Genomic DNA, 125,756 nt, shown 5'->3' on the forward strand with positions numbered 1-125,756 from the left:
CTTAAGCAAATTAAGAGATTGTGTATGGATTAAAAGGTAGTACTCTAGGAGTGAGAGGATTACACGTGTCAAAGAGTATGCATAGGAGGGGATGAGACATTTGACTTTAATATTCAATATTCAAAAGTGTTTATGTCACACATACATTCTTGCTAATTGTTATAGACTGATTTGTCTAGTGCTTGCCTCTGTGCATTATTATTCTCTCGCTCTCTCTCTCTCTCTCTCTGATCCAGAAGGAACTGTGTCCATTTGGAGCCGATGTAAATAGTGGACGTAAACAAGCTGGTGGTAGCAGCAGCAGTTCTAAAAGCTGGTCTCAGCACAAGGCAACAGTCACTCAGAAGTGGTGATATGGAATGCCACTGACAGCGAGGCTGGTAGGAACTGGACCCGGGGCACCGTTGTGTTGTCCATGAAGGAAGCAGACCGTCGTCTCTCGCAGCTAGACTGAAGAGCAGCCTCTCCGTACCTCCTCCGTTCACAGGATGCTGCTCTCTTGATCGGAGTTCCAGCATCGAAGGTAAGAGCAGTAGTTTGTGTGAATGAGACCAGGTTCTGGATGAATGGCTTCTGACTGTCCATCCATCTATAAATATAGACGTATTGTATGTGAATAATTAACCACTTGGTGTCCCTATTTTTGATATTTCATTATAGGCAAAGAGTAAAATATATATATATAGCACCTTTAAGTTCACAATGTTGTGAATTTGACACACTGTGAGCTTGTAGATCAGCTATTTCTGATATGTTTGAAAATAGGGCTTTAAGTGTTTTAACTTTTCTGTACAGAAACTGCCTTTGAACATTCATCATTGGCTGCTTATACATTCTATTTTCCTGCACTCTCATCATTAACTCTTTAAAACCTGAGGCCGATTAAAAAATATCTTCAAAATCGGTTTTCTGAAAAAACATATGTTGTGCTCAAACTTTTTCATGTCAAGTATCCCCAAATTATATGTATTTGGTCACGGACCCCCATCTCACAACATTTTCTTCCAGGGATCTATTTGTGCGGGATTACTAGGGATATAATGTGTGATGTTGATAATGCTACAAAGATGGAAAGTAGTAGTACTGCTTTGGAGCCACTGCCACACTCATCCGCAATGACCGCTCATGCTTCTTGCAATCAGCACCGCAATCGACTGAGGACACAGGTACTTTTATTTTGAAAATGCACCTTTTTACTCATTAACCCTAACATTAAACCTATTTTTTGTTACACTAAACACGGGTAGGCCTATATGTAAAATATTCCGTACAAATATTTCTCATCAAAATATATTGAAGTACAGCAATACATGGCAACTTGAGCTACTCTTCTTTAATATTTCATCATGACTTTTCACAAAAAAAATAAAAATAGATCATGGGGGTCCCTATCATAGGGGGGCAAAATCGGTGAAAAACGTGTATATTATTTTTTAAATATTCCTAAAAAGAGAATTCTCTTGTACTGCCATTTGTCCAGCACCTGGGCTAGAGTGGATGTGCATTAGTCTATTACCTTTGTTAACTTCTCCTTTGGTCCACCCATTCCTAAGACATGTGAGAATGGTCCAGTGGGGGAAAAAAAGTTCATTGAGGGGATTTTGGGATTTTTCTCTATCACACATCACTAAACACAGGTGAAATTCACCCGAATATCTGCCTGTAGAAAAAAACATAATCGTCTGGGTGAAAATCACCAGTGTTTAGTGTTCTAGGGTTAAGAGTAAGACCTGAGGCCAATTCTACAAATGCCTTCTGGTGAGAGCAGGAGTGGACCTGGTGAGACATAGGAGGGGCCCGGACAGGAGTCAACCCACAGAGTGTATAGTCCTTCCACATGCCAGACCTTCCAGTCCCGGCAGAGTAGTTCGGGAGCGGCGGACTGTGCGGTCCATGGTCTTTCCCTAATCATGGGATTGATCATGGGTAGCTACTGGGACGTAAGTCGGGACTTGATCACCCGGCTGGGTCACCTGAGGGGTATGATGTTGTGAGACCCGAAACCCAGATGACCTTGGGATACAACACTGAGGATACGTCCCAGGTGCATCCATGCAATGTTTTTTTGTTCTCAAACCTTTTGTGTGCCAAGGACCCCTAAAATTATATTTATTTGGCCACAGACGTCCATCTGATAATGTTTTCTGCCAGGGACCTCCAGAAGAGGAGATTTCCAGGGACTGAAATAGTGCAAGTGGCAATGACTAAATGGGGAAAACAGCAAAACCCCAATAAAATCAGTCCAGAAAGTGTCCTCAGCAGGAGTTCTGCCATTATTTCTGTGCCAAGAACCGTCTCTGGTGTCAGTGCTGCAGCACTCTGTGCCTGATGTATCCCAGTCCTCTCTTCCTCATTACTGTCCCCATCAGCGCTATGTAAAGAAGGAATGGACATAAACGTTTCTTGATGGGAGGCAAACTGGAGCTAGACTTTTGATGGAATGCATCAAAGTCAATGAGAGCCCAGTGGACACAATGGTTGTTGTGACCTTTCAAAAGAATCAGTTCAGGTCAGTTCAAGAAGAAAGAGCTCAGAGTGAGACTGTCAATTCATTCTTATGATGACAGGTCAGAAACATATTCTGTGCTGTTTAGATCAATAAAATAATATAAACAATATAACATTGAAAAACACAGGATCAGAAAACAACGTGTGATATGTGTTCTTTTTCTTTCATGAACCGGTTTTCAAAATAACCGGTTCATGAACCGGTTACTTTACTTTGTTACTTTTGTTTAGATGGGACCCACATATTAATTTAACACAATGCACAGGGGTTATAGTGCTTAAAACGTAACCTGACGTTTCCTGGCTTGGATTGGGTACATTGGATTGAACAGTACATATCAACGTAAATACACCGGATATAGAGTGTACATCAGCAAGACACTTAAACCCTAACTGCTCCCAATGAGCATGTTGGTGCCTTGTTTCAATTGTGGTCCATTGTACTCAACTAGAGCGGTGCCCGTTGGGCACTGGCCTACTTGGAACGATGCAAGTTGGAAATGCATGCCCCACCCAGCTAATATGTATGTGTCCCTTCTATGCCCAAATATGGAGTTATGGCATGGCAGATGTCAGAACATCATTGTGATGTCAGAACAGGCCAGCTCCATATATGGAGATGTCCAGAGCCTGGGCAGTGTGGGCACGTGCCCTGTACAGAGCTCGGGCTTTTGTGCTGGTTCTGGACAACCGGCGATCCGACAGACTTGACACCGGGCACTGCACTCCCTGTGGTGGTGTGGAACGCGTGTGTGGGAGTTATGTGGATTACAGACGTACATACACACGTACACATGCGTGGTGTATTTAGGATTAATCATCACGACAGACAATACATTTAATTACCTTTTCAGCTACAACACTAAAAGTGTTTGAAAGTGGATTTAAAATGTTAATTTTTTTAATTGAATTATTTATTTGCTTCCTCCCCAGCCTGACCTACTCAACTTTAAGAAAGCATGGATGATGCTAAAGGATACAGAAGGACAGGTGAACATGGCTGTGACTCTGTGTACAGCTAGAGGAATTCATATCATGAATGTCTGTTACGTCAGATTATGTTCTCACCTCTGACTATGCTCTCTATGCTGTAGTGGCAGAAACACTGGTTTGTCCTGACTGACCAAAGCCTGAGATTCTACAGAGATTCAGGTGCTGAGGAGGTGTGTGATACACTTTACCTAATTTTGTCATAATGTTGCTTTGCTTTTACTTTGATACTGTAAATATATATATTTTGAATACAGGCCTTTACTTAGACAATTGTTCCTATAATATCATGTACGCTGGTAGTAAAATAAATCGGTGTACTTCTTCTAACACTGGATATTTACCGCTTTGTGTTTCAGGCAGGGGACGTAGGCGGTGAGATAAACGTGTCCACGTGTTATGACATCACAGACTACCCAACTGAGAAGAACTATGGTTTTCAAATTCATGTGAGTTCAATCACGATTATTATGAAGTTAAATTTTCTCAATTCAGTTCAGCAATTATAACATTGTAACAATAGTTTGTCATCATAGCTTAGTTTCTATTTCGTTTTCGTCAATGAAAAAAGGTAGTCGACTAACAACTTTCGTCATGGTTTTAGTCGACGAAATGAACACTGCAGCTATAGCCAGAACCCCATTCAGTCCATCCAGCAGCGCTTATCTCAATAATGGCCATGTTGCTAAACCGACCAGTGTGACGATCACGTAATTGCAACATTCCCAACGTTTGATTCTGTCTGGAGAACTGTGTTGAATGTCCCTCCTGTCGACCCTCAGTCCTAAATCTCATTACAAAGAAATCACACTATCTAAAAAAAGATTAAGCCTCACTGTGTGCTATTTATTTTTCACAGACTAAAGAGGGAGTGTACACCCTCTGTGCGATGACCGCTGGGATCAGACATAGCTGGGTTCAGGCAGTACTGAAGAATGTGAGGCCAACTCTTACCACTGATGTCACCAGGTACAGGAGTTTTTCATTTTCAAAACTGAAAAACATTATGAAATATGAATAGCTTTTGTACAGTCCATGGAAATGCCATAGTAGAACATGTAACTTTCCCAGGATTTGAACACATGCAGGCCTCCTGGATTTGAACACATGCAGGTCTCCTGCGTGTTTTCCACTGAACCAATAGAGCCTGACTGCTTGCACAGGGCATACATTTACTCAGGTTAAAATTTGTGTCAAATCCAAAAGGTTGTGCCAAACCAGACACAGGAAGAGACCGAATAGGACCACCCCAATTGTATAAGTTGTTATATACATTAGGACAGTGGATCTATGACGTCCCTAGCAGATCAACAGAGTGCATCTCATATCATATTGCACATCCAGTCAGTCCCTCCGATACAGTAGTGGACAATCATCATGTCATGGTTATCAATATGCTTATGCAGATACATGTTTTGTCACTGAGTCAGGCAGCTGAGGCCGCATATTTCATAACATATAACATAATATAATATAAAATATCTAATTTGACAACCTCTTACTGAGAAAAAGATGCAGACAGAAAGGACTGGATGCACATTGCACTTGTGATTTTGGATTGAATGCAGTCAATACTTGAGGCCTCGAATTACACACAATCCAGGCAGGGTGAATGCCATTATACCAGATTCCTCACATCTCTTCTATCTTGCTTTCTTCACAGCTCCCTTCCAGAACTAAGGACACTTTTGAAGCCCCAACGCTCAGATTCCCAGCAGGTTGGAAAAAGCAACACAGAGGGGTGGTACAAAACGTTGGACTGGACAGACGCCACGCAGAAGAAGCAGGAGCCAGGGAGAGAGCGGAGCAGCTCTGAGATGTCACCAGATTCCTTGTCTCCTGTGGCCTCGCTAGGGTCTTCTCTACCGTCCTCGTCGTCCTCGCAGTCCCTCGGGGACCTGCTGAATCAGGAGGAGGAGGAGGGGCCAAACAGTGGGAGGAGCCTCTCACAACAGCGCCCCCTTGTTATTGGACCTCCTCAAACAGGTATGTAGTTTACCCCAAAAAATTACTAATTATCTATCAATTACACACCCCATGTAGCCTTGTATTCATTTTGTTGTTTTATTTTTTTTACCCATCCCTATACCAATAATTTGATTTCCGGCTGCGCTTCTGGTAGGAGACACAACGAACATGACTCGATTGAATGTTTTTTTAAGTGATTTCTATTCCTTGGTTCCAGCAGGTGTGACTGATGCATCACTGGGTCTTGCGAGGTCCCAGTGTGAAGAAGTAATTGAGGCTGACAGCCCCACATGCACACTGCAGGCTGAGACAGAGCACAAGGAAGCAAGCCAAGAGCACACTGGCAAAGAGGTGAGGTTGTGTACACGTGATGTGTATGCACTTACATGAATGAATATGGGTGCACTGAAAACCGAGGCAAAAAAGTGATCAACAAACTATACCATAAAAACTGGTCAAACTAAACATTGTACCTTTTGAGTTAATAAAACATCATTGTTGTCCTTCAGAATGGCCTTGTTTCAACCTCCAACGCAACAGCTCAAGCCATGGCATTGAAGCGACTGCAGAAGATTAACCACGACCTGCGCTTTGAGCTGGAGGCTCAGAGGAGGATCCAGGAGGAAGCCAAAGACGCTGAATTACGGCGGAGGGTGGACCTCCTAGCTCAGCAGGCACGGTTACTGGTCACAGGAGATGCCACAGCACTCGTACAAGCCCACCTAGAACAAGACCGGCGATGCTTCCAGGAGCAGCGAGAGGAGTGGCAGCGCTCCATGGCCTCACTTCACTCCCAGCTGCACCTCAGCGAAGAACAGAGAAGGGACACCGAGAGCTGCTTGTTACAGCAGCAACAGGCAGCTCAGGCCCACCAAACTCTCCAGAAGGAGGCCGATGGCCTGCGCAAATGTCTACAGGAGGTGTCCACTCAGCTCCACGCGAATGAGGAGGCACAGGCCGAAAAAGAGGATCGCTTGCAGCAGCACCTGGTCCTTCTCCAAGAAAGCCAGGAGCGAGAACGGAGGAGCATGGCAGCTAGCCTGGCTCAGGCTGAGCGCCATGCACAGGACATGCAGGACAGGCTGGAAATGGCGGAGCAACAGGTGGAAAGCCTAAATAAGGACCAGTCGTGGGCCAGGAAAGTCGATGAGGCTCAACAACAGCTTCAGGAGGAGCTCGCTTGCACAGTGTCTTCTGTGCAGAGGCTACAAGACGACAGAGAGCAGATCAACAGTCGCTGTCAGGAGCTCCAGAACCAGTTGGCCGAGGCGGACGAGGAGATGAGCCAGCTGCAGAACCGCCTTAAAACAGAGGAGACAGACTACTACAACTTGGAGCATTCATATGAGAGAGTGTGTGAGGAACTTCAGCTGGCTTTGGGACAACTACAAAGCAGCCAGACTGGTGCACAGGACATACGGGAGGGCTACGAGAGGCTCTTTGACATGAAGGAGCAAGAGCTTAGTGAAGTTCTGGTGAAGATGGAAATATTAGGGAATAGTCTTGAAGAGACAGAACAGAAACTGAGTGATGTGTTGAAAGTATGCACCTGTGCCTCTTCTCAGCCAGAGAGGTTGTCTTCTTCTGAGCCTGTTCAGCATGACAAGGGACAGCACTCATACCAGCACATCATGAGCGCAAGAGAGGACCCGGAGAAGTTCCTGTCTGTGATTCAAGTCCTTGAGACCAAACTGAATGTAACAGAGGAGAAGCTACGAGATGTCACACAGAATCTGGAGGAACACCAGAGTCACGTTGGCTGCCAAGACCCTCACCTCTGCTCCCAGCTCACTCAGAGCCGAGCAACCGCCCAGCACCTCAGCCTTCTGCTTCACAACCAGGCTAAACAGAGCAAACGCCATGCCCAGGAGACAGAGTATCGCTTCAAAGTATTGCTTGACAGAATTCAGTATGCGCTGGAAAGTGTTGAAAACTGCAGGGAAAGGCTTCAACCACTGCTTAATAACCCTGGACAAAGCGGAATACACACAGATATGGCTGTTGAGTTTGATAAACAGTTAGCCTCTGCTGCTGCGTGCCTCCGACAAGGAGAGAAAGATGCAGAACACCAGCAACTGGAATGCCAGAACACTTGCACTACGATGAATGATAAATTGCCCGAAACCGAAACTGAGGTAGAAATTGATGCATCAGAGGATGTAATGGGTATTAGCAGAACATTATTGAGAGAAGCAGGACTAGTGGAGAAAATGGTGTCTGTCCTCCAGAGTCCATGTGGAATAGGACATCTACAGTTAGTGTCAAGAGAAGCTGAGGGGGATTTGCCACAACAGTACAAAAGCATAATCTCCCAAAGAATAGCTTTGGAAATAAAGAAACGCATCCGACAGGGCGAAACAGATGGTGACAGTGGCGAATCTGTGGAGAATACGATCGGCAGAGTCTGTGCGGAAGCAGAGCTAATCTATGCTGCTTTGACTTTACAGCGGCTACATGAGTGCACGTCTCAGGGTGACCTTCCAGTAAAGGACCAGGTGATGACACATTTCTGGCCAGGCCCTTTGAAAGGTGGTGATCTATTTTATGTACCTAGGGCTCTAGTGTGCATTAGACCCCCAGAACTGGCCCTGTGTGAGGGGCAAGTGCAGCGAGATGGCAGATTGGAGCAGGATGGGAAGCAGGTTGACGAGGGCCAGTCTGTTAACCAGGGGGAGGCAGTGAGAGACCATGACTGGTTGAATAGACTTGTATCCAAGCTGCAAAGAAGGGCCAAAGTGTTACATCGACTCCACCAGGACATGTCTGATTGCGGTGGACCAGACACAAAGAATAGTGAGGACTATAGCTGGGAATCTGCAATAAACCTGAAGTGGGTGGAGGACCAGGCCAAGCTGATCTATATGTCAGATAGGCTATACCTGGAGTTTGAGCAGGAGTTGCATCAAATGAAGACGATGTGTGAACGACTGAAGGATTTATGCCAAAACAATAATATTGTACGTACTGATGAGCAGCAGGCCTTTAGTAAAACCATATCACAACTCCAGCAAGACAACAATATTCTCAGAGAACAGCTAGGCTGTGCAGAACAGAACCTAATGGCTGCTGCGACGGGGAACCAACGACTGCTAGAAGACATGCAGAAAATTGAAGACCGCCGTGAACAAAGAATGCAGACGCTGGAGATGGAGTTCCAAGAGAAGATAGGGGAACTGCAGCAGATCCACGAAGATGAGATGAAACACTTGCACAGCTACTACGCCAAGTCTGCCGGCAATTACAGAGATACACAGAACATAACAGGCTTGGAAGCGGCTCCTCCCATGGAAAATAGCACTTCCCCATCAGACCCGACTCTAAATTCAGCCTTGGCACCAGATGAACTAAAAATGGTGGGACGGGACAACCAGGCCAAACTTTCATCCACAGAGACAAACGAAGAACAAATTAACAGGTTGGATGTGACAGTCAAATCAACAAAAGAAGAGCCAGGGTACAGAACCATGGAAAGAGATCCAGTTGCCATGAGAGAGACTTACCAGAGAGACTTTGAAAAGTTGAAGGTAACACAGATAACCTTTCCCTGACAAAGCCACATGCAGTTGAATAATACAGTTGTATAGTACTTCTAGATCATTTTATCCTTTTAAAAATAGTATCAATTTGTAACTAAAATATTCAAGTGCAACTACAATACTCAAGTGCCACAAGTATCACAGGCACACATGCTAGTGGCACACAACACATCAAACTGTACATGTTGTAATCTTGTAGATCTGCTAAAAAAAGAAATCGGTGTGGCAACCGCGCACAACTAAGTATTTTGTTGTGCATGATCACTAGAAATGTGAATGTTCCTTCACACTTGAATGTGCAGGCATCCTGTGAACAAGGCTTCAGTGCTATGGAAGAATTGCATAGGAAGCTGGTCTGTGACCTAAAACAGCAGCATCAGAGAGAGGTTGCCGCACTTTTGCAGGAGAAAGACCACCTGTTGAAGGAGGAGACTGCCGCCACCGTGACAGGTAGGTACTGGCTCTCAAACATAACTGGGTGTGAACAAACATAACCAAATGGATCAGGGTCCATTAGGTGCCTAACTCAATAATTTGGCCCTCATGTAACCCTGAAGGACCCCTCTGGGTCTACTAGAAGTAGAGAGAGTAGAAGTAAAAGTACAGAACATTTGAAATACTCCACTAAAGTAAGCACAGTACTTTGAGTAAATGTATTTACTATTTAGTTATTTTCCACCACTGCCTGAAAGTAGCCTACATGTCAATGAGGTGTTTTGTTTACAGCGATCGTGGCGATGAGAAAGGCTCATAAAGAGGAGCTGGACAGAAGAAGCTGCTGGCCTCAACATGTTGTGGAGGGTGCTGCTGACGTATCACAGCTCCACACTGAATACCAGTAAGGCACTAACATGTTGTGGAGGGTGCTGCTGACGTATCACAGCTCCACACTGAATACCAGTAAGGCACTAACATGTTGTGGAGGGTGCTGCTGACGTATCACAGCTCCACACTGAATACCAGTAAGGCACTAACATGTTGTGGAGGGTGCTGCTGACGTATCACAGCTCCACACTGAATACCAGTAAGGCACTAACATGTTGTGGAGGGTGCTGCTGACGTATCACAGCTCCACACTGAATACCAGTAAGGCACTAACATGTTGTGGAGGGTGCTGCTGACGTATCACAGCTCCACACTGAATACCAGTAAGGCACTAACATGTTGTGGAGGGTGCTGCTGACGTATCACAGCTCCACACTGAATACCAGTAAGGCACTAACATGTTGTGGAGGGTGCTGCTGACGTATCACAGCTCCACACTGAATACCAGTAAGGCACTAACATGTTGTGGAGGGTGCTGCTGACGTATCACAGCTCCACACTGAATACCAGTAAGGCACTAACATGTTGTGGAGGGTGCTGCTGACGTATCACAGCTCCACACTGAATACCAGTAAGGCACTAACATGTTGTGGAGGGTGCTGCTGACGTATCACAGCTCCACACTGAATACCAGTAAGGCACAGCTGTTTCACAAACAGTTGTTCGGGACCCATTTGTGGGTCACGGACCAATTGTTGTCGTGAGTAAATATCCCTTTTTTGTGACTTAAAATGTATGTAAATATATGTATGTTTCGAAATATTAATAATAATAAAACAAAACTCAACTTTTCACCAATTAAATGAATTCCAACATAGTTTTTCATGAATAAAATAAAATGTAATACAATCAATGAATGAATAAAAAAGGTTTAAGAAGTAGCTCATAATGTGGCACGAAGCGACCCGTTGCACGAAGCGACCCGTTGCGTTCTGAAGATCTGCTATTTTGACTCGTTTGGGTCCCAGACAAACTCATTTCTCTTTTGGGTCACAGGCTAAAACGTTGTAATGTACACCACTTTTTTTCTGTCTACACAAAATCTCTTTGCCAAAACATAGCTGATCTACAAGCGCACAATTGCACAACTCTGACATTGTACAAATGGAAAATCAATTTGCACACTGCCAGAGTTGCAAACCTGTAAGTGTCCATTTGGTTCTGGGGGACCCCCTGGAACCCCCTCAGGGACCACTGGGGGTCCCCGGACTCCACTTTGAGAAGCTCTATCTTGGATGTTACTGCAGGAAGGAGATCCAGCTGTTGCGAAAGGAGCTTGAGACGCTGTCTCTGCAGCACACTCAGAAATGCCTGGACAACGCTCACATGAGTCAGCAGCTGGAAGCAGAGAGGCAGGCCTTCGCACAGTGTCAACAGGACAACCAGTGGATGAAAGAAAAACAGGTACTTTACTTACTAATAGAATACTGTATACTGGATACTGGAAAAAAAGGTTAAAAGGTCAAAACTCTATATTCTGATAGTAATCATTGCAATAAAGTGTTTGTTCAGAAGTACTCTCCAGCTCTTAAATAAGCAGAAAATACATTTTGAATTGGGTTGCCGATTTCAGGCAATCAGGAGAAAGTACAGGGTGTTCCAGTTGCAATGATGTCTGCTCACTTCTTTGTGTCATCACTTCCCATTTCACTTGTCCTTTATGAGCTCTTTCTCCTGGTTGGATAAATTTGATATCCTGTCTTGAAAAAGCATTTTTCTTTTTTTTTTACTAGAGAGACAGGCACACATTTTCAAGAAAATAGTAGATCTACAAGCTTGTATATCTGCTATTTTTGAATAGCCACAGTATGAAATGCCAGTAATGGTTAAAGTGGTTCATCTAAAATGACACAGATGTTTAATGGGTTAATATACAATGAACTTACTGTATCTATTTTTATCTATTTTTTCACCACCCCTTCCTGTCCAAAAAGCTGCAGAAATATATTAATTTAATATTCAATAATTTACCCTATGGCTCACCAGGGGATCTTGTGGCTGCTTTATTCACGTTTACCCCTGTCCTGCCCCAAGGAAATGACCGACAGAGTGGTCCAGGAGATATCCCAGCTGCGCTGCTCTCCGAATGGGAAACAGTCTGAGGCAACAACTCAAGCAAAGCTCTATGAGATGGAGGTTAGTGTCTTTTTAATGTTTTTTATACCTATCATATCCCACAGGGGAACTTCGGTTTTTCAGATTCACAGCTATCCTAATACATCTTTCAACACATCTGTCAAATTTGGCGCTTGTATAAAAAAATGAACGATAGATTTGCTATGCTGCCCCAGGCCCACTATTAGCCCTACGACAAATACATACAGTAGAGATCACGTTGAAAATTGTGACAATGGCCCGCCGCCCTTTACATATTAAAGCTTTGAAATGTGTTCATTATTAAAAAATGTAGACTCAACTGTTCAAAGTTATAGCAGTATGTATGATGTTTTTTCTTCTTTAAAAAATAATCTTTAGTAAAAAGATTAGCTAAACTAATCTTTAGTTTAGCTTTTCACATTGAATTTCACCAAAAAAGAGAGAAAAATAAACATTACATTTGTTTACACTTCACAGGTAATTCTGAGGCTTAAAGATGCAGAACTGCAGTGCCTCAAACAGGAGGCCCTCTCACCGAGGGAGAACTTAAAAACAGCTCTCATGGTAAGATATGGATAGTGGAAACAGTGTTTTCCGTAAATTAACGCCCTACTTGATCACACTACAGTGTCACACAAAAGTAGCAGATCCACAAGCTCGAACCGAGGCATTGAGCAACGTGTTTTGAGCTTGTGGATCTGCTACTTTTTCTACTTTTGACCTAAAAATGACAGTTTTGGACATATGAGGTTTCCACAGCAATGATATAAATGGCACACTCTTTGAGTGTGGCCCTCAGTGCATTCATTGCAATAAAATATTTGTGTACTACTACCAACATTATTGTTAAACGCATAAAAGGGGAAAAAAGCAGGTGGCTTCCATACTACCCTTGGATAAGGCAGTGGGCGCTCAGCTATAAATACAACAGCTTTCTTCAGAGCAGATTAAAAATAAGTGACTTCTTTTTAATCTGCTCTGAAGGAGGCTGTTCCCGAAACGCATGCATGATCTCAATAAAATATGAGAAATTGCATCTGAGCCAGTCTTGCATTTTGGAGTGCCACTTTTTCCATTATTGTTAAACATTTGAATGTGGCTGATATTTTCCACAGGACAAGAGCTATGCTATGGAAGCGCTATATGCCAACAGCTACGACACAGCCCAACATGACAGCAGTAACGACAGGCTGGAGGCGCTATATGCCAACAGCTACGACACAGCCCAACATGACGGCAGTAATGTCAGTGAAGATTTGAAGTATGCAACCTGCTCTCTTCACAACAGGGACGACAACACTGCTCAACAAGTTAGTCTATTTATTTTATTATTATAATAATGGCAATCCTCTGAACAATTTGGGAGTTTTTAACTTTTTGAGAACTACTGCTCTAAACTACTGTACAGTAGTACGGACAAAAAATACTACTACAATTATTTCATGTTTTTTTTCTTCCCAATCTGCTGCTGTTTTCTAGAGGATGACATGGCAACAACCAGACATGACATGGCAACAACCAAGAAAATTCCTTTCACCCATAGAAGGTAAAGCATGCTAAAAGTAGAGTATGTTTTAAAGCACTGTATTCTGATAGTAATCCTTGCTATTGTCTAGTGTTTGTTCAGTAACAGTCCCTGTTTCTCCAGCTCTGTCTCTTCCAAATTCACTCATTTACCCTGTATCATGCATATGAGTTCTCTCTCCTGATTGGATAAAATTGCTATCCCGATCTGAAAACGTGGTTTGTGTGTCCTGTCCAAAGAGAGACATGGAGACTCTTGTTACTGACCCTGTATAGTGTATAGCAACGACTCCAGTACTCAGAATATAGATATTTAACAATTATTTTAACAAAACAATATCACTCACCCTACCTTTAAATAATTTCACTGATTGAAATGTAATTTCATTCCAAGGCCTTGACTATGTTATATGTGTTGATCTAGAGATAAATTAAATTAAATTAATAAGTAACATAAGTAACAGGTGAGAAAATGAAAACTACATAATCAGGATTAGGCAATTTTGTAATTGTAATATATGTTAACATTTTTCATTATAATTATGTGAAAAGTTGATTAGTCTTTCACTATAACTAACAGTGATTGTTTGTCATTTGCTTCCTTTGTGTCTTCCAGAGCTTGACGGAGGGCCAATCTATCCAAAAAAGAGTGACGTTTGAGTTTTTCTGTTTCATCAGCTAATTCAGATGGTGGAGTGTTCTGGATGGGTAAAACGATCAAGCTAATAGACCTGTATGGCCAGGCCAGTTGCTCTTTCCAGATGCTGTGTTTTATCCAAAATGCAGACATTTGCATTTTAGCATATTTTTATTGTATGTTTATCGATAGTAAACATATGAACCAGATTGTGTGTTTGGTAGACCAAATTACAGATATCTGCAGCTATACAGATGTTACACAGGAAGGGGTGTCACTCCATGCCTTTGATTACGCTTTGGCTACTTTGCAGAGGGTGTGTGTGTGTGTGTGTGTGTGTGTGTGTGTGTGTGTGTGTGTGTGTGTGTGTGTGTGTGTGTGTGTGTGTGTGTGTGTGTGTGTGTGACACGTGTGCGTGCGTGTGTGTGTGTGTGTGTGTGTGTGTGTGTGTGTGTGTGTGTGTGCGTGTGTGTGTGTGTGTGTGTGCGTGCATGCGTGCGTGTGTGCGTTCATCGTCATAATCATTCAACTTCCAAGAAGGGCCACTAGAGGGAGCGACAAGCTGCTATATTTTTACTCAAACTCAATGTCAATGTAAACAAAGAGTTCATTAAACTGACAAATGAACTGTAATTCTGTAAAAGGTGTATTTGATTATGTAGCTCTTGACGTGGTCATTGTGTCTCTGTGTGAATTTAGTCTGCTTGTGGAATATCTGATACCTAGTTCTCAAAATGGGGTCCAGCTAAAGTAGTTAAGTACAGCGTCACAATTATTGTAACGGTTTATCCATTTGTTGGCTATTATAAAATAGCAGATATAAGCTTGCAATGCGTCATTCTGTGCCTCACTGCAAGCTTATAATGTGTGGAAAATGTTTACATATAGGCTAAATCTTCTCTTCTCGGGGTCCCCGACTCCCTGGCACAACACCTTTTTCTGGATGAATATGGTCTCAATTTACGGATTTAAAATTAAACTGTGAAACACTGGAGCTCTAAGTTGACCTCCCATTTTACTTTAACATTTAGGCTATACATAGCCTAAGTATATGGAATCTCCTACGCAGACAATAATTATGGAAGTTTTAAGATGTTTGGAAACGAGAGATTCTGCCTATCTGTATCTACATTCTACAGTAATACAATTTTATATTATTTCAAATCTGCACTGAACTTGGCACACATCCTGTTCGGGGGTTTATGGCAATTGACCTAACTTTTTAATTGCAATCGTACTGTATATGGGCCACTGCAGCCACTCTACAGCAGTGTTACAGTGCTGAGCAGCAGTGTGTGTTAACATTTCATTTTCAAATGGCCATAACTCTGTGACCATTGCTCTGATCAGCACAGTATAGTAGGCTATAGACTGGATATGAAGGCCGTGCAGCAGCCTGAAAAAATAATTTAAAATGTCTTGTCATGTCAACACAACAACGACCAAGCACATATCGGTATACCACCTGACATTTTCTATCTTCTGGACACATACATTTTCATTCAGGTTTTTTCACAATTTTACAAAGCACTATAAAACTGAAATGTAATGGGAATGTTTTTTTCTTTTTTTTTTTTTTTTTTTTTTACATGTCAACAGTATTGTATGATCCCTGACTGTTAGCACGGTTTCTCAGCTGCTACAAACAGTCAATAGTAGCCAAAAAGCTGCCTTGTTGGAACAGGTTGAAATGTCACGAGTTGTCATCATGGTATGATAATGATGATGGGCATTTTCCATGTTGTTGACGTGCTACCGGTATTATCTAATTTCATCCTTTCATCATTGCTCATGTTACATAAGTACAGATGATGTACAGTATTAGAATGATGTGTCATCATCTCCTGTTATCGTAGTGATTCATGCACAAGAACACAACATTAGGCACAGCCAGATGGCACTTCAGCATGTACTGTACAAGTTTACAGCAGTAAGCATGTTCATTATCCCTCCTAATATAACCAAATTAACTGTTCACTGTGTACTCAGTGAACTCTTAATTGATCCATTTGCAGTGGTGGAAATAGTTCTCTCATGTTTTACTTATGTAAAAGTATCACCAATGCAATGAATAAAACCCTATGTTTACAAGTAAAAGTGCGGAATTCAAAATGCAGTTGAGTAAAAGTACAAAAGTTGGTACCAAAAGTAGAAATGACTCAATGACACTAAAATGCATGAAAGTCTTTTGAAAATAGTTGATCAACAAGCTCACATTGTGTAACACTGCGAAAAATCTACAAAGTAATAGTAACTACAGTCACAATATTTGCCTCTGAGATGTAGTGGAGTCAGTAAAAGTGCAGAAAATTGGAAATACTCCAGTAAAGTAAAATAAATACCGTATATATCAAATTTGTTCTTAAGTACAGTACTTGAGTAAATGTATTTAGTTACTTTACATCACTGTCCATTTGTAACTCTGAGAGTGCATAAATGTAACTAAGCCAAAATCCGAGTCCATTATTTACATTATTTGTATATAAAACACAGAGTTAAATAACACCGAGAATTTTATCTTTGGTATTACACATAAAAACAAAACCAGGGTCACCTCCGTCTGCATGACTGACCTCACATTTCTCAAAATAGCTAGGGCACATGTACCTCCAGGGACATGCAGCATTGTGCTGGGATATTTGAAACATAAAATGTGGTAACACTTTCTATAAAGCCCACATCTATGATTGATAGATACAGTAGACAGACAGACAGACAGACAGACAGACAGACAGACAGACAGACAGACAGACAGACAGACAGACAGACAGACAGACGTATTGTACCCTGTGTGAGCACATTCAAGACAAATACAGATAACGATAAAGGTATCTTTGTAGCGCATTATACTACTATTTTACTTAATCTTCTTTGTGCTGAATAGCAATGAATGCCAATGCTGTCTGTCTACTACTCTACTGTCCAGTGCAGCACTTGGCCCCAGGTCCATCTTTTTGATGGTTTCAAGCACAAACTCAATACAAAGACTGTTAACTGTGAGTGGACGACCCAATTAAGCATTACACTTGTTTACAACAGGGTCCACCTTGTTCAATTCATCAAAACATTTAGAGACATACAAATAGAACCTTGCGTCACCAGGCTTTCCATCTCGGAGGAAATGACATGGCCTGCGCTCCTGTAAAGGTCTTCATTTGAGACTGTCATGGGCCAGAATATCCTTAGTATTCGTCTAAGGCATCTTGTCTGAAACACGTCTAGGCCATGTGACACATGGCCTGTGTCACTTTCCATGACTCTGCCCCATACAGGAGAACCCCAAGGACGTTGCCTTGAAAATCCTCAACTTTGTTATTGTGCTGATCTTTGATGATCTCCAATATGGCAACGGCTTTGCCTTAGAGAACCTGCTCTGAACATCTGCCCCTGAATCTCCGTCTACAGGTAGGTGAATTCCTGAACCTCCACATTATGGTATTTAATGACGAGGGGTTTAGTTGGGCAGATTTGGGGTTTAACTTTATCAGTTTAGTCTTGTCTATGTTGATGTTGAGACCGACCTGTTTGCCAAACGTTACTAAGTCATCTGTTTTACATTGAATGTCCTGGTGGCGATAGGCTAAGAAGGCAATGTTGTCCGCATAATCAATATCCTCAAGAGTTTCTGTGAGTGTCCATGTTATTCCTCTTTTTTTTGCATTATGTATACTACTATGGTATATGCATCATTTATTATAGGAGTTTATAATATTGTCTAATATAATATCTACAAAATGTCTTCATAATGTCGATGATGTCCTGTATCAACAGGCATTGTGCTGTAACTTTGATTACAACAATACTTAGAGTTCATCCTAAGGTGCACTCATCCTTTGGCTCACCTTCCTATGCATAACATAGCACCTCATTAAAACGTGACACCCATCCCCTCTTCCTTCCTGGTGCCTTGTGACTCCCCATGGCCCAGGTTGAGCGTGATAAACCCTCGCCATGTCGGCTCGCACTTTTACAGAGCAATTAAGAACGATGATTCATAGTGCGTATCCATCATAGATATGTACCGGCGAACTCTTCTTTCTTGCTGGGATGGTAAAAACAACATGCTCCCTAATATATAAAACTGCCACTTCACCCTTTGTTATTTTAGCAAACGTGTTTGCTTAGCATACATGACATGACAGTGATGACACTGACCATGATACTGACATGATACTTTACTGACCTGCCTACCTAATACTATAGACAAATACACGGAGGGCTGAGGTGTACCATTAAGCACAGCTACTTTGTAGATTTGGATTATTATTACAAAACACACTAACCACTTCAGCCCTATATATATTTCGGCCATTTGAAAATAGCAGATCTACAAGCTCACAATGTGTCGTGATGCGACGCATTGTGAGCATAGAGATTGTGAGCTTGTAGAACGGCTATTTTCAAAAGATTTTTTTAATACATTTTAAACTTGTGAAATGGGACATTCTGCACAATGAGTACTTTTACTATCTTACGGAAGGTAAGTCATTTCTGATGCTGATACTTTTGTACTTTTGCTCAAGTACATTTTTAATACTTCTACTTGTAACTTTTTAATTAAGTAAAACATGTGATTAGGTTTTTTCCCATCACAGACGATTGGACCTATAGCATCGGTCCAAAAGCCTTTTGGCCAGCCTGTTTGTGTTACCTGGTAATTATTCTATGAATCCTGTTCCTTTACTCAGCCTCTTGAATGTCTAGTAACCTTGTTTTTCCCCACAAATCTTGCCTGCTCATTCCTGTGCTTGAGTCCAGCGTCTGACTCTGAATTCTGACACATTTGCCTGATTCTCTGCCATCTTTTGGCTCTTTGGTGACCACGGAGAGGAGCGGGGACCTCACAAAAAGGGGGTCAATCTTTTGCGCCCGTTTTTATATACGACAATCTTAAACAGATCTCTGGCATAATTGTGAAATGGATTAACATTTCTATAGTTTGTTACATTCATAGCAAGAGAGGCCAAATTAGGTAGACTTTATTAATATAATGTAAAAAAATCATGATGTGGAGGATACTGTATCTGACAGTGTGCACACTGCATAGGTGTGCACTGTGTGGAACAATAATATGTGCATATAAATAATGTCCCCAGTGCCACAGCCTCATGCAATGAGGTATCATCAGACCTCAATTCACTCATTATTTGAGGTTTTTCTTTTAAACTTCCTATCCACGTGTCACATCAATGAAAAGAAAATATGGCACTGAGCAGCAACGCCTGAATAAATAAATAAACACATACTCAGTGAAGTGTACACACACACACACACACACACACACACACACACACACACACACACACACACACACACACACACACACACACACACACACACACACACACACACACACACACACACACACACACACACACACACACACCTGCGGGGCTGGGTCTGGGTCTAGTCTCTGTTGTGTTGGCAAAACTAATACAGCCATTCCTCAAGACTGATTAGTGCCTGAACACCAGCGTGCACAGGTGCACCTGCTCACACTGCTAAAATAAGTGGCCCATTTAGCCATGCAAAGATCAATTACGGCTGTCTGTAAGCAGCACAGATGGCGCTCCAATCAGCCACTGTAGTATTGCCTTGCCTGGCTTCCTGCCCTAATGTTATATGTCTTACATATTCCTTCCTCCCTTCCCTCTCTGTCTCTCTCTATTCTACTATTCCACTCCATTCTTCCAATTTACCTTGGCATAGGCTATATTGATTCTTATTCATGGTGGGTGATAACTTTATGACGGTATAAGATTATTATTTTTTAAATAGCATATCTACAAGCACACAAATAAATATTGTACCAATGAAAAGTATTAACAAGAGCTTGTGACTATATATAATAACTACATTGGATCCAAAACATGGTTATTTGTTCCCATTTCCTGAAAAGCAACAACAGCGAACGATATGCAAGCACGCACGTACTCAAACACACTGCTTTGTTGAGGGCTAAAGCCGGTGTGTTGAGGTTCACAGGTTCTGGCCCACTTTGTCCTGCTGCATCAGTGGCTTTAAATAACTCACAGGATCTCCCTATTGGCTAGGCTCTAGGTTCACTTATTCTTTACAGCAGTGGTTCTCAAAGTTGGGCCATGCAGGGGTCCTTCATGGGGGCTGCAGTGGGTCCTAAACAAAATATAGCCGAATGTTGTCAAAATTATTAATAATAATTATTATTATTATTAGTATCCATAACCTACTTAAAGGCCTGACATCACATATGCATACACAGCACGGTATGGCGCACACGCAAGTGCGCACGCACGCACGCACGTGCACACACACACACACACACACACACACACACACACACACACACACACACACACACACACACACACACACGTATACACTTCACACATTACACGCATGCACATTACTATGTAGGTGTATACAGAGTTATGCAAGACCCATGCGTCATACGCTGACATGGCAATCAGCTGACCAATTGGGTGGGTTGTTTAAGCTCACCTAAATCTGCGTATGTGTCCCTGGTTTGTTATGTGGCTGTTTTCTCCCACCGCCACCCCAGCACCACCAGTGGGCTCTGCTATTAGTTATGTTCCCCATGGGGGGTTGTTATCGTATACCTATCTCCCTGCTCTTAATGGTTAATGATGGTTGTCTGATTGTGCTGAGCAGGGAGAAAAAAATGTAGCAGAGCCTGAACGCCAAGATGAAATATTATATCCACACTTGTATTCTACACCCCCAACAAACAGTCGCACGCATATATACGCAGTCAGTCACACACATTTATAGTGTGACGGAAGGGAGATTTTCCGAATGGTCTGAGTTTTGCACAATCACAATCAATTACACACCTGCTGGCAACACAGGTGTGTTCAGCACATGAAGCAGTAACCTGTCTCTTTTCTTAGGCTTTGCTGTTTTTTTGCAAACTCACCACCGACAACAAACTCTGCTCTTAGCCCACTTGTTTCATATTTTGTTAGTTTCACAGGAGGACAGATAAGAGAGCAGATCAGCAGTTCCAATAATGGACTGACCCAGATTCACTAGAGGTCACCACTATGCGAGGATGCTGCAGACGTATGCTGTGTGTAGTACGATGATAAATGAGGGAAAACGAAGCCGTGGAAGCCCTAGGAACGTACAGATGGCTGAAGAATTTAAGGAAAATGTATACCTGAATAACACAGCGTGGAGGAAACATAACCAATGCACCTACTTCCATACAGGTGGACCACATGATACAATTAACCACTTAAGCATCTAAATGATTGCTGTCGGGCAGAAACCTCAATTACCTTTGGTGTTTTTTCATGAAATGAATTCCCTATTTGATCATACTACAGCGTCACATAAAAGCATCATAAGTAGCAGATCCACAAGCACGAAACGGAGTGTGAAGCGTCATGTTTTGAGCTTGTACATCTGCTACTTTTACTATACTTTTGAATTTGAAACTTGAAAAGTAGGAACGCAAAAAATTGACAAAATTAAATGGAATCTTGGATCTAATCCACAAATAGCCGATCTAAGCTTACAATGTGTTGCTTGCGACACATTGTGAGCTTATAGATCTGATATTTTTGGCGAATGTCAAAATAACCAACCTACAAGCTCACAAGAAGTCACTATTTTGAAGGATTTGGACAAACATTTTACAATAAACTAGATAAAGTGCCCATCGGCACAGGTCTCCACCAGGGCAGCTCAGGTTGTGGCCTCCTGGTGGCGCTATAATAGGCCAATGTGAAAAGGGTGCCATTTCTTCTTGCCTTGGATGGCAATTGGATGATTTGAGGCTTTTTGTTCAAAACGGGGCAATCCTGCAAAGCCAATGTTAGCCAATTAGGATGGAAAATGATATATCGGACAGATCCGTCTTGATCACATGACTACAGAGATCATGTGGACCGATTTGCGTGAGATTTGGATGAAATCTGTGCGACTAACATAAGCAATGTGTTTTACAGAAATCGGCCTCATGGTGGCGCTATAACCGGCAGATGTGGAGGGATGCAGGGACAATGTTTTTCCATGGCCTCTAGGGAGTGTGCATACATAAGTTGTATACAGATCGATGCAGTTATAGCTAAAACCAGGAATTGGCCTGTTATAGTGCTGTTATAGCTGGTAACGGACGGACGGAAGGACGGACGGAAGGACACACGGACGGAGTGCAAAACATACTCTCCCCCCATGCCTTCGGCCTGGTGGAGACAATGACATGCTCAAAATTGCAGGTGGCAGGTTGAACTGGCACAATAAAATGAATCTTTTTTTTTTTCTTTTTTTACTTTTTCCATTCCTTTGGAATTGCCCCCCACCCCCACCGCTGCCCCCCCTCTGGGGGTCACGGTCCCCACTTTGAAAACCTGTGTACTAAAGACAACATGTAGGATGCATTCTGCTACTCAGACCTTTTCTATTCCATCAACCGGCTGCTCCAGATAGATGACGTAATCCTATCTCAGGTAAGAGAGTATCTTTCCTGGTGAGTCATGACCATAAAACCTTTGAAATGACACAAACACACCAAGCTGAGCACGTGTGTGTGTGTGTGTGTGTGTGTGTGTGTGTGTGTGTGTGTGTGTGTGTGTGTGTGTGTGTGTGCGCGTGTGTGTGTGGGAAAACATGTACATACAGTATGATACTCTTTTTACTCTTTGTTTGGTCTTTTTTGCACTCTTTATTCTATCCATTTTTGCTGTTTTGTTTGATGTATGCTGCTGCATTGTCTGAAGGAAGCCAAACTAAAATAAGTTTGACTCTTATGTACCTGTACACAAGATGTAACAATAAAGTACAACCTTGAACCATCACATCATACAGTATGTGTGTCAACAGCCTAATATGCCTATCAAATACCTTATGGTTTTAATAGTATCCATTTTATCCTGGATTATTATATAGGGGACTGTTAATGCGGGCATCATCTGTTCTCTCAGATGGTGGTACAAGAAATACAATAATCTCCCCATTAGTTGCTGCCCAATGCCCATCCATGCATCATATTGACAGAGTAGGACAGTCCAATTGAGTCAAACTCACTGAAATCCCTTTGCTCAATAATATGACAGTTGCATGTTTAGATGACATTAATATGTCAATGATGTGTCCTGTTCTCTACTGTACGTATCACTATGGTTCATATCACCCCAGGACTGCACCGTTGATTGCTTTAACCCTGAGCATCAGGTTGCCTCCCTGTGCTAGTGCAACACTCAAGGGGGATATGACGATCTCATAGTCTCCAAATGCCAAGTAGCTACAGTGACAAATTGAAAGGGAGGGGGGAAAAGCATGAGAGTGCGCTGTAGAGGAGAGGAGAGCAGAATGCAACAGCTCATGGATGTGGGACAGAGAGGAATCTGCTGCAGAACCAGATCAGATAGCAGAGAGATACTAAAAAAGTGTGAGGCATAAGGAGAAGAGAGAGGAGAGGCGAACGCGAGACTGACGAATGGCCAAGACTCTAAAATAAGCTCTGTGGAATTTAATTTTCAATCGGAGTGGACCCCACAGAGCAAGAGAGATTCTCATAAAATATTGACCTTGAGTAGAAATATCTGCCGTTGCAGAATCAAGTAGTTGTGCCTTCATAGGGGCTGAGATTTCGTTTTGGCAACATGGGAGTATGGGACACAGGTCGAGTTGAAAACTGACCTGAGAGGACCTCAAGGTTCTGCCCTCTTCTTCAGGTAGGGTGAAGTGGATGCACTGAAACAAACAGCAGAACTAGAAGAACATAGACAGACATGAAGGACTTGTGTGGAACAATACCTTTCTACCTGATGTGGACAGAGTGGTTCTACTCATAGGCTACCTGAACAGGAGACATTAGAGGAATATGCTAAGGAAGGACCAAGGAAACCCTGAAGCTCTGGAGTTGGGGGTAATTTGGAAAACAACATTTTACTGATGTCCACAGGAGGGGAATAGCACTAGGTATGTACTGTAAGCTTGTGGTTGTTCTGTAACTGTAAATTCTAATCTAGGCTATAGCTGTTCCTCAGTTAACAACCTGTAGATATCTGTTCCTTTATGTTCGACTTTGATATTGGTTTGTGTCAGAAATAGTTGAGCTTTTGGTGGAATGGCAGCTGGAAATAAAGTGTTTCCATGATCACGATTAGGTATGTGAATTAAATTGATGAGGTTTTATTGATACCAAGGCAATTCCATATTCTGCTTATTGGTCTGATTCTTTAATGATTCCCTTACTGATTCCTGATCGATATTCACTGTGGAAATACAGTACACCTATACTGCTGTGTTTACCAACTGTTTTATTATCTCTGAGCTGGAACCCAGTGTGGAAATGGTTCCTTTTCAACAGTGTAGACAGTATAGACACATGCCGTCTTTATTTTGCAATGAGCAATTGTCAGAAAAACATGTTGGCATTGATGGAATTTATAAGTTCAAATATAATGTATATTGTATCAGAGTTAAATATTTAAATTATTATACAGAAGATCTAAATTACTATAGGCCTAACTATTCCGGTTCTTGAAACCCATTCCTAATTAAAACATTCTGCCACAGAGTGTGGAAAAGGAGTCCCACAGAATGTTATGATAGATTCTATTCTTCTTCTTATTGTCTCTGCTTATTTGTCTCCAAGCCGGAGACTATGTTTTCACCCCACTCCATCCATCCATGTATGTGTGTGCGCTCACTGCGCATGTCTTTCCTGCTGTCTGTGTACAGCTAATCTCTGGCATATTTTCATATTACTCCTACAGATTTTGTACAAGCATCACACCAATCGGTACACATTATTTCTATAGTCATGTGATCAATACGGATCTGTCAAATCTTTCATATTCCTGATTAACTATGATTGGCTTCCAAAGTTTGTGGGGGTGGCTCAGTAATGTGTGCCCGGTTGCTGGGAGACTTTGCATGCACATTCCCATTAAGCCGAGGACGAACACCCATCCCATTTTTTTTCTCCCCATGCTGGCGCTACAACAGCCCATTTCACGTTTTGGCCTATAACTTATATTTAGACAGTAGAGATAAGAAACCTCAGAGACATGTAAGATATGATACGATGGGGTCCTTGTAAATAGGATAATATGGTCAGTGCACCCACCGTCGGAGCCACCAAGCACCCCAGAATGTTAAGATATTAATATCCCTCATACACTCCATGTCCTGCTTCCTAGCAACCAGAGCATTTAGAGCTGCTGAGTAAAAAAAAAGAGAAAGGGGAAAAAAATTACAATGTAAAAAAAACGAAACCTCAAATTTGGTGTATAACAACTAAATAAATGATGGATTGGTTGGACCTATACGGAATTCACCTGAACGTGACATGTTTGACCTGTCACACAGATTGTCTAGACTCTAGATTGTGCCTGACATTCATGGTGTCCGAGCTCCTGGCTAACATTTGGAATGGCATTATTTACATGGTGGCAGAGGATCATCATGTTAATTTCTCATGTTGTTGTTGTTGTTGTTTTTATACGTTATAAGTTACCACGTTAAAATGTGATACGTGTCACGTTACGTACCCGATGGTACATGTGCCCCTACACTAGTGGTTCTCTGACTCCCCAAAAGAATCATATTTTAACTGGGGACCTCCCACCCTGACAAGCAAGTAATGTAGGAGTTGAGACATTCCATTTTCGGTTCCCACGGATAGATATTCTGAAAATAGCCGCTCTACAAGCTCACAACGCCTTGGGGCAGCGGTGGCCGAACGGTTTGCGGAGCGGTCTTGATATCGGAAGGTCGCTAGTTCGTATCCCCGGACCGGCACGTTAAAATTACCACCGCTGAAGTTCCCTTGAGCAAGGCATTGAACCCCTACCATGAAATGTTCTATTAGCAGGGCCTGGCTGTAAACAAGTTCTTGAGCTTAGTCCAGTTACCCTGGGTAAATATAGTAACTTTGCTTTGCTTTGCTTTTACCAAGTGAGGCTTTGTGAGCTTTTAGATGTAGTCTTGTAGTCTTTTTTGCCTCTTTCTTATATTATCAGGTCGGTCCCAACTCCCGACCCACAGGTTGAGAACCACTGCCCTACACTAGCTCACCTCATGTACTACCATGTTGACTTAAAATGATGTACTGTATGTCATTTACAAAGACTGATTTTGTTTACTTGTAAAGATTTTAATACAGCTAGAGTGTAAAGGTATTTTATTTACTGCTACTAAAAAAGCAGACAACCAAACACCCTGGATTTTACTGTGATTATGACACTGTGTTTGACAGTCTCGATCACAGCTTTTACTGAAGGATAAGGAAGTCGATTTGAGAGCTGTCTGGATAAGGAGCACTTTTTGCTGTTCAGTAAAGTGGGGTGACTGATTGCTCAGCCAGTTAGTGCACTGACAATATTGCCTGAAACCTAGTACTGTATCTCCATATTTCATCTTTGAAGTAGTGAAAATTGCAGATCTACAAGCTTGTAAAGCTTCTATTTTTATTTTTTGTAATCATGCCTTGAAAGGTTTTTACCTATATAATTACTTGCCAAGAATAGGGATGCCAAGTTGAAAATGGTGACGTGGGTCTCATACAATTTTAACCAATGAAAATGATTAACATTGTGGCTAAATATGGTTGATATGGCGTTGCCAGCATGGAAAATACCGATTTTGCACATAGGCCTCTTACTAGTTTCTGCCCAACACTGACGATATGCTCCTTGTGAGTCGCGAGGAGGACCCTAGTTCAAATCGAACTCCAGTCACATCTTGCATGTCCACTTTCTCTCCAGTCGCTCTACAATCTCCTAGCCTTGAGTCTATATGGATGTCAAAGACATTGTGGAAAATATGTACAGTACAGAAATGTTGCTTATAAAGCCATTGAAAATGTACTTTGAGCAGAACTGCACTAGTACTGTCATGGTTTATGCATATGTACCTGAATCCCTGCCTGCCGCTATAAGCATAGTGCTAAACTTTGACCTTGGACCTTCAATGAAGTGCCAAGAAAACGATTTTCCATTGACATAAAAAAAGCACCAAGCTTTTAACACATTCCACAATATAGATCAGTGGTCCTTGAGGGGGTTCCAGGTGGTCCCCCCAGTTAAATGATGGAGAGTTGGAAACCAAATGGACCCTTATAGATCTTTAACTCATGAGAGCGTAAAATGAAACCAAATTAACCCTTATGGCTCCACTTGGTTTCATTGTATGCTTTCAAGAGTTAGATTATTATTAAACATCTGCATTAGGTAATTTACATGAAGTCTACACAATTAGAGAATGTAGAAGAATTGCTATTTTGATCGTTTTCCTGCCTGTTCTCTCCTATGTTACCACATCAATACAGCATAGAATTGTCTTAACCAACATTCACAAAATATTATACGTTTTTGGGTCTGGGAGGCTAAATGCTGAATAATAATGGACCTTGATATGAAAAAGGTCGAAAACCACTGATATAGATAACGTCAGAATGAACCACCATGATCATGGTGAAATACGTACAGTAGCTCTCATTTATATGAAAGGGCTTCTCAAAATGTAGCAGCTAATCTTAGAACTGAATTACTAATACATCTCACTGCCAGATTTAGAATGAGCTGACAGTATCTGATGGATTCCTTAACGTCCAAAATGTTCCTTCATATCATAATGCTTAAATGTTTTATTATAGCGGTTTTAAATGGCCTGTTGTTGACATGCTGTACAAATGAGCTGGCATTGCCTTGCAACACAAAACAGAATCCAATCTTTCTGGGTTTAAACATTCCCTCAGTAAGATACATTTCAAGGTCAGAGTTGATGACACAGTAATCTCTAGCAAAGAAGAGGTTACCTATTTCGGCTATATTCTTGACAACCTGACAGGTGAAAGAAAGTATGGCAACAAAGGTGAAAAAAAGTAAATCAAGATGTTTGGGCAGAATTTCCTCCTTTGTCAACAAAAGCGCTCTCAGGACTATTGCTGGAGCCCTCTCATCCACTTTGACTATGCTTGCACCTCCTGGTTCTCCAACATCTCAATGTCGCAAAAAATAACTATATGTTTCAAACCTCCAAAAATGAACAAATTCGACTATTTCTCTGCATGGCCGGGGCACATTATTTCCAACACATTTTGCCGGCCTAGGATGGGGCTCACAGAAGACAGAGTTAACCAATTAAACATGGAATTGGCTTTCAAAATAGTCAATGCCACTTTTCCCTCAATGCCTAAATAACTGAGCGACACCCACAGCCACAATACTAGAGGGAGTGTCAGCAATGACCTGGCAGCACCCACTTATAGAACAAACATTTTGTGAATTTTCCTTCTACAGCACTGCCTGCCAAATGTGGAATGCCCTGATCCCATTCCTTAAAAATGTGGTTCACTGGCTTACTTTAAACCAGGCCTAAAACTGCAGACCAAAGGGGGAGGTGAATTATCACTTCTGAGGTGATCACACCTGCCCCCCCCCCCCCCCTCTTTTGTTCTACTCTGTACATAGTGTTTTATATTTGTGATATTGAATTTTGGTGTTATTTTTATATTTTGTTGATGAATTGAATACATAGGACCTCAATAGAAACAAGGACTTTGTTGTGCAAATCCTTTTAGTGTATGACTGACTGTACTATACTGATTGTTTGCATTTCTGATTTTCTGTCTAATAAAGTATTCTAATAAAAGATATTCTGTTCTTCTAATTATTAATATGGAGGGTATGAGCATACAAAATGAGTGTCAAAATGAGTTTATCGTCGTTTAATGCAATCAGATAGGACTTTTCTCTTTGAATGTTTGGGCTGTCAAGGCCAGAAAGTAGTTTTTTGACACTCAGATAACTTATGTATGATGATAATGTCACACACATAACCTCGATTATGCATTGTACTAATATTTCTCTTTCTTCTTTTCCACACAGGGAACTGCAGGTGTGCCTGTCACAACTCTACCAGATTATAAATTTGTTTTTGGAAGGAACTGGTTATTTCCTGTGAAGCCGGTCCTAACTTCATGAGACAGAGACTCACTTGGCTGTGCCTGACTGAGGCATGAGTGTGGGAAAGGTCAGTCGGTACAGCGTTGTGTGTGGTGAGGAACAAGGCCTACGACTTAGTACCATGCCTGCTGTGGGCAACAGCTTTGGCAATGGCAAGATTCAAACGCGACGAAGATGCCATAGCCGGTTCGTCAATAAAACAGGACAATGCAACATCCACTTCACAAACATGGATGAAAAGCCGCTACGGTACATATCTGACATCTTCACAACCTGCGTGGACATCCGCTGGAGGTTTATGTTGCTGTTGTTCAGCCTGGCGTTTGTGGTGTCCTGGCTCGCATTTGGCCTGGCATTCTACGTCATAGGCCTCATACACGGCGACATGGTCAAACGTGCAGAGGATGACAGCTTCATGCCTTGTGTGCTGCAAGTGAACACCTTTACGGCAGCTTTCCTGTTCTCCATTGAAACACAGACGACCATTGGGTATGGCGCCCGCTGCGTGACGGAGGAATGTCCTGCTGCGGTCTTCATGTTGGTGTTTCAGTCCATCGCGGGGTGCATTATCGACGCTTTCATGATCGGAGCTATTTTGACTAAGATGGCACGTCCAAAGAAGCGTGCGGAGACTCTGCTGTTCAGCAGTCACGCAGTTATTGCCATGCGGGACGGAAAGCTGTGTTTCATGTTCAGGGTTGGTAATCTAAGGAAGAGCCACCTTGTGGAAGCTCATGTCCGGGCCCAGATGGTTAAGCCCCGCATCACAGAAGAAGGCGAGTACATCCCCTTCGACCAGATCGACATGAACGTAGGCTATGACAATGGTTTCGACCGACTCTTCCTTGTCACCCCCGTAATCATCGTACATGAGATTGACGAGGAAAGCCCACTATTTGGCATCAGCAAGCAGGACTTGGAGTTGTCTGACTTTGAGATCGTCATCATATTGGAAGGTATGGTGGAAGCCACGGCCATGACGATGCAAGCGCGCAGTTCCTACTTGTCCTCAGAGATCCAGTGGGGTCACCGCTTTGAGCCAGTTGTCTTTGAGGAGAAGCGGCATTACGTGGTGGATTACACATACTTCGACAAGACTTATGAAGTACCATCCACGCCGCGGTGCAGCGCCAAGGACATGGAAGAGAGAAAGTTCCCAACATCCAGCGCAAACTCATTCTGCTACGAGAACGAGCTTGCCATCAACAGCAGGGACGAGGAAGAGGAGGAAGAGGAAGGAACTGCAGCAGCAGCAGCACCAAAGGAGGAAGACAGGAAATTCTTGCCAGAGTTAACGAGTGAGTTGGTCACTTCCAGACAAGATCAAAAGCCCCACGGTGAAGAATCAGACATATGATCTGACCTTTGGGTGTTGCTTTTCTTAGGTCTGTTGACTGTTGTTTGCTGACGCTGTGAAGTGCAGCTGTCATGTGAAGACGTACAGTTTACAGTGGAAAATGAGTGCCATTCTACAGCCATGAGGACACTGCTGGGACAGGCGCTCCGCTTTGCCAGGCAACGAGGAGAGACTGGCAGAAACGAGGAGACTGGCAGAAATGTTCATTTGGAATGGTTTTGTCTTGCATAAGGTGGTTAACAAGCTTTGTTAAATGCAGGAAAAACTACTATATTTCAACTATACATTTTCAAACGGCATGAAAATAGCATAGCATTGAATCAACATTTTGAAGTTTTGAATGATTTTGACAGAATTCTGGATAAGTCTTATTCACAAATGCAATGCAATATGGAAAGTAGAAAAGCAATGGGTTCTTACACCAGGACAATAAATGTCCTAGATGAATAGATGACTACGATCTTAATTTTACAATATTGCCACTCACATATGCACAAACAATGGCAATATACAGTACAGGTGGCAATGGTCTGGCTCATCTCACTATATACTGATTGCTGACACAGAATGCACTTAAGAAAGGGAATAAGGGATACATGTGAAATTATATTATACATTATTTTACAAAGTAGAAAATACTCTGAGTGTTGCTTTCTGTGCAATTTAGAAAAGTGAAAGAAAAATGTACATAGATGAGCCAGCTGCTGCACATGAACACATTTAAAGTATGAAGTATACGTAGATAGATCAATAAAGAATACTGTGGGTAACTTCACTGTAGAAGAACTAACACGAAGAAAGCACTCTTTTACTGTAGATGATTTAACAATAACCATATACCGGTAATTAACAAACCAGATGAACATATCAACGCAATGGAGCCTTCATCAGAGTCCAAACAATTGTGGCATGGACACAGACTTTAACTTTAACTGAGCTTCACCTGAGTTCCTTATCGGTGGCGATCAGTTGGAAGTGGATGAACAAAGATACTGACTACAACACTTTAACTAATTTTCAGGTTCAAATTATGTGCAGTGAGTGACTTGACATTTGGCAGACTCCCAGAGGAAACAGAAGCGTTTTACTAATCCAATCCCAAAATTAAGTCCAGTCACAAGCTAGACTGTTGAATGACAGAATGAACATTAAAACTGTGATGCAGCTGTGCTCTGTCTGAGATCAAAGCACCACTCTAAATCATACTCCAAATGTTAGAAAGAGGGAGGCTCCACCAGCACACAATAAGAAATAAATGATCAAATAAAGAAAAGCACCAGTAGCATGACTACTGTAGAGAAATTGTGGATGAATCTCGCAAGTGCAACTATAGAATCTACATGTAGTCAAACCTACTACTGTATACAGTATGTAAGCACTAAGCACTGCAGCAGCAGAACGAAATTGCACTTTGATTACAAGAATAAAGTTGGAGGTCCCCAGCCAAATGTATGATAGTCAGGACTCAGGAGCCAAATTGACCTACAGTATAACTCCAGTCTGTACATAAATGTATATTTGTACACTCTGTTAGATTAACAAACATTTAAATTTTACAATGTTGTTTGGAGTTGCAGAGATAAAAATTAGGGTTCATGGCCTAATGCATGCCAAAATGGGTGTCCTTGATTAAAATGGTTGAGTTACTGCTGTGTAGCTGTAAAACATCTTCTCTTACGCTGTTGTCTTTTCAAATGGGGGTCCACAGCCAAATATATATCAATTTGGGGGTCCTTGGCATGAGAAGGTTTGAGAACCACTCTTCTATTCAAAGTGAAATCAACAGTAATGGCCTTACTGTCTGTCTGGCCTGGATGATAACAAGTAAGCATCGCACAGAGGCATCATGGGAGGTTCAAATGCAATGATCTCTAGTAGGGACGGGTAGCAGGGCTTAGACCGTAGAGTCTTATTCGTATTAATTTAGTCTAGTTTATTGCTGTTTAATCCCATTGCCTTTAATTTATCAGTGTTGTATTACAATTAATGTATTGTTATGAAGAGTTAGATTTAAATAATAAAGTATATTAGTGGTACTACTATTGCGAACTGTGCAGAAGCATGCTACAAACACTTAATATGGGACTTAATATGAGACATACCCTACTATTGTTTAGTCTGTACTTGGAGATTTTTTATTAGAGAAGAAATTCCATACAAGAAATTTGTGACAATACACACACAATGGAAATGACAAATAGAAGCATTTGCTCAATCATTATTGTAATCATCTTCAACAAGAAAGTGAATTGTTTTCATGTGAGTTATCTGCATATACACTATGTGGCTAAAAAGCTAAGTATAAATGATTGTATGTTCTATACTTTGGGTAGTAGTAAACAGGATTCTCAAGATTCATAAATATTCCAGAGTGATGGAACAGTTTTTTCCTCTTGCACTTATATTTCATTTGTACAATGATCTCTACTTATATTGTGTTGTTCCAGCCTGTGCACTATTGGGTAGATTCATCAAGTATCAAGTATTATTGGACACTTAAATTACTTACTATGTACAATACATATTCTACCAACACTTTGATAATGTGAGCATACTGCTGCAGTAATTCTACCCTGAAATACATCTGTGATGGGATACAGTATATCTCTGCTGTCGGGAGGAAACCTCTTAACTCCAAAATCGCCACTTTACCCGCATACAGCTCAAGTGGAGTTAGGTGGTTTTCTCTGTCAAGATAGTTCTTATCAATGACAGAAAAAACCTCCAACCTTAACTCCACTGACAATGGATTTTTAAGTTTGATTATCACACATGCACGCGCACACACACAAAAAAATGTTATGAGGTTTCCTCCCGATAGCAACGATATACAGTACTGTATACACATACATTTGCAAATGTTGAAACAATATCTTTGCTTTAGATTTTTCCAAAAATAGTAGCCTTTAATATTTAAGGTCAGGAACTGTACCACTGTCTCAAAATGACTTATTTTCTACCAGATTAATGTGTTTTTTAAAATGTTAAATATGCTTTGGATATAAACAGACTGTGGTTGCAATGCCAATATGCACAACCAGCCTCCGCTTCCAGTATTACAGGCTATCTTTGTACAACAAAATGTATTCTTAATTTTCCCTTATCTCACCTTTGATAAAGGTACTATATCAAGTCACGTGTGCAAATCAAGTTAATGAGATACAGTAACCCTCTTTTCCCGAGTGACTGAAATGGCATCAGGCATGATGATGATTTGACTTCTAAGAACTGTCTTCCATTGATGCCAGTTGGAGAACCCATGACCAGGTATGGCCAGTTGTAACCAGTTATAACAAAGTATAATCAGGTATGACAACGTGCAACTTATTTTCTCCTCACAGTCTATAGTTTCTTTTATGTGAAAGTCTAACTAAACTGATATTTAAATATCAAGTAAATAATCGAAATAAAACATGCAATACTGACCAATTGTTGTCTTTTTGTCTTGGTAAAGCAAGAAAACAATACAAAATACAAACAAAACAAATTTGCTGAATAATTAAGAAATAATACACAAGAGCCCATGGTAGATCGTATATCAGCTACACCTACAGGTGCTGTAAATGCCCATAGCCCTCACATGTAGCGGCTTTTATAACACAGTTACTAACAATAGACCTTTTTCATAGCAGTCATAGCTAAACACAGGTGCTACTAATTAAGCTCCTGTTCCATTCGGGTCAAACAGAGTCATGGTACTGCTACTGTGCATGGTGGCTCACTGGAAAAACTCTGCTACACAAGGGAATAGAACCTTAATTAAAATCATGTTAACACCTGTGTTTACACTACAATTCCATGTGAATATGGCTGCCATGAAAAAGAGCTATATATAGCATAATAGCAACCAAATCCGCACACAAATCTGACCAAACATGTTGCTAACCTGAACATCTGCATAGTAGTGAGTTATCGTATCGTGATTATTCAACCGAGATATTCAATGCATACAATTTGCAATAATCAACTGCTGAATAAAATGCTTGTTGTGCGAGTGCCCCAAAGAGCTTGGCCAAAGAGATATTTCAGCCTCCTCGAATTGATAAACAGAACAGACTGGATAGTACTGGTAGTTTAAGGCTGTGGGATTCTGTGAGATGGTGTCTGGTTGAGGTTTCTTCTTTCACTCTTCTTTCAGTCTCATGCAATGTATCAGCAATGTGGATTATTGCCAAGTCATTTCTATGTACATAAATTACTTGGCTGTCTCTCCCTGATTCCACTCTCCCGTGACCTTGAATATTATTATTAGTATCATTAGTAGTAGTAGTAGTAGCAGCAGCAGTAGTACAGTAATAGTAGTAGTAGTAGTAGTAGTAGTAGTAGTAGTAGTAGTAGTAGAAGACTAGTAGTAGTAGTAGTAGTAGTAGTAGTAGTAGACTAGTAGTAGTAGTAGCAGCAGCAGTAGTACAGTAATAGTAGTAGTAGTAGTAGTAGTAGACTAGTAGTAGTAGTAGTAGTAGTAGACTAGTAGTAGTAGTAGTAGTAGACTAGTAGTAGTAGTAGTAGTAGTAGACTAGTAGTAGTAGTAGTAGTAGTAGTAGTAGTAGTAGTAGTAGACTAGTAGTAGTAGTAGTAGTAGTAGTAGTAGTAGTAGACTAGTAGTAGTAGTAGTAGTAGTAGTAGTAGACTACTAGTAGTAGTAGTAGTAGTAGTAGTAGTAGACTAGTAGTAGTAGTAGCAGCAGCAGTAGTACAGTAATAGTAGTAGTAGTAGTAGTAGTAGACTAGTAGTAGTAGTAGTAGTAGTAGTAGACTAGTAGTAGTAGTAGTAGTAGACTAGTAGTAGTAGTAGTAGTAGTAGTAGACTAGTAGTAGTAGTAGTAGTAGGCCTATATCTTTCTAGTACAACTATCAGCATATTGTGGTGTATATGCATGGCCCAATTCCTATCATTGGTAGCCAAAGAGAGTTCTTGGCTTTGAAATGCTACACCGCTGTGAACAGATTCAGATTCAACTAGTTTCAGTGTTTTGAATCAATCTACTACGTAACTAAACTATTAGTTTCTATATATCTTTGTTTTAAAGCTTTTATGATTCACTTGTTATGAACTGCCTTTTGCTTAAAGGTTTACTCACTTCATATGTTTAAGTAGTTCTAGTTATTATGGAGCCGGAAACACCCCCAGCTGAGCACTTCACTCATCATGTAGTTGTGAGAGTTGCTCCTAGCCTCCTACCTCAAGCCTGGCCGACACACATATTTAGTTTATTACGAGAGACACTGACACAAACAAACATGTGACAACTGGAGAACTTCCTGCTGGTTTACAAAGAGGCAATTTACTACTGGTTCCTTCCAACAGTAGTGCACACATCTCAGTCCAGTAAATCCAATGACAGCTACTGGTTAGTATTATTAAACTGACAACTGAAAAGCCTGGAGGGAGAGGCCTTTGTCCTTTAACCCCTTATGAGCCAGAACACAGCCCAAGGGCCTACCGAGGATATTAAGGACTTTTAAAAAGCTGCAGGCTGTACAGTTACTGATTTCGCTAGCCATAGGCAGGGGTTAGTTAGTATTGCTTTCAGAATATTAAAATATTAATAATGCAATTTAAGAAATGTATTGTTTGAGATGTGCAGGAATCTGCCAGGGTGATTATTTTATCAAAGAATATACAGCACCTTTCATTATTATACAAAGATCCTGTCGCTGAAAGATAGTATAGCAATGGCATAACAAACAGACATTCTTTATTGAGGGGCGCTAGCACCTCCTATGTCCAGCTTTGAGTGTTTGTGTAAACACAAACATTGTCTTAACACAAACATTGAATGCCATTGACAATGAATGGCCGGTGTTGAGTGTTTGTGTAAACACAAACATTGAAGACAAAAGTGAGGACGCAAATTGTGATTGGCCAGAATGAGATGTATTGTATGATAAGAGTGCCCCTCACTTCACACGGGTGTGATTTTTATATCACAGTGTGACATTTTGGCTTTTAAAAATAAATAGACATTCTGACCAAAATTAAAATCAGGCAGTAAGAAGATTAGTAAGGATATTTACGAGTAAGGAGACTGATACACTGATATAGCGTAAAAACATGGGACATTTGAATTAATTCTGTTAGTAAGAGACTATTAGCAGGTCCAGTTTATGGGCATGGATGGCATGGATATACCTCCTTGATAGGCACCTCTCTATCACCCTCATGTGGGGTGTTAGTGTATGAACTGGTGTAAAGTGTGGTAATCACTCAGCTCAGCACATTCAACCACTTAGTCACTCAGTGGATTTTCTTCTGCAGAATAGTGGTCAGAATCATGACTGTATATTGACATGAGACAGCCAACCAACTACCAACTCTGTCCCAGGCTGCCATTATGGATATAGTCTCCCATATAGAGTCACATGTCATATAGAGGATAGAGCATTTGTTCAGATCAGTGCCAACAATGATCAGCTAGCTCCCTCTAAACTAGGGGGCTTTCAACAGATTTTGATCCAGGCACCACCATCCTGACTAAGAGCAACCTCTGGACCACCACTATTGTGTTGGGTGGGTCTATCATAGACTAGCTCTGGTCCATAGCTCTAAGGCATTAGAGCTATGGACCAGAGCTAATCATAGACCTACCTGACACAAGTGTCAAGTAGGTAGTGGTGGGGTTCATGCACCATTCCGTGGGATTGATTAAGATTAGGTTGTTGTTGTTTTTTCTTCCTTGTTACTCACTACTCATTCATGAGCTGGAAAAAAAACTTTTTCAAAAGGGACACTTTATATTGGATACAGCAGCCACATTTGAATGCATCAACTATTTTTCAGAAAGAAAGAAAGGCCTACATACAGGAAGGCCTACATGTAGAGACATTCTTTGTCACCATGCCAGTCATGAACCAATTAAATACAGCCACCCTGTCACAATAAGTCACAACGAACTCAGCAACCACAACACAAGACAACACAAACATAACCTGTTTATCAGTCTTCAATTGAACATTTGGAATTGTTGGCTGAACGTCATAGCCCATAACCTCTAGCTCGAAGAAAAAGGAAATAGCTACCGGTAATTCACTCATAGGATTATTGAAGTGATCAAGAACCACATACACATACTGTTGTCTGTTACAACTCACATACCTTCAACGGCAGAGAACACAACATACAAATTGTAGATTCCAATTCAATTCTAGAGCCACAAACAGTTACTGAACATGTTTCATTGCCACCCAGTCATTAGGTCCCAAAATGACAATGGAGGTTTTGCAACTCTAGATTCATCCCATTATAAATGAAGAGTTGCAAATTGAGGACTAATAGTACACCTGCTTGAATCACACTAGTATACACACAGCATACAACACAAGCAGCAAAGAAGCAAAAAACAAAGTCCCTACCTTGAGCCGTGCATTCTGGTGTAGTGCAGTGGTCAGGGATTTAGGGCAGGCTCTAGGGTCCAGCATTCACAGCATGTCACAGGAGAATGATTGAGAAAGAAGCTGTGCTTGGGGGTATGGGGTCATCACCCTTGCTCGTGTACCTGTGGAGCATGTTGAGAGAGACACCATAAGCTTTGAATAATTTCCATGGTACACACACACACAAAGCTGGGAATAGGAGGGGCTAGCGCCCCACAAAAATAAATAAAGCGATCTGACCAAAAGCCACATACAGTGTCACAACTCACTAGCAACAACAGACAAACATACACAGCCAGCCAGCCTGTATACATACTGTATACTGCATCCTTCCGGTTTCAACATATTATACAGCCTAGTAGTATAATAAATACAACACAGCCTACTATACATACAGTAGGTGTACATTAGCTCTGGTCCATAGTGTTAGGAGGAAGCTAGGAGACATCCTCCTAACACTATGGACCATAGCTGGGTGTGCATATACGTAATGTTAATTTTATATCGGATAAATAATACATTTTAGGAAGGAATAAGCTGCGGGGATTTTGGAGTTTGGATGAGAGTTTCTAGATGTGCAATTCAGGTTGTGACACGTTAGTTACTTTCAATTAAATCATCATTTGTAAACAGTTAAGAATGAAGTTTCATACAAGCTTTGGTGTTGTACCTGTGACACCCCAAACAAACCTTTGTCTGTATATTTATTCTACCAGTAAGACACCCTGAGGGTGAGAAGCGACCTCGCCCGTGCACGCATCCACCTGGGTGACGGCAGACTGCTGGGCGAGAGCTGGCGCTTTGGCATGGGGGGTCAGATCAACATATGGATTGGAATTAGGGATGCACCGAAAGGGAAATTCTTGGCCGAAACCGAATACCGAATATAGGAAACAGTTGGCCGAAAACCGAATATCTGAATATGATTAATATTCTTACAATATATAATATATCTTATTTCCTACCATTGCTGTCATGGTCATACCTTAAAGCTACCTGATTTATGGCTAAATAAATGGTTATGGCAAAACTTAACCATTTTGAATGCACGGTTTGATGAGGTCAGATCAACATATGGAATGTCAGAACAGGTCAGCTCCAATGGAGATCTAGGCTGACAGTGGGGGCAGTGTCTTGAGTAATAGCCGAAATTTGCAACACTAGATTTGTTTTATAATGAGATGAAACTAGAGTTGCAATACCCTCTATTGACATCCCATTGATCCAAATTGCATTTCAGATCTGCTTGTATGAAACGACGTTATAAACTCACCAACGTTGCAGCTGTAGGGAAACCTTGAATTATCCTATTTCAAACTGCAAAGCGTTTGTTTCATAAAGCCGTTCTTATCTCCTGAGGGGCGTGTCACGGTACTTTTAACATACAGTACAAACGTATGTATGTTCATAATCATTTATCCCACACACACAAACAGCAAACTCACCTGCAGAATAAAAACAAATCGACCAAGCAGTTTGTTTAATTTACGATGAATTAACTTCTTTCAAACGGTCACACACTTGTTTCTGAGCTGTTATATAATTGTTTATTTCACTCGTTTTACTGCTAAAAGGAGCTCGCGAGGCGTCTGTCCGTTTGCAACTGGTGTGGAGGGGGAGGGGCGTGGCTATGGGAGAATTTTAAAGAGCGCGCTTGCTTGAAGGTACCACGCAGCAAAAGCTAAAAATGTAATTGTTAAATTATATAATAATTAATAAAAGATCAACCAATCCTTACCATTCATTTGACATGACAAAACATGCATGTCCAAAATAAGCCATTTCTTTGCAAAAGCTTATGAAATAGAAAATGTGCAATTAATTTCAGTTTCTGGTCACAGTATTATCTATTTCAGAATGGCGATCTGCTGCCCCCTGCTGTTGAAAGTATGCTGTTTAAGTATGAGATTAGGACAGTGGATGTTTTCCATGTTGTGCACTTGATGTTTTTGCTCACATGGCTAAGGGTTAGGATTAGAAGGGTACCTTCTAGTTATTTTTTATGACTGTTGGTGGTCTGGTGGAAGACAAAGCTGCTGAAGGTAGCAATACACTGAATATAGTTTTTTCTGTTTTGCTGAATACCAATTAGCCCATCATTTAGTACCTATATATTAATTTATTGATTAGTGGTGGAATCAAAGGAGCCCCAACCTGCCAAGTAGGCTACCTTCAAAGGAATAACATTTTTGGTTTGTATTGCAATAATATATTTTCCGCATTTATATAATTGGAGTTATTATATGAATCTGCTAGGGATTTATTTACCTTAATTATTGTCTTTTATCCATTTCACGATTGTTTGCTAAAACATTGATCACGGGGTAAAATAAATCAACAAAATAACTATTTAAACCTTAGTGGTTAACCATACAATTTTTATTATGGCAGAATCAAAATGAGGAGCCTCTTTGTGATATTGTGGCAATAACAGAGGTGGAGAATCAAGCGAAGGTGCCAATCATTTCATCATCATACTTCCTCTCTTTGTTTTCACCGATAGAGGTTTGTTTTTGTCCTTCTTACAGACAATCGATTCCCTCAGTAAATCTATGGCTATGCAAGTAGTTGAGAGGATCCACAATCAAGGTCAGTGATCCTAAGTCAGACAGAAGTTGAGGGAAAACACAAATGCAATGTTCTATGAGAAGTAGTTGTAGGTTTGACAGAAGCAAAATTCAAAGAAAAAAACTCAACAATGATGCATCATGTACTCCTAGCTGAGCTGCACCACCTGGCCCATCATGTAGCAAACCACCACATGGAGGCAACACTTTGAAGCCCTGCGTCGCGAGGTCTCCTCTGAGCTCGGCTACCAGTACCTACGTACTGCCATGTCTCATTCCAACCAAGGACAAGGAGTCTCCTGCCACCTCCCCAGCCCACAGGCTCAGCTCCAGGACGAAATGAATGAGGGCTCATTTGAATCTCTTTCTTAATATAGTAAAACAATTATGTACAAAATTTTAAACTGACGATGCTAGGCCCCCTCTGGCACCGTGGTGCCGGGCCGGCCAGCCCACCCCACCGAACATTCCCTCACCTTGGCCCTCTAAACGCCCCCAAAAAAGTCTGTGCCTAAATTGTCCTCCGCCGTCGGGGTCAGGATGTCCGTGACCAGGCCGGTGCCAATGGTCTTGCCGCCGTCGCGCAGGGTGAACCGTTGGCCCTTCTCGAGAACCATTGGCTGGCGGAGCGTCAGATTCAACGATGTGTCCTCCCCAGGCATCACCATCTCCTGTAGAGAAAAAGAAATGGGGGGTGGAGTTATGGTCACCGTCCATTTAACAATCATTCAAATACAGACAGAACAGCCTTCAAAAAAAAACATGGTGCTAGCGATACTAGATTGCCAATCGGATATATTTGGCGTAAAATCAACAATGGATACAAACAGTACATAAGTACAGACTACTTTCTTTTATATTTTTGGGGTTTTCTGCCGTTAGGATGGTACAGTTGAAGTGTGACAAGGAGTGGCTTGCAGTGTAGGGCTCGGAAATCAAAGATGGCCATAGGCCATTGGCAGTCGGCACCCAAATACTATTTCTGAAGAGCCTAATCTCTTCATTTCACATCAAGGCCTGCAGAATAAATTATTTTTTTCCCTAAATGTTTATCCCACGATTTAGTAACATTTAATCCTGGGCTCTACACTCCCTCTGCCAACCTGGAGAGAGCAACGGACTGACCACATGCTTCCTTCAATGCATGAGGAGTCCAAGGCCGCTTCTTTTCACCAGACAGGGGGGAGTTTCCACGGTTGCGCATGGAAGGAACACATTATTTCAATAATTTTGCCAACTCCGACTCGGGTTTAATTAAATTAATAAAATTCCTTTTTTTAACAGCACCAAATTAATATTCACGAAAATCAAATTTAGCCATGAGAGACTGTGTCCTACTTGATTGATCATTGATTAACAGTAACACACACAAACCTTATTAGCTGGCAGGGTGACTCTAACCGACATGTCCCAAGTTAGAGAGAACATAACGGGAATAAAGTTGCTGACAAATGGCTTATGTCTGCCTCCTTCTTCCTTACTCAGAATATACACCTGCCAAAGAGAGAGAACATCACAGAGGTAAACAATGTGAAAAGGGTAACATTTCTTCTTATGCCTTGGATGGCAATTGGATGATTTGAGGCATTTTGGAACAAAAATTGTTGTTAAATTGTGTTTAAAATCCACATGTTGGTGGCGCTATAACAATGTGCAAAGGGTGGGATATATTCCTCAGCCTAGTGGAAGATTTCACGTAAATTGCATGATCCGTAAATTGCACGCCAAATTCGCCAATGTTAGCCAATTAGGATAGAATCTGAAATATCGGACAGATCCGTCTTGAACACATGAGTATAGAGATAGTGTGTAATGATTTGCGGGATTGGGGCAGAGGTTCATGTTGGCATCCAGGGGGTGTGTGTGCAAAATCTGGCATCGACCGAGTTAACGGTGCCGGAGATTGGTAACAGACGTACGGACACACGCACACACACACAGACATATTATCTCCCCATGCCTTCGGCCTGGTGGAAACAATTAATAATAATAATAACCCAGCTGAGTGCTGGCTATAGAGGCGCACAGGGGGGTAGCAGTTCGTTATAAGTAAATAAACCGTATGTATATGATGTGGCTTCAGACCTGTGCCTGGACCTTCTGGTGTGGCTTGATGGAGCCCGGTTTGCTCATCACCATGCCTCTCCTTAGGTCCTCTCGTTTCAGACCTCGGACCAGAGCGCCCAAGTTGTCTCCTGCCTCTGCCCGATCCAGTAACTTGTGGAACATCTCAACACCTGATCCAGACAGGAGGAATGAAATACAATTCAGGCATTTTGCAGCATTTTGCAGAGGCAACAGTGTACTGTTTAAGTTTAAACTACTGCTTCGTTGCATTTGCTTTGTTGGATTTCACACTGAAAAATGACAAAATCACCAATCTTTAAGATTATAACTGTGTGCCACTGAATTTTTAATGTGTGCACTTGCAGGCAAGTACACTCATACATACACATACAAGTATTATCAGTCATTCAATCAATCTGATGCAAATAAAATGCAATCTGATGCAAATAGAAAGAAAAGCAACATCATGTCTATATTTGTTGCATTATAAAATCAGTCTATCTAAATGAAACGGATGGTTTTTCAGTTCTTCCCTTTCACTCACCTGTGACCACAGACTTGAAGGAACGATTATGCCCCACAAACTCACAATCATCTCCCTTCTTAATAACACCCCTCACCAAAGTTCCAGAAACAACGGTCCCCCTGCCTGTAAAGGACAATTTACAGTATTAGCACACAAACAATACATTTGTAACGTGTGGAATCCACACATGTGAGGCTCTGTTAATGCACTCCATGTATGGATTTATGTCTCGCCGGGATGAGTCCCGGTCCCGGAATAGTATTATTTAGGATATAGTCAATCCTGAGAAGAGCCATCACCGGTACTCGTCCAGGCTGTGCGAAGTCAAACACTGGCGCCAGCCTCTATTTATGATTTTGGTTTTCTTTAATTATTTGTAATGTCTATGATGTACTCCATGTATAACCATGTCTCTCCTCTCCTTAATCCTTATGCTTTCTTTCTATGCTGTAAAGAAAAAGGAGTCTGTGTTGCAGAACTGGTGATTTAATAAACAAAAAATAATTCAAAAGAACAAACAAAATAATATCTCTCTTCCTCTGAATAGCGTGACCGCTTCCCTCTACACCAGAACCGAAAGTAAACACAATATATCCCATAATACTCCTCGTCAGAGCGCTCAGCCCTAGTTAAAGGAACACTCCCCCTGTATATTCCTTAGGGTTACAAATGATCCCCGTGTGACTGGAATAAAGTTTGAATTGAAACCATCTCTCTTTTCTTTTCTTTGTTATTTTAACTCTTGAGAGTCTGAAAATTTTGAAATAGCGTTTTTGCCGAGAACAAGCTTTATTCAAAAGCCAATAATCTGTCTTTTGCGACAATCATCGTGTAGCCAAATATTCTGTGGCTCTTGAAAGGTTAGTAAAAACTATCAAAATGGCTAGCAAGGGCTGATTTATGTATTTACTCCGGCTAGAACAAGCTAGAACTATAACTATTATTTGGTTGGTTGTACTCCCCTATAACTTATAACTAAAATGTCCGACAGGAAAAGATTATCATGATAAGATCTTGAAATTTGAATATTTCTGCCATATCGCCCACCCCTACGATAAAGTATAAAATTGGTCTTTAAGGACAACTGGAAGTTGCATGTAAACTGTCCTATAAAATCTCACTGCAGAAATGGCATTTGGGTTAGTCTTGCCATACCTGGGATTGAGTAGACCCCTTCAATGGGCAGCAGGAAAGGCTTTTCCAGCTCTCTGGAGGGGAGGGGAACATAGTTATCCACGATCTCCAGCAGTTTCAGTATGGCATTGGCTCCAATGTCAGGCTGTCTGTTCTGAAATGGAACACAAAGCACTGTTCAGAAGACCTCATCTTCAGCATTTCACACTCGCAGGGCTCTAGCCCTCCTCCTAAGTAACAGGGATCTTACGTAGGACACGCAATGTGTCTCTGCCAGCCTGTTTGCCAGCCTTTAAATAGGATAAATCAAATTCCGCAAAACAATGACAATTTGCAGCATTAGTGTCTAAGTAAAATACTTTTTGGGAGTTTCGTCTTGATCCAAGAATTGTTTTGATTGTACAACCTATAGTTCAAGAGATATAAGCCAGAACATATTGCGACCTGGTACTAACGCCACCATGTAGTCAAGAATTGAAGAATTTTAAGGTCTACTGGGAGTGTGCATGCAAAGCAAGACACTGATTGGTCCAGTGGTTTACAAACTTAGCTATGCACACCATGAGACATACAGACAAGACACAGGCAAAAACATTATTTCAAAATGGTGTTAGTGTTGTATTACAGTAGTGCGGCCTGGTGGAAATAAGAATTCAACACAAAACTATTCAGCTCACCTCCAGGGCGCAGAGGGCGGAGCCGATGACGACCGGCGTGTTCTCGCCATCGTAGCCGAACTCTGTGAGCAGCTCACGGATCTCCAGCTCCACCAGTTCCAGCATCTCCTTGTCGTCCACGGCATCGGCCTTGTTGATGAACACCACCACGTGCTCCACGCCGATCTGCCGCGCCAGCAGCAGGTGCTCGCGGGTCTGCGGCATCTGGCCGTCGGTGGCAGCCACCACCAGGATGCAGCCGTCCATCTGCGCCGTGCCTGTGATCATGTTCTGTTGGGGGAGGGATGTATGTACATAACATCATGTCTTTTTGTTCCAGAATGTTGTTCATCATAGAGAAATATGAGCACTATTTGATGGAGCTCCCTTTGGTTTTATTGACACGTTTATTCTCCCCTTGTACCGTTTCTATTGTTGCATCGGAAGCAGTTTCACCCGTATTTCATGCACGCATGTAATGGTGCTATACACTTGGGGCTAGGCGCATGCCACATATAGGCTCTGGCCTGACAGTGCGTCACGTGTTCGAGTCCCGTTCATGATGACCTTTACAGCATGTCTCTCCCCGTCTTTCTCCCTCTTTCCCGTCTATCTTCACTTCACTAAAGGACAACTTTAGTTTTTTTCAACCAAGGTTCATGTTTTAGGTTGTTATTAGAGAAAGTAAAAGGTGAGTGTAATTTCTTTTCATTTGCTGCTTTCTTTCGTTTTAGGGATTTTAGCTGTTTTTTACAGGGGGGCGTAGACATTCGAGCATGGGGCTAAATATGCATTTCTTTACAAAATTCTATAGCGATTTCTTTTTTTGTTCTTTACTATAGTCCTACTAGACCCCAAGAAATTACATCTTGCCACAAAAGAACACGGGATATACTGAATGTGTCAAACTGACATATTGAGCCTATGACACACAGTGTGGCTTCCCCCCTATAGGCTACCTTCACATTCAGTAGATATTTTGTGGCCAGATGTAATTTCTTGGGGTCTAGTAGGACTATAGTAAAGAATAAAAAAATGTATCACTATAACATTTTGTAAAGAAATACATATTTAGCCCCATGCTCGAATGCCCCTGCCCCCCTGTAAAAAACAGCTAAAATCCCTAAAACGAAAGCAAATTAAAACAAATTAACACTCATCTTTTACTTTCTCTAATAACAAACCTAAAACATAAACCTTGGTTGAAGAAAAATAAAGTTGTCCTTTAAGCTACAAAGTTATTTTATTTATTATTTATTTTAAGTAAGCTTCCACGTAAAAATCAAAGTAAACGGAGCATAATCCCACCGTATAATCCCACTGCAGCCACCACACAGCATAGACCGATTTAACCGAGACAGACAGTGGCTTTACTGCAATAACAGAAAGACAGCAACAAGAAGAGCAAACGTGAATGGACAAGATATTTGCCATAACCTAATATATAATATGCAGGTCTTTGAAGTTTAAGGTTGTATGATTAAATCTGTAGACACACTTTTAGTAAAACTGTCAATTAGCTAAGATAAAGTGAATAGGGGAGTGTATAGACATATGAAACCATGGGCAGAGAGAAGGGAGAGACGCAAGACATGACAGACATCGGAATCAAAATCGGGTCCATCTGACTGACAAAGAGCACAACCCAACACTAGATACGCGGATGAATATGGATAGATTAAATAAAATGTATGGGAATGTAGGGTACCTTTATATAGTCGGCATGTCCAGGACAGTCTGTGTGCGAGTAGTGCCTGTTTGCTGTGGAATACTCCACATGCGAGGCATTGATGGTTATTCCCCTGGCCTTCTCCTCAGGGGCGTTGTCAATCTCCTCATATTTCTTAAAGCTTGCTCCACCAGCCTCTGCCAGCACTGAGGCCAAGGGATAGGTTTTATATTAGTTAGATCAGTCACTCACTTCTATACACACAGATGCATGTGCAAAAAATAACACACACACACACACACACACAGGGGCCAGTTTCGAATTGCAGCCGTCCCTTTGAGAGTGGTTTTGATTGAGTAAAGGGATTTGCATGTCTTAATGACTGTAGGTAGGGCGTTCCACATTTTGGTGGCATAGGAGCGAAAATAATTCAGTCCCTTGTTTGTGCCGAATCTGGGTTGCACATGATTTGTTGCACTTCCTCTGGTGTTGTGGGTGTGGACTTCATTAACATTAAGGAAGTATTTAGACAGGTACATGGGTATCTTGGTGGTGTATCGAATCTTGTGGACCAGACCCATTGCAAGATGCTGTACTCTGTCGTCGACCCTAAGCCATTCCAGCCTGTCAAAGTGGGCAGGGGTGAGGTGGGTTCGGGGGGTGAGGCCAAGTAGTAGCCTGACCAGTTTGTTTTGGGAAGACTGGAGCCTTGAAGACATCACATTAAAGTTACATTGCACATATAAAGGTTTATGCTCTACCTTTGGTGATGGCTGCCGTCAGGGTGGTCTTGCCATGATCAACGTGGCCTATTGTGCCAATATTTACATGGGGCTTCTCCCTCGTGAACACCTTCTTTGCCTTTGGCTCTGCAGCAAATGTCCGCCGATGAGTAAATGTCAGGGGTACAGCACACTATCACACAGAGGGGAAACAAAACAATGGAGATGATTTTGTATTGTTTTGGTTCTTAGCAGTACAATGACATTATTGCCCATGCTCAACAGATCCATAATTATCTGGTGTGAAATTAAACGTGTGCAGAAACTGACCAGTTTGATGGAACTGTGCAGGAGCCTGGGCGAGGAAATCTGCAGAGCTAAACAGTAGAAATAAACATGTGAGGAATATTTTGTCTCAAACAAAGCTATAGATTTTATGGCATGATCATCTTTCACCCAATAATATAAAGCAGTTTTCACTCAGTGGTCCAGCCGGGGACCAGTGGTCCTTGAGGGGGTTCCAGGTGGTCCCAACTAAAGAGTTGGTAACCAAATGGAACCACCTTTAACTGGGAGTGTAAAATGAAACCAAGTGGACCCTTACCCTTACGGATCCATCCGATTTAATTTTCGCTCTCGAAAGTACAATTATTGTTAAACATCTGCATTACTTAATTTACATGAAGTCTACACAATTAGAGCATGTCTATAATTGATAGCCTGTTATCTGTAGTAAATTAATGTTATAGAGACAAATTCTGAGGTGATTCACAACAGTCTATGAGCACACGCGTTCTAATTTGATATCAATGAACCAACTTCAGGTGTAGCCTGAAAGCACGAGAAAAGTGTTCATGTTCGTAGATATCTGCTCCAGATCATTACAATAATGTTAGCACAATCTAAACACTGCTTTAGGGTGGGCGTTATCTACAGCTACGTTATGGTACAGCTCATCTGATTGATTCATTTCATTCTCAGTTAGGAAGCTGGCTAGCTCTGGTGAGAGTAAAACTACACAGCAAAGCAAAGTCGATCTTCAAAATTAGACAAAACAACCCAAAGGCAAAACGTTTGACGGCAATGGCATTAATCCATGCCATTATTCTGTCCTACTTTACTGGTATTTTAATGCACACACAGCTAGCGATAAGCTAGCGACTCAGCGAGTGACCTTGCTCTCCTGAAGAAGAGGAGCATCCTCATGTTTTGACACATTTCTATAGATATTATCATTGTACTGTATATGTATGAAAAATAATTAATCAAAATATAATTAACTACACAAAGACACGGCTTGAGTGTAAGTACTTTATGAGGAATAGATGATTTACCAGAGCAACACGCACGCAACGCCAACAGCGCCGCCATCTTGAACTGTTGATGATTGTGTCATTAAAACGCGACATTTACAATAACGCTTGCCGGTTTTAACGGTACCTAAACTACACTAATATCCACGCAGATGTATTTATTTGACAAATATTTAAACTTTCCACAAGAACACATTTTGTACGTTTCTCGCAAAATGGGAAACGTTGCTAGGAGAAACTTTGTATTGAAATGTTAAACACACCCAAACCCCCCTTGAAGAACGTGTAAAAACTACACTGTGCGTGATGATGCCTGACAGTTTGGTTTGGTCTAGGCTTTACGGTAAGCATGGCGGCCCCCTTGTCAGCATGAGATCATCTAGCTAGAATGTTCCAGTGTCTTCATTTATAAGTGCTGCTCCCTGGCTGTATAGCTTGTTAAGGACTTATTGGGAGAAACTTGAAAGCGAATTATCTGACACATTTGTTCTGGACATTGGAAAAGGTAGGTTAATGAGACTAATGGTGAGGTTGTATTTGGTCAGTTGATGATGTGCTAGCCATGGTTCACATGACGCTCGTACTTCATGACAGTTATGTTTCAGGGCTAATGATGTGCCAATGGCAACTGCCAACTATTATTGACAAGCTGAATGGATGGTGGATTACATTACTAAATCAGTAATTTAAGTCAACTAACGTTTATTAATTAAAATAAATGTGTTAATGTTGTGGTTTTCTTTTTGGGATTTATTATGTGATCCAAAGTTTACTTCTCTATTTTAAAGAGCTATGGCAGAAGGCAGAAGAGTTCCCCACAACCTCCAGGGTGTCCTACAGTTGGCACTGGCAGCTGGCGATGGTGCAGAATCAGATGCTGCCCCCATTGAACCCATGTCAGAGGAGGTACAGTCATGTTCAATAATCAATACATCAATTGGTGGCGCACATAATCTCATCAATGTACAGTATGTTGCATTCCAAGATCAGAAATAAAAGCCCCTGAGTTTGTACTTCACATTTACACAGTAGGCCTATTGTAAAATAAAATGTATGGGCAATAAATCTCTTTCACTGTTCTTTCACTAGCAATACTATTCTTTTAGCTACAGTGACATGACTGACATCACATACTATAGTATAGTACGTGTGAATAGGGGGAAATTATGGACTTCATGTGAGTGTTTCTTTGCCTCCTTTTCGTGGCTTTGGAGCTTGAAAATATCAATCAATATTATTCATCATCATGTCCTGTATTCATTCATTATATATTATGATGGTGGTTGTTTCAGCCAGGACCCTGCACTAACAATATGTAACCATAGTTTTGCGTTAGGTACAGAGAAAAGTGTCATGACACTTTCTTGACCGTGCTGTTTTGGAGAAATATCACTTCCATGATCAACGCTCTCACTGGGGGAGAGCAAAATAGCCTGCAGAAAGATAACCTTGCATGTTTTTTTTCTTCCAACTGTTCAAGAGCGATATAATTTTTTTCGCAAGAGCCTTATTGCGCAGAACCACAGCTTTATGGAAACTGTCGCACAAACCTAGCACTGATACTGGTGTTGTTTGCACTTCCCAAGACATTGGTGGATTTGGCCTGGATGTGTGTCTCAAAGCATTACTAATGTAGCCTGGCATTAGCCAGACTGATAACATGGATTCACTCACACCTCGCTCCACGGTATCAGTCTGGGCCGTGGAGCAACGTGTGAGGGAATCCACATTAACAATACTAACGTCTGCAGTTCTCTTGTTTCAGAGGAAAGAATGGCTGAAAGGAGCCCTTGCGGAAGTACAAAAAGGACAAATGGATGAGGTGGAGCAGATGAAGCGGTGCTTGGTCGTCCTACGCCAAGACGGCGTGAGCGTACGGGAGAGAGAGGAAGAGGAGGAGGAGAGAGACGAAGATGAAGAGGATGAGCGGGAAAATGCTTTGGAGTACCTGTCAGACCTGTGTGAGAACCTTGACAATGCCAGAGGTAAGTCATACTGTACTGTACTGTACTGTACTGTACTGTACTGTACTGTACTGTACTGTACTGTACTGTACTTGCAATTATTTTGAGCGATAATTAACAGCAAAATCCCATAACCGTGACTGCCCCGGCCTAATTCAATGACTCCGTCCTAATAAATGTTCTTTTTATCCAACGACGCACAGACCTGATGGTTCTGGGTGGACTGGACGTGTGCATGAACCGGTGCCTGTGTCACGCCCAGAGCGGGGTGAGGTGGCGCGCTGCCCAGCTCATCGCCACCTGTGCCCAGAACATGCCGGAGGTGCAGTGCTACCTGCTCAGCATGGGCGCGCTGCCCAAGCTGCTGCAGCGGACGGACACGGACCCCAGTCCCACAGTCAGAGTCAAGACCCTCTATGCCGTGTCATGTAAGTACATTTTGTTCACCCAAGGCCTGATTCAACAAATGTAATGGTCAAGAGGTGCACGCACATCCACACATTTCAACAGGTGCAGGATCCAAAATAATAACTAAGAAAGGAAAGAGGAGATCCGCACACCGTTTTAAAAGCTCAATGTTTTTTGAGCGGAAAACAATACAACGTTTCGGCCTCAGGTGCCTTCGTCAGGTATACTAAAACAGTGCGTCTAAGTGCTGGCACATATAGGACAACGTCAAGTGGTGTCGGTCACATCAGTTTTTGAGTGGAGCAACCTGGGACTCGCTCCGCCCTAATTTAGGGTTGAAATTGATGATCACCACCTGGTGATGTCAGAATCAGAAAGAAAAACATAAATAAACTAAACCTAGTGCATAATAACATATTATGTGCTTAATAATGACTGCCGGTCATTATTCTCTAGTTAAACAGTGCCTTTTGTTTCTCTAATCCGTCACTCCAGGTCTGGTTAGGGAGCAGGACGCAGGCCTCCGAGCGTTCCTGTCTCATGACGGCTTCTCGGTGGTGATGCGAGGAATGCAGTCTGACAACGAGAAGCTAAGGACCAAGTCGGCCTTTCTGCTGCTCAACCTCCTCACAGCGCACCCAGAGCAGAAAGGTAGGATGGGTTATGTAAATATCTACTTGACTCATTAAGGGGCACGAAGTGTGCTGTGTTGAGGCGGCAGGCCCCCACTCAGCCAGGTTACAGAAGTTGTTTTGTGGCTACAGTTCTGGCAATACAGTGGACTGGTGGCAGTAAAGTGAGAGCTGTATAATACTGGAAAAATCCCAGCAAAAATCCATAAATAGCAATTTGCAATGTGAATGGGATCTGTACAGTCCATATCTGTAAACTATTACAGGTTACTTTTTGGGTTCTAGATACTGTCACTGCTGACAGTATCTCATTTTGCATGCTGAAAATGATGTTTCAAACAAAACAATTACACCAAAGCATTGTGCAACAAACCGTAAAATGAACCATAATTGCCATTGTAATCTCTCCTCCAGACACAGTCTTGTCCATGGGTATGGTGCAACAGCTGGTATCGGTTCTGCGGTCTCCCCACTCCACGTTTCACGAACATGTCCTTGGCGCCCTCTGCTGGTAAGAAATGTTTTTCTTTCTTTCTGCCATGCATGAACGTTAGCTCAGTCCAGTTTACTACATTAGAACTTCTTCCATATTATTCAGTCTATTTCATCCCCTTTGTAGTCTGGTGGAGGAGAGCCCACAGGGGGTCAGAGAATGCAGGAGTCCCTCTCTGAGCCTGGAGGAGCTGCTCAAACAGCGAGCCAAAGACCTCCAGGGCAAAGAAGAGTGTCAGGTACAATGCATCTAATTATGAATGTGTTAACCAACTGTTTGTCAGTAAATGAATGGACAAGTACTTACTTTACTTAGAAGCAGATGAAGCAAGCAGAGTTACAGACTAGTAAGAGTCAATTTAGAAAACAAACCCAGAGAATCCGTTGAATCCACTTTGAGAACCATTGATTCTAAAGTGAAGCTGTACTAGAAAGGAATATCACTCTCTGTCCTCATTGAAGGTTGCAGAAATGCACCAAACCTAATTCAACAACTGACATGGTGCGTTCACAGGGGAAGATGTAAAAGATGCAGTCTATCATTCATTGTCAATGGAAGCCAGTGACATGACTTTGCAAACATGCAATGATGCATGTATAGCTGCTCAAAATCAACTCGCAAACACGACGTTGCGTCTGCCTGTGTGAACTCACCATTACGGTCATAAAGATTGATTGTGTGTGTCTGATCTAATTGAGATTAATACAAATATATTGCATTATACATTTTTGTTTCCCATAGGAAGAACTAGACTTCTGTGAGCGTTTGAGATCGATGTGCTTCAGTGGGGATGATAACACAATGGATCGCTGAGCTCCCTCAGCCCCCCCCCGCCTCATCTGTCACAGGCCTTGGCAAGGTTTTCACAGACATGGACCATGATAAATGTTATGATCATGTTAGTGGACTACAGGAACCCAGACTTCTCTATTGTTCACAAATCTGATAAGTGCAATGGACCATACCGGACAATTATTCATATTTTGTACATAGACCATTATCAGTTTTAATTGTTTTATTTTTAGGTTTTGTTTGTTTACATTTTGTCAATAGTTATTAAAATAGTGCACATATTACCTGTATAACTGCGTTAATGTTGGGTAAACATTCTGTGCTTATAAGTCATGGATATTTGAATCCTTTCCCTTTTCAGCTGTAGATTCACATTGTAAAAATGTATTCAAATTCAGTGATAACATATCTTGGATTAAAGCAAGTTTGCAACTACCTTCTGGTTCAGCCAATTAACCATGTTGTGAGCTGTGAGGACCTGAGTTCCAATCCAAGTCTCGGTCGCGCATGACTATCCTCTCTCTGCCATTTGTTTCCGGTCTCTCTACAATCCCCTATTTAAGAAATAAGTTTCACATATGAATATTGATTTTCATACTGTGTGAAATTAAGGGAATCCAATGGCATCCTTGAACATCAAACAATGTGCAGTATTTAGAAAATGCTTACAACACAGCATACTTGACATTACTTGTGAAGTATGCTGTGAGGCCAGGGTCGCCCTGCTGTCTATTCTTGGCCCTCTCCTTGTTCCCCTCTATACCAAATCTCTTTGCCAAAGCTGATCTATAAGCTCACAACACGTGATGTGTTGTGACTCGCTTACTTTCCTTGTATATCAGCATTTTTCAACCAAATGGTTTCCTATCTTCATCCAGGACAGGTATTACTTTGAGTGAACATTTCTCACAATAACATATCAAATAATTGTTTTATGCCATATTTATTATACAGTTGTCAATTTCAGTGCATAATAGAGCATTTACAATTGGAAAATGCTGCAAACACATTACATCCTTCAGTGAAGCAATGTGTGCATGTACAGTACAACATGTGGCCTAATCTAAACCTAAGGTCTTGATTCCCACAAATTAGGCAACGTTTTGGCTACTTTGCAGAGGGTGTGGGTTTGGGTTTTCTCTCTGTGGTGTGTGTGTGTGTGTGTGTGTGTGTGTGTGTGTGTGATGACGCATTCTTACATGAATTGTCCTTTCTTACATGACTTGTGGGCATTCCCACTCGGTAAAGTTCTGAATACAGCCAGCAAATGTTAACTGCTGACCAGACAGAGTCCACTCCAGACTCAGTCCTTGCGGCAATGTAAAGAAAAGCCAAGAGAAATAGAAGCTGTTCAAAGCAACTATTGGGATTTTAGAAATGAATAAAAAGTCAAACAGTTGAGACTTCTGAAGCCAGTGGGCATCAGACTAAGCCCTTTTCCATTTCCCAAGGTCATCCGTGTTCTCCACCGCCTGGATATCTCCCACAGCGATGAGCAGCTGAGCCAAATAATAGCTGACCATGACGATGTAATTTCCGTGCTCCACCTGTTCCAGCACCTTGAACATCTGGAGTGCCAGCATCAGGTCTGAGACCATGAAGGACAAGCCTCCTAACAGCGGGGCTGCTCTGCGGGTTTGAACGGCTAATCCCGCCATTAGGACAATTAAACCGACGTACACTCCCACAGCTGCGCTCAGTATTCCCGGGTCAGGAAGCTTCTGCAGGTACGGATAGAGGTAGACGTACACACCTCCTCCCAGCACAAACAGGATCAAGTAAATGATACGCGAGCAGGCAGAGGACGAGGAGGAATATGTGTAATATCGAGTGGAGACGAAGGCGAAGGAGTACAGTAGATGAGCCACAGCAAAGGCTCCCATTCCTAGGACAGACGTGAAAGCGAACATGAACTTCTGGAAGAAATTAACCATTGCCATGCAAGAGCTCCACATAGCTATGTACAAAAACACAGCAAGCGCAGAAACAATGGAATAGAATAAAGAGTGCAAGAAAGAGCAATCAAACTTATCAAAAAGTAGAAAAATAGTAACATTATGTATATCATCATGTTTTTCCTGTAGTAGCAAAGTTAGGTAAACTTTTTGTGAACAGCTTCACAGTAGGTTCCATATATACAGCAAATTTAGTTAAGAAAAGTGCAATTTGAGCATGATAGTGTGAGAAGAGGGTGAGGGGGAGGGTTAGCGTTTTCCTTTGTTTCTTCTTATCAGTTCGTTCATGTATCTGATTGTTCGGGGAAAAAAGCTTTTTTGCATTGCGTCTATTTCCAATGGCTTTGAGACTGAAAACATTTTCCATACGGCAGCATATTTCACTGGTGGATCTGATAATGGATCTGTTTATTTTGTGTAATAAATGAACCATAGAAGTCTCAATGTGAAACTCATTTTGCATGTAGCATGTTGTAGATATTCATTAGAAAACAGAATTTGAACTTGTGTCACAAATCTTCAAAAAGATCTGCATGCAATGAATCACTAGTTTGAAATCCACAAGCCTCCTAGCGTCTTTTTTTTTCACAGATTAAATGTGTGTAATATTTGATATTTCTAAAATGTATCCATGTTGAACATGCATTCACCCTGAGAGAGCTGGCACCATCCTCATACCTGGGAAGAACAGTTCGGGCCATACTAGGCACCAGTCCCCAGCGGACGAGAAGACCAGTCCACCCGTCACGCCCAGGACACTCTGAAAGCCGCTCCAACTTAGCACGATTAGAGCCAACAGTATCACCGGGGCTGACTTAACACCTGCAGCCATGACAGATGGGGGGGAGTCAGGACTCCCTGGTAGTCCAGGTAGGAGTCCATGGGAGTCCAGGTAGAAATAGGCAGCTGTGGCCAAAAAGAAGGGCAGGAGAGAGAGAAAGAGAATGCAGGACTGATAGAGTGGGAGATGAGAGAGTATAGGTGGTGGTGGTGGGAGGGGGAGGCATCACAGAAGTAGACATGTGGCATTAAAAGAAACATCACAACTTGCATCTGCCAAATGGTTGCAAAACGTGCAATGATTACAAGAAATTCTACTGTTTTTATCATAACCAACGGCATACGAGATACATGTTTTAATCAAATGGGGGTCCATGGCCTAATGCATATCAATCTGGGTGTTCTTGGAATGAAATGTGTTGAGAATCACTATACAGGCAATACAGGCGCAGGTATACTGGATGTCATTAGGAGTGAGATTTAAAGTGGTTATTATTAGCTATACCGTGTTTCTCCTCTGTCTCCTGTCGTAGGCGTGCGTCTCCAGGATGTCCATCTCCTCCAAGCTGAAGCTGATTCAGGTGTTGAATGGCTTCCTTGCTGGTCCTATCAGCATAGAATATGTCTTTCTCCTGCTTCAGCCCTTCCTTTATTCACACTCCGTCCTACTTAAATGTCTGCTACGGTCCCCCTGCTATAGCCTCTCTTTCCCCCCTGGCTTCTCCCTCTCACAGTCTGTCCTCTCCACAGAGCAGTACTGTGTCTCTTTGGTGGTGTGTTCAGACGACAATGAACTTTGGAACGATCCTCTCTCCAGGCCCGGGGATGTGTCTGATGGTTCTGCGATAATCAATGCGTTCCATGTTTTGAGTTTTCATGTTTCAGCCAAAGAGACCTTTGACCCCCATTCCACTGGAAGATGACATCGCCAAATAGAGGGCAAAGTTGAACTGATACTATATCTGACTACTACATGAACATTTCTAATAGCAGCTGCTATGGGGGAAATATGTTTTTCATTCATTATATCATAATAATATCATAATATCATTTTCTGTTTGAACATTCAGGAATGATATTTCCATACCAAGATTATCTTACATAAAGTTTCCCCAAAATACGGTACAGTAAGACAGGGGTTCTCAAAGTTTTTGGCTGGGGACCCCCGGAAATGCTTGGGCCATGTCTCGCCTCGGGACCCCCGCCCCAACCCACCCCCCTCCCCACCCCAATACAAATTGACCGCTACAATAACATTATTAGAGAAAATACATCATAAATAAATACTGAAACCAGATTTAATCATTAAGGAAAGTTTATGCATGTACTATGTAAACTCTTAATTTCCATTTTCCAGCCATTGCAGTTTTTTTGTGACCCCCCAAGGGGTCACACCGTCACATCCCCCAGGTTGAGAACCCCTGCAGTAAGTCACTGGAAAGGTAACTTGAGGACACTGTGCTATAGGGTGTGGTGGAAGCATAGCTGGGTAGCCTTTTGAGTCAGTCATGTTACTGGTTGCAGTCATTTCCACTGAGTCATCAGGCTGTATTTTGCGTGTCTTAAATACCAGGTCGTATTACTTAACTTAAGACCTGGAGGCGTGATCAATGCCATTTGGCTATTCTGAGTGGCCAAAGAGCATTGACCACGCCTCCAAAAATACCTGACTTTGTACAGATTTGAGTGTGCAGCCTTTAGTTTTTCATATCTAAACTTTTGTGACTCCAGCACCTCACCTAAAGGCTCATTCATAGTCTGGATTTTCGGTGGTGAGGTGACCACCGCACCGGTGGTGAGGTGACCACCACGTTATTTCAGCTCCGGTGGTCACCTCACCACCGGAGCTGAAATAACGTTGAGTGGTGGTGAGTAAAAACAGAGAGAAGGGCTGGGGCGGTGGTTTGCTCTTCACGTCATGTTGTAGTTCGGTGGTCACCTCACCACCGAAAATCCAGACTATGTATGAGCCTTTAGTCTATTGGCAGATGAACGGTGACACCAAACACCTTTTGTTCCGTCTCTGAGACATCACTGATTATGTAATATTGACTCTTTCTCTTTCTGACCCAAAGGTCAGTCTTCAGGACAGCCTAGTGTCAGTAGGGGTTGGAGTTGGCTAGAAAACGCACTCTAAATTCAGTCCATTCCCACCAAGTTTCATAAAAAGTTTCCCATCCGTTCCCATTGGTCAACAAGCCCCATTATACCCCTATCCCTAACCTCACACAAATCTTACGGTCGGATTAATGGGATGTCGGAATTATGAGTGGACGGGCTTGGGCTTGGCTTTGACCTTTATTGTGACCATGAACTTTCCAACCCAAAAGTTAATGACCTCTTCGGGGAAGCCTACTGAACATCTGCTCACATGTTCTCAAGTTACTATTCACACGAGAAACGCGCGCACACACACACACACACACACACACACACACACACACACACACCCCCCCACACAATCCTCAAATGTATTGATTATTATTATTATAATAATATTGTCAATATTACAGACAGGCAGATAGATAGATAAAACATTTTCAAATAACAATTTACTCTCGAGTCTCTTGAGTCTTAACTCATGAAAATGAGTGCGACCCATTGCCGGGGAACCACTGTTCTATAGTGTTTTCATGACTACATTTCCATTATCAAATTAAAGCCCCACAGAAAAGCATTGCTGTGGTTGGAAGCTAGATTGGACTGGTGTATTGGTTCAGTTTGGTCACTAGATGGCATACAGTTTATTGAACACAGATAGCAGTTAAAGGCCCCAGGAGACCACAAGGGGAGGTAAATGCAAATTCCCATAAAGGAGGTCTCTCTCTCTCACACACACACACACACACACACACACACACACACACACACACACACACACACACACACACACACACACACACACACACACACACACACACACACACACACACACAGTACCATACATACAGAAAATAATACTTAGTGTTTTCCTTTTAGCTTCGTTCTGTTTACATTTCCAAGTATTCAACCAATCAATGGGTTGCTCTGGATTAAGAGCGTCTGTGTGATATGCCTACATTGTAAATAGTAAGATCACTCAGATTTAAATGTGGTTACTATTTAGTATGGTTAGTATTTAAAATAAATAAAACATAGCTTGACTTAGAATTGTGTAAAGCATAAACAAATTAAACACACCCCCAATACTGGCCCTGTGCTGTGAAACCCACTGTGAAGCTGTGAAACTGTGGGTTTCTCAGTTTTAAAACTACTGCTACATTATTTTCTGAAATATTTTACTTTATAATACCATAATATAAAACTACAATAATATAATACTTTGCATTTTCAACATTCTTTTTTTCTCAGATTCACAGGCCTCAGGAATTAATCGTTAACAGGGATTCTCTGAGTCAAACTTGTGTGCACGGTACAAAGTTTGACTCAAAGAATGAATCACTGGCAGGCCACTGAGGCCAGTAGGCATTCAGGGTGGGAAAAGTGCTTGGAACGACAACTCTGGAGGGGCGCAGAATTGCTATCAAGGTAAGTGGAGCAATAGCCTACATGTAATTCAAAGATTGACATAAGAACTTGAGGAGATAGGGTTTAGGACTTTAGGATAGACGTTTAGAGGTTAGGTTTGGGGTTTAGTTGGAGTTAAGCCTGATTTATATGTAGTAGTCTTACAGCCGAATCCCTCTACAAGCTTACAATGAATCGATGCATTGTAATATATTACTATATTCATCTTTATGGTTAAAATACAAAATAGCAAGCAATAACAAATTCACAAATTGACGCTCTGAAATGTTTGTCCTCACAAGTATAGAAACGCCAACGTGTTAATGCTCTTAGGACAGATCTTAGTACAGATGATCGTTTACCCGGTACACTATAGTTTACGGTATTTGCACTCTATTTACAGTATGTGTCTATTTTGTTGTTTGTAGTTGACTATGGAGTTCATGTTTATTCTGCTAATTCCGGCCTTGCGCTTGTAAATTGCTCTGGATAAGAGTACCTGCAAAATGGCTAAATTGTAAATAGTTATTAATATCTTACTGTCTTCCTCTGGAAAGGACATGCAGGCCACCAGCTCTTCTACACTCAGGGTCGGAGTCGTAGGATATGGACATCTAGGTACTCAGACAGCTGTTGATGCATGTATATTCATTTGAACTGTTAATCTGTTTTCTGATTTGGGCTTCTTTAAATAATTATCACATCTGATGTTCTGTGCATAGCTTTCCTAGATATTTCCTTGATATGTGTGTGTGTGTGTGTGTGTGTGTGTGTGTGTGTGTGTGTGTGTGTGTGTGTGTGTGTGTGTGTGCGTGCGTGCGTGCATGTTGTAGGACAGTTCCTGGTGGGGAGGATCCTAAAAGAAGGATCTGGTGCAGGTGTGTCACTGGCCTTTGTTTGGAACAGAAATACTAATAAACTCAAGGGTTGCGTTCCAGATGACCTTATACTCAGTGACCTAATGACCTTTACAGACAGGTGCGTACACACACACACACACACACACACACACACACACACACACACACACACACACACACACACACACACACACACACACACACACACACACACACACACACACACACACACACACACACACACACACACACACACACACACACACACACACACACACACACACGTTTAACAAATATTTGTGTTACAGGAAATGTGATGTCATTGTAGAGGTTTGTCACCCTCAGATAGTGAAGGATTTTGGTCTCCAGTTCCTCTCTCAGGCTCATTTGTTGGTAAGAAACACCTCTTCTGAAACACAAAACCATTGTGTACGGGATCGCTGTTCTCTGCTACTTTTGAATTTGAATCTTGAAAAAGTGTATGAGGTTACCACCAGACAGAGATGACAAGTAAAAGTACCACCTCAGAATTGTACTTACAGTAAGTACAGTACAAACTTACTTTTCAGGATTCAAATTCTAAAATAGCAAAAGTATGAGACTGAACTTGTAGATCTGCTACTTTTGCGTGCCGCTGTAGTGTAGTGTGTAATCAAGTAGGGCGTGAATTTACGAAAAGGAAAAAAAAAACACAAAAAGTTAAAACGATACTACTTGCCTAAGCCTTCCACCACTGTGTGTTTCTCCTCACAGGTGGGTTCTCCCTCGGCCCTCTCTGATCCCACACTGAACCAGAAGCTGCAGCAGGCTGCCAGGCAACATGGCAGGACTCTGTACATCCCCAGTGGTGCACTGTGGGGCGGCCTGGACATCCAGAGGCTGAACGACAGTGGGACGCTGAAGGTAAAAATGGGAGCCGAGCGTGTGTTCCGTCTCTGCATAGTGCAGGCTACTGTATAGGGCGGTGTTCCCCCTTTTCAATGGGTCCCTAAACACAATTTTCAAAAGAATTAAAAAAAATAATAATAATAATAATAATATCCATGTACACACAAAAAAGAAAATTGCGGATCTACAAGCTCAAATGTGATTTTGTGAACAGTATTTTTGAAATAGGTCACTAGCTGAAAAGTTGCAGAACTAGGATAGGGTGTAATTGTATATTGCCGTATGCAATTGTTCATTATTGATGGTGTTTGTTATTCTTCCTTTGAGTCCTATAGTTTTGGTATCATTAGTAATGATTGATTACCCTTACTGTATCTTAAAGTAGCCTACTCTTTCCCCCAAGGGATCTATAAACTAAGGTTCTATCCAAAGTGGGATCTGGGACCCACAGGGGTCCCCAAGGGTATTCCATGGGGGTCCCTGGCACGACATCTTTACAATTGGGGGTCCGTGGCCGAATCCGAATACATATCATTCTGGGGGTCCTTGACATGACATTTTTTGATAACGTTATCAAATATTTTCATGTCAAGGACCCCCAAAATGATATGAATTTACAAGGCAGACACTCAGCAGAAGGACCAAGTACTGTAGAGTTACTGACTTCAAATGTTTACAGTCCAAGATTGAATGCACTATTTGTATTATCTGAAACTTGGCAAGCAGCCTCAGTTTTCATGGGGAAAAACTGACTTTTCAGGAGGCCTACATCAGGGGCCCTATTTTTGTCAGTGCCTTACCACTTATTCCTAAACTTATTTTTTTACTCTGACCCATACAGATAATGGCATAGTAACAATGTGTATTTTCGTTCCTGTGAGCCGACTTTGGGGGGCAAGCTTGTAGCAGTATTCAATAAAGATTAGAGATTTCTCATCTCATGGCAGCATTTGTATTTGATAAAATGTAGTTTGTAGTTTCCATTAAAGTCCAATTGAGCCAGACTATTAATGAAAACAGTGAATCATTTTTACTCGTCACCATGAGTGGCACAGTATGAGTTGAGGCACCATGTCAATAGAATGAGTTTCAGTGATGAGAACATACCTGTGTGATGATTCAACACACTCTATTCTCACGAACACTTCTCAGGCTTTGTTCATCAGAATGTCCAAACATCCTTCATGCTTCCGGCTGACAGGAGACCTGCTCTCTGACTGGACAGAGGGAGAGGGGAGGCGGGTCTTGTACAGTGGCTCGGTGGGCGAGCTGTGCCCTCTGGCCCCCAACAATGTTAATACCATGGCAGCAGCGGCCATGGCAGCTGGAACGCTCGGCTTCGCAGGCGTTCAGGGAGAGATCGTATCTGACACAGCGTGAGTTTCCAAATAAGAACCGCACTAAAAGGCACATCGAAGCAGCTCATATCCCGCATTCAAGTCAAGTTTTAAGTCAAGTCACGGTTTTCGTGTACTTATGTCCGCTCAAGACTGAAGTCTATTGTTACAGACAGTATATGCCTTTAAATTTCATATATGTCTTGAATCTATTTATCCAGGGACCCCATGGGTCCTTGAGGAGTTACAGGTCTGTAACTCTTGAGAATGAGATGTATACAGACTACTCGAGTAAAATTAACACTGGATTGGGGTCCCACCCAGAGATACAAAAAGAAAAAAAACATAACTGGGTAACTCTTGTAATACAAATGTTTGAGAACCACTGCTATAAATTCGTTTTAAACTAAAGCAAACACTACATCTCTCCCCCCACTCCAGGTTAAGTGACTACCATGTGGTGGAGGTGGAGGTTACTGGCTCCAATGGGTTTTCAGTGCACACAGTGAGGAGGAACCCAGCCAAACTGGGAGCCGTGACGGGCAGTGCCACTTACAACTCCTTCTGGAACAGTTTATTAGGTGGGTCCTGCCCTGCATCCTAAGAACTCTTTCATACATAGTTGTACGAGTGTCCTGGCTGTAACATGCACGAAAACAATATATAAAAAAAATGGGTCCATGCATGTAAAAACATTTCCCCAGGGATCAAATTGAGAGATAAATTTGCCAAATGGTGTTTGGTATATTGCACATCAGCAAGAAGGACTATTGCACTTCAGCAGGGAGGATATTTTGTATAGAAGATGGTTTTAATTGATGGTGTAATCAAACGTTGTACATCTCAACACCATGCCTTTCGTCACACTTTCCTCACTCTTGTCTTTTCAGTGTGCCACGGGCACGGGGGGCGAGTTCACTTGTGTTGAAGGAGGTGGAGAGTCGGGGAAATACACGACACAACATGGTGAGACGTTACTGACAAGGGCTGCCTCTTTGTGCCACTGTGAAGTAAACAAAGTTTGCAAGTTACTTTTAACCACTAAAGCCCTATATAAATAGTTTCGTTGTACGTCAAATAGTTGAAATAGCCGATCTATAATTATGCTCACAACAATGTTGTGAGCATGTAGATATGCTATTTTTTGCCTGTGGTCTTATAACTGTAGTGTTCAACACCCCCCGATTCTACAATAAAGCACATCTATGCAAAGAATAAAGAGGTTGCTTTTTTGTTCTTGCATGCATAAACACACAGCATACAGGTATATATACTTTATTATATTTCAACTGGTGCAAGATTGTAACAAATACAGGGAGTGCATTTGCTCCTGGTAAAATTATATTTCTCTTCTCAGACAGGCAAGTAGATAGACGTGCAGTGGCTGTCTCTTTTCCCTCACCTACAGTAAAAACATGGCTGCCATCACAGGAACGATGGTTCCTTTTCTCCCCTTGACCTCCAGAGTGGACGGTGTAGCACTTCATCACCTTACAGTAGCTTCCTTAACATATAAATACCCATACAAACACTGGCAATACCATCTACATACACACGCACGCACATGCACACATACAAACACACACACACACACACAACCAGCACAGCAAGTGTTCATTTATCTCAGAGTGTAAAAATGGACCCATAAAGGGTCCCTTTTTGGCGTTTGGATTTTACTGTGAGGAGTGTTGAGGTTACTGACCGATAGTTGTCACGCAAAAGCTCTGATACAGTAAGGCGGGAAAATGATAATAAAAATATATGTGCAAAAAACCTCTAATCTCAGAATAAGAGAACAATGAGCTTTATGTTCTGAGGCTATTTGTAAATGAGTGTTTCACCTTGCTTTCAGAGAAGACAAATTAAATTAGTGTTTCACCTTGCTTTCAGAGAAGACAAATTAAGTGCCATCACCAGGTGGGCAATCAAGTTAAAAACAGCATGATAAATTAGTTACATTAGTGCTCTCTCTATGGTTAAATCAGTGTTTACCCAATTCAATTCTATCAGGACACTGGCCTTTGTAATCTTCCTTCAACTTCTGTGCAACAATGTCAAGCTGCTAAAAAGGAGGCCTAAAGCCCAATGTATACTTTGCCACACACCGGTGTCACTCGCTGAAATCTCTTAGCTAATCGCTTAAAAATCTTAGTAACACTGTGTGATATAGATTTGGCTTAACGTTGTCCGTCTTTTGCCCTCCTTTCAAACTAACATGAAAGCCTTGGTTAAAGAACCAATAGTTTGTTAATCCAGTGTTAGCAGAACGCTACAAAATACAGCTATGACGTGTTCACCTGCTGAGCTTTCATTTAGCCCTTCCGTCAAATAAAGCCACTGGCACAACTGCTGGTGTGGCTGAACGATTCCTCGACACATTCAATCAACAGACATCTGAAAAATACTGAGGACACTGACTACGAAGACACTGAGGGTAATGTGGTTTTCACAGCAAGCCAATACAATATCTCCATGTCCGTAAATGGACGGCTGCAAGGATTGCGATAGGAAAGTTTCACTAGTGAATTTCAGCGGACAAAGACACTGAGGGTAATGTGGTTTTCACAGCAAGCCAATACTCCATGTCCGTACAAGGATGGCTGCAAGGATTGCGATAGGAAAGTATCACTAGTGAATTCAGCGGTGGCGTTTGTGTGTGTGTTTGTGTTGCACTGTATCTGTATATCAGTTCTCGTCGGGGTCCTCTTCTCCATTGGCCCCGGCGACGGTGTAGAGCTTGCTTTTCCCCGGCAGCACGAACGGCTGGCGGATGTTCTGCCGGTCCTTCTCCGCCTCCAGGTCCTCGTCATAGCGCTCGTCCTCGTCGTTGTCCTCCGCCTCGCTGTGGTGGGGCGAGGAATGGCGGGACAGAGCCGGAGACGGAGGCACGGAGGCTGGGCGAGGGTAACGGAAGCCAGAGGCCTGCATGGGAACAGAGGCGAAATCATATCAGAACAGGGTCCACCCAAATTTTTGACGGGCCAGTGTTCTGAGGTGCCGGTGTTTCAGGGGTTCCTGTTTTCCGACGGTCCTTAGTGATTATTGACATGCACATACAAACCAACAGTTTTCACACACACATATCACCGACAGTCGGCAACAGTCAGCCGTTCCAACGAGCTTAAATCTAAATAATTTAGTTTCTGACAGATTCTGTTATACATGCTTTGAGCCGAGGGGCCAGGCTAGAGAACAGTTAGGCTACATGAATAATGTTTGTGATTTTAAATACTAGAGCGGTGCCCGTGGGGCCTCTACAGCGGTGCCCGTTGGGCACTGGCCTACTTGGAACGATTCAAGTTGGAAAAATGCATGCACCACCCAGATATTATGTCTGTGTCCCCTTTATGCCCATATATGGAGTTCTTTGTCAGGCATGGTCAAAAATGGAGTCTATGCAGACGTCAGAATGATGTCAGAACAGGCCAGCTCCATATATGGACCCTGGGCAGGGGCCCTGTCCAGAGCTCGGGCAGAGATCTTTTTGGGGCGGTTAGGGACAACCGTGGGTCCGACCGACTCGACACCAGGCACTGCACGCCCTGCGGTGGTGTGGAACGCACGTGTCGAATCTGAAGTCGGTGGGGCGAACGGTTCTCGAGTTACGTGGATTACACAGACAGACAGAGACTTGTTGAATTTAGATAGATGGTGTATCACTGAGAGAGAGAGAGAGAGAGAGAGCGCAAGAGCGCTAACGCGAGTCACAAAGTATCAACAGAAAGGTGCATACGTTTGCTGGAGCTATACTATTAGGCCACTTTTGTTTTGGACTCTCAATCAGAATAATTTTAATAAGTGATAGGTCTACTCGAAATTGAATGTTGCCCAAGAGCCTACAGTGGCGCACAGATAGTGATCCCAAACGCTGTGGGTCGGAACAGCGTCCCCCCGGCACCAGGGGTCGTCGGAAGAGCGACCCGACAGAACATCGACCCGTCGGGAATATGGGCAGTTGGAACAGTGGCCATTCGGAACACAGGCCGGTCGGCATATTGATGCGGACCCGTCAGATCCACAGGACTCCTAACATACCAATGAATAGAGAGCAAAGAGAGAGGATAGTGTGTATATGTGGGTTCTGGATTGATTGAACTGTACCCTTTCTAATAACTGAATACAAATTTCAATCAAACGAAGGTACAGGTCAATACAAAATTGCTATGAGATGAATGGGTCCTCCATTTTCAATTCATTGGAACATTTAAAAGATGTACAAATATACACTTCTATGAAAAAAAGAAAATCATATATACAGTAAAAGAAAGTAAAACAGCGTATGGAAAAATGTGTTGGGGGGGGGGGGGGACGACTTTTTTACAGGGGCCAGTTTCAAATTGCAGCCGTCCATAGCTGCTCTGAGAGTGGTTTTGAAGGAGTCTAGGGATTCACATTTTTTAACTCAATCCACGCCAAGGACACCTTTGGACGCCGTTTGTGACAGATTATTTGTATGATGCTATTACTACTCCTACAGATTTTGTCCAACACACACATCGGTACATGAGTGATCTATAAGTCAGATCCTATTCCAAGTGGCTAGGCAACAGGCCTGGTTGTGCTCCAAGGAGCACACTTTTATAGTTGTAATGATCAATCAATTTTCTTTCAGCACAAATCAATGGAACTAACATAGTTTATGTTTCTATACATCAGTATAACAAGAAAACAAATTTTAAAGTTTTAAAGAAAAAAGGCCATGATTTTTAGTTAGTGTTTTAGTTAGTGTTATTTGGGGGCCTACTTGCAATATCCTCATGGCCCACCCCATACTGTACTGTACTGCGCCCAGGCCATACTGTAGGTTGAAAAACACTCATCTACATCAATCACATTCACACAAAGTCAACTTACCGAGCTGGGTTCATGAGCTTCATATATGTAGGTGTCAGGGAAGGCCTTAGCAAGCGCCATATGACGGGCACAAATGTAATACTAGAATGAAACAACACAGAGAGAGAAATCAAACAACAGAAATCAGGTCCTGTCAAACTAGCGCATAAGGGATGTCAAAATCATGACATTATACTTTACGATTAATCGGCATCACATTATTGTGATTAACTTGGTTTGTGATTTTGGCGTTGAACATTTGGAACAAATAAAAACGACATTCTGACAACTCAAAATAAATATGGTCAAAAATAGGCAATTTTTTATCGTTCTATTAATCTCCAAAGATTTGAAGAAAGTGGAAATGGCCGATCTACATGCTCTGCTATTTCCACTATTTCAGAAAATTAGCAGATTAATTTATTTTTAACCGACGAATTTACACAGACAAATGGAAAAGATTCAGATCATTGTGCAAAAATAATTGCGATTATCTCAAATAAATGGGGCGAGGTGATTATGTCCCACTTGCGACAGGCATAACGAGCCAGCGGATGGCTCTATTTGTCGGACATTGCTCCCGCACCCTGCCTAGATATCTCCAGTCCAGGAGGTCGCTCAGGCGCTCCGTACGGTTCCTCTGGATGATCCTCTGGCGTCGACTCTGCTTGCAGAACTGGAACAGGAAGGACGTGAGCTGGTTGCAGGATTCATCCACCCCCCGGTACCTTCGATCCAGTATGTAAATTCCTGCAGTGTGAAAACGGCATCCGAGAAGAGGAAATGACAAGAATTCCCATAGACCAGTGCTCATTTTGACAGCAAATTTGGATATAGTTGCGAACGCAGTGAGCACTTACTATGAGACCTAGCAGATCATGTCTGTCTGTCTGTGTTTGTCTGTCCCGCTTTTGTGCCCATATATGGAGCTGAGTGATTTGTTTGTGATTGATGCAAGTGTCTGTCCCGCTGTTACGTCACCATGACTCAGCCATAACCATATAAGGAGTCCCCAAAGCAGCTATACGTCCAATATGTACGAGCTGCGTTCGCTTCCCGCGTTTGCGCGTCTTACTCGTCTTAGTCATATTAGTCATCTAAAATGTTTTCGTTTAAGTCTAGTTTAGTCGACTAAAATCTTATATTTAGTCAACTAAACTAGACTAAATCTACTAAAGTTGATTTGCCTGAATATCAGATTTTACACTTGGTTGCATACAAGCACACAGCGTGACACGTTCTGAGCCTGTAGATCTGCTATTTTCCGAACACAACCAAACTAGTTCTACTGGATCTCTTCTCCCCAATCCCCCCCAAACATTTTAGTCTAATTTGTATTTGTTGACAAAATTGTCAATATATTTAGTCCTAGTTTTAGTCATCATAGCTTAACCCATTCTGGGCGGGAACCCCTTTTGGTGTTAGCATTATGTTATGCTTTAGCTATTGAAAAATAGCAGATCTACAAGCTCATAGAGCGCCACCGAGTGGCACGCTACGAGCTTGTAGGTTTGCTATTTTTGAAAAATCTAAGAACGACTGACATAGAAACATAGCTTTTTCAGAAAACTGTCAGGATGTAGAAGACATCAAAATGGGTTAAATGAACATACTTCCATAGTGGCATACAGAATATGAAAAGAAACGTTTACAGATGTTCTGGCCCACTGTTTGGTGCATAAAAAGGAACAAACCGTATGCTGAAGGGTCCGCTATGTGCTCCTCCATGAAGCAGCCAAAACCAGACAGGTTCGTGGAGATTGATGGGATTCCCATGACTGTGCACTCGGCTGAGGGGGAAACAGAGACCGGCCTGTCTTCAGTGTTTCAATAGACTCCATCAACAGACACACGAAACATAAACACACTAGTGTGTCGTTTGCTGAACCTCCATCAAGGATTAAGGAATGGCTGGAATGTCCTGTACAGTAGCTTAATGAATTTTGACTGGTTTGGTTTTTTCCGTTCTCAATTGAGAAGCATTGCTGATCTGAGGTCTGCTGTGTGTTCATGCTTTTAGTTATTCTTGCCTGGACTAGAGCCATTCCCTTTCCTCAGCAGGGCCATCTATAGAGCGTCGCAGTCCCGCCCCCTTTCATGACGACGCCAGGCCCAGGAAATAATTCCTAATATATTTTTCCCATAGACATTTCGAAACTCTTGTTGTGACAAATCATGACAACACACACAATATTTTGGACCAAACAAATAATTACAAAGAAGAAAAACAACAAAAAAAGTGTTGTAACCTGCCGTTTTCTTCTACTTTCTATTTCTTTGTTTGGCCCAAAACATTGTGTTTATTGTCATGATTTGTCACGACAAGAGTTGGCTTTGTCCGCGGCGTAAACGTCTTTAAATCAATACTTTTTGAAAAGTCTGAGAAAAATGAACGGCGATTTATTTTCTGGGTCTCACGAGGGGGCGGGACTGCGACGCTCTATAGGCCTAGAACGCTTTGCACTGGCTGCTGATCAATGTTGTCTGCTTCTTGATAATTCTAAGTCAAGTGTGCCGTCACCATCCACATTGTTGTCGTTATATTTATTCTTCAATCTTGTTCTGTGTAGCACTTTTCCAGAGCAGTGCCTCAAATAACTTTAGCTTATTATACAAACAAAGATATGACTCATACCTGGAGTGTATCCCCAGGGCTCATAGTAAGAAGGGAAGACGCCAAGATGGCAGCCTCTTACAAACTCCTCATAATCCATTGGAAGAAGAGGAGAGGTGGATGACAGAAACTCTGGGTGGAAGATAATCTAATGCATGAAAACAGAAATGTATTGAATAGCAGAACTACTGTGTATATCACATTATGCAAACAACTGTTGCAGTTTCACATTTGATTCTGTAGTGATACTCCCATGCACTACAGTAGAACATTTCCTTTATTAGCTTCACTGTGATTCTACTCTCTAGAGCAGCCTCCTGTGTCAGGTCTAATAAAGAATGCTTTTCTTTAGTGAGTGGTAGGCCAGTTATAGACGCCCGCTCCAATTCTATTATGTCTGTAATGTATCGAAAGTCCTGTCTGTCTATAACTTTGTTGCTACTGTCTGAACAACCCATCTATGAAGGTCGGTAAACATTTGCGTTGTACCTTGACTCTGTCCGCAGCACTGTTGAAGAGGCCGATGCGACGGATGCAGTTAAGGATGGGGTCAGCGCTGTCCTCCAGCATGTTGTGGGTACAGATGGGAGGCTGACCTGTTCTCTGGGTCGCAAAGATGGCCCGCTTCATTATGGTGAAATCCTCCTTGTCCAGTATCTTTGAAACATCTGGTAGCTGCCCGCTAAGAAGGGAGGTGGTGGGGGGACGGGAAGGGGGTTTAAGTGCACAACATTAGAACAGCAAAATGATACAATAAAAAAAAGAAGAAAGAAAAGAATGAATCAGTCATAACTGCCAGGTACAGCAAGCTCTTGTTTATGAACATCTACAGTATAATCAGTTTGTGTGCCTTAGCACACGGCTTCATGTTGCGGCGTTCAGAGTATGGATTTTATTGCTTAGAGGCAGCCTAGAGACGAGGCAGCCAATAATGAAAGAGTGTCCACTACGGTCGCTACTAGAGGTAGTAGCAAATGTAGTCCAGGCGCTTTTCAAGCACCTGGCAAAAAGTATGGTTAAGGCGTGAACCACAGAAAGGCCCTCATGAGCATGGTTAGGAACATATATTATATATTTTTTAACATTACATTTGAATGGATATGTTGTCTTCAGAAAGTAGCCTGCAGTCTACTTACACTAGCAGAGACTCATAAAGTTTCTTTCCAAAGCGCTCCTTTACGGTCTGAGCCGTATCCCTGTCAATGAAAAACAAATCAATGAAAAACAAAACACAATCCAATAACAACAACACATAAATAACATTAAAAGAATACAAACTAGAGCTCATATATTTGCCTACGGTAGGCGGGGCGATATGACTTCAATTCGTTTAGGATTAATGAAAGATTATTTTTGTTTTGCGTGTGTGAAAATAGCAGATCAATGCGACACATTGTGAGCTTGTAGGTTTGATATCGTCACCATTCCTGTGCTACCTCCTGTGTACACCGACGTATAACACAGGGTTGAGTGGTTAATCAGACTAATCAATTTGGTCGATTAAAATAACGAGAATGTATAAGAATTAAGAGAAACCTGCTTCTTGATTATTCGATTAACTTACATGAGCAAGATTAAGTTATTTTTTGGTTCTAAATATCTGTTTCGATATATTTCCGGTTAATTGCCCAGCCCTGCTACAGTTATTTCCTGTATCAGGGTTGTCGTACCATAGCTGCTTCCTGACTGCTTGGCCTTTCAAGGTCTCCACGTTGAAGTTGTTTGTCCTGGCTGGCATGATGAAGAACGCAATGACAGTCACATCACTGTGGTTGACCTGTGACATGCAGGCGGATATCAGTGTTACAGTTCAACGCAAAGGCACTCGCGCACACACACACACACACACACACACACACACACACACACACACACACACTTACTCTCAGCAGATAGTTTAGTCTGGCTAACGCTTCCAGGAAGAGGTCGGCTCCTTTATTAGAGAATTCATATCTTCCAGCAATGAACAGGAACACACACTTGTCCAGGTTGAAGTCTAAGTGTCTGTTGAAAAAGCATACGGTTATACGTAATTTAGCCACAAAATTTGGATCAGTAAACATTAATTTTGCCCACAAAGTCTGTGGCTATTAAAATACAACATAATGACAAAGAACTATAATACAATTATAATGACCAGAAAATAAATCACATAACATTTCCACTGTGGTGCTTCAAGTATATACCCATACATTGATAGCAATTGGTTTACACATATATGGAAACATATTTGATACAAACTTGAATGACAACCTGTTCATAATGTACATAGTGATGAACATTTACCATTGTTTTGTACTTTATAATAAATTAACTGGTCTAAATGTAACGGTAAGAATTGTTACAGTAGTTTTATCCCTTATGTCATCAACATTCCTTGAATGTGCTATGAGTGACTGGTATGTCTGGATTGTTTGTGCAATATTAGGAGAGAGAAGACAAGAGTGAGAGAGCGGCCCGCATGCGCTGTGTGTGTGTGTGTGTGTGTGTGTGTGTGTGTGTGTGTGTGTGTGTGTGTGTGTGTGTGTGCGCGTGCGTGCGTGTGTGAGTCAGACCCGTAGAAGTGTCCCCTGACAAACTCCTGGATGCGGCTCTTGCTTTGAGCGTGGAGATTCTGGAACTCATGCATGGCTGAGAACTTCTTCACATTCAACCCATTTGGAGTGATAATGTCTGTGTGTTGAGAAGGAAAATCATGTCAGTGTTAGATTTTCAAACTGGGTCCTCGAGGGGGTTTCAAGGGGTCCCCAACTAAATTGTTGGTAGTTAGGAACCAAATGGACCTTTACAGTTCAGTTATGGGGGTCCATGGCCTACACAAAATTGGGGGGCCTTAGACTACGCAGGGATTTTCAACCCTTTTTATACCAAGTACCACCACAGAAAATATCTGGCTCTCCAAGTACCACCATAATAACTGATTTTAAAATACAGGAGCGTAGACCTGCCCCATCCTATTCAGATATTAACACAGGAGGACAATGTAATTTATTCTTTAAATTGTTTTGTTTTTGTTCCATTCCTAAGCCAATTTTGTTGCTGCTTCTGTGTGAAATACCGTGCCGAAATCAAATGGATACTCCTTTGCATAACAACAGGACAGCTTTAACTGTTTATACCTGAGCGCACAGTAAGCATGCACACTTACAGCAGTAGGCTATGGCTCCAGTAGGCTACTGCTGCTGTGTGGTGTTCTGCACACAAGAAGAATGCCTCCTCCAGATTTTCGTCCAAAGCAAACTTTTTAGTTTTGCTAGTGTGCAGTAAAGATTTGTTTGACTATTTTAAGTCTACTTTTGTTTGTGTCTAAAACTCTCATACGCTGGTCTGTGTGTTCTGCGATGCGCACGCGCACGTGGCGTCATTAAAACGCTGTGGTACCAGTAAAAAAACAACCACCATGACACCACTGGTCCTCAGATCTTCTATTAACGGCTAGGTGTGCCGTCATTCTTATTTCAGCACGGCTGGAGAGCCTATTTCAACCAATTGCTTGGTAAGAAGAACTACCTGTACTCCTCTGCGTACCACCAGAGGGGGGCTCAAGTACCACTTGTGGTCCAAGCACCAGTTGTTGGGAAACCCTAGACTACATTATAAAGTTTGATAAGCACTTGTCTATGACCACTGGTCACTCAGAGGAGTCCCACTAGCTGATCCTGATATTCAATATGGCCTTTCCTGAAACCAGACTAAAGGTCTCGAGTGCCACAGCACAGACTACTATAAATACATACAAGTTCTCCTGTCAACTATGGTAACAATGTCCTTGACCTTTGACCTCAACCTTGGGAGCGAAATGCTGAAACGTGAGCTCATTGAACACCCTGTATGAGTATCTCCTTCAAATCAAAACCTAAATGAACACGATTATAGAACTATGACTTTTCCCCCCATTTACATTAGCAATGACATTGACCTTGGGTGCAGAATGGTGGAAGGAAAACCAATTATTTATACTAACTGAACCTCTATGTGGTTCCATTCAAATCGAACCCCAAGATGAAGGCGATAAGAGCGATCACTAGGAAATGATAGGCGTCTAAAAAGCTATACAGTAATTTATAAGATTTAGCGATGACCTGTGGTGTCACACTGTTACAGGTTAATTCCAATACAAATGGACACACACACACACACACACACACACACCTGGTTTCCTCTTCAGCAGGTGTTCTGCCTCAATGGCTGTGATCTGTGACACAGTGGTGAAGACGTGAGCGCAGCGCGCGGCTGCTCGCTCTATACAGTAACGGTGGTAGATCTGTCTGTCGCCTGCTTCCTTGTCCACGTTGAACTGGGGGTAAGAACAAGACATTTAATAGATTCAGAATCAGGATTCACAAACAGACTTCCATGGCCAAGCCTACCCATTGGCTTTGCGTGTTGGCCAAGCTTCTCATGAAGCATTCCTCTCTCATCAGTATGGGGACCACTTTTAAGTAGATTTTCAGGCCTGATCTAGATGTTTAGAGGCTTTATATAGATTATATTTTTACAATTTCAAAAGATCTATAAAGCTCTCAATGCATCATCACGTCGTGTATTTTCACTACTTCTTAAACATTCGTTTTCTAATTTATGGAATTTCTTATTTATTCAAGACATTAGTTAGGAAAATAAATGATTTAATTTATTAATGAAAACTTACGCTTTTTGGGAATGTTTTTTTTTTTAATATAATAATTAAAAACTAAATGTAGGAAACAAACAATTGAGGGAACCATAAAAATGTGCCCACGACCCACAAATGTGTCCCGAACCACTGTTTGGGAACCAGTGGGTTAAGACATCCGAGCGGACATCGCCGTCTCACCGCCCACCTCGTCGAGGTTGTTGTAGAAGTCCACGTTGCCAGCACACAGGTAGCGCCCCAGCAGGGTGGCGTGTGTTGTGAAGATGGTGGCCACGGGCAGCTTCCTCTGTCGACACAGCATGAGGCCCAGGCCCGACAGCCACTCATGGAAATGGGCCAGAATGTGTGGAGGCTCCTCACACTGGGCTGCATACTGAGAACACAGCAGAGAGAGAGAGAGCATGTCAAGACTGGACCGCACACACACACACGCGCAATACTCAAATCATTTGAGTATTGTATCCATTTGAATCATAGGATACATTTGTAAGACTGAAGTTTGTAACAATTGTGACAGGCCTAAGCATGCACATCTTGCTGACCTCTCCGAGCAGCCAGGCTGTCAGGAATCCAAACAGCACACAGTCGTTGGCTTCACGGTCAAACCATGGCACGCCAATGCCCGTGTTCTCCCACAGCTCGGCCTTCCACTTGTCCAGAGACCAGGCCGTGAAGGCCACGTCAATCAGCACCACGTAGGGACTGCCCTCAATGAGCCAACGTCCAAAATACACCTGAGGAACACACAACGGGAGAGAGTAAATGGGTGCACTGGTCATGTCATTAGGCGATAATCGTCCAAAAATGTGCTACAATGCGACAATGTGTCGAATTGTAACGCGTTGGGAACTTTAGATGTTGGCCGTTTTGTTTCACCATAAGACAGAATATATTGGGCTTAAAATATTTAACCCATTAAGACTCAAAACATTCATATCCCGCCATCTAAAAAATAAATAGTTCCAGTAGTATTTAGTTAGTGAAGCAGCCTTCTGAATGAATTCTGTCCTATATCTGTATGGTAGAGTATGTCAATACAATATAAATTAAACATGGGGTGGTTGTATTTGGTCGCCTGCTCTTCTATCGAGACATTACGATTCTGTGTCTAGGTTGAATACTACCTTTGATACAAATTTTGACCATAAAAGGAGTAGTTCACCCGCCAAACTAATCACTTATTGTATTACACACTCCATATGAAGCCTTGAATTCATGATACCAATGTCTCCAGTAGGAGACTCTGCAAGTCCCCTACTGGAGAGCTGGTCATTCAATTATTGGCTTTGACCAGACTGTGACCAAAACAAAAAGGATCTGTGAATTCTCCCCAGAGCAAGCAGGCAGCTCAGTGGTAAAAATGTCAGCAGGAGATCCGGGTTAGAACAGGAGAGCTACATAGCACAGCTTTAACTGTTAAGCCATGTTCAAAGGCATAGTTATGGTTTTAAGGCATGATCGCATAGGAGGCCTTTGCCATGTTTCACCAGTTTCAATTGAAACAGGCCTCCACCCTCAGGGGGGCCTCCAAGCTCCGACTGACCACTAGGCATCAGTCAACACCCGCCACCCATGGGCCTCTCTCTCTCTCTCTCTCTCTCTCACTCGCTGCCTTGCTCTCTCCCACGATGTTAAGTTACACCTATTTCCTGTTAATAACCTGGGTAAAATGTGCTGCATTGGGAGTTAAAGGGGAGACACTTTATTGTGAACAGGATGAGGAGGTGTTGTTGTGTAATTGTCGATAGTAATGGCTGCGCGCAATATTGAACAGTCAAAACTATTGATAGTCAATACGGCTACTATCAACAGAACAATTATGTCATAGGTATACATGGGGGCCTCATATTTGGTCTTGAAACAGACCTCCAGATTCCTAAGGTACGCCCCTGCATGATCGTAAAACCATAACCCAAGATACAACGGCCGCGCTGTGTAGCCTTGACCCAAAATGACCCTTGACTCCCATAGTCACATGGCAATCACACATATAGCATGGTAAAGGTTATCGGCAAACAAACACACAAGTCTATTTTTGGTGTGTGTGTGTGAGATACTGGTACAACCTCTAACCTTTGAGGGGAAATGCCACACAGATTACAGCCATGGTTAGGAAGAGACTAGGAAGAGACCGATGGCCCTTTTCGACTATGAAGGGTAAGCCCAGAACCTTCCATAACCTGTGAGGTTCTGTGATGTGTTATATTCAGAACCAGAACATTATATTCAGAAGAACCAGCCCTGAAGGGGTAGGTAGTAGGTACGTCATTGAGAATAAAAAACTGAAAATAGCCCCTTGTTCTGAGCTTGTATATCTGATATATTTGCTATTTCAGAATTTTTGCTATCCCAAAAATAGCGTGTGTAGCAGATATGTCACTGGTTATGTTAATGAAAAACGTTTAAAAAATATATTTATAAAGAGAGTAAAATAGAGGGTATGCGCATTACATCATCATCATACCCGGAAGTTATGTGGGAACATTTCATGAGCAGCAAAAAATTACTTTGTGGCTTGACAGCCCATACATACCAGAATTTCACCCATGTTACTTGTAATGTGTTGTGACAATAAAGTCTGATTGATTGACATCCAAACAGAAAAGTCCTATCTGATTGCATTATACAACATTAAACTCACTTTGCCACTCACTTTATGCATGCACATACATAAGTGAAATTCCCACAGTAATTTTCAATGGGGTGACGTAGGCTAGAATATAATATGTGTGACATGTAGTTTTGGCTCGGCCCTCTCCGATGTGGTGGGAGGGAATTGTCAGAATAGTGGCCAATAGTCAACTGCTCCTTCACACAGCACTGAACTGGTTGTATACAACTTTGAGACGAAGTAGATATGCCAGCATGATACTCTGTTGTTGTTGACAATCTAAAGGCTGCATGGCTAATTTGAGAGAGAGAGAGAGAGAGAGAGATTGTTTGGCAATGTACACGTATGTTTTGTCATGCAAATAAAGCAAGGAGAGAACGAGAGAGAGAGATATGAACGTTGTGCACTTTCATATAGCTGCAAGAAACGGCTGCACGCACGACTGAATAACCCCTTTTTTTGGTTTTTACACCATGAGAGACCAGATGCTCATGTTTTGCACTCCATCTGTCTGTCCGTCTGTCTGTCCGTGAACAGCTAATCTCCGGCACTGATAACCTGGTCGATGCCAAATTTTACACACACACTCCCTGGATGCAAACGATGAACCTCTGCCCAAAATTTCCAGAACAAAAATCCCGCAAATAGTTACACAAGATGTTGTTCAAGATGAACAAAAATGAAGAGGAAAAGGTCATGGATATCATATCCTGTATGGAAATTAAATATCGTAGGCTAACATACATACAGTACATTGTGGGTGGTTATAGCCCAGGGGTTCTCAAAGTTTTTCGCTGGAGAGTAGACCCCCGGAAATGCTTTGGCCATGTCTCAGTTGAGAACCCCTGTTATAGCCTACACATGCTAGCTCTCACTGCCAGATTTGCATCTGAACAATTACTTTGCCCTGCTGGCTCTGCTCGAAAGAAAGCTCCATCTATATAGTATCTACTATCTACCCTTCCCCCAAAAAACTAACAAAGACAGGTCTCAGACTTCAAGAAGGTAGCTACTAATTGCTCTCTCTCTCTCTCTCTCTCTCTCTCTCTCTCTCGTAATCAACAAACTACACTATAAAAACTGGTCAAACATTGACCAAATAGTAAAATAATATAAGAAAGATGCAAATATTGTGAAAATAGCCGATCTACAAGCTCTATGAGCTGTGACCTAGTAGATCGGCTATTTTCGCAATAGTCATCAATGGCCTCAACTCCTTCAATTCCTAGTGCTTGTCGGGACAGGGAGGTCCCCAGTTAAAATGTGATTATTGGGGGGGGGGGGGGGTGAATTGATTGCTGTATCGGTATGGTAGTACCTTACACCCACTGGAGTTCATCTTGTCGATGGTCCTCTTGAGGGTCGGGTTGGTGGGCTCGATCAGCTCCACCTGGGTGCGCACGTTGCTCTCCACGTAGGGGCCCACCAGGAAGTAGTTCTCCCCCCATTCCTCCGCCGTCAAACGGGCTTTGGTCTGGATAACAGTGTAGATCCCTCCGACTGCACACACGCATACATGCAAACACAACCAAGTTAAGGACATCTCCTTAAGAATGAATGAAAGGCAAAAAAGTGCTCGAAAATAATAATAATAATAAAAGAAGAAAGCAAACACAGGAAACATCACCACATGAATGCACATAAGGCACCATGCGGCATATGATGTGTGTGCTTGTACATGCTGATATGTACTATATAATTACACACACTTAAGACAATGGTCTTCAAAGTGGGGTTCAGGGACAGACACTCTGGGTTCATTCAGGGGGTCCCAAATGGGGGCACTTGAAATTAAAAAGGTTTGGGCAGCACCCCCATCCACAGATCCACACATGCACCCTGCACATCCACACTATACTCTTGCCTTTGTTGGCCACCTCCCAGGCAATTTCAAAGAGAACAGCATCCTCCAGGTCGAACTCCTCGTCCCATTCCTCCATTCCTGACAAGGAGGTGATGGATAGGCTGCGAGCCAGCGGCATTTTGACGCTGGTAAACACAGATGCATGCATGTGTGAGAATATTTTCATTCTTGATTGCACTCATTTCCCCAGCAAAACAGTGAATAAAAACAACATACGATATGATTATATGAACTACTAAGCTGCCAGAATAGGATCAAGACAGTAAGGATGTTATAGTGAAATCCTTTTAGACTTAGTGTTTACCATTTACATTTCTGGCTAATAAAGTATTCAATCAATCAGTACAAGTACACTGCACATGAAAAATTAAACTTCTGCTTTTCTTCCCTGGCTATTCTAAGTTAACACCTCTCTACATACATGATCATAGTCGACTTGTGACCAAGGCATGTTTGTTACATGTGTGATCTGTGATGGCAGTGACGTAGACTCTGTGGGGGCGGCGCGAGCCCCCATTAGACCTGAATATATTACTCTATGGAATATATTCGCCTCGTCTGTCCCGTTTGTATCGCGCCAGGTCGCGCCGTGACCGTTCGTGCAATTCTCGTTTTTGCATTGACTTTGTATGTAATGGTGAGGGGTGGACCACGTTGCCTGTCCTATTGTACACATGCAGATCAGGCATTCAAATGCTAATCTGGTGGGGGGGGGTGGGTGGGGGCATAAGCGGGGGGAGAGGGTGGGCCCCCATGACGATTATAAAAACATTTCGTCTCTGTGTGATGGCCACTTTGACTAGGAATCTGAGCTTATTTTTTTGCTTTCACAGTCATGCATTTTTATGGCTAAGAATTCTAGACAAACGCCAAATCAGGCCATAATGACACAACTTGATACTGCCCCAACATGACTCACACTGGCAGTTCCAGAAACTATTGTGTAAACAATTAACCAGTAAAATCCCTGTTTAAGGACCCCATTATGATACAGTATTGTATGATCCAGCCTCATATTTGGGTGTTTAGGTAGTGGCTTACATGCTAAGTCAATATACTCCGCTTTCTCCTTCATTGGAAATACACCAAAGGTGCAAGCTCTTCCACCAGAAATGATGAGTAATTTTAGATTTGATAAGGGAAGTAGAAACGAGAAATGTAATGTATGGTTCAAATGACATCCTTCAGTAGGGCTCGCACAAGAAGCAGACCAGCCACTGTGTTATTTTGTGTGTGTGTGTGTGTGTGTGTGTGTGTGTGTGTGTGTGTACAGTTACTGCACTAGTGGAATATGAGGCAGGCAAGGCCTTTTCCTGGTAACTGTCCCATGAGGCTACACACATGATCTTTGCTCAATGCTAACACATGCACAAAATGCCAGTCACATACATTAATGAGTATTAAAGTAGATCTTTTGTGTGTGTGTGAGAGAGAGAGAGAGAGAGAGAGAGAGAGAGAGAGAGAGAGAGAGAGAGAGAGAGAGAGAGAGAGACTATAGAGGAAAAACACATACAACAAGTTTCCTTATCAGTGTTGACATTGTTCTGACATCAGAGGCACGTGGAAAGCAGTGGGGAGCTACTGGAACGGATACATTTTAAGGGAGACACTCTAGTCTATTTAATACAATACTTCCTTTAACCCATTAAGACCTGAGAATGATTCTACAAATGCCTTTTAAATCCATAGTTCTCACTAAAAAAGATGGCAGATGTACAAGCTTGTGTGAGATTGTATATCTGCTATTTTTGAATAGCCAACGCAACAATGACACTGATGCTTTGCCTGTTTTAACGGGTGAAAAACGGGTGACATGACTGGAGTTCCAACCTGCAGATGACAACATGATGCAACCTCCTGCAAAGTCAAGGGCAGGATGGTGTGACAGGACGACAGAAACAGGAAGTGGAGAAATCAAGTTGCATCAACCAAGTTTGGCATTTCCTAACATGCCCCAACAAAATGTGAAGTTGAGACATGAATTAATAGGATTTAAGGGCAATGCCATCCTGCACGCTGTGACGCTTCCCCGTTTTATCACTGTTTGTCACGGTTCTCTCATTATCTCTCCTTCTGTTCTGTGACCCGAATTGCAACAGTGTGACATCACAAGTTCACACCAAAACACAACAAGCCATTTCAGTGAAAAGTTGATGTCATTAGTATAACATAATGATTCCCACTGTTGTTTCCCATATTGAATACCGATGCCATTCCTCCACAGGCTCTGTTGTGACATGCACAGTTCAGCTCATGCATTGTGAGCTGGCCTGGCCTGTAATTTGGATGCAGGGGGATCCTACTGGGTAAGGATTTAAGTAATAGTGCTGGTTGATTCACTGCATCAGTCACTCACTACTGCAAAGGGATGGTTTATGTTCACTTGCTGTGAGGTATTATCCGCTGTGGCAGTGGCACAGCCGGTCTGAAATGAACCATCCTCCGTTATAGTTTTTGATTGATTGTTTGATGAATGTATTAACAGTATGCAGTATGCACTATGCAGAATTGGCACATTTCAAACGAAAGCCCAACTCAAGTATCTAAATGGTAGCTATATCCTCTCCATGCACACTGACACAACTTAGTCGTGGCCACACAGCATATTTGTTTCCGTTTTCTGAGGTATAAGAGTCTGGTAAAAACCAGACGGAGGACCTCTTGAATTTCCAAATATACACCTAGCTATGAAAGCCAAGCTTTGTACCCCCCCACCCCCCCAATCTAAAGATCCGAGGATATGTCAACAGCGAACAGCTCATTCATACAAATTAAGTCAAGTGTCAAACCATAATAATGTGGATGTCGCTTTGGCAGGATACACCGTAGATGAGAATAGGGCTAGTGAAGAGCATTTGTAGCCACAACACAAAGACACCGACCAATATGAAATTGGGAGCGGATATGTGAACGTGACAGGAGGCATGCAGCTACACTGCACTCCCGCTGCGGAAATACACGAATAAATAACACGGTGTTCTTCTGCTGTACCAGCTGAGGGAATAAAAACAAAATCACGAAATTGCCTACTCACCCTTAGATATTGTCCCAAGTTCACAAAGGCCTGCTATTGCAATATTACTAGCATCTGTTGGAGTCAATCAAATAAGGAGAGAGAAGCAGAAGAGAGGGGAGGAAAGGGGCGGCAACCTGGGTTAAATGTTAGTGCGTTCGCATTGGTTTGATCCGTGTTGTCCTGGAAGCAAGGCGGGGAGTGGGACGTACACTAGGCTACATGACAGGTCGGTGTTGATATTATTCATGAGATTTCACATGAATTAATATTCCATTGTCAGCCAGGGTCGCCGAAAATAACCTATACAAGCTCTCGTGTAGATCTAGAGATGATGTATTTATTTATATTCAGATAGTGTTTGTTCCACTGGTTCCCAAACCTTTTAACTCGAGAGGCCCAAAAGATTGATGCCTCCCCACGACTAAAACTATAGTGAACAATACATAGTAGATCTTTAAGATCTCTACTTCTTAAATGTTTGTTTTTCAATTAATGGAATTTATTTGATTAGATTTTTCATTTTTTCATGAATCATAACATAGTGATGAATTTGGACCACAAATGAATTTGGACCACAAATGGGTCCAGGGGCCAGACTCCAGTGTTTGGGAACAGTCTTTCTCTCCGTACCGCCTCCAGAGGAGAAACGGGGTGTTTCCCCCAGCGGAGCGATGCAATTGGCGCAGCAGTTTAAAGGGATTCACCGGTGACTGGTGGTGAATTGTCAAAAAGAGAGATGTCTGTAACGTGAGCTGTTGGTCCATGGGTTTCAAAGAGGAGAAAAGGGCAAGCAAGATATTTATACATTATAAATAACTTGCTTGCCCTTTTCTCTACCACATGTGCCACTGCCTACCATATTACAGGCATTATACATTATGTCTGTAATATGGTAGGCGGAGAATACAAAGTTAAGACTGGAATATACTTCCTTCTTCCCCCTACCTTTCTCTGTGTTTACTTGTAACAGTTTGTGTAACAATGCAAATGTTTATTTAAAGGGTTGTGTTGCCGGCTACATGAATGGTTTCATCTTGACTTCGGCCTACAAGAATCTCTTTTCATAGTATAAAATATACTTGTTTATAGCTTGCAAGCTATAAACAAGTATATTTTATCTTTGACTGGCTATTAACCATGGTTAATAAATAGCCAGTCAAAGATTAACCTTTACAATTAATAAACTATATTAGCTCACGTTCTATCAGCTGCCTAGGACTAGTAAAAAGCGTAGTTCTGTAACTGTTTGTCCTTGAACTTGATCAGAGGACCGACCTTATGGAGCTGCTGGACCCCGGGCGCCGCCCAGTGGCTGCACACTAGTACTGCTCCTAATATTAAGGCACCTTTCACTTGTTCTCAACGTCGGTTGTACACTCTGAGTTAAGTACCGTCCGGTTATGAATGCATTGTTGCATTGGAATCTAGCCAAATAATATTTTTCCATAAGTAAAAAAGAAAATAAAATATAATATTGAAAAAGTGAATATGCTGCTGATGATCATCTGGGTCAACTTCACAGTCCCACTTGTATCTTGCAGAACTTACCAAATATGATGCAAGAAGATCTTCCTCAACAAAGACCTAACCAGTTGTCTTGCCTCAATCCTTTCCTTTAGGCGAAGAAAGTTTAATATGATTTTTGATGCAATGGATCATACCTTGCAAAGACAAGCAGCCTTAAACCACTTCAATCTGGGGGGAAAAAACCCACCTTGATTGTCTTGATTTACATCTGTAAGTAAATTTTGCAGTAATTCAGAAATAAATGTTTAAAAAAAAAACATTTACTAAAGCACTTACAATATGTAAACGTTCATTCCGAATGGTTGTCCACTTTATTCATTCAGAACGGTTGTGGTCAAATGACGGCTCTCACAGTCGCTTTATGAAACCGTTTTCTGGACTGTTGCCATATTTTGTTTGGGCCATTTAATTATTTTAATATTCCATTGCCGTTCATTGGCTATGCCCAAATAATGTTCACTACATGGGCATACCATAGGTGAAAAATTACTAACCATTTCAAAAGCTGAGGTTTTGAGCGACTCCATTTTTTAAATTAATAAATAAGGATTATGTGTTTTAACATTAATATTACTCACACAGTCTGCACTGGATTCACCCACTCCTTTCAACATGCTACCATACCATCAACTACTGATACACTACAATGCTCCTTTGTAGATGGATGTTTCTTTTCACTGGGCAAGTTTAGTTTGTTTCACAAAATTTGTTTAGAAACAATATTTTATGGCTGCTGCTTCTTCACTAATCTTGTGTAGTATAAAAATGTTCAGTTACGCCACATAATTCCAACAGCAACAATCATATTTTATACTTCATGGGTATGACTGGTTGACAACATTCACAGCCAAAATTGTAATGTGCTGTTAAATGTATCCATTTTCTACCAGTGGAAACGTACAAATGTCAAATGACAGACTTTACACAAGAAGCTGCCACCACAACAGCTGGGAATTTCATGGAAAGACTATTAAATATAAGAGTTAAGTTAAATCATATCAACTTGTGTTGTACTAAAACTAGAGGGAAACCCTTGTATACAACATGATAATCAAGAACCGTTATAAAGTTATAAAGATAATAAGTTTTAGTTAACAATACTCGATTGTGTGGTTGCATCCGTTTTTGCAGTGTTTCAAGCGTTAAACATAATTGATACAGCACAGTATATTAATATTTTACAAAAGATTATATTTATTGTAATTTTATTCATATTCCAAAAACGAGTAAAAACAAATACATTTGCATTTTTTACAAGCAGTGAAGCACACAAGATAGTGAAGTGAAAAGGATAGTCTGTGATGATACCAAACGGAATGCGTGCGAGGACGAGGGGACGAAAGGGTTTGTCTCACGATCCGAAGCGAGCTACTAGCTTGCTGTGGTCCTCCAAGTCTTTCTGAACCTTCTTCCTCATGTAGAAGATGGGACAATCTCGGCTACAGGGAAGCAGAGGAGTAGCGGTTAGCAGGTGTGTAAGAGTGAGTGACTTTAGTTCAAGCCTTGTTCAGACCAAAGATTTGCAATGAAATGAAACAGTTTCAAGCCCGATTTCTTTTTAATGTTTTGTGGCTTTCGCCTTTATTTTATATTTTTTATGGACAGACAGTAGGCTGACAGGAAATGGGGAGAGAGATGGGGAGACATGCAGTAAAGACATGCAGTAAAGGTGGTGACTGGATTACCAGCCAAGGTGCCTGGACCACTGAGCCATGGCCCAGGCTCAAGCCCGATTTATACTTTGTTGTTATGACTGTCGTGCACCAGAAGTAGCCGCCATTTTAAAAAGTTGATCAAAAATAAATATGTTTCGTTGAAAAAGTTACACAGCATGACTTTAAGCCTTAAACTATTTAGAACTTTGCATAGAGAAGAATCACAGCTATCTACCTACAAGCTTAGAATGTGTTGCACCATGACACACTGTGAGCTGCCATTTCAGAGAATTATTATGCATCCTTAATAAACTGCATTTTGTACTGTACAAACCTGGTACAAAGCACATCCTCATGGAGGGAGCCCTGACAGCGCTGACACTGAGTCCACAAGCGAGCAAAGCGTTCCTCCAGAGTGTTGAGATGAAAGATCTGGAATTCACAAGCAGAATGTTAACCAGGCATGACACCCTGACCATCTGCAGCGTGGAGGCGCCCCCATTCATCTTCTCATTTTGTGGTTTTACATGGACCATAATGCCTTGCGGCTCCCATTTAGTTTTATTTCACCGTTTCTGTGTATGCCTCAAGTAGATTTGTTTTATATCTGTATGTCTTAATTGTTCATTTTGTGTATGTGATCTCGGCAGCATTGCAAATGAGGGTGAACCTCAATGCTCTTTTCGAGAATAAAGGTTTCAATCAATTTCAACGCTTGCCGGAAATAATGTCAATACAGGCATTACGGTCCATGTAAAACGACAGAATAGACAAATTATTGATCTTGATCAATCAACTACAAGAACCTTTGCTTAGGACATGCACTTTAATCAATAGTAAACATCGCTGTGATTGCCTAATGACTACCAATAAATAAATAAATCTTTATTATTTAGACAAATACTCTATGGACCTATGGATCCGGGTACTTGGCACATATGCTACCAGTCGGCTAAAGACCAGGCTCGATAGCAGGCAGCAACGCAGCACCGTATAGCCTGCACATTTTCCATTAAATTGCTGATGTAAAAGTATTTTCTGAATAACAAGATTCCTTTGAAGCATAAACACCTGGATGGATGCGTTTATAGACAGGGAATGGTAGTCTAAATCCTGCTTACCTCCTTCTGATACAGTTCAGACTCCTTCTGCTTACAGAAATCACACACGGCCGCTGTGACGAGAATACAGGTTCGTTAGACAATGACACACACACTGGACATAATGCAGACAACACTATCTATATGATCTAATCTGAGATTTTGAACCAGCTTGGACTGAGTGAGAACACAAGTTGTCAACACACACCATCTGTTTTGAGCACAGCTTTGCAGCCGATGCAGGTGCTCCTCTTCTGAGCGAACGCCATCAAGCCGCCCACCTTCGAGGTCAAGACAGTCTTACAGCGTGTATGATCTCCCTCTGCGATACAAACAGGACAAGAGATTTACCAAAAGGTTCTTAAACCGGTATTCAATTACATTCTTCATATCTACAGTACATCTTTATCATGTCCGATTATTCAGGAATTATTCATAACGTCATAGTATTAAACCCTGTCCTCCCCCTCAATATGAAATAAAATCTCTTCCCCTAAAATAGCCGATTTACAAACTCACATGTCACATTGTGAGCATGGAGACCAGCCTTTTACACACAATATTCACCCCCAGAATAGTGACTCTAGATTTCAAGCGGTAAACACCACACCAAGCAACCGAGCATTTGGTCCCCCCCAAAAAAAGGTGAAGGTTCCAAATATCAGAGAAATGATCAGGTTGTTGTGCAAATGAAGAAGGTGCTGCAATAGTGTTCTGTCTGGACGGAGGATCACTGGCAACGCTCATTATTGTTAACAGAATGAATGTCTTGCTTGGCTTGGTCCGTTTTTGCCATTAAAGAACACAGGTAACATAATGGTCTGCTTTCTGTTGGTTGCTTGTTATGTTAGGGACTTTAAGCCATTATGAGTCTGACCTGAGGCAAATTCTACAAAATGCCTTCTACAAATCAGTAGTTCACACAACAAATGTTGAATAACCAATGCTAAAATCTAAAATGACCGTGTGCGTGTGTGTGTGTGCACACACACGTGTGTAGACTCACTGAGCAGAACACTCTCTGCCTTCTCTCCCAGGATGGGCTCAAAGATTCTCAGCAGTGGTTTGGACAGCTGTTGTTCCAGGTAGTACTGAGAGTCTATAGGAATGTTGTTTTCCAGCACAAAGATAGGGTCCTGGCAGAACACATACAGGGATACAACTTAACCTTGAGGCCTATATATACTGTACGTACATAATATATATAAAAAGTAGCCCATCTACAAACTCATTGTGATCGTGTTAATCGGCCATTGGGCAGAAAATGGGGAGGACAGGTTGAAAACAGACACACTAGCAGGCCAGGCACCAGTTTGGATTTACCTGATAACATAATACCAAATTATTATAATTATCATTATAATTATACACAGACAAACAAAAGAGTACAGACCTCCGACTTCATGTAGGCTGCCACTCCCTTTGTAGCTTTGATGATGACATAGGGAACTCTGTCTCCCAGATGAGGGGCACTGCCTGCATCTCTCTTCTTCATCCTGTCAACACACGACCCATAAACACCAGAGAAACAGCTCTGTGCAGAAATGTAGCCCCAATGTTCAGAAGGGGGCAGGCCCGATTTCTGTTCCAGGTTTCATTTTAATCGGCTCTGCGGGAGGTGTGAACACATTACACCTTCAGAATCAGATGTGCTTCCCGTTCAAATCTGCTTCAAAGTCAATCAAACATGGCTGTGGGACACAGGAACAGGTATGCCACCTTCTGAAAGGGATTACAGTTGTGCACACTGCACAGAGTATATAGTCACATGTTAATTTGGATTCATTCCATCAATAACGGATGCACAAGCGTCACCATCCGTCTCTAGTGCCAATCACATTGTCCAACATGAGGTTGGAGCACTGGTGTTAAGGAGAAATATATATAAAAGAAAAAAAAACACACACAATTAGACTTAATAGATTAGTTTGATTAACTACTTGAAGCCCCATTCTATATTTCGATTAACTACTTTGAGCCTCATTGTATACTTTGTTGTACTATGGTCTTGAAAAAAACAGTCAATCGACAAGATCACAACGCGTCACATCGCGTTGTGAGCGGGTAGATCTGCTGTGTTCACTATTTTTGAAAATCAATAATTTTATTCAAATGAAATGTATTAGTTCAACCAACTGTTACAGCCCTGAATGCAAGATAAACGGACCTCTCTGCCAGCACCACGTGGGCCTGTTTGTTCTCGTACTGCTGGGCGGTGCGGGTCAGCTCCTTGGTGATGACCAGCTGGCTGATGTCGATGCGGTTACACAGCAGGTCTGAGATCACCTCTTTGGCGTGGGCCACCGCACCCTGGGGGTCCCTGAGGGAAGAAAGGTCACCTTGTGTTGACATTTACACTCGGTCTAAACCACGGTTTCTCAAACAGTGGGTTGTGACACATCTGTGGGTGCAAGAAGTTCATACATATTTGTGTGTACCTGTTTATGAGAATGCTCTGCAGACAAGTATTGATAAGGTTGGCCACCAGGGGACAGTTGTCTCTGCGGACAGTCTCTATGCCCTTGCAGTCCATCTTGTCATGAGTATCTGCACTGGAGGAGAAGTAGAGGCCTGCATAGCGCTTCTTGTTGATCAGCAGGTATGGGTAGTAGACCTGAGGAATCACACAGTTAAATTCAATGTACTTCTTTCACAAATACACTAACCTGTTAGTTCTATTCTAACCAGTTGGGCTGTATGTATGTGTATGTGTGGTTGACGATAATGGGACGATTACCTTTTCAAACTCCAGTTTGATTGGATGGACAAAGTGGGAGGAGACGTACGCTGCAGCCTCCCTGCCCAACTCCATGGCCTCCTTCACGGTGGCCACGCCCAGCTTCACCATGACAGAGTCTGTGTCCCCATAAATCACCTAGAACAGTGGTTCCCAAACCGTTTTAGCTACAAGCCCAAAAGAGGAATTTCATAGCAGATCTATAAGCTCACAAGTGCCTCAAAATGTTACTTAAGTAAGCATCTGCAAATATGAGGTGTGGTGACTGAGCTCACCTTAGCATCTGCTTGATAACCATTGGAGATGGTATACTTGCCCTCCACCAACTGCTTGGTTTTCTCAATCATCTGCCTTCCAAAGCCAGTGACACTCTGATGGGGGGGGGGGGGGGGGGGGGGGGGATGACAAAAATGTCCAAAACGGTTACTGTTGATATGATTTTATTATTAGTCATGTTTATTTGAAGAGGACCACATCAAAAGTAGCAGATCTACAAGCTCGAAACACGTTGATAATTTTGAGTGACGCTGTAGTATGATAAAGTAGGGCATTAATTTACGGGGGGAAAAAGAACAAACACAAAAGTTAGAATATGGAGATAAGAGGTTTCTGCCCAACAACAGCAAATAAGGGTTTCTCTGCCAAAAGATAGCTAAATCTACGCTGTGACCAACCAGCTACCACCGACATGCCCTTGAGCAAGGCACACAGTATAACAAAAAAGGTGCTTACCCCAGAGATTTCCAGGCAGGGCAACTTGCCCACCTGGGCTCCCGTGAAGCCATACACAGAGTTGGCACTGATCTTCAGGGCCAGCTGTCGACCATCCAGCACCTGCTTCTTGAACGGGTCCGTCTCGTTCTTCAGCTCCGCTTTGGCTCTGTGGACACATGGTGTGTGAGTCATGGACATGTTTTGGTCCGATACACACAATACCCTACATCAGTGGTTCTCAACCTTTACACAATACCCTACATCAGTGGTTCTCAACCTTTACACAATACCCTACATCAGTGGTTCTCAACCTTTACACAATACCCTACATCAGTGGTTCTCAACCTTTACACAATACCCTACATCAGTGGTTCTCAACCTTTTCAGGACGTCCTATTTGAACTGGGGACCGCCCACCCTTGCAGGAGTTGAGGCCTTACATTTAGTTTGACTCGGTTCAATGGATAAATAATAGTATAGTTTGTTGATGCATTAGCCTAATGGTCATTTTCTTTTTTTTTATCTTAAAAGTACTTAAATTGTCACTTCACTGTCATCTGGGGACCCCCCAAAAAAATCAGGGTCCTGACTCCTGAATAACAGGTTGAGAACCACTACCCTACAGTACATGCATAATAAATCAATAAGATCAATCAAAAGTTAGCTTCTCCTGGTGGTCTCCTGGTGGTGCTATAATAGAGCGAATGATTCTAACAACTCTGGGAGTTATGTTCATGTTTGAGAACCACGGCCCTAGGCAAATATTGGTTCTATAATATTTTAGACTGGTTCCTACTTCTTCCTGGCAGCCAGCAGGTTTTCCAGAATTTCAGGAAGAAGTCCCTTTCTCACAGACGCCTTGACGAACTGGTCACCAGTAGGAGTCTTGATGAAGTCATCTTGGGATAGACTGAGGAGACCAAATGCTTCAGCACATTCCATTCCACAACTGAACCGATATAAACATTTGTTATCTGTAGTGTTTTCTATAATGTTCAACTGAATATTATACACACAAACAATAAAACGTAGGGTTGTAACAGTTAATTGGACCATCATCAACTTAATCAATTCGATTTATTTTTTCACGTCGATTTGTTCGCAATGCAAAACAAAACAAAAGTTTTTTATACAGATTCTCGATATTATTGTTATTATTCAACCAATAAAAAAAGATGTACGAATGCATTTGGTTTGAGGGTTTTCAAAATGCATGGATGAGTCCTTACCCCAGTTTCTCTGCGGATCCTTTCTGCAGCAGGGTGGTGTAACACAGGTTGTGAGCCTGCATAATGGATGGATACAAGGAGGAGAAATCCAGCGTTGCAATGGGGAGACTGTAGTACCTACACACCACAAGAGGGAGTCGTTTGACAAGTGTACTTATCTAAACCTACAAACTGGGCACCAAGTAAAGGTAGAGAGGATGAGCTGATTTTTAATGTACTTATTAAATATACGCACCCTTTCTCGGGCTCAATGACCGTAGCACCGGTATAGTCCTCCCCTCCCTGTCCCTTCTGCATGACCGGCATGACCAGGTGCTGTTTCATGGCCTAACACACACACACACACACACACACACACACACGCTTAAACCATTAAAACCATCCGTGTCCTTTTATATTTTAGCTACTTACAGTGAGTGTGTGAATATATATATAATATATATATATAAAAACAAAGGATTTAGAACAGTGGTGGTCCCTGGTACAAAACATTTTCAGATGGGGGTCCGCGGCAAAATACAAAATGTCTACTGATGATGAATTGGTTATTGGTGGTTGATGGTTAATTTGGTATATTTAAAAAAATATATGGTATGATGGTACAACAACATGGTCCCATCCATAGATCAGAGCATCAACTCTCCCAGTCCGCGTCGTCGTTTGTTACCTGGCGCAGCAGCTGGGAGACCACCTTGATCTGCTGCCCCCTGGACAGCAGGTAGGTGAGGGGCACACCGGTGACCCTGGCCATTTCCATGTAGTTGATCACACACATCAGCTTCTGCAGCAGCCGCAGGGGCAGGTAGGCGTCTTTCAGACAGTAGACGGCCAGGCGCCGCCGCGTCTGCTCGTTGCCGTTCTGAGTTGGGAGGACGGGACGCGCACTCACATATTAACCACATTAATTAAAACCCGGGAATGCATACGTGTCCATTTTAGCTATGCATTCATATCTGTCGGGTGGAAACCTCGTATGTCCAAAGCGGTTACTTTTCAGATTCAAACCGCGGTCTACTTTTGATGCTTTTGTGCAACGCTGTAGTGTGATCAATAGGGGCATTCATTTACGAAAGAAAGTAACAAAGGGAGGGGGGTTAATCGACAGTGAAGTAAAGACAGGAAACAGGGGGAGAGAGGTGGGGAATGACGCAGCAAAGGCCATCAGGATCGAAGTGCCCGGACCACAAGGCCAGCGGTCCGGGCCGATAACACGGTTTCTGCCCGACAGCAATGTTATAGAGCAACATACTTGTAGGTTTTTTCAGAAAGGCATTTTTAGAAGGCATTTTTAGAAACGGCCTTAATGGGTTAGGCGACTACATAATGGTCATGTCTTCAATATTTGGATAGACCTTGCACAGACCCAGCTGCCTTTCAGACGCACCTGCAGATCAGTGATGATGGAATGTTGAACGTCTTCCTTCTGCTCTTGCAAGAAGTGAAAACTGACCGCGTTCAGTGTGTATGAACGGAGTTTGTAATCCCTGAGGAGCACCTGGAAGACAAACAATGATATGTATAAATCGATTCATCTTTTTATTGATCCATGACATAAAACAATTTGTGTGAATGATCACCACCCAGACAGACAGCTTGACACTTCTTAATACCTGCAGCAAGTCAAACTGAACTCGACCTTCCATGTTCATGACCTTGTTCTCTCTGTGGCCCATCTGTTTGCTCTGGAAGCTTGAGTCTTTCAAGACCGACTTGATGCCTCGTACTCGGCCCAGGTAGGGAAACGTAGTTGCCTGCACACACAAGCACACATACGCTTTAGTAAGTAGAGAAGGAAGCAAAGGAGCGACTTGGACACTCATGCATGAAGGAAGCATGAGTTCAAGTCCGTTGCTCTCCCCAGTTTGGCGGAGGGTGTGTAGAGCCCAGGATCACATTAGATAATTGACACAGGGGTGAAAAATGGGTTACAAAATCGTGGGATAAAAATTATTAAAAAAAAAGAAATGAAGTAGAGAAGGACGACCTATAGTGGCTTGTAGAGTACAATCCAACTCCAGGAAGTGAAGAGCTAACGGTTTAATATATTTCTGTAGAAGCAGGGTTTCAAATCATCGGCTGGAGGCCGAGGCTTAAACGTTTTTCTGTATTTCAATCACTGATGATAACTGATAGGGAGTTGATGTTTGTCTTTTCTTGAGACAAAACTCTGCGTTTTCATCAATGAAACTCCTGGCATAAAGAACTGAAACTTTGGTCAGCATGTTACTAATCGTCTCCACCAGGCCGAAGGCATGGGGAGAGAGTATATTTTGCACTCCGTCCGTCCGTGTGTGACACTCCCTGGATGCCAACGATGAACCTCTGCCCCAAATTCTCCAGAACGGCCTGTTATAGTGTTACCAGGAGGCCGACTTTTGAAAAACATAGATTCCATCTAAAAATCCCACAAATTGTTACACACCATCTCTAAAGTCATGTGTTCAAGACGGATCTGTCCCGATATTTCATATTCCAACCGAATTGGCTAACATTGGCTTTCAAAGTTTGCAGGATAGGCCCGTTTTGAACAAAAATCATGAACACAGCGTGCAATTTATGTGAAATCTTTCACAGACTAGGCTGAGGAATATATCCCACCCTTTTCACATTGAGCTGTTATAGCGCCAGGTGGATTTTTGCAAAACACATTTATGGAACAAAATGCCTCAAATCATCCAATTGCCATCCAAGGTGTAAGGCACCTTTTTCACATTGGCCTATTATAGCGCCACTAGGAGGCGTCTCCCTAGGGAGGTCCTCGATGCACATCCCACTGGGAGGAGACCCGGGGGAAGACCAAGGCGCAGATGGAGGGATTACATCGGCCTTGGAAGGTCTCAGGATCCCCCAGGAGGAAGTCACTAATGTTGCTCTGGAGAGGGAAGTCTGGAGCTCTCTGGTGGAGCCGTTTCCCCCGCGACCCGAGTACGGATAAGCGGTCGAATGGATGGATGGATAGGAGGCCACAACCTGACCTGCCCTGGTGGAGACCTGTGCACAGAGGGGCACTTTTTCTAGTTCTCTATAAAACATATACGTATACATACAGTCATCTCTACATCTTAAAACCACATTTAAACTGGCGTGCCAATGTTAGATTGGAGTTCATTGGAGATGTGTTTCTCTCACCTTTAGAGCAATTGCCCTGTTGACCAGGTAGGGAAAGTCAAAGTTTTGGATGTTGTAGCCAGTGACAAGGTCTGCATCCACGGTCCTCACAAACTCTGCCCAGCTCTGCATGTGCACACGAAAAAAGACACACATATGTATAATATATATATATATATATATATATATCTTATTTCCAGAAAAAAGCCATCTGTCTGGCAACTTCCTTAACCAGATCACTTAAATACTGGTATTTTTACTTTATTTCAATTAAACTATTTATTATCACTCAAATAGTTGTGATTAATGAATGAATTGTACTGTACTATGAACATTTTTCAACTTGAACAATGACCATAATGCAAAATAATTGCGATTATCTAAAATAATTGCGATTAGGGTAGGCCATTATGTAATAATTATGACAGACCTGTGTGTGTGTGTGCGTGTGTGTGTGTGTGTGTACCTGCAGCAGATGTTTCTCTTGGGTAAAGCACATTATCTGAGATCCCACAATGCTAGCACAGGACTGCAGCGTGAACACTGTGCGTATGAAAGGTTCCTTCTCTCCCTGTCTCTGCACCATGGACGCGATCTGAATCACAGGGTCTTTGTCTGCCTCTGGGAAGATCCCTGGAAGAGAAGGGGTTAACACATCTGGGTCAAATGCTGCTGTGCACACGTCGGACAGAATCTGCACACAGTAACCTTCTTACTAAATAACTACTGAAACTACTATGTACAAATGGAACATTATGTGCACGTGTTCTTGTGAAGCGGTGTAGGTAAGCGTTATTGAGTTTGACTTGTTCATTCCACATCTGTCCCCATTTGATAATTCATTCATTCAAACCTTTATTTATTCTCGAAAGACAGAGGCCACTCTCATTTGCAGTGTCGTCGAGAATCGAGATACACATAATACACATTTCAAAGCAATAAACAAAAACAGAACAGCAACATTTCCTCATGCGTGTCATTTTAGATTAACCATTATTGTATACTTTGGCTAAAATCGCAGATATATAAGTTCACAGCGCATCACTTCATGCCACTGATGTTATGAGCTTGTAGATCTGCCATTTTGGGAAAAGTCTTTGACTGAGATATATATATATTTAATCAAACATTCTGGGGGCTCTGCTGAAACAACAACATTTGAGATGGGGATCGGCAACAAAATATATATAATTTTGGGCGTAATTGAAATGGCAACATATGTTTTACAAAAAAAAGTTTGTATTTAGAAGACATTTGTAGAATCTGTCTTAATGGGTTAACATCACTTTTAGAACACTAACACAACATCCTTTCTGACATTTTGGCATTACTGGCAACTTTTCTTCACGTCGTACACAGACGTTAGCAATGCAAGTTTCACTTGAGACATGAAATGATAGTACAGAAGAAAACTACGGTAAATACTACAGCAGATGCCACCCACCCTTTCTTCCAGCGCACTCAATGTCAAAGCTGAGCACCCTGAGTGGAGCGATCCTCTGCCACTCTCCCTCTGCTGGGTGACTTATCATATCTGTCCATCCAACATCCACCTCATACTGGCACCATGACGTCTGAGTGACAGAGTGAGGGGACGGGACATACTTTAATTTAAAAGGTCATTTTCATCAATGTCATTAGAACTAGGGCTGCAACATATTAGGTAATCTCAGTCTTTAACTTAGACAGATAAAATGATGATAATGAAGCACAAAAACCCAAACAGACATTTTCCAATGGCTAAATATGCCTAAAAGGCCTATAATAAAATATATAGGTCCTATATCTTGGTGTTGGTGAAATGCTCTGCTCACTGAGCTGGAACCTGAAAACCTGACAGTATAGTAGTAAAAGATTCTATAAATTATGGCAGAGAAGATGCCTACATTCAGTGAAGCTGAAGGTAGCACCCCATTCAACAGGTACAACAATATACTGTATATTTATTTAGACATACTTTTCCTGGGTAGCGTGTATCTGCGTCCGCAACACTCTTCTCTTCCCGTACTCTGTACTTTCCTTTGGGAAGCTCTATCCAGCTGCATCCAACAACATCACAGTCCACCATAAACCTGAAAACGCAAAGAGGGCAACTTCAATTATTACCCCATAAACCTGCCACAGGTTATCCTTAAACCTCATTTACGTATACTTTGTCATGCTGTGGTGTCGCGTGTTCAACAATCAACATAGCCGATCTGCAAGCTCATGCAATGCATAACCAACTACATCATGTAGAAGTACTTTTCCAAACGTGCATTTGTTAAAGACGACAGACAGGCCAGTACACTGGTTCTCAACGTCGGGACTGGAGGTCGGACGGTGTTGATTGGGGTCTCAAAGATAATTTTCTTTAAATTATCAAATGGGGGTCGATGGCCTTGTGTACATCAATCAAACCGAGGTTCCTTGAAATTCAAATGTTTATGGATCACTGGGCCATTAGACATACACACCTGATTTCAAAATCAATGTTGGACTCAAAGGCAGCGTAGTTCTGATTGGGGAAGGATCCAAACTTAAAGCCCTGCTCAAGGAGACGCTTGGCAGGGGCGATGAGACGAGGCATTGCCATAGTGATCCGCAGGAAATCCAGAATCCGGTTCCCATGGAAACCATACATATCTACAAAGAAAGGTTCCACGTTAAAGAAACACACATTAAACACATTAACTCTTCGATTTGAACTTGATGTTGAGCACAATCATTGCTAGAATGTTCACCTTTTGTGTATACACTACAGTATACTAGATATACCGGTATGCATGTATGTACAGGTATATACACACTACTGTACTGTATACACACACACACACACACTATATACTATATGATATAGTAGATAATAGTATTGCTATATTCTGCCATCCTCTAAACATACAGAGTGTGTAACATTAGAGTGAGTTAATTTCTTTCCATGGTGTGTGTCTGTGTGGCAAGTGCCGTGATTTGCAGGGGGTGACACAAGCTCCTCTCTCAAAAAATAAATAAACATTCTTCACATGCCTCTCTGAGACTCTGACACAGAAATGTGAAATTGACAGACAATGGAAAGACCTTCAAAGAGTGTATCTGCCAAAAATATTTTTTTCTGAATAACTGATAAAAACTAACCACAAAAACCACAAATATAAAACCATTTGTGAAGCATTTCATTTATAAAATAGGACAGGTGGATTCTTCTGTAATTCCTCTCTATCATGTACCGTACTCACTCTCTTTACGAGTTATGTCCACAGCCAGGACTGTGACAGAGATGTTGTCCTTGTTGTAGCGCATGTCCTTCAACACAGCAGAGTTCAGTTCCCTTTGAAAGTCACCCAAGTGAGCACGTGTGAAACCTTTGCAGAAACAGAAGAATTCGGATTGTCTCAATGGACGGAAAGTTATATATTGCCAATTCCAAGGCATGGAATATATAAATATAAAGTGTGTATGCTTTCACATCCCATGTAACCAATGAAGAGATATCACTCAAATGTTGGATAAACCACTGATCAGGAATATGACAAATGCAGAACATGTTGGTAGTACTCACCGCTGGGTGCAGGCACGTAGAAGTAAGGTGCGAAACCATGAATATGGCAACACACGCTGTTCCCACTGTCTGTCACTCCAAACATTCGGATGATGGGAACGTTACCCTGCGACTGACCAGGCATGCCAGCAACCGCTGACCCTACATGTCACAAATGTACAAGAGACTCAGGCTATGGTTGTCCACACTGGCAGCCCAAACCTGACTTTCTCAATGGAATAAAAAAATTGTGTTTTTAAAGTCTGAAGAGCAAAAAGCCAAATGTGAATCACAATCAGATTTGAGCCATATTCTGAGGTGGTTTGAAATGCGATTCAAATATGATTTCTATCAAAGATGCCTCAGTCTCGACTCTCGACACTATGATACTGAAGCCTGAGTTATACTTTCTCATACAACGGTGTCATTCACTGAAAGTAGCCCACATACTATTGTAATATACTGTACAAGGTCACTACCTCAGTAACCAAAGCAGTTTGTCAATGTCTGAATACACAATCTGATGATTTACAAAAAACAGAGTGGACAATCAGTCCTACAAATCATATTTGAAAAACAGTCAGTTTTGTCTCCAGTCTGAACAAAGCCACAGTTACCTTTCCTGTTCCTCAACAATAGCATAAATTAGGGTGAGATTATATGTTGAAATGTGTGCATGCACAATGCAATACAAATATATGCATACATACAGGACAGATGTAGTTCAGTACTTTACCGCCGTTAAAGAGCAGTCTCTGTCTGCTCTTTTCACGTTACCTAAATAGAAGTCGAGGTCAACTTGCTGAAAGACCAGTGTGTCAGAGGTGGTGTCCAGTGTAGGGGCTTTAGGCCGCTTCCAGTTAGGGTTGATGTTTGCCGAGAAGAGTTCACCTGACACACAAATCAAGGGTTAATTATATCAGGGATATCCAAGAGGGCATTCTTGTCTGTGATAACAGGTACGACTTGTATTGTGTCTCTAAAGAAGTGCATATCAAGTCAACAACAATAATCGAATCATGCCATATTTAGTCTGCAGATTTCAAATGGGTTCATGGGTCAATTACAGCTCACATGCATTAATTTGTGCACATTGTATTTCTGATGGCTCTGGCTTGGACTGATCGAATGTGATTAGAACCACAATGAGAACTACAGTATAGTCATGTAGTTGGCATGCTACAAATCATCAATGGTGAAAATTCTTCAAGACTGTATATACCGTAAATGGTAAATGGTGCCTTTATATAGAGGGTATGCGCATGCTTAAAGTGAATGGCACATCGAGTGGCAAATCGAGTGGCAAAGCAACATGCAAAGTGAGTTTAACATTGTTTAACCGACGCAATCAGATAGGACTTTTCTGTTTGGGTGCATGGGTTGTCAAGGCCAGAAAGTACTTTTTTGCCACTCAGTAGGCATTCCTGCATAACTTCCAGGTTTGATGATGTTGTCACGTGCATACCCTCTATAGCGCCTTTATCCAGGGCGCTTTACATTTACATTCACACACGCATTCACACACCGATGGCGGCAGAAACCATGCAAGGCACCAACCTGCACATCAGGAGCAATTAGGGGTTCAGGGTCTTGCTCAAGGACACTTCGACACCAACTCTGGGGGAGCCCGGGTTCGAGCTGGCAACCTTGCGGTTACCATCCGGCCACTCTACCCCTGAGCCACTGCCACCCCACCCTGTACCCGTACCTACCCTGATGTGATATATATACCTTGTTGCACACCACCAATAGCCAGTCTATATAGCTCACGTGTTGTGAAAGAGACATGTTGTGCGAGCTTGTTGATCTGCCATTTGTCACACCAAGTATACACCAGGCAACGGGCACTGTATTAATTGTGCAATCAGCAACTCACCTACAGGAATAACATCATGACCTGCCTGCCCTTCCCTGTCTTCAGTCTCCATCTCTGATGCTTCCAACATGGCCAGTTCCTCTTCAAATTGTGACGGGCTGTCTTCCCATTCATCCGCTGCTTTGGGCCGCTTCCCCTGTGATCCACCCCTCATTGAAGCACCACCATTGCGTTTTATGGCCGCCATGCCTATGATAAATGAATCCAGGTGAGATACGATGAATGGCAATGACATGAATAATACAAATATAACTTGTGCAGTTTGACAAGTACCACTTAAAAAATGTCACATGTACAAAGTGAAGGCATTGAACAAATACATTTTCAATGAGACAAGCTCGTCTGTAACTAACTGTATAACAAAATATATGGTGCTTAAAAACCAATAATCATAACCAATTATTGGGCAGCAAGCCACAGCCACACAGTTAAGAATCTGTACTTAGTTGACAGTTTTTTGGATAGATGTACCATTTACGTTTACCAGGGAAAAGTGGACAAAACAGAAGTAATGCTGTCCTGCTCAGCATTTCAATGGTCACATTTGTTTATTTTTAAATAGATTACAGAAGGTCCCACCCCCACTATAACAGAACTCCACCCATATAGCATCTAAAAATCCTCACACACAGAGGAAGGAGAATAGGTTAATTAAGATGAAAAATGAGTTATAGCTAATCTCATGTCATCAGGCACTGCAGTTAGTTCCAAATATGATGATGGAATGTTTCATCAGATGTAGATTTTATGTCTGTTGATCTGATTCATCACATGTAGGCAGTGGGTAGGTCAGAGATGTATTCAGGAATCGGGAGATAAACCATCCAAGTATCGATACACATTATGGAAAAGATTACAAAATGCACTGTAGGCTATACGATAGTCCACAACTTTGGATCTCTTTACTTGTGTGACGTTAGTTTTGCACTTATGACGCAGGATGTTTACAACAGCTTAACGTGACATATATTTGCACAAAACTAATTTAATTCCACCTTTATTTAAACCTCGGGATGATGGCTTTAAATTCAAACCTAAAAATATAATACACTTCGACTTTAACTGAACACTATCGGTCAGATCAACAACACAGCATCAGTTTTTGTTGCTTTAGCAACCTGCAGCTAACAACGTTACCATTAGCTAACAAACAGCCAAACAGAAAGAAGCGTGGTGTTAAATCACAGGATTGTGAACTAAATGTACATCGTGAATGTGATGATTAGTGATAGATGATAGATTACCGTTGAAAGATCCTTCTAAACTAGTCCTCTCCTGACAACAGCTCCCGCCACTGACTGGTTGTTGTAATTCAGTTTCACCGTAGAACGCGCCAAAAGGTTCCGTGTTTGCGACCGGGACCAATAGAAACGGGATTAAACAATGACGTAATTGCAAAGCGGATATCCGTCGTCCAAGGAGCAGGGATGTATGGGATGTATTGTATGTTGATTGTTGTAGAGTAGACTGACAGTTGATGACCAGTAGATTTAGGTCAAATAACAACTCCTGGGACATTCACCTGGCTTGCCATTCTTAAAAATAGTTTGTCACAAAGCGAAATCTGTATGAGATTTCAAAAAAGTTGTACTACTCAGGCAGATAGACTGGCCATTTTGTTGATATTGACCCTGCTATGAAATACTCCAATGACCAGAATGCATTACAAGGCAGAACCGGGGGGGGGGACCCCCTAGTCCGGAACTGGTCCCCACTGCCCAGGACACCAGAACAGTTGACAACCAGTGAAAGGTGCCTTAATTATATGAGCAGTACTAGTGTGCAGCCACTGGGCTGCGCCCGGGGTCCAGGCAGCAGCTGGCCAAGTTCAAGGGCAACTAGATAAAGTGCCCCTCTGGGCACAGGTCTCCACCAGGGCAGGTCAGGTTGTGGCCTCCTGGTGGTGCTATAATAGGCCAATGTGATGGTCTAGGATGGCAATTGGATGATTTGAGGCATTTTGTTCCAAGAATGTGTTTTGCAAAAATCCAAGTAGATTTGTGAAAGATTTCACGTAAATTGCACGCTGCGTTCATGATTTGAGGGTTTTTGTTAAAAACGGGCCAATCCTGCAAACTTTGAAAGCCAATGTTAGCCAATTTGGATGGAATATGAAATCAGACAGATCCGTCTTGAACACATGACTATAGAGAATAGAGATAGTGTGTAACGATTTGTGTAACTGTAACAGAATCTGGAGAAGTAATATCCAAAAATGTGTTTTTCAAAAGTCGACCTCCTGGTGGCGCTATAACAGGCCGTTCTGGAAAGTTTGGGGCAGAGGTTCATCTTTGGCATCCAGGGAGTGTGTGCAAAATTTGGCATTGACTAGGTTAACGGTGACGGAGATTAGCTGGTAACAGACGGACAGACTCACACACAGAGTGCAAAACATACTCTCTTCGGCCTGGTGGAGACTAGCCCAAACATTTACTCTCGTAGAGGTTTTTTTCGAGGGCTAGGTGGAGACAATGACAGAACTACTCATACTAGTTATACTTTGACTTCAATGCATTCCATCAAAACTACGGCTCCAGTTTGCACCAGATTATTTTAGGATATTAAAAAAGTTCTTGGTCGGTTTCAACTTGGTCTGGCTTTATAGGTATATTAGGTGGTCACATATCGTCGCTGTCCGGCAGAAACCACTTAACTCCTATTTTTTGTTCTATTAATGAATGCTATTTAACACCCTTTAGGTCTGTGTGTTAGTCATACAAATTTGGGACCAATTAAAAATATTAAAAACTCCTTCGGAAAAAAACACTGAACTATTGGAGACTCAAACTGTCTGCAGCAAAAGCAGCTAACTCCATAACCTCTCCCCCTCTCATGCAAGTCATTGACATTATATAAAGTCACAATTTCTTTGGAGTTTCTGCTTGGTTTCTGCTCAATAGCAGAGATATCCTGATTATATATTAGGCTAAAAAATGGAATGTAATAATAGGCCTATACCATAATGTAGACAAACATGGACTGCCTTTTTGGTTGAGTCATAGAAACATACAGTACATGACATGGAGGTTATTAGCTCCATGAGGTTCCGTTTGGAACCTCATATCTACGCTTTAGCTCCGAGAAGAGGTTCCGTGTCAGGATATCCCTGCATCGGTAGAACGGGGGTTGAGCCGTCCAAAAACAGTGACGAAAACCCTTTTCGCAGTATCGTTTCCAAAAAGTAAAGGTATCAGAACCAAGCTGTACAGATGATAAACTTGCCTTGGATAAAGGCGCTATATAAATGCACTTATGCATTTAAATAATAAATGCATATAAATGCACTTGCATTTATGAGGTTCCAAACAGAGCTAAGAGGTTATGGACTGCAGCAGTCAAATACTCAATGGGGGGAACCAACCACCTTTTCCTCAGTGCATAAAAGGTTTATTTTTGGACGTGCACCGTTATCGTGGGGTTATATTTTTTTCACAATTTAGACATTTATCCAGAGATTAAAAAGTGCAACATCAGAGTAAGTGGCATGAACCGTAGTCAACAAATGACAGTAAGGTCAAGTAAAACAGTGCAAAGAAAACAGTTAAATGCTACAAAATAACTAGGATACCAGGTCAAGACAAGTTAACAAATTCAGTCCTTAGTCAAATCAAGCACAATAATTCTCTAAGCAAAACACTTCATTGTGAAGTGGTATGGATTACTTCATTTAGTACTCCATACCATAAGATACAAGTTCAACACTTCACTCTTCAAAAACCTTTTAGTCTTCCCGTCACGTTCAGTAGATTTCTGGGGGGGGGGGGGGGGGATTTGCAATGAACACATTTGTGCTAATATAAGACAACATATTTAATGAAAAATACCTCCCGACAATGTACTACACTACAACTTTAAATCATACTAAAAACATGGACTGAATCACATTTTGTGATGTGAGCGCAGATACTGTACAGTACAAAAAGGGCAATGGAACATTTGGCCCTGCATGGTTGACACTGCATCAAGTGAGAATATAATTTTCATTTTTAATTCTTGGTCAAATACATTTGAAGTGTTCACAAAAGCTGAGCTTCAAACTGAAATCTATGACGTCCTTAAGCCTGGTAATATTACTGTCATAAGACGAATAGTGAAAATGTCTGATCTACGAGCTTGCAGATCTATAATTTTTGCCCATAGACTTACATGTACAAAATAGGAACAGCAGGGTTCAAGTGGTTAAAAAAAAAAAAAAATCATTGGCACCTTCCTTTTTAATCGTTTCATTATCAAAAAAGAAAAGTATGCATAATCGGTTAAATTCACAGCATTAACAACTTAAACCCGCTAGTCAAACGGACATGAATTACAACTACTCGGACGGCTCCCCCCCCCCCCACCATACACCAAATAAATTCACCAAATATAGCAGATCTACACGTTCACAGAGCTTGTAGATATGCAATTTTTGACGAATGTCCCCCCCCCAGAATAGTGATGCTGGGGTTCAAGTGTTAATGGACGCTGACCTCTGGCATGTGGATGTAAAAGTACATGTGTTGGCAGCAGGAAGCGGAAGTGGAAAATCTATTTTCAATCTCCATTTCCCCGTCCAGAGCATGGTTGACCATCTCCAACGTGACAGAGGTGCTGTGAGAGTTATGCTGCTTTCACACTAGCTGCGACAAAGCAACAGGCTATAAGTCACTTCCAACAGAAGCCAGAGACATGATAAAGTTACAAACTAATGCCCGGTGTCAGTTTGTAGTTCATGATTTAGCTTTTTTCCCCCTGCTCTCCAATGACACAGTGAAGCGTCAACGATTACGTTTTCGGTTCACCATTTCCATTCCCCACTGTTCTGTAAAATAAAGAGGAACTCATTCTTGCCATTAACCAGTTCCCTGTGCCATTTAACCCAATATAATTTACACAGTGCGGCTTGAGCAGCACTTCAACGGAAACTCAGCAGCAATGTAGCTGACCACTATTGGCGGTTCTGTAGATTTTGTCGCCACTAGTGTGAATATAGCTTTAGACAAGTGCTATGGCAGATGATGTTGCTCTGTGTGTGTGTGTGTGTGTGTGTGTGTGTGTGTGTGTGTGGCGCTATAATAACGTGCAGCGTTTTACTCTGGTGGTCTTCTTGCTCTTCTTGTTGCTGCGGTTGGTCTCTTTATATTTCCTAATCTCCCGTACTAATGAATAGAAGGCTTCCTCCACACCCTGAGAGAGAGAATGGAAAATAATCATTCCTTGACCCACAAATATAGACCCTGTAAAGCACACAAACATTTGACAACTTAAGCTCCATTTCAATAATAAATATCCCCATCTTCAAGCTCACAACACGTCACATTTCCGTCAAAAATATAAGTTTTAAAGTCATATAATAATGACATGCCTAGAATAGGGATTCCATGCCTGGAAAAAAGAGAGGTTTAAAGACTTGACATGTATGCTTTCCTGTTTAAAAGTGTTATTTTCGATTTTTGCATTGGCTATTCAAAATTAGCACATCAACAGTTAAGAAATATCTTGAAAGTGTCGAATACCGATTTAGAAGGCATTCGTAGGGTCTTTTAACAAAAGTCAGTTTGATCTACAGGAAATCAATGAAAGAACATTGTTTGATGTTGAATCGCTGGTATAAACCCTCATGCACGTGTCAGCGAGAGATGAATATATTGGGTTCTACTTGTGTAGGTTATTGAACTGGGTCAGGTACCTGTCTGGTTTTGGCAGAGGTCTCCACAAAGGGAACTCCATAGCTGCGGGCCAGTTCCGATGCCTGTCGCGACTCAACGCTTCGAGTACCCAGGTCGCTTTTGTTGCCCACCAGAACCATGGGCACACTGTCGCTGTCCTTTACTCTGTTAATCTGCTCTCTGTGGAAGGGAAGTGACAAGGCAAACCCTCAGCATTACATTACCTGTACTAGAGGTTTGAGAAACACTAACCTAGACCAGTGATTCTTTTTCATTTCAAGGACCCCCAGTTTGATGCAGCATTCTCTTTTATCTCTGGGATTGCGTAGGTGGCCAACAGTCATAACCAACACCGCCGCTGACCCACAAGAGAACACCATCGCTGCCGCACAGTGGTATCAGTCCAACCACAATCAGCCAGCCCTCTCACCAAACCCTTCGACCTAGAAGAACTCGAAACTGCAATAGGAAAGTTGAAACCCGGAAAAGCAGCAGGGATTGAGGACATACTGGCAGAAATGATACAGCACCAATGATACAGCACATGGGACCTAAGGCAAAGACCTGGCTCCTGGGGATGCTGAACACATGCATGGCACAGAAGACCATCCCTTCTGTCTGGGGAAAGGCCAAAGTGATTGCAATCCCCAAACGTGGCAAAGACCCATCATCCCCAAAGAGCTACCGACCCATTTCCCTCCTCTGCATCACCTACAAGCTCTATGAGAGGCTGCTACTCCAACGCCTCATGCCACTCATAGGCACCAAGCTGACTAAAGACCAAGCTGGTTTCTGCCCTGGCCGCTCTTGTGCTGGACAGCTACTCAACCTCACCCAACACATTGAGGATGGGTTTGAAGGAAAACAAATAACTGGAGCAGCATTCATAGATCTCTCTGCTGCCTACGACACTGTCCAACACCACACAATGGTCAGACTCAGGAAACTACTGGCCATGCCTGGTGACCCTTGTCAAGTCATCAAAAGCCTCCTCAACAACAGGCGCTTCTATGTCCAGTTAAATTAGTTAAAAAGAACTGAGAGACACTTGGGATGGTCACAAACTGTACAACCCTACCCTCCCCATGTATCTTGGAGTTACACTGGACAGGACACTCTCCTTCAAGAAACACCTGGAGAACACAAAAGCCAAGGCAATAACATCCTGCGCAAACTAGTGAACTCCAAGTGAACAATCCGTGCAACTGCCATTTCTCTACATACTTTGATGTCTTTCTCTACATCAAAGTATGCCTGCTCAAGCTGGAGCCGATCACGGCACACCAAATTGGTCTTCACAGCCCTAAATGACACCACATCATGTCACATCATCACAGGATGCGTCAAGACAACACCTGTCCCGTGCCTCTCTCTAGGTGCTAGACGGCATCTCTGCCCCACACATCAGACGACTGTGTATCGCTCAAGATGAACGGAGAACACAGGAGATAGACAGTAGACATCCTTTGCGTGGCCACATAGCACCCCCACACAGGCTCCCATCTAGAGCCGGTTTTGTGCAGACAGTCTTGCCCCTCCAGACAAACAAGCAGCAAGGGCCAACATCTGGCAAGATGAATGGCAAAGTGGCTGAACAGAGGAATAACACCAACAAAAAGCCTAGTAGCTAGTGGCCACGACCTTGTCTGGACAACCTGGAAGTCACTCAATAGACTGCGTGTGGAACAGGGGAGGTGCAAAGCACTGATGAAAGTCTGGAACTACACAACAGAAGACATGTGCAGCTGTGGATCAGTACAGACAATGTCCCACCTACTGGAATGTGCCAACACCCTCCCGGTGCAGTCCAGAAGACCTGGCAGAACTCAACTTGGACCCCAGGAAGACTAGCTGCTCTTCAGGTGGTAGTGAATGGGGATCCTTTCCAAATATATATATTTTTCATAATAGTTCATTGATGCAAAAGTTTGAAATAATTGACTTGTTACATTGAAGTCATATCACCCTAACTTTAACTCCAACTTGCAGCATAAAACTCACAAATGAGTCATTTGGACAACGTCCAGTTAGGACAAGCACGTTTTTTTACCCAACTAGTCTCAATGTTGTTCCACTGTTCTAAGATGGTGGCTGCTTGGTAATGTACTGGCACCTGTAAAGATGGACGTCCTCAAAGGACTTGATGTTGTTGATGGCGAACACACAAAGGAAGCCCTCTCCCGTCCTCATGTACTGGTCTCTCATGGCGCTGTACTCCTCCTGGCCTGCAGTGTCCAGGATGTCCAGCAGACACGTCTCCCCGTCAATCACCACCTGTTTCCTGTACGAGTCCTGCAAACAACGCATACTGGTCAGGGTTCGATTGATTAAATATGGACATTTTCTTAACCTCTTTTTCTAAAAAAAAATCTGCCTAACGATGATGTCACTGGAAGACAGGTTTCTGAACGGCCCACAGGACCAATTATATGAAGATAGTTTGAAAAGTGGTGACGTGGTCCTTTAAGCCCTTTATACTTTGTCGTACTGGACGACAAATAGCTAAAACAGAAAATGTTAAGTATTTAACCCATTTTGGGCGGGAACCCCTTTTGGTGTTTAGCTATTGAAAAATAGCAGGCTATGAGCTTGTAGGTCTGCTATTTTTGAAAAATCAAAGAACGACTGACAGAAACAGAAAACTGTCAGGATTTAGAAGACATTTTTAGAATCTGATCTCAGGTCAAAATGGGTTAATTCAGTCTGGCCGGAAGCAGGGATAAAAATGAATGATCAAATGGACATCAAAAGCAGAGGCCTGGATTTTCCCCCAGAAAACCCTATGTATATCATTATCTACACAGAACACCTCCCAGGTCATCTTTGAGCAGGCCACCATTGATTGGGCAGGCTAACAAAATTGTGTCTGTGACCCCACACACAAAATGTAGTACAATGTGTAGTACATGAGAGGGCCTCCCATGTACTACACCTCGACGAGTATACTGTAGGTTAATACTGTCGGAGGACGAGGTCCATGCATAAAAATATAATAGGTACAAGCCCTCTTTTGTCCCTCTGTCAATCACACTCTTTAACGGAGTCCTTGCAGAGGGCAGACGTAGAAGGTTTTGAGGTGGTTAAGGCTTAAGGTGCTGCTCTTTTTTGGCTGGGGTGTTTTATTTAAGCTACACATTCAGACCTAACAATATGTCTCAGAAGTGAATGACAGTGAGAATTCAGTCCATGACAGTGCCAAGTCAAGTCGCAGATCCCATCTGAAAATGTTGTGTCAGGAACTCGGAGAAGAGGACATTTGTGTGAAGAAAAAAATCACAGATTATTCAAAATCTTCCATTTTATTTTCTAGAAATTTGTTTGGACATGGTAGATCTGCTATTTTTTTTATATCCCATGAACGGATAAAGTGGTTACAATTATTGTGATGCTGTATAACACATTTTGCTAGGATTTTACAGTGTAGGTGTGTAGCAAGGGGTCCCAGAGATAAAAATATATATCAATAATAAAATCCATATATACATATAGTGTGTCCATCATGGCCTAAATCCTAATATCTGTGTGCTTGAAATAAAAAGGTTGAGAAACATCAGCTGTAGACACAGGGAAGCAGAAATATAAGGTGTGATCTGGTGTGTATTTCACTTGACATGACATAAAATTCACAACAAACAATGTCTCTCAGTCAGACTCTCACCTCGATGGTAGGATCATACTCGTCAACGAAGTGATTCTGAATGAGTTGGATGGTAAGTGCACTCTTTCCCACACCTCCTGCTCCAACCACCACAAGTTTGTACTCCGTCATGCCTGAAAGAAATTTAGTGTCAGCGACATGTTTTCACATACTGTAGACTTCAGGTCCTGGTGGGTTGCCCCCATTGAGGCGCTGTCATGGCCTTAACATTACAGAGAGTGAATGAGTGACCCAGATTTATTTTGACTAAATCATTTAGTTAGCTGTAAAAGTGTTAATATATCCGGGTATACGCTGACAAATGACAATAAAGTCAAGTCTTGCAAAGGTAAGGCAGCCTTACCTTAAACGGTGTTATAGAATGCCAATAAAAAAGAGGCCGCTAAAGATTACAAATGACAAAATGAGATTAGCTCGCTACATAGCCTGAGACGATTTCCTTGTTAAAAAAAACAAAAGAAAAAACACTTTGAAGAAACACTTGGAGTTTGAGCCCCGCTGTACTTTATCTCACAGACCTCGTGGACCAGAATATGAATATATATCTATGAAAAAGTGACTAGATTAAAGGCAGGGACAAGTTATAAATAAAATAAACTGTAGGAAACAGTCAGTCGGAGCTCTATTTGGACTCCATTGTGGTTCATTCCTTTCCGTGGGGGGAGGTCTTCACGGAAAGTCTTCCTCGGCGAACAACCAATGAAACGGCAGCAAATGTGACAGACGTCGCAACGGTGCAATCACAACAGACGAACCAAATTGAGTCCCGCCTTTAGATGGAGAGGTTGTCCAATCACACGTCATGGTCTCTGTCTAGCCCGATTCCTTCATACTTCGTCGCATTACGGTGTCGCGCGACGAAAATTGCCGATATACAAGATCACAGCGCGTCTCGAACGTGACGAGGTGTGAGCTTGTATATCGGCTATTTTGGCGCGCGACACCGCAGTGCGAAGAAGTACAAATTAGCGACCACCCAAATGTAAAACATAAAATTATATATATATATAAAATACGAGCCACGCCCAAAAGGAACGGGCATTGTGTGAGTTTTAAACCAATTAAAAATACTATACCAGAGTGACCTCGATGAAAAGTGCATTCATGTATGATTGGCTGATATGGATGGATCATTTCGGAAAACAGTTGTTTGGAACTATACACAGTGAAAATGGGAAAGGTACGATTCAATAAATGATCAATCAACCAAGAAAGTTTGTGTGAAAGTCTAAATCGATATTTGCAATTTAGCAATGTGAAGAAGAAAACTCTGGACAGTACTCGGTTAGTTCAGTAATTGAAAGCATAATATCTGATCTAAAGCTTATAGAGGGATTGCATGTGACATCGTCATCAAACCCGGAAGTTATGCAGGAACTTACTGAACTTAATTCAACATGTCAAACGTTCCTTCACAGAGAAGCTGAGATTTGACAGTTTGTATCGGTCAACAGTACTTGCGCGCTCTGCTTGCACACTAGTAGGCCATTTATGCCATTTACTATTCTAAGATTTCACCCTTTTGCTGGGACACTAAGCCCACTCTCCTCTCCCCCACCGCACCATGACTAGAGACTGCAAACGCAACTACAGAAAGCCCCACTAAGGTAGGCTACAATATGCAAGAGAATGGAATGCAAGCTGATAAGGACTTGAGTAATTTCTTGTTTCATCATACACCCAATATATATCTTTACTATAGGCCTATTTACTTTCATTGATTGGTCTGTACTGTAACACACACACACGCGCGCGCGCGCGCACACACACACACACACACACACACACACACACACACACACGCAAACACACGCACACGCACAATAAGTTATGCTCCTCCCTATGTATGTCCTGTGGTTTGTCCTGCGTAATGTTCTGTCGTCCCTGACGCTCATGTTTCCCCCTCCCTCTCCCACAGAGTGCATCTGCTCTCCTCTCTAATCTTTGCCTAAAATCACTGAGATAATCCTGTGTCCATCTGTCATCATGAGACTGAGCACAGAGAGAGAGAGAGAGAGTGAGAGAGAGAATTGCCATTGTGCCTGAAAGAGGCAATTCTACAAATGCCTTCTTAAAATCAGTACTGAAACTTTTTCATAATTCAAAATTTGAATACACAGTTGTTTAAATTATTTTATTTCACATATACATCTTTTATACATAGATTCCACATTTGTACTCTTTTATACGTGTATTTACTTTTATTATTTTTTTATTTTCCTTACATGTATTCCCCACAGGTAATCGAACGTTTCATCATAAGACATGGGGAAACAACACTGGACATGTATGAAAACAGAAGAGATTCAAAACACAAACCAATACAACACTTAAAAAAGAAGTAGAACATGTTCACAGGAGTCGTCATTCATGATTGTTGAGATGTCTCGCATTCCAGTTCCTTGGTCTTTACTTACGCCCTATTAACAATCAAAAAAATATTCGACCTATAGTTATTAGCTCACAACACGAACAGTACATGTAGCATATCACCATGATCGTGATCTGCTTGCAGATGAGCTATTTTTCAAAATGTTTAAAATTATTTCAAATCTTTTGACATTTTTGAAGAATTTCAGTCAGGGCGAACGTGTGCCAACATTCGACAGTGACTCGCAGAATGGAATTAGTTACAGTAAATGACCATAAGCGATCAGACATTGTTTTATAAAATAAAAATGTGCCAACATTATACTTACAAATACACAACTTCAGATTCTCACACACGCATGCATGCACGCAAGGGTTGCAAGCACGCACATACACACACACGAGGGGGGGGGGGGGGGGGGGGGGGCTGGAGACTGCATGTGTGCGTCAAAGGGTGAAAGGGGAGGGGGCACTGCACTGCTGTGCTCCACAATCTATTATTAAAACATGCTCACCGCACAATGTTTCAGCACCTGCACCCAACACACACACACACACACACACACACACACACACACACACACACACACACACACACACACACACACACACACACACACACAGACAGACACTTTCTCTCTCTAACAACCTCTGACCGACCAACTCATACATGACTGACATTCAGGGAGACGCTACACTGAAACAGCACAGATAGATAGGGAACGAGGAGCTTGTGCTTCAGGAGGTACAATGACAATGCCAACAGGAGAGTGATGAGCCAATCGCAGAGAATCCAATTAATTCAGCCTCAGCTATACTTAGTTGCGTGCCGGTGTCATGCTCAGTAAATAGCAGATCTACAAGCTCACACCGTGCCATGACTGTGACCCGTTGTGAGCTTGTAGATCTGCTATATATACGGCATGCAACACCAATGTGCAAATGCAGAGTACAAAGGCAGAGAAATAGGCAGCGAGGCAACTGCCTTGGAATATTACGCAGCAATAAAATCCTCAATGTTTAAGTCTGTGAGTGTAGGCTACAAATCAAACCATTCCATTTGGTTACATTTTGTACACTTTGAATTACAAATGGATAATTAACACTGACTTTCTGTGTAGCTATGTTATATTATTCCATGCTATCTACCACCGTCCACCTCCAATACTGTGAACCACTCAAACCCTATATCAGTGGTTCTTTAACTTTTAAATCCAATCTACAAGCTTACAACACAACATGTTGTGTTTATCGCACACGTGTACACACGACAAGCTCACTGTGTGTTGTATCCGATATGTTATTTTGGCAGATATTTTCGCCTATTAGTGACATGACTAAAATAGGCTTTTATGTGGTTAGGTATCACACTTGACTCCTTCTGGACCACCTTTCCAAAGGGAGAGTTCAGATCAAATGGAAAGCCACAATAACCAGACGATTACTCACAATATGTGCATTGTGACCCACAGCCCAGGATGGACATGACCTAGTTAGGTCAAACCCAGGTGAGATTTACAGAGACAACAGACCACCGTTGTGCACATGTCTGCGTGTGCAGCTATGCACACTTGCACACACCAAAAAAATCCCCCCTCCCAGTCCCCACATACACAGTACACACACACAAGCTAAATGAGTTTGCTTCATATTAAAAAAAGACTACACTTCAAGAGTACTCAATACTTCAATAAATCTGTGTTCATCTATCAAGTTGATTTAGTCATTTTGGCAAAACACACATACAGTATCTGATTTAATTGTCCTCTCACGCTAATCAAATGATCCATATGGAATGTCAGTGCAATGTCGGTGCATGTGGTGGAGTTTAAGGTGAAGTGGATGCAGCAACACCCAGTTGGGTGGAACTAGACTATTCAGTAATACATTTTACTTTTTTTTCTGAATTAAAAAATAGATAGAAGTTAAAAATAAAGTAATTAGTGATAAAGGGAAAAAAAATACTTAATAAAAGAAAAGTGGTCCATTTGTTCAATTAGTTTGGGTTTAAAATGTGTCCAAAATGTTAAAATGTTACAAACAAGATCCCATACCTTCTTATCCACCACATTACATGTTGCTGTATTATTAAACATAAAATATAGCCAGTGGCTTGAACGTTTCTTTACAGGAATGTGTCTTTGTGTTCACTGTACTCTTTCTCTCTCTCTCTCTCTCTCTCTCTCTCTCTCTCTCTCTCTCTCTCTCTCTCTCTCTCTCTCTCTCGCACTCTCTCGCTCTCTCTCTCTCTCTCTCTCTCTCTCTCTCACACACACACACACACACACACACACACACACACACACACACACACACACACACACACACACACACACACACACACACACACACACACACACACACACACACACACACACACACACACACACACACACACACACGCGCACGCACGCACACACGCATGTACTCACACAGCTTTTTGTTGTTGTTGAACCCTCAATTCTTTGAACGCACTTTATACACAGCAGACAACACCATACGTCATGATGTGAGTGGTCACTTGGGGGATTGGGGGATTTAAAGGGAATACCCTTATGCAGACAGTACACTATGCGATAATAGATCATGGGTCAATCAAGGTTGGTTAGTTGTTCAGCGCACAATGCCTTCTAGCTAAGATGCGCCTCTTGAGTGGACACTGTTACATATTCGTTCCCTTGGCCCTCGTTGTCGATCTCATAAAGTTCACTTGAGTTTTTCAGAGTAATGGAATGGCACTTAAGATGGTATTCCCCGAAGCGAAGCCATCAGACAGAGAGTGTGTTAAACGACTAATGAAACACACCCACATAGGGAATCTCCTCTGAAATGTACTTCCATGAAAACATCACTCCTGAGTTGACCTATCACAAATGACTCAGGAGGAGGAAGAATTCTGGGAGATGATCTTGGACTGTCGAATATATATATATATGTACATTAACTACTGTATTACCTACACATGTGCACACAAACACACCCACCCACCCACACACACACACACACACACACACACACACACACACACACACACACACACACACACACACACACACACACACACACACACACACACACACACACACACACGCACGCAAACAATGAATCAGATTAATATCCATACGAATCCCCATGTGCAGTTGTAAATACTGTACCGAAGCACACAAGAGTTCCATTCAGTGTTGCATCGACCCCTCCTCCATGCCATGTTTATCCTTCTCTCCTCTTTAAGTTGAAATGCCTTCATCCTCTATGTCAGCTCCCTCTCTGACCCCCCCTCGTGCCGGTAAGAGTTGTGTCCGGGTTGCACATACTCTTCTGTCTTGTCCCAGTCCGATACCCATCCTGCCCCAGCCCCGCCGGCCCCGTTGGCACCGGCCACCGGTTGGCTCATGGCACCGTACTGCCCGCCCCCGCGGTACATGTCCTCCGTTTCATTGGCCAATTCATCCTCATCGATGATGCCACACTTCTCCTCGCTGGTGTCTTCTATGTCTGCCCACGGTTGCTTCTCCCCGGAGGCAAAGATTCCTATAGCAACAGAAAAACAACACAACATATTGCTACCTCGTATGGGGCCCACAGTCATTTGGAAGCATGGGGCTTTTTGGATGCCTCGCAATACACCAGAACCCTCAAAAATACTTTTTCACACTGAAAAGAAAAACGCATAACGGTTGTATAGCTCTGTCAACCAGTTTCGATTTACATTTGTGTCTGTATAGACGAATCCACAGAGGCGCAGCCATTGCTGAGGTGTAATCAGCACTGATTAGCTACACCTGGCCAACAGGGCACTGCTCCATCCATGTATGCAGAGCCCTGTTGGCCAGGTGTAGCTAATCAGTGCGGATTACACCACAGCAATGGCTGCGCCCAGGGTACCCCTCCTTGGATTCAACTGAGGATGTCATTATCATGTCAGGGTCAGTATCATGCCACTATTATCTCAGTATCATTGTTAGTATCATGGTCAGTAGTATCATGTCATCAGTATCATGTAAGTATCATGGTCAGTATATAATTGGCAGTATTCCAGTATATCATGGTCAGTATCAGTATGTCAGTAGGGATGTCAGGCCCTGTCACTCACAGCCCTGTCACAGGGCTGTCAGGCACATCCAGTGGCATGAGAGGGGCCTGATGTGACACTAGGGCCTGTGAAAGGGCCATACAAGGTTTCTGCCTGACAGGACAATATATAAACTGCTTTGAGTGCTTCCTCTTTTCAATTTAAAGAGGGAGTTGATATCATTTATTTATATAGGAGTAGAGACAAGACACAAGGGCAGAGCAAGAGGAGGCATGTGATGGGAGTTAGACTCAATCTAGTGTGCTTGTGAGAGCATATGGTCAGTATACTAACTAGCTGCACTACCAGACTATCCCCACATTCATAATACTCATTTGCGTCTGTTCAGGTTACATTTATGGGTTTAGAATTCAGTTAATGGCTGTCTATTTTCAAACGGTCCCAGACAGCTCAAACTATTTTCAACAGTCTAAAATCAGTCAAACCAGTCAAACAATTAAATCAATCACAATATTTAGTTTCTACTACTATGACCAACCTTTGCCAATGGCACATACTTCCAAGCAATAGTTTAGAAATAGATTGCTCCAAGCAATATTGCTCACTATAGTATAGGGCGGCTATGGGTATAGGCTTTAACATACAGTAGTATATGACTCAGACCTCTTCCATAAACCTACTCTGTCACGGAACCTGCGGTCCACAGACTTGGACCTCCTCTGTTCCCAAAACAAACAAGCAAACCTTGGGGGACAGATCCTTCAGTGTGGCTGCTCCCACCCTGTGGAACTCTCTCCCAATGGAGATTGGCCATTATCCAACACTGGATCATTTTAACATCTATTCTCTCAGGCTTATGGCCAATAGTTGTTTGTTGTTTTGTTTCGTAACCCAGAGGTGAAAATACGTTATTTTGTCGAGCAACATATCCCATGTCACTACTAGATCATAAATCAGGCTTTATACTGTACTTACCATAGAAAATCACTCCCCCATAGTGAACAACGGCGGCGATGAGGAAGACATACTTCCACTCGTCACGTGTCTGAAAATGAGGAAAACAGGCTCAATCATGGACAATTAGATTTTTATCAAATGTCATGGCCGGAGCGACTAAATTCAACAGTTATGGTGTGAGCCAACAATTGTTCATATTTACTTATAAAAGGTATGATACTCATATGTCAGCTATAACGTTTGGACAAATGTGAAAATGGGCGAAAGATTTGCAAATCAGCTTGTATGGGGGAGATGTGGAGTAATTTATATATGGACGGCTTTATGTCTACACTCAATTCTAGAAATAGATTAATCCAATTCTGGAATCAACTCTACAGAACCCATCCAAACACCACAATTATAAGCCCAATGTCCCACCTCTCTGCCGGACAGGTGTAGGTGTGGTTTGGACAAGGGGAAAACGAATACACTTTTTCCCCTTGTTCTCCAATTAGCTTGCGGTCGTTTATCAAAGATACATGGGTTTACCTTCCAGCTAGACCCTGAGATATTGTTACTGGGTAACCTTTACACATTTAAATCTCAGTAGTACTAGTAACCATGCTATATTTCCCACAGAACCTTATGTTAATTGCACCGTTTAGATTCATCATTGTTTCTTTTGTAATTGTGTGTTTTTATATTGCTATTCATTTCATTTCATTCAAGTTCAAGATGCAAAAGTACGTTTGCATTTTAGAACGGAGCTGATGTACCTTGTGTTTTGTCATGGCTCCGACTATGAGAGGGCACACCATTCCAGATAGTGTTCCCACTCCATTGGAGATGCCCATCAGGATGCTGGCGTAGCGAGGGGCGATGTCTAAATGATTGACGTTGAACCCTGAGTGAAAGAACGATAGAACTGCATTGTGACTAGTTCTATGATGACAGGCTGTCAGGCTCAGTGGGTTAACCACTAATCTTTATAGAGCCACACAGATGAATGGTTATAAGCCATAGAGCCAAAGCCTGTGTGTAATATAAAACACAATGGAAAGGGCCCTGTTCAAGGGTTTAACAACTGTGGTGAAGTGGAATTCGTGTCAATATCAGAACAAATATATATACTGTACATACATTGATATTGTTTCTGCCAGTTTTAGAGTAATATAGTTGGAGTAATGTTCCAGTTGCATTTCTAATTATAGTCAGGGATCAGGGACATCCTCTTTCAAATTAAACCAAACTAAATTCACTCTAGGATAAAATAAATTTAAGTCCATTCATTAAAATAGTCTCAAGTTTCAATCTATGCTAAAACATAATATTCATTATTATGAAACTGTCTTTGGGTTTGGTTGTTAAACTCCTTACCTGAGATAGCAAACCCACTAAAGCCCACAGCAAGGACCAAAAAGGAAATGGCAACACCCTTTGTGTGAGAGAAACCCACCACCAGCAGTAGAGTGGCCTCCATTCCAAATCCTGAAAGACATTTAGAAAGTAAATATCAGAAACGCTTAGAACTCTCCTCGCTGGGCACTCGTCGACTTCGTTCCTGGTGGCCAGAACAGCTACTATTATATATCTCCCCCTCCCTTTGTCAGGTTCGATGTGTTTACATGCATATGGGGGGGTGGCATTGGCTCAGGGATAGAGTGGCCGGATGGGAACTGCAAGGTTCCCAGTTCGAACCTGGGCTCCCCCAGAGAGAGTGTCGAAGTGTCCTTGAGCAAGACTCTGAACCCCTAATCGCTCCTGATGTGCAGGTTGGTGCCTCTGCCATCGGTGTGTGAATGTGTGCGTGAATGGGTGAATGTAATGAACAATCTATGTACTGTAAAGTGCCTTGGATATTCACCATTTACCATAATATGTTAATACTAATAAACTATTATTTAATCATAAGAATAAAATAGATTCATAATAAAAACAAAGTTGATTCATAATTGTCTTACAGTAGCTCTGGCAGCAGTGTTAGTTTATAACCAAACGTTCAAAAGTCTAAAGTGATTGCCTTATAAACCTTCAGAGTGGTAAATCAGACAGCAAACTTAAGAAAAGGTCAAAGGCAGCTCTGTTCAGTTTAAATTTAAAAAACCTTTATTAATCCATCATATTGAATAAAGAACACAGGTGACCAACTGTAAAAACTTGCTTCTACACAAGGTGTTTTGCCAGGAGGCCTTCATCAGGGTCCACTAGCTCTAAATGCAAGTTTCTGAATTCAGTAGCTGGTTGTCTAAAAGTGGAAAGGTGTTGACCACATTTTTGATATATGTGCCAGCTTCCTCCTGCCAAATGAGATTGTTAGCTTCTCCCTCGCCCCCTTCACCTAGCTATATGTCAAATAATAACAATATATTCAAGTTCATTCAATTGCCATTTTTCATTTATGTTTCTTTTATTATTTAATGTTTATTATACGTTTTTCATCATTGTCTCCAGGGTTGGGGTAATCTTTGTTTTGTTTTTGACTTCTCTGGGTGAAAAAATGGGGGAATAAAGTCCATATAATTTCAGAACAGCAGATGTAACCGCAAAGATTTCATTTATGGCGCACCCCAGTGCATAGCTTATAAAGGCTCAGTCCTTGCTGCAGCCAGCCCACGTTTGAATCTGACTGCATGTCCTTCCCTCTCTCCCCCCCTGCTATTTCCTGTGTCTCTCCACATGTCACCACTGAATAAAGGCATGAAAATACCAGAATAAAACAAATAATAAAGATGAGCCTAATTCATTTATCTCCATACATTATATGAGCAAATACATGTTTTGGACACTCTGCCCCTCTGGCTGGGCAACCTTTTCTTTAATTACAATTTCCCTCGCCTCTGATCGACCGCCCTGTCTCTTCTGCCCTCTCACCTCCACAGTTCATCATCTTCCTGACGTTGGTGGTGGACATCAGGTTGTGGGTTCTCAGGTAGTCTGCCAACTGTCCACCAATGGGCACAATGATGGTCATCACCAGATGGGGCAAGGCTGACACCATGCCCACCTATGAGAGAGAGAGAGAGAGAGAGAGAGAGAGAGAGAGAGAGAGAGAGAGAGGTGGAGGTGTTAAAGAAGCCCCAGTGACCTCTTCTCATTGTTCCTCATCCCTTGCCTATCCGGGGGTAAAAAGTAAACAAAGAAACACACACCCAACCCAACACAGACTACGGCAGCAAAGGCGAGACAAACTTTGCTTCTGCCTGCCGTTTTGATATCAAGTCTGTTAAAGTGGTCGAAAGTGTGTGTGTGTGTGTGTGTGTGTGTGTGTGTGTGTGTGTGTGTGTGTGTGTGTGTGTGTGTGTGTGTGTGTGTGTGTGTGAGTTCATACAGCAGATTTTCAAATGTGAACATAAGAGAATCAAATGTACGGCACAGAGTGTTAGAGTGTAGCAAGGCATTGCAGAGGAATAGCATAACATTCTATCTAACTTGTAGTACACATGACAATGATGACATATGCATTATGCACATACAGTAACATTATTCTGTATGCAGGCCAATACTGTAGTCTCACCTTGCTGATCTCAAAACCAAAGACTTCCTCAAAGTAGGCTGGCTGGCTGATGAGCAGCAGGTAGAAAGTCCAGCTCCTGCAGAAGTTGGCTACAATGATGGCATACACCGGCATGGAGGTGAAGAAGTGCTTCCATGGGGTTTTGAATTTCTGACACCAAGAGGAATAGGATATGATTGAGATTCACTCAGATGACACGTTACAATGACACTGCTAAACACTAGAGGCAGGTGACTCTCTCTCTCTCTCTGTGTGTGTGTGTGTGTGTGTGTGTGTGTGTGTGTGTGTGTGTGTGCGTGTGTGCGTGTGTGTGTGTGTGTGTGTGTGTGTGTGTGTGTGTGTGTGTGTGTGTGTGTGTGTGTGCGCGCGTGCGTGTGTGTGTGCGCGTGCGTGCGCGGGCGTGCATGCGCGGGCGTGCGTGCGTGTGTGTGTGTGTGTGCTTGCGTGTGCGTGTGTGTGAGTGAGAGAGAGAGAGAGAGAGAAATGCTCCACTGTCAAAATGTGTAAATGCATGCAAATGCTTAAACAATTTGCCATTAATCATCGATCAATGCATAAATGTTTTGATTATATTACTGACACATTTTCTGACACAATCTGAACATGGTCCTTTCCTGAATACCCCAAAGTCACTGTTCACTGTCCATGCTCTGGTGCCCACTGCCCTAGTCCACAGTGGTGGAAAGTAACTGAGGACATTTACTTAAGTACAATTTTGAGGTATTTGTACTTTACTTTTTACTTTTACATCAACTCACTGGCCTTGGAACCCCTCGCGATCCCCAGACCCCAGGAGGAAATACTAATGTTGCTCTGGAGAGATACATCTGGAGCTCTCTGGTGGAGCTGTTGCCCCTGCGACCCGACTGGGATAAGCGGTTGAAGCTGGATGGATAGATGGACTTTACTTGAGTATTTCCAATTTCCAATACTTTTACTTATACTCCACTACATCTCAGATCTAAATATTGTACTAGTTACTTTTTGAGTAGATTTAGATTATTATTACAAAACATTAACCACTTCCGCCTTACTTAGATACTTTTACTCAAGTAAAAAAAAGAGTACTTTTTCACGCCTGTGTACAGTGTAGCCTTCCATTTCTGTCTCCACAACACAGAGTGCTGGATTGACTGACTTAGCATTATGGAAAAACTGGAGTTTTACTTCAAAGCAAATTTGCCAAATAGTGCCATGATTTTCTTCCACCCTAAAACATGATCATCAGGTCTTATTGTTATATAAGGAGGGAGAATTATTTCAAAAACATGTACAGTATTTGTTAAAATGTTGTTTTTATGTGGGTACCAGTTCATTAAGTATGCCTGGTTTGCCTGGTGCGTGGTGATGGGTGGCACTGGTAATCCACCTGAATTGAAGCCGCACCCACAGCTGTAGTTGTATGATAAAGGGGGAGGGGCTGATAGTGTGATGTATATTACAGTTTTTTTCATTGGCACGTGTGACTGTCAAGGTTTCAGCAAAGGGAAGACATCATTGCACATAAAAACCACACCAAGGGGTCTAATGAAGTAGGCTACTGTCATACATGAACACTTTTCTTTACAAAGTACCATGTTGTGAAAACAGAACACATATTTCTGGGTATATTTCTGTGCAGAATTTGTGTTTCACAACCAGAGTCATATACCTTTAGAGGATCAAGGAACCCTGCCGACTCTCCAATTGCATCTTCTATGTATGTCCTCTCCTCTGGTGTGATGGTAGGATGGGCAGCAGGACTCTCGTATGACACCAGAACCCAGAATAAATACCAGAATATCCCAAAGCTGCCTGGGAGAGGGAGGGAGGGAGAGAGAGAGAGAGAGAGAGAGAGAGAAAGGAGGGTAGAGTCATCCTATAATTGATTCATCAATGTAACTTTGTCAGTTGGGGCGTCAGCCCTGTGTGGAGCACATCGGCCTGCTGGCTGGTGGGGAGGCATACTATGGTTCGAAGGAGCATTGGTCCGAGGTGCGTTGGGGGTCGGGAGAGGGTTGGGGTTAGGTTTAGGTGTGCTGCCCTGTGGGAGGTTAGGGTTAGGGTGAGGGTTTGAGGTAGGTTGTCGTTCGGACCAATGCTCCGTTGGACCAAATACGAATATGAACCCATGTCTTACAAACTTCCTCGAGTGCTCTCCCAGTTTTAACAGTATTTCATGTAATAGAACTAGAGTGTATGGTATAAACCAGATACCACATCCATTTTAATAAGGTGGTGCATATCTGTAAAATTTCATCCCACAACACCCAGAGGAAGGTCTGTCACACCTTTTGTGTATTGTATGTCATGTAAATGAAATCAAGCACAGCTTGTCTGAACATTTCCAAAATGCACGCACGCACGCGCACACACACACACACACACACACACACACACACACACACACACACACACACACACACACACACACACACACACACACACACACACACACACACACACACACACACACACACACACACACACACACACACACACACACACACACACATTATCCTAATAAAATACATAATTACTGTACTGACCATAGACATAGAATACTGAAGACCAGCTGCAGTATTGCACCAGTATCCCAGCTAAAGGCATGGCAACCACTGCACCTGCATAGGACCCTATAGGACACAGTGGAATACAGAGATACAAGACATTTCATTACAACTTGCTCATATGGGTAAACTTTGATTATCTTAATTTATTGTCATGTGTGTGATTAGCAGAAACAGAGAAAGGATTAAAGGAATATAGTGCTCGCTTCTTAATCTAGACGTCTCACCACAAAAAGCTGTCGTGGCCAGTCGACTTCTCTCCAGAGGGGGGGCCCACTTAGCCCAGATCCCATGGCAGGCTGGGTATGAGACCCCCTGTGGGACGCAACACAAGAAGCAAACAGGCTCACGTCATCGCATTGCACTCAAGTTCACGTACATTGGCCAAATACAGACACAAACACACACACACACACACACACACACACACACACACACACACACACACACACACACACACACACACACACACACACACACACACACACACACACACACACACACACACACAGACGGACGCAGACAGTACACACACAAACGACACCCACATGTACAACGTGCACATACAGTACACAGCAACACTTCAGTTGTCTGAATTCATCCTTTTGTAACTTTGAGAGCGTATACAAATGTAACGCAAAAGCACACACGTACACCAGTCAGACAGATCCACACAGTAGTGCGTACCTCGACAAGTCCCTGGCATATCCTGACCAGGATAACGCAGCTGTAGTGGCAGCGAGCTGCAGCTGGAATGAGCATGTTAAGGCAGGACGTGGCCACTATAGCGAAGCCAAACACCCTGAAACCCACACAAAGACAAACACACCGCATCAAACTGAGCGCTTGACACCTCCAACGCAAACTGGAAGTCTGTGCTCAATAACTCACAGCCAAAAAAAGCATTCCAAGTTCACTGGACAAAGCCTGTATACTGCAGCGGCTCTCAAAGTGGGGACCCCTCAGGGCCTTGAGGAGGGTTCCAAATGGACCCAGTTACAGCCTATATGTAACTCAGAGAGTTATGGGGGTCTTTGGAATTACATTTGAGAACCACTGGCATATACTGCACTACTATGAACTGCAAACAGAGAAGAAACAAAGCCACTGAGAAGAAACATAGCCACTGTATGTTTCTGCAAAGCACTGATACAGTATGTCAGCTCCAGGTTTGAGTTTGGCTAGAGCAAGGCATTAGCTGAGCTAGAGGCTGGGTGGCTTGCTCAGCCGGGTGAGTTCCATGCTGAATATGATAGGCAAATAATAGTAAACAATATCATCCATGACAGGCAGAACCCTGGATGTGTGTGTGTGTGTGTGTGGGTGCAAAAAGTTCACAAAACAGTAATTTAAAATAATGTAATAGATATCCAACCCATATCTGACACTTGGTGGTCAATGGTCAAGGTTAAAGATGGAGTGCCGTGATTTTTCCTCCCCCTAAAACATGATCATCAGGTACTATGATTATACTAGGAGGAAGATTACCTAAAAAACAGAAAGTGTTAAAATTATGATTTTATGTGGCCACACACACCAGTTCATGAATTTCATTGACCACCGACAAAACCATCTGATTGCTGAATTGTGTACTCCAGGGCCGCCAGCCATGAGTCATTTAATATGGAGAACCATTTATTTTTTAAAGTGGTTTCACTCGGAAACCAATAATCAGGAAGTGAATATTCACTATGTAACGGGTCCCGTGAATGTTATTTAATTCACCCCAAAACATACATTTTGTAAATGGGGTCTGGGGATAATATCGTTTAGAGAAATGAGGTGCAAATCAAGCTTGTTTTGAGCCAAAATGAAGAATCCGAGATATTACGATTCTAAAAACTGTGTCCCCATAGACAGCATAAGCTATGCGGAACGTTTTTTCATCGCACTGCAACCAGAGTGATACGAGTGTGTACAGAACACAGTTGTGAACCGTAATCAATTTATATTAATCCGCTTTTTAGTCAGCCTGTATACAAGAAGTGAACGGCAATGTGCATGTGCGAAACCGGTCTATAGGATCGCTGAAGAAAGAAAGGCAAAAAAAAAATATATATAGCAAAATTTGGGGCAGGCCCATCTAGAGTTTGAATGGACAGGTATCAGTCAAAAGGGAGACATCGAAGAGGAAGGATGGATGGGGAAGGATCAACATATGGAATGTCAGAACAGGTCAGCTCCATCCATATATGGAGATCTAAGGGTTTGAGGTCAGATGTAGAGTTGCTGGCCAATATTTATGACATCAGGGATCTCCATATATGGGCACGGACTGACTGATGGGAAATGCACGTTTTCATAGTAATTGTGACGTGCTGTCGCAACAAAACAGAAAAACTACAAAAATCATGGCACTCCATCTTTTTTTTAAAAGATATATATATACATTATTGATTAATGATTATACATAAAACAAAACAAAACATCTGTTCTGCACTCCTATGTGGTATTTGTCACTGTACATTTGCATGTACACAGTCAAATGTGTCATGATCTACATTGAAGTTCATTGAACCCGTACTAAGTATCTGGAGCAGTGGGAGCAAGGGGCGCAGTGTCTCAGGGAGCAGTTAGGGGGTTAAGTGTCTTGCTCAGGGACACTGTGACACATAGACTGAAAACCGGGACGCAAACTGGGGACCTTCTTTTTTCCAGGCGGCCTCTCAGCTACAGCCCGCTCGCCTATTCAATATAGAATATAGAGACTAATTGCTTTTGAAGCTTCCCTGCATTATTGCAGTAGTTTAAAAATTATGATGTCAACTGACATCAACGCTTCTCTTGGCTGTTTGCATGCTTCTATGATACTGGCCCTTGTTGAAAGTTGTTGTGGAGATGCTCACCTGTTGGCTGCAAATCTTTGACATATAAAGCCACCCGGAATCTGTGTAACAATGTAACCCCAGAAGAAGGATCCATGGATCATCCCTACTGTCTCGGGATCCCATGTGAACTGAGCAGCCTGGAACGACAAACATCACAGGTCACAATCACATTAAACGCTGTTCTACAGGAAGTGGACATCTTGCAATGTGATAGTCACTAATAGTGCTTATAAGGTAAGGTAAAACGCTAAAGTTTTCGACCCTGCCAAAAAATACGTCTTGAATGACGACTCGACTGTGAGAACTTCGGTCTCTCCTGACAGAATCGTTGACTTTTAGGGGACGAGAGGGACCCTTTGTTGCAGATGACGTTTCTCAAACAATTATTATTATTTATTTAATTTTCATTTACTTTTCATTCTATTTTAAACAAACATACAAGACTAGAACGATACATACATACAACCAAACAAACAATATACAAATACACATAAGGGGAGATATCTGCCTCTGCACTCACTCATCAGTACCTACAACAGGTGCATCCACTTCAACAGGTGAACAAAGTCCATTAATGACATTAAATAAAATCAGGTGGTAGACATGAGTAATCCATCTAAACCAGTTGTCCGTGAAGACTTTTGACCTCTGTAATTCTCTCCATAATAAATCTATCAATCCATTCATTTATAGTTGGTATAACATTTATAAGACACTTTTTAGTCAAGGCTTTTTTGGATGCAACCATAGTCAAACAATTCTAATAACATCAGATTGTGGTGTTCAGAATCAGTAATGAAGGGCAAATACTTTCCCTACGCCACGTGAATGCAATTATATTTATTTCATATTCTGAATAGTTTAAACTTGTCTAATTTTTTTTTTGAGTTTTCCCTATCAAAATATGGATCCCTAAGGATTACAATGTTATCCCAGTAGTTAACAAATCACAATTAGCACACTTTGCAGCCACACCAAATTACACATACTGTGGTTTGTTATTCGCCACTTACCACAAGTACCTCCTTATTCCCCTTAAAGACTGTATGGTCATTGACCATGCTAACAATGGCAACGCCCAAGTTACACCTGATGCCAAAGGAGATGCAGAATCCCAGGCCACACAGGATGGCGATGATGTAGCGCCGGGGCAAGCCGCAGCAGGTACAGTCCA

At 42.2% G+C, this 125,756-nt stretch overlaps 9 protein-coding genes across 12 annotated transcripts in view; 3 read left to right on the forward strand and 6 right to left on the reverse strand.

Moving 5' to 3' along the window:
• The first annotated feature begins 17,410 nt into the window (after positions 1–17,410).
• Positions 17,411–33,788, forward strand: kcnj12b (potassium inwardly rectifying channel subfamily J member 12b). Of its 2 annotated transcripts, none has more exons than XM_080776688.1 (2): positions 17,411–17,490; positions 28,929–33,788. In XM_080776688.1, the coding sequence occupies exon 2, from the start codon at positions 29,059–29,061 to the stop codon at positions 30,361–30,363; it is 1,305 nt and encodes a 434-aa protein (XP_080632814.1). In that variant the 5' UTR covers positions 17,411–17,490; positions 28,929–29,058; the 3' UTR covers positions 30,364–33,788. The 2 variants fall into 2 exon arrangements, with proteins under 2 accessions (XP_080632814.1, XP_080632813.1); XM_080776687.1 differs by lacking the exon at positions 17,411–17,490 and adding an exon at positions 23,444–24,012.
• Positions 33,789–40,093: 6,305 nt separating this feature from the next.
• LOC308324589 (elongation factor Tu, mitochondrial-like) lies at positions 40,094–48,498 on the reverse strand. The gene is made up of 10 exons (XM_080776686.1): positions 48,412–48,498; positions 47,408–47,454; positions 47,117–47,270; positions 46,395–46,561; positions 44,708–44,977; positions 44,052–44,184; positions 42,915–43,019; positions 42,389–42,540; positions 41,678–41,797; positions 40,094–40,974 (listed from the first exon to the last, which is right to left on the reverse strand). The coding sequence occupies exons 1-10, from the start codon at positions 48,446–48,448 to the stop codon at positions 40,789–40,791; spliced, it is 1,371 nt and encodes a 456-aa protein (XP_080632812.1). The 5' UTR covers positions 48,449–48,498; the 3' UTR covers positions 40,094–40,788.
• A 261-nt stretch (positions 48,499–48,759) lies between these two features.
• hspbp1 (HSPA (heat shock 70kDa) binding protein, cytoplasmic cochaperone 1) lies at positions 48,760–53,115 on the forward strand. Its single transcript, XM_080774892.1, has 8 exons — positions 48,760–48,895; positions 49,179–49,296; positions 50,156–50,375; positions 50,558–50,782; positions 51,258–51,413; positions 51,809–51,905; positions 52,014–52,125; positions 52,629–53,115. The coding sequence occupies exons 2-8, from the start codon at positions 49,183–49,185 to the stop codon at positions 52,698–52,700; spliced, it is 996 nt and encodes a 331-aa protein (XP_080631018.1). The 5' UTR covers positions 48,760–48,895; positions 49,179–49,182; the 3' UTR covers positions 52,701–53,115.
• A 625-nt stretch (positions 53,116–53,740) lies between these two features.
• On the reverse strand, positions 53,741–56,112 carry tmem86b (transmembrane protein 86B). Its single transcript, XM_080775873.1, has 3 exons — positions 55,920–56,112; positions 55,313–55,586; positions 53,741–54,564 (listed from the first exon to the last, which is right to left on the reverse strand). The coding sequence occupies exons 1-3, from the start codon at positions 55,968–55,970 to the stop codon at positions 54,107–54,109; spliced, it is 783 nt and encodes a 260-aa protein (XP_080631999.1). The 5' UTR covers positions 55,971–56,112; the 3' UTR covers positions 53,741–54,106.
• A 3,369-nt stretch (positions 56,113–59,481) lies between these two features.
• aspdh (aspartate dehydrogenase domain containing) lies at positions 59,482–62,934 on the forward strand (the record flags this gene model as incomplete). The annotated part of the gene is made up of 7 exons (XM_080775015.1): positions 59,482–59,539; positions 59,755–59,899; positions 60,090–60,174; positions 60,535–60,684; positions 61,822–62,045; positions 62,448–62,587; positions 62,897–62,934. 7 exons carry the CDS (start codon positions 59,482–59,484, stop codon positions 62,932–62,934), a joined length of 840 nt encoding a protein of 279 aa, XP_080631141.1.
• Positions 62,935–63,265: 331 nt separating this feature from the next.
• Positions 63,266–81,740, reverse strand: gys1 (glycogen synthase 1 (muscle)). 2 transcript variants are annotated; one of them, XR_013964892.1, is made up of 17 exons: positions 81,599–81,740; positions 78,565–78,689; positions 78,019–78,200; positions 74,632–74,823; positions 74,277–74,462; positions 73,606–73,750; positions 72,009–72,126; positions 71,337–71,457; positions 71,124–71,230; positions 70,590–70,649; positions 69,943–70,135; positions 69,475–69,601; positions 68,534–68,629; positions 67,426–67,589; positions 66,861–66,941; positions 63,886–64,928; positions 63,266–63,847 (listed from the first exon to the last, which is right to left on the reverse strand). XR_013964892.1 is itself a non-coding variant. In XM_080776111.1 (16 exons), exons 2-16 carry the CDS (start codon positions 78,680–78,682, stop codon positions 64,692–64,694), a joined length of 2,127 nt encoding a protein of 708 aa, XP_080632237.1. In that variant the 5' UTR covers positions 78,683–78,689; positions 81,599–81,740; the 3' UTR covers positions 63,266–64,691. The 2 variants fall into 2 exon arrangements, 1 of the variants encoding a protein (XP_080632237.1); XM_080776111.1 differs by having other exon boundaries at positions 63,266–64,928.
• A 2,577-nt stretch (positions 81,741–84,317) lies between these two features.
• pold1 (polymerase (DNA directed), delta 1, catalytic subunit) lies at positions 84,318–100,371 on the reverse strand. Of its 2 annotated transcripts, XM_080777119.1 has the most exons (27): positions 100,288–100,371; positions 99,044–99,232; positions 97,945–98,058; positions 97,189–97,329; positions 96,866–96,991; positions 96,107–96,275; positions 95,608–95,722; positions 95,095–95,224; positions 94,117–94,283; positions 93,672–93,776; positions 92,153–92,293; positions 91,927–92,037; positions 91,210–91,401; positions 90,778–90,869; positions 90,543–90,659; positions 90,110–90,223; positions 89,332–89,479; positions 88,875–88,970; positions 88,600–88,737; positions 88,301–88,476; positions 88,030–88,182; positions 87,256–87,358; positions 86,869–86,998; positions 86,071–86,184; positions 85,884–85,936; positions 85,097–85,194; positions 84,318–84,546 (listed from the first exon to the last, which is right to left on the reverse strand). In XM_080777119.1, the coding sequence occupies exons 2-27, from the start codon at positions 99,228–99,230 to the stop codon at positions 84,459–84,461; spliced, it is 3,318 nt and encodes a 1,105-aa protein (XP_080633245.1). In that variant the 5' UTR covers positions 99,231–99,232; positions 100,288–100,371; the 3' UTR covers positions 84,318–84,458. The 2 variants fall into 2 exon arrangements, with proteins under 2 accessions (XP_080633245.1, XP_080633246.1); XM_080777120.1 differs by lacking the exons at positions 84,318–84,546; positions 85,097–85,194; positions 85,884–85,936 and having other exon boundaries at positions 86,869–86,961.
• A 2,638-nt stretch (positions 100,372–103,009) lies between these two features.
• On the reverse strand, positions 103,010–108,975 carry LOC308323239 (GTPase KRas). The gene is made up of 5 exons (XM_080774931.1): positions 108,693–108,975; positions 108,350–108,462; positions 106,805–106,983; positions 104,712–104,871; positions 103,010–104,209 (listed from the first exon to the last, which is right to left on the reverse strand). Exons 2-5 carry the CDS (start codon positions 108,458–108,460, stop codon positions 104,093–104,095), a joined length of 567 nt encoding a protein of 188 aa, XP_080631057.1. The 5' UTR covers positions 108,461–108,462; positions 108,693–108,975; the 3' UTR covers positions 103,010–104,092.
• A 4,994-nt stretch (positions 108,976–113,969) lies between these two features.
• The window catches only part of slc17a7a (solute carrier family 17 member 7a), a gene marked incomplete at both ends in the record, with an annotated part of 25,239 nt that continues 13,452 nt past the window's right edge, over positions 113,970–125,756 (reverse strand). Inside the window, 12 exons of the mRNA XM_080774851.1 lie at positions 113,970–114,250; positions 115,728–115,797; positions 116,468–116,595; positions 117,069–117,179; positions 118,563–118,695; positions 119,206–119,355; positions 120,857–120,995; positions 121,730–121,820; positions 121,982–122,069; positions 122,442–122,556; positions 124,601–124,719; positions 125,596–125,756. The exon at positions 125,596–125,756 is cut by the window's right edge and continues 92 nt beyond it. Of these exons, the coding sequence (XP_080630977.1) occupies positions 113,970–114,250; positions 115,728–115,797; positions 116,468–116,595; positions 117,069–117,179; positions 118,563–118,695; positions 119,206–119,355; positions 120,857–120,995; positions 121,730–121,820; positions 121,982–122,069; positions 122,442–122,556; positions 124,601–124,719; positions 125,596–125,756 (1,586 nt within the window). The remainder of the gene's footprint in view (positions 114,251–115,727; positions 115,798–116,467; positions 116,596–117,068; positions 117,180–118,562; positions 118,696–119,205; positions 119,356–120,856; positions 120,996–121,729; positions 121,821–121,981; positions 122,070–122,441; positions 122,557–124,600; positions 124,720–125,595) is intronic.

The sequence above is a fragment of the Protomyctophum bolini genome (assembly GCF_963924005.1).
Source record: "Protomyctophum bolini genome assembly, chromosome: 11".
NCBI classification, from domain to species: domain Eukaryota; kingdom Metazoa; phylum Chordata; class Actinopteri; order Myctophiformes; family Myctophidae; genus Protomyctophum; species Protomyctophum bolini.

Bases quoted from the DNA above. Each gene is read 5' to 3' on its own strand.
- hspbp1 (XM_080774892.1), top strand. From the start codon at position 49,183: ATGGCAGAAGGCAGAAGAGTTCCCCACAACCTCCAGGGTGTCCTACAG. The intron at 50,376-50,557 runs GTAAGTCATACT...AACGACGCACAG, and splicing joins GAACCTTGACAATGCCAGAG to ACCTGATGGTTCTGGGTGGA. The intron at 52,126-52,628 runs GTACAATGCATC...TGTTTCCCATAG, and splicing joins AGGGCAAAGAAGAGTGTCAG to GAAGAACTAGACTTCTGTGA.
- kcnj12b (XM_080776688.1), top strand. From the start codon at position 29,059: ATGAGTGTGGGAAAGGTCAGTCGGTACAGCGTTGTGTGTGGTGAGGAA.
- tmem86b (XM_080775873.1), bottom strand. From the start codon at position 55,970: ATGGACATCCTGGAGACGCACGCCTACGACAGGAGACAGAGGAGAAAC. The intron at 55,587-55,919 runs GTATAGCTAATA...CCACTCTATCAG, and splicing joins GGAGACAGAGGAGAAACACG to TCCTGCATTCTCTTTCTCTC. The intron at 54,565-55,312 runs GTATGAGGATGG...CGTCTGTCCTAG, and splicing joins GCCCGAACTGTTCTTCCCAG to GAATGGGAGCCTTTGCTGTG.
- pold1 (XM_080777119.1), bottom strand. From the start codon at position 99,230: ATGGCGGCCATAAAACGCAATGGTGGTGCTTCAATGAGGGGTGGATCA. The intron at 96,276-96,865 runs GTGAGTACGGTA...CTTTCTTTGTAG, and splicing joins GGACATAACTCGTAAAGAGA to ATATGTATGGTTTCCATGGG. The intron at 89,480-90,109 runs GTAGGAACCAGT...ATGTGTCCACAG, and splicing joins CTGCTGGCTGCCAGGAAGAA to AGCCAAAGCGGAGCTGAAGA.
- gys1 (XM_080776111.1), bottom strand. From the start codon at position 78,682: ATGCCGCTGGCTCGCAGCCTATCCATCACCTCCTTGTCAGGAATGGAG. The intron at 70,650-71,123 runs GTACGACAACCC...TTTCATTGACAG, and splicing joins GCAGTCAGGAAGCAGCTATG to GGATACGGCTCAGACCGTAA. The intron at 68,630-69,474 runs GTATGAGTCATA...TTTCCCCCTCAG, and splicing joins GCCCTGGGGATACACTCCAG to CCGAGTGCACAGTCATGGGA.
- LOC308324589 (XM_080776686.1), bottom strand. From the start codon at position 48,448: ATGGCGGCGCTGTTGGCGTTGCGTGCGTGTTGCTCTG. The intron at 47,455-48,411 runs GTAAATCATCTA...TCTACTGTTTAG, and splicing joins GTTGCGTGCGTGTTGCTCTG to CTCTGCAGATTTCCTCGCCC. The intron at 44,978-46,394 runs GTACCCTACATT...CTCCCCCAACAG, and splicing joins GACATGCCGACTATATAAAG to AACATGATCACAGGCACGGC.
- LOC308323239 (XM_080774931.1), bottom strand. From the start codon at position 108,460: ATGACGGAGTACAAACTTGTGGTGGTTGGAGCAGGAGGTGTGGGAAAG. The intron at 106,984-108,349 runs GTGAGAGTCTGA...CGTTGTTTGCAG, and splicing joins AGTATGATCCTACCATCGAG to GACTCGTACAGGAAACAGGT. The intron at 104,210-104,711 runs GTACCTGACCCA...TCTCTCTCTCAG, and splicing joins CCTCTGCCAAAACCAGACAG to GGTGTGGAGGAAGCCTTCTA.